Source organism: Enhydra lutris, unplaced genomic scaffold, assembly GCF_002288905.1.
Source record: "Enhydra lutris kenyoni isolate GAN:26980312 unplaced genomic scaffold, ASM228890v2 scaffoldscaffold8, whole genome shotgun sequence".
Lineage (NCBI taxonomy): Eukaryota > Metazoa > Chordata > Mammalia > Carnivora > Mustelidae > Enhydra > Enhydra lutris.
The window spans coordinates 11,477,244-11,615,520 of NW_019154092.1; the positions used below are offsets into that span (position 1 = coordinate 11,477,244).

The 138,277-nt window shown below is 41.2% G+C and overlaps 1 protein-coding gene across 5 annotated transcripts; it reads left to right on the forward strand.

The window, feature by feature from the left end:
• The first annotated feature begins 23,143 nt into the window (after positions 1-23,143).
• Positions 23,144-113,556, forward strand: LOC111142551 (band 4.1-like protein 3). 5 transcript variants are annotated; one of them, XM_022495817.1, is made up of 22 exons: positions 23,144-23,332; positions 27,789-27,986; positions 61,895-61,999; positions 63,170-63,212; positions 69,995-70,070; positions 72,377-72,595; positions 73,372-73,459; positions 78,990-79,142; positions 83,125-83,222; positions 84,254-84,429; positions 87,501-87,667; positions 91,213-91,776; positions 96,727-96,780; positions 99,405-99,440; positions 100,157-100,348; positions 107,618-107,740; positions 108,396-108,779; positions 109,591-109,722; positions 110,196-110,294; positions 110,736-110,816; positions 111,094-111,210; positions 112,437-113,556. In XM_022495817.1, exons 1-21 carry the CDS (start codon positions 23,144-23,146, stop codon positions 111,202-111,204), a joined length of 3,288 nt encoding a protein of 1,095 aa, XP_022351525.1. In that variant the 3' UTR covers positions 111,205-111,210; positions 112,437-113,556. The 5 variants fall into 5 exon arrangements, with proteins under 5 accessions (XP_022351525.1, XP_022351526.1, XP_022351527.1 ...); XM_022495818.1 differs by lacking the exons at positions 91,213-91,776; positions 99,405-99,440; positions 107,618-107,740 and having other exon boundaries at positions 87,447-87,667; XM_022495820.1 differs by lacking the exons at positions 91,213-91,776; positions 99,405-99,440; positions 107,618-107,740 and having other exon boundaries at positions 23,150-23,332.
• Positions 113,557-138,277: the final 24,721 nt, after the last annotated feature.

Consider the following 138,277-nt stretch of genomic DNA (forward strand, 5'->3'; position numbering starts at 1 on the left):
ATTGTTGTCTTTTTCCTCATCACCAGAGAAGAATAGAGTTTGGAAAGTAGAGGTTTTTTTTTTTTTTTGTTTTGTTTTTTTGTCATTTGTTTTATGCCTTTTGAAAGATAAATAAAGAATACAAAATATTTATAGGATCAGATAAGGATTAGGCTGTAGTAATTATGATTTTATACTCGTGGTTCCTTGATCCCCAGAAAACTTATTTTCACCATCTTCCTGGCTAACCAAGGGCATCATTGTTCCATGTAACCTTTGTCTGAACTCTTTTTCCTCATCTCCCTCTTGAGAGAGCCCTGGAATGAGATAATTATCTCACAAGCTCTGATTTTCAACAGAGTTCCCGTAAGCATGTTACTGGAAATGGCAAGTCCACTGTGGAGGCTGATGTGAGTTTTCTGACAATGGGGCAAGGAGTGAGTGCAATCTGCCCCTTGATTTGGTTTATTAAATGTGATTCTATTCATACTGACAGTCCTTAAGGCCAATAAAGCTCTAAAGGAGGAGATAATATTTGATAAGCTTTAGGAACTTTGCCCAAATCCTCACTGGATTTTTATCCTGATGTTTATTTTTTTCCACTAACATTAGAATAAATTCTAGCCAGGAGATAGTAAGGAGAGGGATTGCTCCACTGGTTTAAGAATAATCATGGTCCCTTTCTTGATGCCTCCTATGTGTGATGTACTCCATTAAATGCCACTGTATGTGCATTATTTTACTTAATTTTCAACTATCATAAGAGGCATTTGAACTGCATTTTACAATCGATAAAAATTTATTTTCCAAGAGTTTAGGTAACTTCAATTCACAGAAGCTGGTAAGTGACAGCTAAAGTTCAGCACTTTGTAGGGGATGTGTGACTGATACAACTGACAGAAGTGACTGATAGCTCTTATTAGTGTCTCTCATAATATCTTTACAAATAATGTCCTTTTGGCTTCGATTGTAGTCTCATGTCAAATTATTAATGCTCAGTGTAAGCTGGGGAGGTTAACTTAGGCCTCTTGGCTCTTCCGCTGATGTTTTCCCTGTTCCTTGGATGCTCTCTTATTTGACAAGCTTGGACAAGCCATAGCAGAACCTCCTCATAAGGGAGACACCAGCAGGCACATCGGGGTCAGGAGAGGGGCTGAAGTGCTTTTCTGGGTAATGGACAGTTTTGCCTGTTTGATTCGATGCTAATGGAGTGTTCCTCTTAGATGGATATGGAGTAGATATGTTCTGCGTGAGACTGGGGAGAAGGTAGTAGTGTCTAAGTACTTGGAATTCTGGCCCCACTCCTGGGGTGTGCTTGTGGTCTGGCTGCATTCAGTCCCAGTCCAAACTGCCCAAACAGGCAGGTTCCATGCATTTGAGGGCCGTCCTTAGCAGTGAACTTGAGGAGGGTGGTTCACTGTAGTTCTTAGGGCCCACGATCTGGAGACCCTTACGTTCTCAGCTCAGTTCTGGAGAGACCCTAAGCAAATCTATCCCAGTTGAGGAAATATCTGCGACCGACTGTGTCCGGAGGCTCAGGCATTAATGCCGTGATTGCCAAGGTGTCAGCACTAGATATTAACAGTGACTGCTTTTTCTGGTCAAGGACCTGGATGTGCCTTTTTTGCACAGCAGACCAAGCCCTCTAGATGTTTATTGTGTCTCCTGTTTTGTTAAAGAATAGGCCACATTGGGTGATTTCTCAAGAGCGTTCCAAGAAATTAGTAAGGGAAACAATAATAAACAGTGATAATGATAGTGGTAGTTTATTGGGGATCTGCTACATGCTGGATGTTTTCTCTGTGTCCTCTCCAGCCCTCCCAAGTAGCCTTCTGAGGTAAATGTTGGCTCATTTAAAGATGAAAAACCTGACACTGGCAAGCTCACACTGTTCAGTTAATAGGTCGTAGAGCTAGAATTTTAGCTCACACCTGTCTGACATCAATGCCCAAGCTCATTTCACTAGGTCACTCTGTCTTTCTGTGAGAAGTGATTCTAAGAATTTTAATAAACATGTTGATTGTAGTGCCATTTTGTCTAGAATGATTGTAACAGACAGCACAATTTCAAGTAGTATTTCAAGAATTTAGCAGATGGATGTCCTAATTCAGCAAGCACCATCTAACAAGTGCCTGTTAAGTGCCTGACACTCACTGTTCAAGGGCCTAGAAATCCAAAGCTGAGTCCATACATTCAACAAATATTCATTGAGCACCTGCTGGATGCCAGGCACTCTTCTAGACAATGGGGTTACTGGGGCTTGGAGCCTCCAGTGGAAGAAAGCAGATAAAGAGCTACATAAATCAGTGAAATATTTCATATAGTAGTTTAGTGATAAATGTTATGGAGAAGAAAAGAGCAGGAAAGGAGGAGAGGTCATGGAGGGGATTAATAGGGAAGGCCTCACTGAGGTGGTAAATTCAAACAAAGACTTGAATGAGGTGGGGGAATGAGCCAAGGGAGAACATTCCAGGTGGAATAGCAGGCCCTGGAGGGGTGTGTCCTGCTCTTTCAGTGGAATGATGGAGAGGTCAGCTAGGCTGGCCAGAGCAGGTAAACAGGAGAGAATTAGAAGACTGGGGCGGGAGGGGGGGTGGGCACCTGTGGATCATTTTTTAGGTGGGACGTTATGACTGCAGTTTACTCTTCCTAAAATGGGGAGTCATTGGAGGAGTTTGAGTGGAGAAGTGACATGATTTGCTTTATAGTCCCAAAGCATCACCCTGGCTCTTGGCAAGTGCAGAGGTAGGGAGACCAGTTAGAAGGATAATGCAGTAACTAACAAGCAAAGATGGTGGGCTGGATGGAGGGCCAGTGGTGTAGGTGAAGGTGTGTGGAAGAGGGTGGGGCTATGGGAGGTAGAGCCACAGGATTTACTGAAAGGACTAAATGTGAACATCTTTAGGGGTGCCTGGGTGGCTCAGTCAGTTGGGCATCTGCCTTCAGCTCAGGTCATGATCCTAGGGCACTGGGATGGAGTCCCGCATTGGGCTCCTTGTTCCTGCTTCTCCCTCTGCCGTTCTCCCTGCTTGTACTCTCTCCCTGGCAAATAAATAAAATCTTAAAAAAAATATGGACATCTTTGTTAGATTTTTTTGCAACTGTATTTTCTTTGGCCTGAGACTTCTCAAAAGATAGATTGGCCAGTGGGGTAAGAGTCAGGGACAACGTGGTTCAGGGGAGAAAACTCAGGAGTTTGCTCTTAGACACCTTCGGTTTGAGATTGACTTCTGGTACAGAATGAGAGTAAAAACCATTCCTTGCCTTTCAGACTCGTGTGTCTGGTAGCAGAGACTCTCAGAAGCAAATGTTGCTACCAGTATAGGGAGATACACAGAATGGTGGGAATGTGCATGAGCACAGTGGTCGTCCTGCTGAGACTGTTTTTGGGGACAGGGAGACAGCATCCAAGCTGGGGAGTGAGGTCAGAGCCAAAGCGCAAGGTTCAGTGGTGCTTGGGGAAAGTGGGAGGATTGGAAGCTTCTAGGGGCTGTGCATTCAAGGGCTTGGGGCTCTTGAAAAACAACAAGCCATTCAGTAGGTCATGATTGCCGAAGCTCATGTTGGGAGAATGAAAGTGAGGTTTGAGGGTCAGGAAGGCTCGGGATGTGGCTGCCCTTAGTGTGGCATCAGGGAGAAGAAAGGGATGGGGAGCTATTGAAAATACTTGATAGCACAGAAAGAAATAGCCTCTCAAGTCCAAACTTGTAACGACCCAGCCAGGGACAAAGACCAGTAGAAAATATTAGCAAGTAGGTTATAATCTGTGGCCTTATTCTGTTACTATTTTATATGCTTTTCATAAGCAATGTTTCTCAAGCTATAAAAATGCTATGTTCTGAGTTCTTAGCTGGAATAGCAGATCACAGACTGAATTTGGTGAAAGGTATCTCATCTCCTAGAACTCGGTGTTGGCTCTGCTCCTATCGTCCTCAGCTGCCAGGGGGGCCAGGATGAAAAGAATATAGACACGATGTTATCAGAAAAGGATATGACCCTTTGCTTAACATCCAGGGTTGGATAAATAAGAGGTTTGGCCATGAAGGCTTTAAAAAAAAAAAAAAAAAAAAAAGATTTTGGTGTATCTATTACCTCTTCTGTTGGGTGACAAGACCCTGACTTCACTGGCAAGTGCCCAGCAGTTTTTGTGGAATTATGTTGAAAATGTTGGGTGAGGGCTAGTTGGGTGTCCAGATGGGATTTGCTACTAAGGCAAAAACCGAAGGTGGCCCGTGAATCATAATTAGCAGGGTTTTATTTTCGCTCCTTTCTTCCTCTCTTCCACTATTCTTTCTCTCCATCCCCAACTGTCCTCCCCTCGATGGAAACCCGTTTCATTTTAAAAGTGGTATTTCTTGGAAAGAAGAGCATATAGGATTTTTTTTTTTTCAACTTTGAGGAAATACAATGTTCAAACCTCACTTCAGTAATAATCATCCCTGATAGAGGTGAATAATACTCTTTCAACCAATTATTCCTGAATATTCTGTTGGGAAGAAGATTGAGCAGGACTAAGGCAGAAGTATATAAGTATTTTCAAATATAGCTGGTAATGAGTATTACAGATTATTAAAGTGAAGACCTTTTAAAATAGTCTGCCTACATCTTTTGCATAAACGAGCAAAAACCCAAAATAGTGTGTGTGTGTGTGTGTCTGTGTCTGTGTATAGAAATGCAAAAAGCAGCAGAACTGCTGACTTGATTTGGTGGCAGTAACCAAAAGAAGTACACATTGATACAAGCCTTGACCAGAGTCCGTGATTTGTTGTTATCTACTTGTCATTTTTGTTTCCAGACACAGTCGATCCACAGCTTTGGGACTTTTAATTTCCTTACAGAGCAATGGTTAGCAAACTTTAGTGGAAGACTCCCCTGGGTGCTCATTAAAAGTGCAGAAATGCTGTTCCTTAGTGTTCTTAATCCAGCCCACATTTTAGAGAATCTCAGAGTAGCTTTTAACAATTACCTGTGCCTGTGACCTGCCACCAGGGATTCTGGTTGAATCGGTGGGGGTGGAGGCCAGGCATCTGGGTGCCAGAGGTTCTCCACACCTGCAGCTAGGTCTGGGGAATATGCAATTTTACTGGAGCCCCAGGTGATTCTGATCCAAGTGGCCTGAGTGTCCTTCTCGGCAACCTTAAAGCTTCACTGGTTTGTTCCATCCACTGAGTGGTGGCACCAAGTCATAGTAGTGGAGCATATCCAGGTGCATTTCAGAAGTGTAATTGTAGAAGTAATCCTTTTTCCTGTAAAAAAAATTAAGTCAAAACATGGAGAAGTCACTCAGCTGCAAGGGTATTTTAAAGAAGTGATAAATAGGTCTTTACGAAGAGAGATTTTGTTGATTTGTTTTCTTCTGCTTCTAAGGTCTTTGAGACCCTTTCCAGGAAGGGAGTTCCCCTGGTCGGCATGTCCGGACCAACGTCATCCTCTCTTCTTATGGGTCCCAAGTTTGTGTTTGCAACTTGTTCTCATCTTCTCCACCTGACTCTGCTCAGATCCGCATTGGGGGAGCAGATGCCCCTCTCCCAGCCTGTTTGAGGACCCCTCTGGGCAGAGAAGTCTGAAAGCAAGGAATTCCTGTGACTTCTTTACAGAGAAAGCGTTCACCTAGACAGAGTTACCTTGCTTCCATTTTAAATGGACAGGTTAAAGGATTTAAAATGAGTTTCATTGTGAGAGGTTTGTAATTAAAAAAAAAAAAATTGTCAACATAGGAAGTGAAGCAGGTGTTGCTGTAGTGAAGGCTTAAAAGACAGAAAGAAAACCTTAGACCATAAAGAACCTGTAAAATTTTTCTTTTTTTTTTTTTTTTTTTTTAAAGATTTTATTTATTTATTTGACAGAGAGATCACAAGTAGGGAGAGAGGCAGGCAGAGAGAGAGGAGGAAGCAGGCTCCCTGCCGAGCAGAGAGCCCGATGCGGGGCTCGATCCCAGGACTCTAAGATCATGACCTAAGCCGAAGGCAGCGGCTTAACCCACTGAGCCACTCAGGCGCCCCAGAACCTGTAAAATTTTTCTTAAGATGAACTGCATTTCAGCCTTTGAGTTTTTCTTCAAATTTATTTTTGTCTGTAGGGTTTTAAGTTAATCTCCATTGAACTGGAAATATGTGCATTTAAAAATTGAAAGAGCTGTTTATTGGCTTAGTTGCCCATTAGAGAAAAAGAATATAAATAGAACATCACACCTGTAGCAGTTCAGTCATTTTTAGTACATTGTGTGGGAAATTCAATCCCCACAATCAGAATATCCCAAGGCAGCGCCAACCGTCCCTGCATTTTTATCTGCTGAGTCACCTCAGAGGCAGGAGGCAAGAGGCAAGATGGTAGCTGAGCTGGGCTGGAAAGCTTTCATTACACAGAATTTGAGTAGAAAATGGGGAACATTTCAGGCTTCAGGCAGCCAGTGAACAGCCCCAGAATGAGGAATCCTCTGATTGGCACCTTCAGAGAATGAGCTGAGGCACTGTTCCTCATGCAGCTCATTTGTGTGCCAGTGAGATCTTTTAAGAACATTCTTTGTAGTCTTCCTCTATTACCAGCCTAGAGATAAAAGCCCATGGATTATGGTAAAAACAGAATAATTAAATGCTTGGCCCCGCATTTGTATTGAAGGATGAAAAAATTAAGTCTGTCAAAACCCCAAAGTATGGGAGGTTCCAGGCTGCTAGAGGAGCTCCATTTCCATCTCTGTGGGACTTAGGATAAGAGTCTCTGAATGCTCAGTTAATTAACTGCAGGATGGCAGAGATGCCATGCTATCTATCGAACTATGGAAAAAAATTCTGTTAATTTGGTTTTGGAGTATAGCAGTGTCCTGGAAAATGTCAAGATTACAAAGGGAAACTAATGAAATCTGGCATTTTCTATGTGGAGAAGCTGAGAGCTACTAACTTACAGTCATTTCTTTTCAGTGCAGTAGACACAGTACCACAAAACAGCCAAGGGCTTTAGGGGTCAGACTGGATTGGGTTTGATTTTTCCCAGACCTCATTTGTAGATTTGTGACTTGGTGCATTTGTGTTCAATGAAGCTGATGTTTTCAACCATTCATTCATTTATACATTTAATGACTGCTGGGATGCCTACCAAGGTTACTTTGTATGATTTTATAAGTACTAAATGGGAACAATAATAGAAAGAGCCTAGAATTTCCCCATATATTTGATTTCTTTTTCTTAGCAATAGAAATGCCTTTTTTTCCCCACCCTGTATTTCTTTATTGATTTGATCATATGTGATTCCTGTTGTGTGAGTCTTCAGGGCTCATCTGAAGGTGTGTGTTTGTAAAGATACAAATATTTACAGACCGCCTACCTTTCTGGGTTTTTGAAAAGTCTGTTTCCCTCTTTGTTTTTTTTTTTTTTTTCTCATACTCACCACATGTCTTTCTGTGACGAGTTTTGGGTGCCTGCATGAAGCTTGCTGTAGGGAGCAAACCCCAGGGAGGAAAGCCTTGAGTTCCTTCATGCAGTTCCAGAAACTGGACAGGCCAGATCCGTGTTCTGCCATTCCTCTGAACTTACAAAGCTCCTCGATAGAAGGGAGATGCATGGTTCTGTCTTATATTTCTGAAACTCAGAAATGCAAACTGTTTGTTCGTTCACTCTTTGTTTGCCGTCTATATGCAACAGTTTTTGGACAGATAGGGAATTAGAGGACAGGTTATTTGTTCTTGGGTCATTTTGAGATGGCTATTCTTCTTGCTCTGGCTATCCTCACCCCTCTGGCATGGACACCTGTAAAGAGAAACCTAAAGTGTGGATTCCTGGCCGTACCCCCAGATATCAGGGGCTTTCTTGCCCCTCATAAGGTGCCAAGGTTGGAAGTTTTTGCCATAACCTTTCCCTTATTATTATTATTATTATTATTATTACTATTTTTTAAATGAGTGGCTCTGTGGGAGAGAGACTCGTTTCAGAAGGAGTCTGAGAGCTGTTTGCTGGTAGATGACTGCATGGAATCTGACTGTTTTAATTTATTCACGTCTATATGGTTCACACTTCATTTCTCACAGATGCAGAGTCAGATGTTGGGTAATAGAAAAATATGCTCCTGCATTAAGTTGCCAAAGATCTCTTTTTGCTAGTACGTTCTTTCCAGAGATAGAATTGGCCAACAGTGCAGAAGAAATACACTATCTCCTTTACTCTCTTTTGATTTTAGCTGTGAAATTCTTGAAAATTTTAAACAGTGGCATTGGACGTTTATACACTTGAAACGTATGTTACTGGCTTCTTGTCAATTTGAGGCCTTCCACCAGCAACACTTGCAAAGTTGAAACGGATTAAAACTTAGGCTTGTCCATTTGAGGCTTAAATTTAGCCACCATCAGTGGAAGGTTATAAATAGTTAGGAATCTAGAGAAGCAGAGTCGGTACCAGTCACATTTTCTCTAGAAGTGACAATGATCATTTACTTTTGGTTTTCCAGGAATAAAATGGCAACCTGGGACAGAATCCTGAAGGCTCATACTAGATTAGAAACCTCTTATTAAGGAAGAAACTAGTACGCTCATTATACGCGTGCGCGTGTGTGTATTTAAATATAAGTAGTAGGAAATACATCTTTAAAACAAAATACAATTTTATGGTTTATTAGTGTTTGACTTATGTTAAGTAGAAGTAAAATAGCATATTAGCAGTACGGAATTATAGATGAACATAAAGAACAATAACTATGAAAAGTCCAGTTCTGGAATAAAAAGTTAAGAGCAGATTGTATTGGCGTACCCAATAAACTCATGTGGAAGAAAGAACTTTTGCTCTTAGAGGCAGAAACTCAGATTTAATGCTTGGCTCTGTGTTTATTATTATATGACTTTGTGTGAGGTAGGCACTAACCTCCCTGGGCCCGCCTGTCCTGTGGTCAGAGGTGAGTTTGTGTAGGAAAACCTAAGGAAGGAGCTTAGTACCAGGCACCTGTGGGTGACCTGTGACCAACTTTCCTTACTTTCTCAAGCACTATACCCTGTCAGTTTAAAAAAATAAGTGAAAGCGCAAAATGTTTACGAGAGCTTATTTCAACTGTCAAACTCATGAAGATCCTACATATTTTAGAAAATAAACTCTGCTTTTAGGAAGCCATAAAGGCAGTCTTTTATAAAATTTGTGGAGTGTTCAGTTGAGAAGAGAAAATGCTGTGTTTGAATTACAATATACATGTTAAGGACATACTGATAGTTTCTTCCTAAGAGTAATTTATGTTTTTAAAGATTTTTATTTTTATTTATTTGAGAGAGAGAGAGCACAGAAGGAGAGGGAGGAGCGTACTCTGTGCGGAGCAGGGAGCCTGACGTGGGGCTTGATCCCAGGACCCTGAGATCCTGACCTGAGCTGAAGATGATGCTTAACTGACTGGCTCACCCAGGTGCCCCCAAAAGAGTGATTTATTTTAACAAAGTGGAGAGAATAGTTCCTACGGTTAGCTTATTCCCTCCCACTGTCTAGGTTTCAGTTTGCCATAAAGGCTGAACACTATGCTCTTTGGTATTTCATTGGTGGTCTGAAATTTCAGTTTGGATTTAATTTTTTGCTTGAAACCACAAGAATACTATGGTGATGCCTTTGGCTAAGGGAAATAAAGTCATAATCCATTCTGAACTCTCATTCAGGGTTAGGATATAATAATGAACTACTGTAAACACTGCTATCAGGAAACTGAATTCAAGTATCCCTGTTAACTCCTGAAAATAAATAGGTATTTTACAATTTCCTATCCCAGGGACAGCTCTTAGAGTAAATTTGGTGGATATCCAATAATAAATCAAAATGCTTGTCAGGGGGCGCCTGGGTGACTCAGTCAGTAAAGCGTCTACCTTCAGCTCAGATCATGATCCCTGGATCCTCTCGCTCTCTCAAGTAAATAAATAAAATCTTAAAAAAAAAGTGCTTGTCAAAGTGACAAACATAAATATACATGAAACACTGCCCTGTGTTTTGTAAGGCAGCTGTACAACCCAGACCAAGATAGAATTCATGGATGGACAATTTAGAAATTTAAGTAAACTCCTTTGATAGCATCAGCAGGATTCTTGTGTAAAGCCTATCAAAACTCTACTGGCTTGTCTTCAGGTGCCTGACATTGACAACGTCCCAGTGGTAATCATGTTCAAGTTTCATGGAGACTAAAATTCTCTGCCAGCTTGTGTGGAAAAATAGCATATAGGTACAGAGGCCATTCAGCCATCAGCTAGGCTCTCCGATCAAGTCTAGAAACACATTCTGTACCCATAAAGACCAAAGCTTTTGCTGTTCATCTGTTTGCTTTTTTTCCTTTTTCTTCTTCTTCTTCTTCTTCTTCTTTTTTTTTTTTTTTTGAAACTGGAGCTGTCACTTAGACCACTAGAATACGTTCAGTTGTAAGTAAAACCAGGCATTGCTTCTCACCTGGATGAGATGTTTTTAAAACTGATTGCTGATACGGGGCGCCTGGGTGGCTCAGTGGGTTAAAGCCTCTGCCTTTGGCTCGGGTCATGATCCCGGGGTTCTGCGATCGAGCCCCACATCAGGCTCTCTGGGCAGCGGGGAGCCTGCTTCCTCCTCTCTCTCTCTGCCTGCCTCTCTGCCTACTTGTGATCTGTCTGTCAAATAAATAAATAAAAATCTTTAAAAATAAATAAATGAATGAATGAATGAATAAATAAATAAAAGAGCAGAACAAATTCTCAGACCTGTAAGGTACTCTTCCCCAGCCTCTGGAGTTCAGGAAACCCCATTTGGGAACTCAGCTGCTTTTGTCAGAGTAATCACAATCCAGACATCCTAGAACAGAGCCTGAATTGGTTCTCTTGCCACCCTCTCTTATGGATTTAATTTGCAAGTGGTTTGTCCTCTCGGGAACTTGCCTCTCCTATTAGTGCTGTCCCTGAGCTCTGTTCTTCGCTAACGTAAGCCCCCTCCCCATATATATAGCAGTCAGCTGCTTCTTTGGTTTATTGAAAAGTATTTAGAGGGCTTGTGGGAACGACCAAATATTCTTGGTATTTCAGAGATACATGGGATTTTATGCCCCGGTGTTTGGCACCCATTGGATTAGGAAATATGATGACATGTTGACAAGATGGACATCCTCATAATCTCATCTCTGTCTATATTCTAAACGGTACTTGTTAATTTCTCTGCTTCACACGTAGCTCTAAACATTTTTGAGCTTGAAAAGCTGAAAGCTTACCAAAAATAAACCAAGTTGTTCAAAAGTATTACATAAACGAAGAGTGTTTCCTTCATCTTTTTTGGATGATCTGAGTATTGCTTCACTGAGAGGAAAGCGTAATTGAGTCAGTTAATGAAGCCTTCAGCTGAGGGTGCGGTGGTGGGGAGGCAGGCTTTCTCGCTAGTGCCATGATTGTCTGCCCTAGTTGAGTTATGCCCTGGGGGCCCGTGGGTGAGATCAGTATCTGTCCTCTTCTTTTTTTTTTTTTTTTAAGATTTTATTTATTTATTTGACAGAGAGAGAGATCACAAGTAGAGCAGCAGGCAGAGAGAAAGAGGGAAGCAGGCTCCCTGCCAAGCAGAGAACCAGATGCGGGGCTTGATTCGAGAACCCTGAGATCATGACCCAAGCCGAAGGCAGAGGCTTAACCCACTGAGCCACCCAGGTGCCCCCTGTCATCTTTTATCTTAAAGGACAGAATTTTTGTAGCTTTCATGTTGTTAATACAACAGTACCTCTGGCCCTCAGGAATCCTAGAATTTCAGAATTTTAGAACAGAAGAGAAGACATATTCCATTGAGGTCACAGAACATATGGCCCCCCTTGAGGCCAGTTTGTGTCCTCCTGGCCCAGCAGGGTGCCTCTCCTGCACTTTGTTTTATCCCTGATTTCCCTTTATCCTCCTGAAGTAGCCTGTGATTTTTTTACTTGCCCCCAACGCTTAAAACTAGTCATTTCACTTGGGACAGAAGGTTTGCGATGATTTTTCTATCAGACGAGGCTTATTTCCCGCGGAAGCCCTCTGTACCCCTGCTGGCTTGTTGACAGCCCCCTTCTCTGGACTGGCTTCTCACAGCCTGGGCGCCGTGGTTGGTTGCTTCCCGGGGTCACCTGTCAGTGTGTACACTCCTTGAAGCAGGGGACTGTGGTTTTTTTTTTTTTCTTTTTTGATCTTGTTTTTTAAATTCCCAACTCTGAATTGCAGATGTACTGTCGTGACATTTTTGTCTCCATAAAGATGGATCTTGGTAATCCTGGAAGTTTTGCAGTCATCATGGTAAAAGCAATTTTTGAATGATCGTGTCATCTTCGTAGAAATTCCAGCTTTCTGCTTCTATAATCATAAAGCCAGCCAATGGGAGTTGGCACGTTGGCTTATAACAGTTGAAGTTAGTATGGCCAAAAAGCTTATTTGAGAAAAAGAAAACAAAACAAAACTCTCCAGCATCCCTGCTGCTAGTCAGAAACACTCAGCATCTCAACTCTGTTGTCAAGTTTTTGAAGATATTTGGTAAGGGCTGGTCCTGAATCCCATTGTTTCGTGCTTTGAGGAGTAATCGTCTACTGCTGCCCCCATCGAGGCCTCCTTGCTTTATCAAATTGGCCTAATTTTGAGCTGAAACAATGAAAAAGTCCAGCTGACCCCTTCTGATGTTCATGGTCCTTGTGGCCGCCAGTGGTGGTCTGGGCAACGCCACGAAGTCTCTTTGGCCTGATCAGACAGCCTCGCAGGACCTGACTTCTGCCTGGCTTGTCTCGTCGCCCCTCATCACTCCCCACACACCCCTTAATGTTCCAGCCGCAGCAGACCGCATGCTCTCACACAAGTAAGTGCTGCTGATTTTTCACACTGCCCTTGTTTGGTTAGTAACCTCTGGATAGAACTCTCTGCTGTCTTCCTCCTTTGTGCACAACTCCAGACATGCAGTTGATTGTATTTGACTGGCATTGGGAGTCTACATTGTAAACTGAATTGGGAGTAAGGAGAGGGGCGCTCTTCCAATCCCTAGCATGAGCAGCCACACAGATGGAAACCCTCCTACTGAAGTGGGGAAGACCGCAGTAGAGCAGAGAGTGTCGGGGCATCAAGGGTTTGGAGGGAAATGCATTCAGTTCAGGTGCCTCTGAGATAGCCAGGTAAGCGAGGGGGGAAGTCGAATTGTATATATGGATTTGTAGCTCAGAGAGGTTCCAAACTGAGGAAGTTCTATTTTGTAGTTGTCATATTTGAAATGAAGTGGAGGAGCTCTCCAAGAAAGAGGGCTTGGAGAGTGTGATATGGACCCCAAGAAAGCCAGCAAATTTAGAAAGAGGAAACGGGAAACAGGCCATGAAGAGGCCAAGGGAGGTGAGAAGAGGTAGCCAGAACAGATAGAAGGAAAATCAGGAGTGTCCAAAGCAGAGAAGTCAAGGATGAGAAGGGAGGTCACCTGGGATTTACTGGCTTGTAGGGAAGTTACTGGTAACCTTACTTAGTAAGGTGTACTAGAATAATGGGGGACACTCTGAAGAGTGAGTGGGAGGGAGAGTGGTTGATGACCAGGTGGAACGACAATTCCTTCCAAAAGCATGGCTCTAAAGAATAATGAAGAGATAGGACTCATTCTCTCCCTGCTGGAGGAGGAGGGATGGTGGGTGCAGAAGAGTAGAGTGTAAGTGAGCCCGAGAGCAGGCTGACTTGCTTTCCTGTATTGTTGCTTTGACTGTGGTTTTTGTTTTTTAAGATGGATGGTACGAGGGCTTTTTTTTTTTTCTTTCTTCTTCTTCTTCTACTACTCATAGGCAGAATCCAGTAGAAGTGCCAGGGGATAGTACCATCTTATAGTTGGCTCACAATTGATGGTGGATACTATTCTGTAGTCACAAATACTGACATTTATATACTAGCCTCTTTTCTCCTATGAATTTATATTTGAAATAGAAGAGGAAAAAGACTAAAGACTAAAAGATTTAAGATTAAAATGGATGAACTTTTTTTAAAAAGCAAGTTCATCCATTTTAGTCTTAAATCCCTGAAGGCAGGTAAATAGTATAAAGAGGGGTTTTTTGTTTGGTTGTTTTTTTGTTTTTTGTTTTTGTTTTTGCAAAGTGCTTGATTATTCAGTAGGAATCCTGATCTATGCATAAATGACAGATATGTACATTGAGCATTTTCCTGCACGAAGTCCTTGCTAGGTTGGTGTCTTTTTTTTTTTTTTTTAAGATTTTATTTATTTATTTGACAGATCACAAGTAGGCAGAGAGGCAGGCGGAGAGAGGAGGAAGCAGGCTCCCTACTGAGCAGAAAGCCTGATGTGGGGTTCTATCCCAGGACCCTGGGATCGTGACCTGAGCTGAAGGCAGAGGCTTTAACCCCCTGAGCCACCCAGGCGCCCTGTAGGTTGGTGTCTTTTAATATGACTGAATTTTAGTATCAGCAAGAGAGGGAGGTAAATTTGAATAGAAAAGCTAATTAAGCAGTCATGTAGTTGGGAGATGGAGATTTTACAATGCTACTTCTAAAAGTGGAAAAGATGAGGATAAATTGACTTTCTTCTGTGGAATAGAAAATTGGGGCTGAAAAGGAACAAAGAAAGGCATGACCAGTTTTTATAGGTGAAACAAACTGGGGATTGGGACTGTGACTTCATTTGTACCTGCGTGGATCCCCTTGGAAGCTCATCACTATTTCTTAATTTCTTAGTCATTTACTAAATCTCTCCCTGAGAGAGGCTTAATGAATACAGTGCCAGTTTTCTTGAAAAATGGAGGATTCCTCTTGCCCTCTTACTGGAATACTCAAAGAAAGTCTTGACCTCAACTTTTAGGCTTCAGAGTTTCTAGAAGTCTAAGCCTTTGTTTTTTAGTTGAGGTAGAACCCAGCTGATAATGTAAACTTAGTTTCAAGAAAGGGCAGAGTTTAAGCCAAAACATTATGTGTCGTCTCTGTTTAGAATTGCAAGCGATGTTGTTCGCTTCTGGTAACTGAAATCATTGACAGCTCCGTTTAATCCAAAGTGAATATATCAGAAGAAGAGGGAACGTTGGACAGTAGTAGAGTTTAGCGAGCTAGAAAGGGAGGTGTGTGACTTTAAGTGGCAAAGGTCACTAAGGAAAGCGAGGAATGAGCATAAGAAAAGCAAAACAAACAAAAACAAAGCAGTACAAATATCCTACAAATCTGCTTTAAGAAAATGTTTTGGCATTTGGGTAGAAGACTAGAAGTGTCCACTCTAAAATTATGAAAATAACGAGTTAAAGTTAAAAGTGCTATATTTAGATGCTTACGCTTTTAATTGTTTGCCATTTAAAAATCAGTTCCTCACTAGCCTGTATCGGCACATGGGTAGGGAAGAAGACCTAAACGTTTTGGAAACTGGATTTACCGATGTAGTCTGTCGATGCTCTTTACCTCTAGGTACAGTATGAACTTACGCCCTTTCAGATGTGTGGAGTCATATATGGATTCTCGTGAGACTCCAGAACGAAAAAGCCTTACATTTTTAAAAATTTATTGCTCTACCATCTCTCAGCTACCATGAAAGCTTTATTTTATTACAATTAGTCAAGAAACAGCAATGATTTTCATTCATTATATTATGCATGTAGTGCTGGGGAAAATAACATGCTTCAGAAATATTTGACAAGTGCATTGGTGTTTATTCAAGGTTTGAGGTTCTGTGACTTACGTGATCTATGATAGGTAAGGTATCATTTGGCATGTTTGTAGGTAGAAAATAATAATAGGTTATTTTATTTGTATAGTTGATAGGTGGTTGCTGGGTTCTGTTTTGCATTTTTATTTGGCTTTTGTAGAGTCGGCAATCTGCCTTAGGGACAAGTCATGAAATCAAAGAGAAAAGCAGGTCGCAGAATGGTTTCATGACCAGCATAATAACACTGAAACTCGAAATTGGGATGTTTTTGTACTGATCTTTCTCTTTTAGTTCATGTTTATTTATTTATTAAGGTCATGTGTTTAGAAAGATTCCTATTTTAACATGCATTGGACAGCGTTTTAAAGTTTGGAGTGCTAGGAAACGTCCACCCTGGTGAAGTCTGTACTAAAACCAAGTTTGTGTAAAAACTTCTAATGTTTATAAAGAAAAGGAGACTGAAAGAAGGTAATGAAAGAGGTGAGAGACTTCTGTAAGAAGACAAACTGTAAGAAGATCTTGAGTTTGGGGTCTTCCACTCCCTTCCCCACACCCACCACACTCAGTCATCACTAATTTCCAGGCTGAACCCCTTGTTTCATGGAAGAGGAAGCAGGAGACCAAAGAAATTAAGTCTGTCATCCACCCTAACACATGACAACTCATTTGCTGCTAATTATTTTCACGTATTAGAGCTATAAAGATTGTACATAGATTTTAAAGTAAAATGAACTAAAATGTTCATATTTTGAGATGTGATTCTGGTTTTGCTTCAGTAACCATTTTGACATCTAATTATTAAGTTAGAGCTATTTGTCGAAACAGATGATAGGGAATCTCAAATATGATACTCATAGAAAATATGAGATATTGAAGGTAGCCAACATTTTAAAAATATGATTTCTATGCAAGAACTGCCCTTTGGAGAAGAAAATTAAACATTTTTTAAAGGTTTTATTTATTCATTAGAGAGAGAGAGAGAGACAGAGGGAAAAGCAGGCTCCCCATGGAACAGGGAGCCCAACCTGGGATTCCCAGGACCCTGGGATCATGACCTGAGCTGAAGGTGGACGCCCAACTGACTGAGCTACCCAGGGGCCCCTAAGCATCTTTTTAAAATGGACGTGTTTTTTTTTTTTAGTAGTCATTTGCATTTTTTTTATTTTATGATCTCGTGACTCTTTGGTTACTCTTACAGAGATTCTCTAAACCACTTAAATATTTTCTTTTTGAGTTTTTGGAAAACCCTTTGACCTGCTGGTAAAAGCATTAGCATGTGATCAGACCGAGATAGCATCTATTACCTATAGGGAGATTTCAGCTCTGAAAGTTGTAACTGAGTTCTGTTTTCCATTAAATATAGAAAAACCTACTTTTTCTCACTTGAGAGCTTTTACAATGGTTAAAGTCTATAAGGAACAGTTATTACACATTCACGTATATAGGTGGATATGATGATAATGGGGTTGTTTTATTAGTTGTTCAAATAATTATTCAAATACCTACAATGGTCCAGGTACTGTGTTGCTACTGGTACCACATGTAGAGTAGCTATGCAAAAAGGGAATGCCTCTCTCAAGCTGACACTTGAGGAATGGGGAGTTGGCCACTTGAAGAGCAGAGGAAAGAATGTTCTCACAGAGAATACCATGTCTAAAAAACCTAGAGGCAGAAAACCTTGCTGGGCTTTGCCAACTAAATGGAGATCATGTGGCCAGATCATTGTGGGAGAGACGGGTAGGCAGTGCCACTGGGCATGGATCTGGCGTTGAGGCCTAGGCTTGTGCTGGAAGGCCATGGCAATTAAGAGTTTGGATTTTTCTTCAAGCACATTGGGAAGCTATTAACATGAGTACTATGACTAGATTAATGTTTTATGAAGATCAGAATAGAAATGGGCAGGAATAGACAGGAAAGAGGAGGGTTATTAGGGAGTTCAGGAAAGAAATGATAGCTTGCATGTTGGCAGGGGACCAAGTCAAGATATAGTTTGGAAATCTATATTTTTATATAGGTATTTGTATATATATATGTGCAAAATTATATATTTTGCAAAACCTTATGTCCTATATTAGAGAAAGTAAGGAAAAGAAGATATCAGGGCTGATTTCTGGAATTCTGACTTAAAGGAATATCATTGCCATTTAGTGGATTTAGTGAGGAAGGAAAGGGAGGAGAGGAACGGACTTGGGAGAGAAAAATCTAGAGGTACTTGTGAGCTATCAGTGAGGAATGTCAAGTGGGCAGTTGGGTTTTAAACCTCAGAACAGAGGTTCAGACCAGAGGTATGAGTCTATAAGCAGTTGGCTTCTGGAGGTATTTAAAGCCCTGGGAAAGCATAGCATTAGCTGGGAGAAAATATCAAGTGAGAAGAGGAGAGAGCCTGAACTGAGTTTTCCAGGAGATTCCCACTTGTAGAGGTTGGATAAGAAGTAGTCTATAAGAGAGAATGAGAAGGTATAGCCTGAGAGATAGGAGAAAAGCTGGGGCGGTGTGGTGTGTTATGAACCCCAAGGGAGGGAAACCTGCTGACAAGGAAATTCTCATCACCTGGGCCGGGGCTGCTAATAGGTGAAATGAGATGAGGACAGAAAAGCGAGTGTGGTCCGTGGCGCTGTTCACCTCAGTGGGGGTCAGACTGGAGTCTTTGCAGGGAGAGGGGAAGGGAGGAAGTAGAAGACAGTGAGGTCAACAAAAAAAAATTTTTTTTAATTATTTTTATTAACATATAATGTATTATTTGCCCCCATGGGTGCAGATCTGTGAATCGTCAGGCTTACATACTTCACAGCACTCACCACAGCACATACCCTCTCCAATGTCCATCACCCAGCCACCCTATCCCTCCCCCTCCCAGCAACCCTCAGTTTTGTTTTGTGAGATTAACATCTCTTATGGTTTGTCTCCCTCCCGATCCCATCTTGTTTCATTTTTGCCTTCCCCACCCCCCAAACTCCTCATATCCTCAGATTCCTCATATCAGGGAGATCATATGATAATTGTATTTCTCTGATTGACTTATTTCACTTAGCATAATACCTTCTAGTTCCATCCACATTGTTGCAAATGGCAAGATTTTATTTCTTTTGATGGCTGCATAGTATTCCATTGTACATATATACCTCATCTTCTTTATCCATTCATCTGTTGATGGACATCTAGGTTCTTTCCATAGTTTGGCTATTGTGGACATTGCTGCTATAAACATTTGGGTGCACGTGTCCCTTTCTCCAGCTCCTTTAGGTGTAGGGTTAGGTTGTGTACTTAAGACCTTTCTTGTTTCTTGAGAAAGTCTTTTATTGCTATATACTTGTGTTCCACAGATTTTGAACTGTTGTGTTTTCATTTTCATTTGTTTCCATGAAATTTTTCAATTCTTCTTTAATTTCCTGGTTGACCCATTCATTCTTTAGTAGGATGCTCTTTAGCCTCCATGTATTTGAGTTCTTTCCCACTTTCCTCTTGTGGTTGAGTTCTAGCTTCAGAGCACTCTGGTCTGAAAATACGCAGGGAATGATCCCAATTTTTTGGTACCAGTTGAGACCTGATTTGTGACCCAGGATGTCATCTATTCTGGAGAATGTTCCACGTGCCCTAAAGAAGAATGTGTATTCTGTTGCTTTGCAGTGGAATGTTCTGAATATATCTGTGATGCCCATCTGGTCCAGTGTGTCATTTAAGGTCTTTTATTCCCTTGCTGATCTTTTGCTTGGATGATCTGTCCATTTATAGTGAGGGTGATGTTAAAGTCCCCTACTATTATTGTATTATTGTCGATATGTTTCTTTGATTTTGTTATTAATTGGTTTATATAGTTGGCTGCTCCCACGTTAAGGGCATAGACACTTAAAATTATTAGATCTTCTTGTTGGGCAGACCCTTTGAGTATGATCTAGTGTCCTTCCTCATCTCTTATTATTGTCTTTGGCTTAAAATCTAATTTATCTCATGCAAGGATGGTCACCCCAGCTTTCTTTTGATGTCCATTAGCATGGTAAATTGTTTTCCACCCCCTCACTTTAAATCTGGGGTTGTCTTTGGGTCTAAAATATGATGGGTTTTGGTTTTTTTATCCATTCTGATACCCTGTGTCTTTTGATTGGGGCATTTAGCCCATTTACATTCAGGGTAACTATTGAGAGCTATTAATTTAGTGCCATTGTATTGCCTGTAAGGGGACTGTTACTGTGTATTGTCTCTGTTCCTTTGCAGTCTACTACTTTTAGGCTCTCTCTCAGGACCCCTTTCAATATTTCCTATAGGGCTGGTTTGGTGTTTGCAAATTCTTTTAATTTTTGTTTGTCCTGGAAGCTTTTTATCTCTCTTTTTTATTTTTTTAATCTCTCCTATTTTCAATGATAGCCTAGCTGGATATAGTATTCTTGGCTGCATATTTTTCTCATTTAGTACTCTGACTATATCATGCAGGTTCTTTCTGGCATGCATGGTCTGCCAATCTAATATTTCTACCATTGTATGTTACAGACTTCTTGTCCTGAGCTGCTTTCAGGATTTTCTCTTTGTCACTAAGAATTGTAAGTTTTACTATTAGATGATGGGGTGTGGACCTATTTTTATTGATTTTGAGGGGGGTTCTCTGTGCCTCCTGGATTTTGATGCTTGTTCCCTTTACCATATTAGGGAAATTCTCTACTATAATTTGCTCCAGTATACTCCAATATTATTATTCTTCTGGAATCCCAATTATTCTAATATTGTTTCATCTTATGGTATCTCTTCTTTCTCGAATTCTCCCCTCATGGTCCAGTAGTATTTTGTCTTTCTTTTGCTCAGCTTCTTTATTCTCCGTCATTTGGTCTTCTATATTTCAACAAAATTTTTTGAGAAGCTGTAAATGGAAAGCAGAGAAATATGGTCTAGCTGATGGAGAATGTGAGATGGAGGGAAGGCTATTTGTTTTTATGAGATGGGAACCCTTAGAGCATGACTATATTTTGGTAGAATTTTATTCTTTTTTTTTTTTTTTTAAAGATTTTATTTATTTATTTGACAGAAATCACAAGTAAGCAGAGAGGCAGGCAGAGAGAGAGGAGGAAGCAGGCTCCCTGCTGAGCAGAAAGCCCGATGTGGGGCTCGAACCCAGGACCTGGGATCATGACCTGAGCCGAAGGCAGCGGCTTAACCCACTGAGCCACCCAGGCGCCCCGGTAGAATTTTATTCTGAAGAATATGTATTAGATTGGCCCTGAGCAAGCACAGTGAGGTTCAAGGAAGACAAATGAATTTCTGGAACAATTCAGAGCAGTTGAGCTGTCCTCCGTGAGTTCATCTAGGGGCCCAGGTTGGAAGGGGTGGCCTTGGCATCCTTCTGAATTTGGGGCCTCCATGACTGAGTCTGTGGTGACCAGGTCGATCATTTTTTTCCTAGCCAATGAGAAAAGGAAATCTTGGGCATGTGCCCTTGGCTTTATGAAGATGACCTAAACACTGCAGACATATTCTCTCTTTTCTCATTGATCCAGACCTCATCACCTGACCTCAACTTGCTGTGGTCTCAAGCTGGGTGAAGGAATACCAGCTAAAGCAATGTTTAATTACAATAAGGAAGATGGAGAAAATGTATTGTGAGAAGAGTCCATTTCTTCCACTCCTTGGGGTGAGGAGGGGGGTTGGATTAAAATATATTTACTTCTGTTTTGGAGCACCTGGGTGGCTCAGTTGCTTAAGTGACTGCCTTTGGCTCAGGTCATGATTTCAAGGTCCTGGGACCAAGTCCTGCATCAGGCTCCCTGTTCAGTGGGGAGCCTGCTTCTCCCTCTTCTACTCTCCCTCCTTATGCTGTCTCTGTTAAAATAAAATCTTTAAAAAAAAAAAAAAAAACTTAAAAACATATTTATTTCTGTTTCTAAACCATGGGCAGTGCTTCACTTATATTTGGCACTTAATTGAGAGTTCAGCAAATTGAATTGACTATTAAAATTGACCCTCTCCCTTCTAAAAGGTTGAATTTGATTGTAGGCTCTGGATTACACCATAACACCACCTTTCCTTCTCTCTGTTTTTTCTGTGGACTTAACCCTTTCTAGTAAAAGCATACAAAAGGGAATATAATATTTACTTTGAAGATTTGCTTAAAAATCTAAAACATAAAAGGAAAAAAGAAAATATGTTCGTTTTATTTGGATCACTATCTTGTTCAGTGTTTGGTCTTGATATTTACATATGCTTTGGGCAACTGAGCACATGCCAAGTTGATATGTCTTTTAGTCAACAGAAAGGATGGCTGGTGATTGTAAATAGGATTATAGGTTGGAAACATGGATGTAGCATTTAGCTTATGACATAGATTGGTATTTGTATGTTCCCTCTTCTTGAAGTTATTAAACATTCTCCAGCGCGTGTTGCAAAAACAGAACTAAAGGGTGATTTTGCTATGGAGTAGTATTTTGCATAATTCCTTATTATACTAACGGGTGTATCATTTGCTTAGAGTGTTACACTAGCCCTTTGTTCTTGATATTTTTACCATAAAATTAGGAAGGGAAATCATATGACAGTCTGGGATATTTGTTTTTGAAATAGTTACCATCTACCTAAGCTAAGAAATTATTTAAAATGACATGGTAGCCACCAGCACAGCTCCTGTCTTCCTGTTTTTGGCAAAAAAAAAACTGCTATAAGCATAGTGGCATGCCCATTAAGAGGGGGAGGAAGGAGCCCCCAGGAAGTACGTTCTTTGGTTATGGTCCGGTTCCATTCCCTCATTTGACATATGTGGAAACTAAGGCACAAAATACTGAAGTGTCTTGACTAGCAAACTATTACAAGATGGTGGTTCTATTTTAGAAGGTGTTTTCAGGTGTAAGAAAAGATTATTATATATTAAGCTATGTCATGTGAATCCCTCATGAGCTGAGACAAACTCCTCTTTGAACTGTCAGGGGAAACAGGAAGAAATCAGGAAGAAGCTGCAACTTTTCACTGGTGAAGGAAGGAGAGGTGAGGCTCCCAGCCTCCCTGCAGCCACGCCCAGGGCTTGTCCAGTGTGGGACCCATTCCACGTCACCAGCGAAGCCTCTGTTGTCTTTGTCACTGTTCACTCAAGAGAAAGCAGAGGAAGGGTGCTTGCTCATGGAAGGATGGCTGGTTTCAGGTTCCGGAGGCAGAGCAGGGGCTCTGGGTAGAGATAGGAAGGGAGAGGGAAAGAGAAAGAATATCCATTTCTGTTATTAGATTATCCTTCCCAGATATCGATCCAGCTGATGCAGAAGATTCATTTTCTGAAATTAAATGTGTCTAAGATATGTAGTTATTAGGCCATTACTTTAAAGTCATTTTCTGGCCATCTGTGGCAAAAATCTAACAGGAGTAAAACCTGGGATCATTAAAAATAAGTGTTGACTTCTAGTTAAATGTTGATTTTTTTAACCATCTTTGCGGTAAATGGACATTGTCTATTAGGGTTGTGCAATAGGAAGGATCCTGTTGGATTGCGTGCATGTTTCCCTTTTTTGACTGTGGTCCTATGCAGTCTTTCCCTGTAGCATCCTAGTTTTGGTGCCTAGTTTTTGTGAAGGTAATTACACCAAGTGATGGGACCTTGCTATTTTCTGTTTGCAGAACAATCAACCATGACGACCGAATCTGGCTCAGACTCGGAATCCAAGCCGGAGCAGGAGGCCGAGCCCCAGGAGGCGGCGGGGGCTCAGGGGCACGCGGGGGCGCCGCAGGGGCCGGGGCCCGAACCCAGCAGCGAGGAGCAGCACCAGGCCCTAGAGCAATTCCAGGCCGCGGCACACAGCACCCCGGTGAGAAAGGAGGTGAGCCCCGGGACCCAGGCTGCCAACCCGGTCCCTCGCACCTGCTGGCATCACCCAGCAAACCACTTCAGGAATGTTTATTGACCTTTGCTAGGGTCTGGGCTGACTTTGGTCTCCTAGCACTAGGGGGAACTATGAGGGGTCATCTGTTTTCCCCTTCTGGTCCCAGGCAGATGGAAATTTATGCTGTTTTAAGACTTTCAGTGAATGACATTCCACAACCTTGCTTGGTAACGCCTTCATTTGATTAAAGCACTTAAACCCACACTGAAATCTGGGTGGCAGGTTGTTGGTTTTATCTGGGTTTACAGGAAGGTTAGACACCACGCCAATGGCTTTAATTAGCCGCCTAATTTTTATTCAGGCTGGGGTTTGAGCTCTTTTGATTCTTCCCAGGGGTCACTCTGATCCTGATGTTGCCAGCTACTTTGAGTGAATGTTCAGGTGGGTCTCCTTTCCCTCCCTCATATGCCTGTGTGTTCAACTCTATGATTGAGTCATCGTTAAGTTGTCACAGGTAATGTGACTACTTCTTTTAGAAGCTTTCATACCAAATAGTGTGGCTTATACTTGGGCTTTGAATGAATCCATATTTAAACTATTTTGGCTTGAAACTGCAAACCTGAAATCAACATGTGTCAGGGTACCCACTCATGCTATGGTAAGCAAATCTGGGAGTCCCTGCAAATGACTGACCTTTTTCTAAGTTGGAAGTATATGTGTCAAGCTAGAAATTATAGAAGACGTTGAGAGAAGAGACACGAAATCAGCATGTTAGTGAAATTCTTTGGAAGGCACAACACAGTATTATAACATTAAACTATGCTTACAACCTGATTATTTCTTTCCCCCCTGGTATTTATGTTCTGCTTTTAAGCAGTATTAAAAATAACATTTATTTTCATGTTCTGTAGATAGATGCTGTGCTGATCTAAAATGTTTCATGATGGGGAGCTGGAGGTTATCCTTCCAACTTACTAAACAAAATCTAAGGAGCCGTTGTTGTCATCATGGTTTTCCTTTACCGTTTCTTTTCTTTCTTTCTTTCTTTCTTTCTTTTTTTTTTTTTTTTTTTTTTGGAGATGAGAGGATGGTGGTGTTTTGATTGTTTTTAAACCTTCAGAAACTTAAAATTACTAGGCTGGGTATTTTTTCCTCCCCGCTCTTTCCTCTTAACTCTGAAATGAAATAATGTGAGAGTGGGAGATAATTGTTCAGAAGAAAGAATTTCTGGGCCAAGATGTGATACATGTATTTTATTTTCTGGAAGTCAGATATCTGAAACAAAATGAGAGAAATGATACTAAAGCACTTTGAGGGGAAGGTAACTGGCTGAGGAGTCAGGAGGACCAGTGATTCCTGCCTCTTCTCTGGGTATTTTAGTTATCTCAGAGATCTCAGAGAACGCGATCAGCCTCTGAGCCTCCGATTCCTCGTTCACAAGATGAAATGATCAGAAAAGACCGTTTTCTCAGGTTTTTCTGCTCTCGGCTTCTTTGATTCATACTAGGATCCCAGTTATGCTGGAGGTGAAGTATATTTTGGTAGTCCGTGATGATGAAAACATGGTCTTGGCCAGATTTGAATTCCAGGCTATCAGTTTTATGGGGGAATTGTGGAGACTGTGCCCTTGCCCTTTTCTCTCCCATGTGTAAATGAGGGTGAGGAGACCTGGATGACCTGGAGACAGAGCTGTCATGAGGATTCCGTGAAACAGAGGAGTTGCCAAAAGCGTTGATATTGATATTTTTAAATTGTAATGAATTATATGTGACCATAGTGGATGTTTCATTTGAGGTCCTTGGTCTCCTCAAGTTGTTGAAAATAGGTGCATGAGAGGCTCAGTGATGGGCTTGTGCTTTAAGCGTTTTTGGAAACAACACCTCCCTTTGAATGTTGGTGGTTTCAGGGGTGTCTGGAGTTGACCTAAAATTAGCCCAGAAAGCTTTGTCTTATACAGATTTTATTAGAGGAAAAATGAAATTTCATCTTCCCCCAATACAGAGAAAAAGTTGATTCCAGGTAGTGAGGTTTAAATAAAAACATAGCTTCTGTTGACTTTGCCTGGGATGAGATGAAAATGTGAATTAAAAGTGCAGAAATCTTGGGATGCCTGGGTGGCACAGTTGATAAAACATCTGACTCTTGGTTTCAGCTCAGGTCATGCTCTTAGGGTCCTGAGATCAAGCCCCCCCCCCCCCCCCCCCCAGTCTTGGAGCTTAAGATTCTCTTTCTCCTTCTCCTTCTGCCCTTCCCAACTCATGCTCACTCTTTCTCTCTCTCTCTCTCTCTCTAATATAAATAAACCTTAAAAAAAAGTGCTAAAGTCTTATGTAAGTTAGAAGCACTTAGCAAATATATGGTATAAAATTCCAAGGTTTTGTGGTACCTGGGTAGCTCAGGTAAGCAGCCGACTGTAGATTTCGGCTCAGGTCATGATGTCAGGGTCGTGAGATTTGAGTTCTGTGTCTAGTTCTGCCCTCGGCAGGGAATCGGTTGAGATTCTCTTTCTCCTTCTGCCCCTCCCCCCAAGCTTGTTTTTGCTTGCTCTCTCTCTAAGTAAAATAAAGAAATCTTAAGGAAAAAAAAATTCCAAGGTTACCAAACTTCTTCAACTAGCTTAAGGCCAAAATTGTTTGACTTTTTTGCAGCACTATTTTAATACTTGGATATGAAAGACTAATAGTCACCACCACCCCACCCCACCCCCCAAAAAAAGTTGGACCAAGTTGGTAGAGCAGGTTTTCTTTTATTTACTTGTTTTAGCTACCTCTAGCCTTCTCAACCTTCTGGCCTTTGAAGTTGTTTTTTCAATTCCTTTTCATGGTCTCTTCACTCAGCAAATTGGTCTTTTTATTCTGAAGAACTCACAACTTTGCTCTGAATTCTGTGTAACGTAGTGGAGGAAGGGATTGTATTTATAATCTAGAGGGAAAACCAGATAGAAAATGCCTTTATAAGCACAGAAATCCAAAATAAATATATACCAGAAGATAATTTTGTGATTAGAACATCATAAAATTGTAGCCACTAGGGTGCCTGGGTGGCTCAGTGGGTTAAGCCGCTGCCTTTGGCTCAGGTCATGATCTCAGGGTCCTGGGATCGAGTCCCGCATCGGGCTCTCTGCTCAGCAGGGAGCCTGCTTCCCTCTCTCTCTCTCTCTGCCTGCCTCTCTGTCTACTTGTGATCTCTCTCTGTCAAATAAACAAATAAAAAAAAAAATCTTAAAAAAAAAAATATTGTAGCCACTAATAAGAAAAAAAAAGTTGAAGTGATAAACCGAAGTAAACGTTTATTGTCAAGATCTTGTGCTTTTAGCTACTAGGAGGATAGTATGTTTATGAGAGAAGAAAATTCAAGCTCACTCAAGGGGCGTAAACTGAATTTCACAACATGTCTTTCTTTGGTCTGTCAGTGTTCATTTGCAGACTAGTGGAAATCATAGTCTGGCCCATGAGTTGAATTTGCACATTAATACCAATGGTGGTTATTTAATAGAAGAGAGTATTGTATGGTGACAGATGCTGGCTACACTTGTGGTGAGCACAACATAATGCATAGGGTGTTTAATCACTATTTTGTACAAGGGACACTAATTGTAATGTTGTGTCAGCTGTACTTAATGTAATACGTGTATGTAAACAGACATAGATTAAAGAAGGGAGGTGTAAAGACGATAGTTGCTCAGAGAGATTTCCAAGCGTATTTATTGATTCAAGGGAGAATTTATTCCTTAGGACATCGTCTGCCGTTCTGAGTCTAGCCTGGACTACATTGTTGTGCTTTGAAAGCAGATTAAAGCTTTTGGACAGATTTGATCTGCTCTTACACTGGCTCATTACAATGACGGGGGAAACAGACAAAGGAGGATTACTTTGTGATGAATTTCAGTGCTGCTGGCTTCATTGAATTGATTTAGAGCTGAATCAAATATTTTAATAGTTGTAAAATTACTGAGAAGATTAATACTTGTAGCTCTCCAGGCCTTAAAGTTTATCAGATATCTTCTATGTATATGGAGTGATGTGGGTCATAGAATATAGAAGGATCCAGTGAATGAAGGAAATAGAGTGCAGTGGATAAAATCTAAGTGATTTAAAGACTGTACTGGCTAATAGTGCCTTTTTAAAAAGTCAAGAGTCCATTTGTATCCCCCTTTGCTTAGTGAAGTGTTAATGGCATTTGCTAACTCCGTGATTCTAAATTAAACCCTCAAGTCAAACTGAAATGAAGCCCCACTGGTAGATTTAAATGGCAAAAGTTATTTAGGTGAAAGCATTAGCATGATAAATATCCGTGTATACGTAAATGTCTATTCACAGTCACCTGATCTAGACATCTCTCCTGCTCTGGGAATTAGGAAAGTCTATGTCTACAGGGTTCTGCTCTTGCCCAAGCAATGCAGTGTTTATTTCCTGTCTTGCAGTGAACTCTGTTCATTGTTTGCTCTTCACAGGTCACTGACAAGGAACGGGAGTTCGCTGCTGGGGCTGCGAAACAGCTCGAATATCAGCAACTGGAAGACGATAAACTTTCTCAGAAGTCATCTAGCAGTAAGCTATCTCGATCTCCATTAAAGATTGTCAAAAAGCCTAAAAGCATGCAGTGCAAAGTGATACTTCTGGATGGGTCAGAATACACCTGTGATGTTGAGGTGAGTGCATATTTAAATTTTCTTTCTTTTTTTTTTTTTTTTTGGGTCCAAATATTGAGAACTGGAGAATGTTGGTATGAGACATAGAAGATGCATTCTTGTTTTCAGAACCCTGGAAAGTTATTCAGTCCCAGTTTTTCAATACAAAATTCTTCCCAGAGTGTCTAATAGGAAATCAAATTACCGAAAGAACTTACAACGTCTACGAAATGGTACAATCAAAAGAAAAATCTTAATTAAAAAAAAAAAATTTCCAACACTTTCCATGGTAGGAAAAAAAATGGGGGCCTTCAAAAATCAGGTTTTTCTTTAATATCTTACGTGCTATCATTTAAATGAATTTACTTTTTCTACTTGAGTAGTTTTACTTCTAATATTCAGATAATTTCATTTTTCTATTTTAAGTTATTTAATAATATCTTTTGTACTTGCATCATTACAACTTTTAATTGGTAGGAACTTGTAAATTTCTGTACATAGCATTGGTAGATTGGTAGGATCATTTGAACCGTGAATGTCCTCCTCTTAGAGTCATTTTTTAAATGTACATCGCGTACAGCCTGAGTGTAAAAAGGTCTACTATCCTTTGTTCTTTTGCAAAGAACGCAAAAATCCCTCTCCGAGAAGGAGCAGTTGAATGAGTTTTATCAGAGATGGTTAGCACAGCCAGGTTAACAGAGGAGAGCGACACAAACCCATCCGTAGCAGTAGAGATGGGTGGCTTTTCCCTGTGTCATGGAGAACACATAAAGGACATGAACTGAAACCACAGGAGCAGGTCTGGGTGTGAGCGAGCCACAGCACCTTCTCCCCGTGGCTGGAAGGGGACAGCTTGCTCTTTCGGCAAGGTGATTTAGTTTCAGGTTGAACGTTTCCTTTTTCTTTTTATCATGTTCAGTTAGCCACTGTCCGGTATATTTTTATCCCAAGAGCTTATGCCTCCCGCCTCAGCTGCCTGCCTGCCCTTGGCCATGCGGAGACGTCACACAGCCCTTCCCCCCAGCTCCTCCCATCACATGTCTACACAGGGCACCTCTTCTGCTCTGTGTGCTCAAGGTTCTCCCAGGCGCCACAGGCAGTGTACATGTGTCATCGTGCCTTTCTAGCCCTCCGAAGACCCCGCCAGCCCCAAGCCCACCCGATTTCCCATGCTTCTCTCTCCTTTCTGCTTTCTCTGTCTACATTCCCTCCTCATTCCTGTTCTGTTTCGCGTAATGCCCTCCTGCACCCAGTCCTTTTCTTGGATCATAAGATTCAAATCCATTTCATGTTGATTATGTCATTTATGGTAGGATGGGATTGGTTTACTAATTTGCAGGAACACAGAGGAAAAAAATTTTTGAAAAGAAATTCTTAGATCAAAAGTTACTGTATCGTATATTAATTGATAGAGTTGTTGTCTCCCTGTCACCTGACAAATACTGATGGGCTGTGGCATGGAGGGCAAAGCACATTCCGAAGGTCCTGTCTAAAGCGTGCCATGCACAGATCCATCTTTGACTTTTTTTTTTTTTTTTTTGGCTTTGACTTCTGTGGATTTCTGACCTCAAGGTGTCCAGTTACTGATTGAGAGCTTTATTCTTGAAATTGGGAGATCCAGTAATGTACTTCCACCTGGGTTTTACTCTGAAGCTTAAAGGACTTTTGTAGCCACGAGAGAGATTGTACTTTGCCAGGATGGATCCGCTTTCTGGAAAAATTGATCTAAGTGAAACTTTTTTCTTAATTCTGAGACGAGTCTTTCTGTCGATTGTATTATTAATGGAATAAACAGGTTGACCTGGCCATTGTCTAATCATGGCTACCAGAGCTTTCTAAAGGAGAATCTAAAAGTTCATAGTGTTTTGTGTGGGGGAATAGATGCCTCAGGGCTGAGTGATGTACATGAAGTATTGATCATGTGGCTAAACTTAATTTACAGCCCAAGCTTCAAATGTATTAGGGATATAATCTGTGTTGTTGAGTTCAGAATTTTTATGTTGTAATTAATTTTGGATTCAATTCAATGTTACTTTTAATGTCACTGTGAACATCTTGAGTGACATGGCAAGGTTGGTCAGTTATTTTACAATTTTTTTTATAAAGTTGAGTTCGTTTTTTTTTTTAAGATTTTATTTATTTGAAAGAGAGAGAAAGTGAGCACAAGTGTGTGTGTGGAGTGGGAGGGCAGAGGGAGAGGGAGAAGCAGGCTTCCTGCTGAGCAGGGAGCCCAATGCAGGGCTTGATCCCTGGACCCTAGGATCATGACCTGAGCCGAAGGGGGACGCTTAACTGACTGATCCACCAGGTGGCCCTGAAGTTGATAGATTCTTAAGAATTAACAGGGGCGCTTGGGTGGCTTAGTGGGTTAAGCCTCTGCCTTTGGCTCAGGTCATGATCTCAGGGTCCTGGGATCGAGTCCCACATTGGGCTCTCTGATCAGTGGGGAGCCTACTTCCCCCCTCTCTGTCTCTGTCTGTCTCTCTGCCTACTTGTGGTCTCTCTGTCAAATAAATAAATGAAATCTTAAAAAAAAAAAAAAAAAAGAAGAAGAAGAAGAATTAAGAGTAATTCTCTTTTCTCTGGGACACAAAATCCTTGGCCAGCAGAATATTTTCAGTTTTACAACAGACATTGGTAGTAGAGGAAAACATGGTCACTACTGACTGACATACTTGTGGAGAAAACAGAGAAATTTGGGCACGTAAAGTGAAATGGATTTCTTTGTAGCTGACTGGTTGAAAAATGGATTGTGAATCAGCAATGTTCTCGAGGCAGCAACAAGATATAGCTGAAAACACATATTCAAAGTGACTGTTGATTTTAGATGGGAACTGGGGAACATAAAACCTTGGCTGGCAGGGTGCTTGGAGTATAGTAGGTAAATGGTGTTGAAAACATTGCCCTAGGGAAGGTGTCCTTCAGTTTTGCTCTCTAGTACACGGAGTTTTCATCAACGTCTCGGATGAAGGCACACGCCTAACAAATAGCTGAACGATATTTTTAAGTGACTACCGGCCCACGTACCAGAATCCAGGTTTCTCATGAAGTGGACAGTGTGTGACATGGAAGCAAAGTAGCGAGATAAAGTTTAGTGGGAGTGGAGGCCCAACTTCACTCTGTAAGGATCACATGCAAAATAGAAACATGTTGGGGGAAAGGGTGGTCAGACTTAATAACAGTTTGGGTGAAACTAATCTTTGGGTTTCGGTGGATTACAAACTCAGCGTTAACCAGCGGTGTGGTGTAACTGTCAGAAACTTCCGTGCGGTCACCGTGGCTGGTGTGGAAGTGCAGTGTGTGGTTTCCCCAAATGTGGCCAGCGCCCGGCACCCACCCCAGCCGGCATCCCTGGCCTGAGAGATCCCATCCGCTGTATCTTGCTCTTTAATTCATACAGGATAGCACTCTTCAGAGCCCCCAGACACAAGTGTGAAAATAGATTTATCTACTTGTAACCCATGTGATTTCAAGGAATGTTAGCTTTCTGAAGCTCAGTTTCCTCAGAAAAAAATGGGAGTGAAAATACTTGCCTCAAAAAGCAATTTTTGAGAAGATTAAAGCAGATGCTTAATTTGACTACGTTCTGCAACATAGCATATTCTTAGTAAGTGGTAGCTTTTTAATAATGGAAATAACAGTGAACTCTGACTTGAGCTTTTTTAGCAGAGAGTTGTAGGATGGTGAGGGATCTGGAAACCTCTTATGAAGAATGATTAGAGGTAGAATGTGCTGAATAAAGAAAACATTTTCACATGTCCTCTTCCAGATTTGGAGGGGACAGGATGGCTAATTCTAGTTATTTGGAAAAGTTGGCATGGAGTGTCTGTCATAACATACATAGTTTGCTTAAGGTATAGGAAGTAAAACTAAGGTAGAAGTTATGGGAGATCCAAGTTTTAAGTAAACAGAAAGCAAATGTTTTGTATTATTGATGTCAGCCTTGTGAAAAGTGTTCTGCAGGAGGATTCCAGCAGAAACTGTAGGTGCATTTATGGAAGCCATCAGTCCCTCGGATGAGGTCTCAGACTAGACAACTTCCAATGCCCCTTCCTAGTCTAAGATTCATGGAGAGGAAAGACTCAAACATCTGAACTGAAAAAGCAGAAGTGCCGCCCTGATTCCTGTGCCTAACATGTACAGTGGTAGGTGAATGAAGAACGGAACGCAGGAGCCAGTAACATGCAACTTTTTTGCATTTAATCAGACATCCAAAAAAAATGTAATCTCTATACCTAAGTGTTTCCCCCCATGGTCTATTTAATGCCTTCACGGCTTCACCATCAAAATCAACAAGGCTCACCTCTGCCATGCCTTCATCATGAGAATATATAGTCACAGGTAAAGGACCCCCTATGAAGAGAAAGAGAGAGACACACACACACACACACCCCTACCTTGGACTAGCGCAGTCCACTTATCTTTTCTTCTGAAACCACAAGGTAGCATTTCCCCTAGCCCCACAGTGCTGCAGTGGGACAGAGCCAGTCCCACTTCCAAAACCTGGAAAAGTGAGTTACAGGATTGGTTGGTTGCTCTCTGAGCACAATGACTGAATGCTTAAGTCTTCAATTCCTGCCTCCTCATGTTTAGATAGAAGCCTTTTCCAATCCGGCTGCATTTTTCATACTTCCCTCCAGCAGTAGGCTTGGATCATTGTGACATTCAGTGTTTTCCATGTAACTATTCCCTCAATTTTTTCCAACTCTTAAATCTTGATCATCTAAAGTATAAGAAAATTTCATTATGAGTAAAACAGAAGAAAAGATCTTCTTACAATAGAAGACCATCTTTTAAGCGTCTTGATCATAGATGTTTGGCCACCCTATTTTCTTGTATGCCCAGCAGAATTACTGACACTGCCATTCCGTTATTTCCCTTGGACCATTAGAGAACACCAGCAACTCCCTGTAGCCAGTTTCCTATCACAGTTGCTGTTTATGTCTCAGACATGAATTATAAAAGAAAAAATAAAGAAAAATATCCCAGTCCCATGCATTGAAGGAAATCACGCTCACCCCTTCTTAGTCGTGTTGCTTCTCTGTTCCGCAGACTCATTTCAGTCTGACTGATGAGCACACAATGAATTTCCTAATGACCATCCAATTACAAATGTTTTCTCTTGTTTGGGCACCATTCTTATCTAGCCTGATTTGGTTTTAGGAAAAGGCAGACATGATCTGAAATTTGAGTCCATATTTCATAATACAACTTTGTTCCTGCTTGTGTAAAATGTGTAATCTGTCTTATGGCATAGTTTGGTTTGTTTTTCCCAACAGCCTGTTTGGGGGCAAGAGTCTAGTGCGTCACTAGAAAAACTATGGCTTTTGAGGAACTTGCTGTGTTTCTCCATGCATTTGAAAGTCCACCTCCCTCCATTTAGCCCCTAAATATTGCTGATCCAATGGTGAGAGGGACTTAGTGTTTATGGGCCCAGTTAAATTCACACAGAACTGATACCTCCAGGCAACATGCCAGTGAATCGGCCTCACTGGAGAGAGGTTTCTATCCAGATTGAGGCAAATCAAATGGAGCTACTTTGTTGCAACACTGAAGCCATAAAAGCCGGCCCCCAGGTTTGGCCGTGTCCAGGCGTCCCCTGGTTGAATGAGCTCCATGACTATCATTCGGGGCACTCCAGGATGGTTCAGAATCCCAAGCAAGCACAGACACGGGGCAGTTAGCTCCAACAAGCATGTCTTGATACCATAGATATGCTTCTAAGGAACCAGAGAGGGTAAGAAAATTTATGGCACCATGTCCTAAATGTGCTTTTTTTTTTTTTTTAACCTTCTAACTATTCGTCAGGAAGGGACTGTTTAAAACATTTCCAAATGCTCTGTCTTGTCCATGATTCCATTAACTGTCCAATTCATTTTTCTATTTCATATTTCTACTTACAGGGATTTGGCTGGAAAAACAAATGCGGTGTCTGAATTTTCTAATTTGTGTAGGTTATGTGATTAAAATACCTGATAGTTGCTTTGGAAGTCCTTGACTGGATAGCAAATAGAATTGCCATAATCGAACAAAGTTGATTAGAGCACCTGTTCCTTTTCATGGATTGTAAGAAATAATAATGAATTGGAAAAAGGTAGAAAAATAAGGATTTTTTCCAAACCAGCGCAAGTATCGTTTACTCAACACTGCATTAAACCACAGAGTTTTTGAGTCTGTGTAATTGTGTAAATTCTGCTTTAACCTCTCTGCTCAACTGAATGCCTTACCACCTCGTACCATCTGTCGTGTGCTGTCACTGAAGGCCTTCAGTCCAGCAGCAGCAGCTCTCCTATTTGAAGGCTGATGCCCCTGGGGACTCCTGATGATGGAAGGACTTTAATTAACTTGGTTTCCTTGTGTGATGACTCGAATGCAGTTATAGGAGCACAAGGACTGTCAACACACACACCTTCTCATTTACCTGGCAGAACCAGTATTAAATGGTTCCATGGTGTTCAGATTTGTCCTCATTAAGGCTTGGGTAAGAAAAACGAACACTTTTTACTAAAATTGGTAAAACTTTTCTCCTGGTTTTCATTTTTTAAATAATAAATTCTCGGGGGCGCCTGGATGGCTGTCGTTAAACATCTGCCTTCGGCTCAGGTCATGATCCCAGGGTCCTGGGATTGAGCCCGCATCGGGCTCCCTGCTCTGCAGCGAGCCTGCTTCTCCCCCTCCCATTCCCCCTGTTTGTGTTCATTCTCTCGCTGTTTCTCTATCAAAAATAATTAAAATCTTTAAAAAAATAAAAAATAAATAAAATTAATAAATTCTCATAGGCTTCCTGAGTGTAGACATGATCTGTCAAACACTCTAAACCATAGCAAGGTGAAAATGAGGAGTATGAATGGGAAGAAATCTAAGCGGTCAAACCCTCCAGTAAGTCACTGGTCTGGGTGGGGGTTCAGAAGCTGAGTGAGTTTGGGAACCTAAGCGTCTGTGTGCATTGAAGGATGGATGCTGTGTCAAAGATAAAAATCACTGAGGAATTCTTTTGGCTTTTACTGCCCATTGTCATGTGGCATTAAGGCCTGAGGGGAGATGGTTTTGCACGTCCATAGTCTAACGTTGTGTGGCTGAAGCGTTAGCTTTGCTTTTTGACATTGCTGCTCCTCTCTTCACGTTCCCAGTGTTTTCCGACCCCCTCGTGTTGCTGATGTGATGCAATGGGCTTGGCTGCTCTGCATGCGGCAGGTGGGAGTCACCCGCAAAATGAGCCATTCACCTGCCTTGGCGAGCAGTCTTGTGTGTCTTGTAGCCACTTACCACACAGTAGTTGATTTCGACAAAGATGGCCCGTCCCTGTTTGTATAATGAAGGAAACAGTCTTTCAGGTTGGAAAATAATCCAGGTTTCTACTTCTCAACAGCCCGTGATTAGAATTTCAGATTATAGTTCATGTTTTTGTATCTAGTTTGCTTGCTTTGAATGTCACCTCCTTCAGAGGCTTCCCGCAGCTTTATCTCTGAGAGTTGTCACATGTGCTCTGGACAGAATCTTTTAAATTCCTTTACTCTGTTTGTGGCCTTATGGCCACAGACCCTTATGAGATGGTGGGTCAACCACTTACACCTTTCTGTGCGCTCAGGAGAAGGTTTGGTCTCTCAGCTTCTTCTCCAGAAATAATTCCCCTTAGCATACTAGGTTTAGGCTTAATTTGATGTGTAGGGCAAGACCATGTAAAAGAAAGAATATTTGTTACTCCAAGTGCCATTCATGGCTGTTACAGACCGACAGCCATCCCACCTAGCATCCATTCTGCTTCTGCATGCTGAGTGTGGCTCATGCCCCCTGTAGCTCTGTCCTGGCCCTGAAGGCCAAGAAAGTGCTTCCCTATGTTAGACCAAGACATTGCTCATTTCTCTCAGGAAAAGTCTCCCAACATGGCGGACTGTCAGTCCCTCGTGTGGTGACCAAAACCTCGCATTCACACAGGTTGAACTGGCCTAGCTGTTCCAGGGGTCTTCCTAGCTGTGGACCTATATTACAATCTCAACACATTGCTTAGACACCTCATTAAAATCCTTGTATTTTCCAGAATACATGGATCAGTATGTACAGAGTAGGCACTGAAGTATTTTTTTAAACAGGAAAGTGAGTCATTTGAGTTTTAATTATCATTTGCCTTAATGCAAATGCTTTTTTCTGTTTGTTTGTAACCATTTCAATCTGTAGAACTAACACCATACTATGTACAGAACCCCCCAGGGAGCGCTATTAATTTTGCAGAGGTTTCCATATGAAGTATTTCTTGAGGGCCTATTATGTTCCAGGCACTGGAAACGAAATGATTCAGACTTGAAGCTTAACAGGGGATTGTCTTACTCATAGTGTCACACAGTCTTAAATGTGAAAGGGACCTTGGAAATAACTTTGTCTTCTACCTCATTTCACTGATGAGGAAATAGGCCCAGAGCAGTTCTTGGTGTGCCCAAGGACCCACAGCCTGGAACAGGTAGAGAAGGCCAAGAACCCAGATCTCCTGCCCTCTGCTCCAGAGGTCTCTTTACTGGGCCTTCAAAAACATTCCAAGTCTATAGCTGCAGAAGGAACAAACCAAAACATAGCATTTATCCCCAGCTTGGGCTTTTGAAATAGTGGGATGAAATAGTGGGACGGAAAAAGATCTACTTTTCAAATTATTTAATGATACATCAGATTCTTAAATATCTCTCTGCAATTCTGTAAGCTTCTGACCTCAAAATCGATTTTTCTTAATTTTGTAGGTAATGTATGTGGTTTTGGTGTAAGTAAGGAAACAAGACCACCAAAGTGTCTCCTCTGTTCACTTTCTTGTCTCCTTTCTTTCTGTCTCTCCTTCCCTCCCCTCTGGTGGACGCTGGAAGGCTTTGAAACCTCCTCGAAGCACATCTGTAATAGACACTCTTAATAAGTGTCTCCTTTTAATAAACTGGCAGCTTGGCTTTAGGCCTGGAGTGGATTAATTAATTAGGCCTCCCTGGGAACAAAAGGGCTCTGAGGTTATGAGCAGATCCTGTCCAAGAGAGACTGGTCAAGTCTATGGAAAGAATGTCATTCTTTCAAAACTTCTTAAACCTAATTTCTGGAAATGATTGCCAAGACTTTGCTTCTGGTTATACTATCATGAGATAAGATACTGTGTGAAGAGTAGGACTTAGAAACAACATTGTTTCATTTTGAAGAAAGAGGAAAAGAGTTGGAGATATAGTACAGAGCTCCTCAAATTGGTATATGGAACAAAGTTCAGCCTTGGCTCAGCTCTTTGCCTTAATACAGAATAATTTTGGGCAAGTTCTACAGTTACCACAGCCCAGCTCAAAGTGAAAAGGCCAGTTGAAACTGAAGACCCTAGCCGTCCCTTCTGGAAAGAAGCAGTTTTCATTCTACTGGGATTTTTGTTTCACTTTTCCTGATCAATTGCCAGTTCATTTTATAATTACAGCATTTCCCCCATGAAAGACAGGTTATAATTTTCAAGATTATAGCTCATCTCCCCTTAGTTAGCATTTAAATTGATGCCTTTCTTTTCATGGAAATAGTCTTGGCCCTAAAGGAAGTTTAGGAGGGAGACTACTGGTATCAGCCACAAGATTAGAAAATCTTTTCACAGATGGGTAATAACCTGGGACCATTTCCACGTGGTGTGGTAGTCTTTTGAATTTGATACCACTTTCTTGGATTACCTTCACTTTCAGAGGCAGGTGTCTTTTGACTTGTCTCCTAGGTCAGAGGCCTAAGAACAGCACCTGTGTTCTCTTTTTGAATCCAGAGTTGAAGTCTAGTAGAATCCTAGGTACTGAGCAGGAGGAGAACATGAACTTGAGTTCAGTGCCCCAGAATGTGAGTGTATGCACATGCGTGTGTGCCCATCCACATTTCCAACAAAATACAGAAGTAGGTTCAGGAAAGACCAGTGTACAGTATGAGAATGAAGGTCCTATAGTAGGCACAGGGTAAAATATTTACAATGAGCTAGTTTTCATATGACTCCTGGTGTCTACACACTGGCTGATCCAGTCGGAAAATGAAGCACATGGTCAGGCTCTACTTGGTTTCAGGGTTTGGCTGGTACGTGTGTGTTACACCCCAGTGCCATGCGAAGGGAAGTCAGTATGGTGCCATGTTACTTTGGAGAATATTTTCAACTCAAAAGGGAAGGGAAAATCTCACAGTAGTATTTCAGCTCAGTCATATTTGCTGTTTGGATATGGCAATTAAATAATTCAGTAGGAGATGGGAAAAATAATGAGATAGAGAAGGGAGAAAGCTCTGCTGAGATGTTTCATAGTGATATTGAATACATGCCTTATTTTTTTTGTTGTTGTTAGTGACATACTCTGTGGCCAATCTTTATTGCAGCCACAATTAATAAAATACAGCAGCCAATCTGGGCACTTATTTCAAGGCTGATAGTGCATTTAGCTTTGAATGTAAGCCCCCTTTGGGGCTACCAAAACGCAAAAAAACAAATTGTCATTCTTGCCAAGGTTTTATAATTTTCCTCATATTTACTCATTCTCTCAAGTTTTCCATATCAGGCAGACATGCTCACGGTGTCTAGGACAAGTTGCGCCAAGAAATAGAGAGCCATTTAAAAATTCTTATGTGAATGGAAAAATTAGGTTCAGCTTTGACATATTTCAGCTTGCTTAAATAGCCGGGGACTTCTGCTGAGGAACCTGCCCTGTCTGTATTTATGCTGTGCTTCTCAAAACATGAGGGTTCATTAAAGATAGAATGGTAGAAATGTTCAACTATAATTTTTCTTTGAATCCATTCTTTGAGTAGTGAAGCCAACAGATCAGTGAAAAGGATCACTTTCCTGCAGCCTTTTTTTTTTTTTTTTAAAGATTTTATGTATTTATTTGAGAGAGAGAGAGCATGAGAGGGGGAAGGTGGTCAGAGGGAGAAGCAGACCCCCTGCTGAGCAGGGAACCTGATGTGGGATTTGATCCTGGAACTGAAGGCAGTGGCTCCACCAACTGAGCCACCCTGGCTCCCCATGCAGGCTTTTAGAAGTATGTTGGTGAAATGCATAATGTGTAGATGGCCTATGTATTGAACATATGAATATCTAGGGAACTATCAGATCACTTACTATGTATCAAATCAATTACTATGGAAGTAATCACATCAGACTGCAGAATTGTGGTACCATAGAATAAATTTTCACAATTGACTCTCCAAAAAATGGAATGTGGAGCCTAATGGTATCAAACTTGGGGAAGCACCATATCATAGCAGCTAGCAGTAGACTGTGCCATCTTGGCTTTGCCATTTGTTTGTAAGTCACTCATCCCCTGAAGTCCTCCATTTTCTGCAAACTAGAACTCTCAGGGTGGTCGAGAGTGGTAACGAATGTATGTTGACTGCTTGTAGGTTCCAGGGACCCTGTTGGGACTATAGTAGCCAGCAGTTTTAGAAGCTTCCCTAACTTTATGGAACTTCCACTCACCCCCCAGTCATAAAGTATATCCTTCTAGGCCTTGTTTATAAGAATATTAAATAAAAACCACTACTCTGTAGAGTAGTGGTTACTTTAATATAAAAATGGGATCCTAGCCTCCATACTGTTTAGAGATATGCTTTTGTCCTTCAGGTGAATGGATAAACACACTGTGTTGTAATCCAGACAATGGAATATTATTCAGTGCTATGGAAACAAGCTATCATGCCAGGAAAAGACATGGAGGAACCTTAAATGCATTTTTGTTAAATGAAAGGAGCCAGTCAAAAGATGATGAGATTCTGGAAAAGGCAGAATTATAAGAAAGTAAAAGATTAGTGTTTGCCTGAGGATGGGGTGGGGTGCTGGGCACATAGAGGGATGAACAGGCAGAGCACAGAGGACAGAGTATTTCTCATGATACGTCACCATACATTTGTCCAGACCCACAGGAGGTACAACACCAAGAGTGAACCCCAGTGTATGGTGTAGACGGGGTGATGATGATGAATCAGTGCAGGCTCATCAATTGAAAGAAACAAGCCATTCATGTGGGGAATCTTACTAGTGGGGGAGGCTATACCTGTGTAGGGTAGGGAGTATGTTGGAAATCATTGTACCTACCTTTCAATTTTGTTGTGAATCTAAAACCACTCTAAAAAAAAGTCAGTCTTAAAGAACAACAAGAACAACTAAACCAGTGTCCTAGAAGCTTGTGAGGCTTGAGAAATGACCTGGAAAACAGGAAATTTGCTTTTTCTCTCACTGCCTGGCTTGAACCCGCTGAGAACAGACAGAAGACACAGCTAAGGTGCTATTACTGTGGTGTCAGAAATCAGTAGGTGTTTAACAAGCCTGAATATGTTCTGAAAATAATTATACACACTCCATTTCGGGCTTTCCATGCTAGTCTCTTATCCTGAACTGACTCACGTTTTAGGGCGAGCAGGTAGGGTAGTGTTCCTTGGCTTTGGTAATGACCTCCCTCAAATCAGGCAGGAAAGTCTATTACGGAAGGGGCCTGACAACATCACCCTCTTCTTCATCTCTAGTCCCTGTGCAAGTTGGCACAGAGCATTCTTTCTAGTTCAAAGAAGCGTCGTCTCACTGTATTTTCTGATTTCTTACCTAGTGACACTGAGTGATGTATTTCAAGAGGCTTTTTCACTGTTCAGTTTTATTTTAAGTGTTTTTAAAAATTCAGGTCATCACGGCGCTGTGTGGCTCAGTCGGTTAAGTGTCTACCTTTGGCTCAGGTCATGATGCCAAGGTCCTGGGATCGAGCCCCACGTCAGGCTCCCTGCGCAGCGGAGAGTCTGTTTCTCCCTCTGCCTGCCATTCTACTTGTGCTCTTTATCTCACTGTCAAATAAATAAAGTCTTTGGGGAAAAAAAAATCAGGTACTCCTTTCTTTGCCCTTCTGGAGCAAGTATAAGATAATGAGAGGGTTTTTTGTTCGTTTGTTTGCTTCTTATCGTATTAGGAATTCTGTGCTATGCTGGGTCTTAATTAAATAGTTAAGGACGCCATAGAAGAAGCCAGGAAGAAGGAAAGAGATGGGAGCTTACCCAGCTCACTTCCTTTTCATGTTGGGACAGATCCTTTACTACATGGAGAACTTCTCTCTTGCTTGAAGAAATTGGGAGTGGCTGTTTGAGGTATTCTCCTGGGCTCTTCTTTCTCTTTCAGGATCTAGGTTTTGAAACAGGGCTAATGATAAAAAGCAAACCTACAAACCTTTAGCTGGTTTTAAATGCGTCCTTAGAAGTTAAATCATTCTTAGTGCTGGTTCATATTAAAAATGGTAAGCATGTGTATCACGATTTGGCAGGTAGATACTAATTATTAGAGAACATTGGTGGACCATCCCTTCAGTGGTATTGTAAGGCAGCTGAAAGACCAACGGCATTCATGGGTTTTATCTTATTTATTTTTGAATTTCCAGAGTAATTCTAACTATGCTCAGGATAGTTACATAAGTCTGGTGAGAGCCGGAGCAGGTAAGGAAATGTGAAGAATGAACATTGACTATAGTTGGAACATCAAGGGCACAGGAAACAGATGAGGCTGGAAAGGAAGGTCAAAGACCCATGAGGTCGGATGGGTTTGATGTGCTACCCGGGTTGGGTATTGTTTAGATATTTTGATTTTTCTCTTGCTGAGTCACAAATTACTATAAACTTAACAACTTACAACAACACATATTTATCACCCTGCATTTTTTGGCTGGTTCTCCACTCTAGGTCTCATAAAGCAGAAATCACATTATTCACTGATGGCATCTACATCTGGAGGCTGAGTGAGGGTATAGCCACCTTCATGCTCCTTCAAGCTCTCGGCAAAATTCTTTTTCTCCTGGTTGTAGGCCTGGGGTCCCCACTGTCTCAGTGGCTGTCAGCTGGGGACCACTCTTGGCTGCAGAGTCTGCTTTCGGGTCCTTGCAACGAGGCCTCCTTGTCTCAGCAACAGAGAACCTCCCTCGCTTTGAATCCCAGATCTTCAAATCTGTCTGCGTCCCCCTTATATTACCAGCCTGAGAAAATTCTGCCTTTAGGGTCTCACACAGTTTGGTCAGGCCCACCCAGATCATGTCCCTATCTTAAGGTCAACTGTGTTACATAACATAACCTAATCATGGGAATGAGATCTACTCTATTCATGGTCCCAGGGATGGTGTAATGTGTATACACCCGAGAGACAGGGAATCTTGGAGCCATCTTAGAATTCTGCCTCTCACAAGAGGTGACAGGGTTTCAGGGTGATGGGGCTTTAAATAGGGGAGCTATTTGGCCATTTGTGTTTTTAAAAGCTACTTCTATGAAATAGTAATTGAAGTGGAAGAGACTTGAAACATGGGCACTGGTTAGCTTTTGCAGCAAACCAGGCAAGAGATGCTAAGGACCCAAGCTAAGGCAGTGGCAGTGGGATACAGGGGAGGGGATGGATTTTAAAAAACTATCCTGAAAATGAGCAGAGTTGGTTCATTGGTGTAGGTTGGGGATATGCATAGCGGTAAGAGACAATAACTCATATAATGACTTCCAAATTTCTGGATTGAGTGACTATATAGGCAGATGTGGAATCCTGGAAGAAAAGTGTATAGGGAAAGATAATGAATTTAATTCAGAACTATTGTATTTAAAGTGCTTGGAATAAAAGTAGCAGTCTGCTATTGCAATTGGACATATCATTCAGCATTTGGAAGAGAAGGCAGACTGGTAGGCTTTGTGAGAGCCATTGCCTTTTATACTAATTTCAGATATGGGAGTGAATGAGATTGTGTGGATAGTCAGTGAAAGAGTAAGAAGAGCATCAATAGCAGAGTCCTGGGGAATACTGGGGAACATTTAAAGTTGGGAATGGGGAGAGCAGTCTGTTTAGGAAAGCATTTCTTTTTTTTTTTTTTTTTAAAGATTTATTTATTGATTTAACAGACAGAGATCACAAGTAGGCAGAGAGGCAGTCAGAGAGAGAGAGGAGATGGGGAAGCAGGATCCCTGCTGAGCAGAGAGCCCGATGTGGGGCTCGATCCCAGGACCCGGAGATCATGATCTGAGTCGAAGGCAGAGGCCTTAACCCACTGAGCCACCCACACACCCCATAGGAAAGCATTTCTGATCTTATTTTCTAAATGCCACTAAGTCATCGGTTGCCGTATTGAATATAGAAAACAGGAAGCTGGAGACTATCTAAGGTACCACCCCTTAAGAGAAAATTCAGATTGTCATTCGTTGTGATTGATTCTTATGCCTCCCTGCAGTTTGTTGTCAGTTTCTCTTTTAGTTCTTTAATTTGGCTTTTGGCTGCCTTTTATACTGTAGACCTTCCATTAACACAAAGTGCTAAGAACCCTAACTCTGCATTTCTTCTAAGTAATGACTGAGCCCTGACTTCTGTGAACAACTTAATAGCTATTAGGAGACATTTTCCCCTGGTGTACTGAATAGTTGTGGTTTTGGAGGGACCATAATTATACTATAAACTGTGAAGCAGTGGTGTCATTCAGAAAGCTCTCTTAAAATTTGTGTCTCGGGACGCTTGGGTGGCTCAATTGGTTAAGCCGCTGCCTTCGGCTCAGGTCATGATCCCAGCGTCCTGGGATCGAGTCCCGCATCGGGCTCCTTGTTCTGTGGGGAGCCTGCTTCTCCCTCTGCCTCTGCCTGCCACTCTGTCTGCCTGTGTTCCTTCTCTCTCCCTCTCTCTCTCTGACAAATAAATAAATAAAAAATCTTAAAAAAAAAAAAAATTTGTGTCTCAAATTAGAAAAAAAATCAAACCCTTACGCATAGCCTCCAGGAGTTTTCTAGTTTGGGACTATGGGGATGCCCTGTTCCTCATTCAGCTACTATCCCCCGACCCCAATCCCCCCTCCCTCCTGGTCCAGGGAAGAAGGGCATCTAGTGCTGAACTTGGGGTTCACTTCCCTCTCTTTACAGCAGAGAAGCAAAGGATGCTTTTCCTCTCCAACCTCTGAGTTGTGTTGACCAGCCAGGACACTTGAAGCTTTTTATTTGTTTTTCTAGAAGAGGTCATGGATTCCAAGTTGTGGGAGCTTTTTGTTGGAACACAGAACATTTCCATCAAAAGAGTTAGCTTCCTATAGCTTGTTGGTATGATTTCCCTTATGCAATGACTATTATAAGTATTTTATTTCTAGATAAATGAAATGTAGGTCTTTCTCTTGCTTCTCCTGCCAAGGCTGCTCTGTTTTGTTAGTGTTGCCTGGTGACTGTTTCCTGAAATCTTGGTCCAGGATATCTCTACAAATGGCACACTAAAATGGCCAGATTAGATATTAATTCATGAAATGCTTTGATCAGCAGAGATTTCTTCTTTTCAACAAATAAGACATCCTTGCTGTGTGGGAATGTATTTTTTTTTTCTCCTTGTAACAGACAGCTGTGTTTTAACTGGTATGTACATTTAGAGTCATTTTCTAATAAGAGTGAAAGAAAATCTTCTCTCTCAGTCCTATTGCCACTTAAGAATGCTCCTCATTTTCCCTGCTGCTCCTTCTAGAAATGAGTGATGGTGTACAGATGTGCAGCCAACACAAGGAATTGCTTTTTATTATGGTGTTTGGAAAACTGGAAAGAATAAAGGGACTTGTTATTTCTTATGGAATGCCATGGTGACAGCAAATAAAGTCACCAAAGAGCCACCACATTCTTCGGGGAAATGCCATTGGATTGAGCGTGTCAAGCTTATGAATGGTTTTAAATGATCACCCCAAGCAGAATGCTTCAGTTAATGTGTCTGCTGATTCCTTTGCGGGGGGGGGACCCTATCCAGACTGTCATGATCTGCAAACCTTTTTTAATAGTACAATGGTGTAGAATTCATTATAAGGAGGAAAAAAACCCACCAAAATTGGAAATGTAATTTTTCTTTCCCAAAAAATACATTTTACTTGGGGCTTCTATTATTTATCCCCTGCCATGTTCTAACAAGGCTTAAGGTGTTTTGTGTAAGTGCACAGAATGTAACAAGAAGAAAATAAATTCACAGAAAGCAGCACCAAGAGAAAATGGAAGAAGCCAGGAAGGAGGTTAGTCCAGAAACATGTGTTCTGAGCTCTCTAACAGGCCCTGGGGAGGAAACCTGGACGCTCAGTGTCTGTATGATAGAAACACCCCAGTTTCAAAAGTTTCCAAAGAAGCATGTTTTTTTTCCGAGTCCAGTTTTTCGAGAGAAACACTCTCCGGCAGCTCTCTGTGGGCTTTTTCCAGGAGTAGATGATAAAGTCGTAATGATTGTTACTTCTCTTGATCTCACTTTCAGTAAGCACTAAGTAATGATTGGTCGGTTTGAGATTATGCTTCTCACTAATTATTCTTAGATTCGGTGCCTTTTACGTTGTCAGTTTATTGCAGAACTGTATTTTTAGTAGCAGGCCTTGGGATGAGAGTGACCTCGCTCAGGAGAGGTGAGAGCTTCATAAACACGTTCGCAAAGAGGGTATCACCCTCCTGCAAGGATGTGGGCCGTGGAAGTACCTGAGGTTAAGGAAATATTTGAGGTTAATATTGGATGTAGGCCATCATAGAGTCAAAAAGATGCTCCAGGCCCCCAACACTACTTTATAGAGCATGACTTCAATGATTTCAGCTCAGAAAAACCTTTAGAGTGTCAGGAATTTCTTACTCACTCTTCAGGACAACCTCAAAGCCGACTGTGTGCCCAGCTATGTAAATACTCATCATCCCCTTTATTGGAGTATTAGCTTTGATCCTATTAAATATTGCGTTTGCCACAAAAATACAGACTTCACTTCTAGAACAGTTTTTAGATGGCAAGACCAACTACACACTGAAGAGTGAACTCTCTCCAGTTAGCAGCTTACGTTTTGTTTATCTGTCTCCTCTCCTATTGTTAGATGAGGGAGAAGAAACTAACCCTCCTACATTTCCAAGAAGTTAAAATAAAATTTTAAAAAGAGAATCCAGAACACAACCCTGTACAGTGCCTGGATTGCTGTCCACATTCTTTGCGAGATCATGCCTCCTATGCACATGCTGGGAAGACACAGGTTTGTTGAGAGCTGAAAGGCTGATCTAATGCAGTGGAGTCAAGGAGGTCCCCAGAAACCACGATACAGCCTTAATGTTAGTTTCTGTTTCAGAGCAAGGGGTAAATATCCAATGAAAGGAATGGAGTGGAACCATAGCTCCTTGAGGAAAACTTGAGAAATGTATTAGCAAGTTAACCTGCAACGTTTGTAGGGGATTCTAAAAATTAATAGGTTTGCCATTTGTGGGGATAAAGCACTGCCTTCATGCAAAAATAGGAGGGAAAAAAATCTAAGACTCTAGATCTGGCCAGAGTAGATGATACCCACATGGTCGAAAAATATAAATAAATTGGTCATGAAAAAATTTCAAAAATGAGAGCAGTTTTTGAAGAATTTTGAAACAAGAAATCAACCCCAGATGCTTTTATTTCACTTGATTTTCTTTGCTATTGAAAAACATTAATTCTGCTTCGTGCTGGGTGCCGTAATATGTGCGGGGAGTCCAGTCATGAGGTAAAGCTGCTTCCCTGAGAGGCTAACTTTGACACGACTCAAATCAAAGAGAAACCAGTGGACAGCTGTCACCCTGACTCAGGCAGAGCAAGAGCTGTGTGAGCATGTCTGCTGGCATTTGAGCGAGTCCTGGAGGTCAGGGATGGAGTCCTGGAGAAGGGTTGCTTGAGAAGAAAACTAAAAGACTGGTGCGTAGAACATTCCAAGGCACAACGATGGCTTGTGCAGACCTCATTGAGCAAGAGGAAGCCTGAGAGGAGGAGATACTGAGGGAAGGCTGTATGAAGGAGTTGGGGGGGCGGGGTATGCTTTGTGGTGGGAAAGCTGAAGAGGCAGACAGGGCATTCCAAGCTGTGGTGGGGTCCTACCAACTTCACACTTGGGCTGGCTGTGTCCCAGACCATCTCTCCCTCCTGAATCTGAGAGTCAAACGCTGGTCTTCCCCACATAAACTCATCCTCCCTGAGATTTTTAACATAAAAACAGAAGTTAAAATAAATGTGATAACATCTCCGGGGTGAGCTCTTTGGAATTTGACATCACATCCTACAATGCATCATGGGTCACACGCATTTTGCTGCCCATCTATCCTTGTTAAGCCCGGGGAGCGAAGGTGGGCTGGTTTAGAGTACCAACAGTAAAAGAAGGGGGAATAGCATCGAGTGAGCCCCTGGGAACATCTTGAAGTCTCTCGGGCCCAGACCTCCCAGTTCAACCCCTAGTGCAGGTAAGTGCCAGAAAAGATAGCTGCTTTCTCGTGAGTTCAAGAAAAAGCAGAACAAGCAGAACAAGCTTGTATTTTACTCGTTGCTTGACTACGTTTTTCATTTTCCCATGAAAAGAAAAGAGAAGTTATAGGTGCTTGTTAGAGCAAAAGCCTGTACATACCTACTCTAAAAGCAATTTTTCTTGATTCGATTTGCTGGATCATTTCAGTTTTTATGTGATTCTTATTTACTACCATTTGCTAATACCCTTTCTTTTTTAAACCCCAAAACTTAAGCAGTGACTAGCATTCTTTGGAGGTTAAACGAGCACTTAGAACTGCTGCAGTGCGAGCTACCTCCTGCCCTTCTAGCTTTTCCTGATTCTGCAGACGTGAGACAGGCCCTGTCTGGTCTGGTTCTAGAATTAGGACCAGGTGTCCCTTCTTAGCTGGGCTGAGCAGGCTTCTCCCCAACCCCATGCACAGGAGTGCCCACTGACATGCAAAGAGGATTAGTGCTGGCTTTTCCGGATTGTGAGCTCAGGCAGTTATTAAATCAGGATGCCCCCACAGAGTGTCAGAAAACAGTACCGACCTTTGACCCGTAGAGCCAGCTGTACCCCGGAGTGCTGCATACGAGATATTACATGTGTCAGAAATAGTTGAAGGAAATGTATATAAAATCAAGATACTTAAAAAAAATAATAAATAAAATAAAATCAAGATACTTAATGATTGAAAAAATCCCCCCCTACCCTACCGCCACCTACTGGCTTTTAAGTACTAATCCAAATTACATGCTCACATGAAGACAAGATTGCTCTAAGTACCACTTGCAGCGAAATCATCTGTTTTTTTCCAGCGGTATGTTTGTAGTTCATTATAAGTCTTTCACACATTCTAAGAGCATTTTAATTTATAAACTAATATTTAACTGGTAAAATGATGTGATTATATTTTAAAAGTATGTGAGTAGCTTATATAACAAGGCTGATACCCTTCCTCCTCCTGCTTCCAGCCTTGCCCTCTGAACAGGCTAAAACAGTTGACAGAAAGGACAGAGGTTCTCTACCTATTTGTTGAAAGCAATGACAGTATTATTCTTATGTTGTTTTGATCATTGATACCTTCTGACTTTGAAAAGTTAGTGACCGTGCAGCACATGTATACTCATTACATTGATATTATTAAAACTCGTGTTTTCATTGTCAACATTTACATTTCCTAGGGCTTTTTATTTGACCACATGAATTATAAATCATGATACGGGTTTTTGTTTGATTCCCCCACCCACACCCACACCCCCCCACCCCCACCCACCCCCCCACCGCCCCGCCAAAAAAAAATTGACTTGGGAAAAAGATTAAGGACTTCCTCTCGCAGGAAGGAATTCTCAGAGTTCCACACCATTCAGAATTAGAACCTATGGTAATTTTACATGATTCAGATTTGTTTCTCTTTCAGACATTCCTCTTTCTTAGGCCTCCTTTGCTGCATTCATTTTGCACACTTTGGCTTAGTGACCTGAATCCTTACCCAATTAACAGCAGGAAATGTTGTCTGATAGTTCACCGCCAACATCTCATGTGGGTGATGTGAAACTCTTTGTAAAAAAAACCGAGCCTGATGTCTTTGCTGGCCAAGGAGACGCATGCTTCTCTGGAAAGCTATTATCTACCACAGTGCATGTCTCTGAGCACAAAAGTCTGATTTCAAATAGAGGCTGAAATTGCTTTCACAAATGAAGGCAGAAACAGATTGTGGCTGAGTTGAAAAAGGCCTCTTTTTAAAAAAGTGGAGAGGCTTCTCGTTCAGGAAGGGACTCCTGTCACCAGTGTATCTGTGTACTGAATCTCAGTCAAAACATAGGACAGCTCTGTTGCATTGGAAAAATTCATTCTGGTCTTGCCAGGACTCTATGCCATATGTAGGATTATATATAACTAACTTGTGTTTCGGCCTAGCATCTACCAAAATATGCCAGTATACCCAGTATATATTAAACATTTTGTGTGCATGCGTGTGTATGTAAATGATGATTGAATGTATACCCAGTTTATGAATAATGATACTATTTTTCAACAATTCCTCAGTTTTACCTAGATGGTCAGATTTGTTTTTCACAAGAGAAGTGGGATGATTTCACTGCAGAAAGAATACGCTTCCAACAGCATGTCAATCTCTACACCAGATCTCAGCATGAGAAACCCCAACTGTACTGGGCTCCCTATCCAAAGGGCCTGGTCATGGTCACCAGCATTTACTGGCTGTTGCTTTCCATGAGCTGGGTGATACGCTTTCCTGTGTTCTAGCTGAAGTATCAGTATTCTTATTTTGTGATGAAAGCAGTGAAGCTCAGAATAATAACTAACTTGTCTAACCTTCGAGAGCCAACCTCTGTAGAGCCAGGGGTCCAGTCTCAGGGCTGACTTGTGTTCCTCACTCAGAACAGAACGGTGAGAAAAGAAACTTGAATAGGTTAGGGATGCCCATGTTAAAGATGTTTCAATACTGCCCGATGAATTCTAATCTCTGGACAACTGAGACAAGGAAAGAAATCACTATTTTGTTTAAAAACTTCCAAGACCAGGAAAGAGTTTCAAAATTCCTCTTTTTTTTTTTTTTTTAAATATTTTACTTATTCATTTGACAGAGAGATCACAAGTAGGCAGAGAGGCAGGCAGAGAGAGAGGAGGAAACAGGCTCCCTGCTGAGCAGAGAGCCCAATGTGGGGCTCGATCCCAGGACCCTGGGATCATGACCTGAGCCGAAGGCAGAGGCTTTAACCCACTGAGCCACCCAGGTGCCCCTCAATATTCCTCTTTTAACAGGACATGGCAGGTCATCGTTGCTAACTTAACTGAGCGTGAATGTGGCAGAAAAATGACTGATGATGGGGTAGTTGTGATACAGTCATTGAGAAACGTTGGTTTGAATGAGATAACCCTCATGGCTTGCTGAGAAAACCTAACTGCTCGTGGATTTAAAGAAAGGTTGGAAACGTACGCAGCATCTGGACCAAAGAAATTTTGTGTCTGCCTCTCGTGTCTGCTCTCTGAGGACACTGCCTGGATCACATGTGGGATCAGTACAAAGGCTGGAAGATCCCATTAAATCCTGCCCCTGTAGGAATAGATTCAGGCAGTGGCAGTGTGGATAATACGGAACTAATTACCAAACGGGGCACTGAATGTACATGTAAGCCAGAAGCCTAAAAAGGAAGTAGACACAAGAGGCAGCTGCTGCCATAGCTTTCTACTTAGACCTTCCCCGCCACAGATCTCTGGAAAGGGTTTATGGACTGTTGTCACTGACCACACACGAATCTTTTATTCCTACATTGACTACAGCCAGTTGGTATTTTCCAGGTGTGGATTTAAAAAAAAAAAAAAAAAAATCCATTCTCTACTTAAACTTCAGGGCAGACAGCGTTGGAGTGTTTTTCTATCAAGAATCCAAAAGAGAAAAAGGAAAACCCAGGGAAAGCTGACTTACATAGCATCCAGGTGTCTGATTTGGGCTCACGATCTGGCCTAGTTGGCTGAGCATTTCAGACAGTCCTGAACGCCGGCTAAGTTGTGATGCGATCAGAAATAAAGAGAATTCTGATTGACCTTTGGAAGGAAGGGAAATAGAAAAGCATTCAGTGCAGAAAAATGCAATTAGGGAAGGAAGCATGAAAAAAAAATGATGGCATTTTGCTTCAAGATTTAATCCAAGATAATGTGAGGGAAGATTATTCAGACTCAGGCCATTAGTGCTTATCAGGCACATATGTTGAATACCTACTGTATCGGGGAACAGTGTATCAGGAGCACTGAAAAAGATGGACAGTTTGCTGTCTTCGGGGAGCGGAAATACAAGTTCACAACATATAACAATACATGGAAGTATTTAATTTCCAAAAGAAAATCCGTGGTCCATTTGAGGAAGATGTATGACAGAAAGAATAAAGTACTTTTAGCACTGACACACCTTCAAACTTCAAAATAGCCAAAATGAGGTACAAAAGTTTCAGTTTTCCTAAAAGTTCTCAGTAGCAGACATTTTCCTTTGTATTAACACAAGTGGTTTTAAGCCTAAGCCAATATAACAAGAGGGTCACCCCCCGCCCCCGTTTTTCAGTGTGGTAGTTTAAAGAAATGCATATATAAATTCTGAGGAGACTTAAAAGTGCACTCACACACACTCTGGTGCCAGTTTTGGTCCCCGTCTCCTTCCTGAGAAAGACTGATGATGAGCTCCTGTTCTCAGGCAAAACTGCTTGATCTGCCTCATTTTCTTCATGATTGTGCAGCTTCGGAGAGATAATAACTGTAACCATCTTCCCGAGCAAGGAGATCATATTTGACTTCACAAATTTCTCTAATTTCAGCGTTTAGCCTTTGCTGAAGGAAAGCATCCCTCGGGCTGATTCACAGGTTTGGGAGACAGAAGCCCAAACCAAGTCCTCTTGTTAAGTCTCGTGCAGATCCTTAGTCTGTGCTGCGGTCTCCAGCACAGGTTAAGAACTGGCTTCTGGAGATGGGAGCATCACCGCCATGCTCATTTCAGGGAACACCTGCAGAAGTAGCTCATTCCACGTCACCTGAAGTCATGTGTGAGGAGCTGCTCGCTTGGCCTGCCCCGAGCTCAGGGCTGTGTGTTTGCTCCTCCCAGTCACCAATCTGACCTGCTGGGGAAGCCAGTAGTGCCTCTGTCTATTGCAAAAGGGGAAACCAAGACCTTTATCGACCTGTCTAGGCTTATTCTTTAGTAATGCAGCAGTTCTTAAGTAAAAGTCTATATTTAGCTCTACAAAGGAAGAAAATGCCATCCCTTAAAAAAATGAAAAACTCAAACATTTCTAGTTTGCATATTTTATGCATTTTAAAAGGCATAAATGCCTTTTAAAATGCAAGTTTTCTTAATGGTTTTGTGGTCGATCATTTCTCATTTGCATCATTTTACTTCAGCATTTGGCTGGTTTGTCATTTCTTTTTTTCTTCTTTTTCTTTTTTTTTGTTTTTTTGTTTCTTGGGAACTTACATTTCTTAAGAAAATGTGTTGGATTAGATTTTAATCATGTGTGTATCTCTGTACATTTTATTATAATGCAGCTATGAGTGTTGGTACAAGAGGCCTAGAAGAAACTGCTTGGGGGCTAAGCTCAATCGGAAGAAGTTACACATTTTCTCAAAAAAAGAAAAATTGCTGTAGAGTCCTCACATTAAGAGTTTCAAGTCATAAGAATAATTTAACTTAAAATGAACATTTCAGCGATGATTGTGTGAATCACCTGGGCACCTTGAAAACATGTAAATGCCTTGGACCCAGCTTCAGAAATTCTGGTTTGAGGAGATGAGTTTCTGGGCATTGGTGTTTTTTAAATACTCCCAGGGTCCATGTTGAAAACTATGAGTTTAAAATATTGCCTCTATGACATTGGTTATAATATGCTAGTCAGAAAAATTTTTCATGGAGTTTTATCAAGTTACTTTTTTTTTTTTTAAGATTTATTTATTTACTTGAGAGCATGAGAGAGAGTGCATGAGAGGGGAGAGGGTCGGAGGGAGAAGCAGACTCCCTGATGAGCAGGGAGCCTGATGTGGGATTCCATCCTGGGACTCCAGGATCATGACCTGAGCCGAAGGTAGTCGCGTAACCAACTGAACCACCCAGGTGCCCCTCAAGTTATCTTTTTAATTTCTTAATGGTATTTGACCAAAATGAAACTCCACAGAAGGAACATACAGGAAGCATGATGCCTCTAGGGACTGTCTTTATAGTCAGTAGGGATGTAAGGTACACGTACAGAGAGACAGCAGGGTATGGAAAGTGCCCTCTTTGTGCTATATAATGCCATAATGCCCAAAGGAGAGAGAAAGAGAAATCACATGAGGTTGGGAGGACAGGAAATGCTTTAAAGAAGTGGCCCTTGAGAAGCCTTATGAAGATGAGTGACATGTAACCAGCAGGAGGCAAAGTAGAACAGATGGGGACATTTAGAGCATCAGAATGGGGAGTGGCTGCACTGGATTGAAACCTATCAAACCTGTTTAAATCCATGAGTTCATAGTGATCAACTAAAACAAAATTTCTAGTTGGTGGCTTTGGAAGGATGATACAGGAAGGAAGATCTCATTATCTTAAAATTGGACAAAGGAGAAAAAGAATGATCATTGATCTTGACTTTCATCATCAAATTGCATTTAGGCAATAAGTAATACCGACAAAAAGAAGTGTCTCCTCATAGACAAACTCCAAGTAGCAAATGCAGGAGGCATGATTAGGATTCAAATATGCTCCTCTCACAACCTCACACTAATGGATCTAGGGCAGTGATCATCGGTGACTGCCAATATCATGGAAAAAAAGGCAAGAGTCGTTTGATGCCTCCTAATGAAATTACACAGCATCACCCAGTAGAAAACAGTCAAACCAGAATTGGATCAAGCTTCTAGATGTGACTGCCAGGGTTCAGGAAATACAGGAGATGGAGGAACACATTAAATTATACCATGGAGATGCAGACAGAAAGGTCTAGACTGAGAGACCTCTGCAGGCAATTGACCTGGTCTCTTAAATTAATTTCAAGGATAAAACAAAGATAAATGGAGAACTTGCAGACGGAGGCTGGAGAGTACATCAGCCTTGGACTTCCAAACTGAAAAAGAAACAAAAATCTTTGAAACAATTGGGGAAATTAAAATACAGACAGTCTCTAACTTACGGTGATATTTAACTTACAATTTTTTGACTTCATGATGGTACGAAAATGACACAGTCAGGAGAATCCATACTTAACGTTTCTGAGTTTGGGTCTTCTCGTAGGCTAGTGACTTGCCCATGATGCTGGGCACAGGCAGCAGCGATAGCTCCCAGGCAGCCGGGCCAGCATGAGGGTAAACAGCTGATACACTTAGAGCCATTCTGTGTCCATGCAGCCATTCTGGTTGTCACTTTAAGCATGCTGTTCGCGGAACTATCTGAGATAATGCAATACTGAATTATAGAATAGCTTAGCGTTAGTTGATTTTGCCCAACTCTAGGCTCATGTGAGTGTTCTGAGCACATGTAAGGTAGGTGAAGCTGAGCTATGATGTTTCATAGGTTAGATGTGTTAAGTGCTTTTTTTTTTTATTTTTTAGATTTTATTTATTTATTTGACAGAGACACAGCAAGAGAGGGAACACAGCAAGGGGAGTGGGAGAGGGAGAAGCAGGCTTCCCGCCAAGCAGGGAGCCCAATGTCGGGCTTGATCCCAGGATGCCGGGATCATGACCCACAGCCAAAGATAGATGGCTAACGACTGAGCCACCCAGGCACCCCTTAAGTGCATTTTTAACTTGGGATATATATATATTTTTTTAAACTTAAGATATTTCTTTTTCTTTTTTTAATTGAAGATACTTCCAAGTTATACTCAAGTTTATAGGGTGCAACCCCACTGTAAACCGAGGAAGATCTGTACTGATTAGATATTTGATGATAAAGACCGCCAATTTTGCTTAGATGTGATAAAAGTATTGAGATTACATTTTTTAAAAGATTAGAGAGAAAGAAAGAGTGTGGGGAGGAGCAAAGGGGGAAGGAGAGGGACAAGCAGACTCCTTGCTGAGCTTGGAGCCCAATGCCAGGCTCGATCTCAGGACCCTGAGATCATGACCTGAGCCAACCCCCAGAGGCAGGCAGGTAACTCAAAACTGAGCTGCCCAGACACCCCAAGATTACATTTTTTTAAAAAAGTAGGGTTACATTCTAAGAAAGTGATAAAATTATTTGCTGAAATGCTTCAGAATAACCAGGGGAAGGATGAATTGGGTGGAACTCTAAATGACCCAAAGTTGTGATCCTCACAAGGCATTTGTTGAAACTGGGTGACACATTTGCAGAGCTTCATTATATCGTCCTCTCCACTTTGGTATATGTTTGAAACCCCCCATACTAAAGTGCTAGAAATTAATTTTTTAAAGTTACTCTTATAACGGACAAACAAAATGAGCAAATATTATTACAGACTTGCCAAGTGATGCTGGTTGATGAGCAGTACTTTGAAAACCAATGTTTTACAGACTGTACTGTTGACGATACTGAATAACTTTGACCTTTGACTTGGTGGGAAGTTTCCCTGATGCTATAGAAGAGCTTAATTTGTTTGCTGTATTTGAGTGGTGATGGTGGGTGGATGGATCCTCTTGAATTTAGTGCCCAAAGCAAGCAGAGCTTCTGAACCTCAGCTGTTTCATGATCTTGTTGCTCATAGTTTGGATTCCCTAGTTGTGTGATATTGAGCCTGAGCAACCACGTCGATCCATCACCCAGCTTCTGCTTGTTACCAGATCATGGTGGATTCGCTTGCAGGGGTTCCTGGTGTGTAGGTACATAGGATGAGAGGCATGTCACCTTTTCCTGGAATTATTTTACTTTGACCATTGGTATGTGTTGCAACTAAAGTTTTTGATTTCTCTCGAATATTTACATTCAATAAAAATTTTAAGTTTTCATTTATTCCTAGTAAAATCATTTGGAGCTTAACTCTGTTAACTTTTTAAAGTTTTAACAAATCATTAACAATTTTTTAAAAAATATTTAATTTATTTATTTGACAAAGATCACAAGTAGGCAGGGAGGCAGGCAGAGAGGGAGGAGGAAGCAGGCTCCCCGCGGAGCAGAGAGCCCAATGTGGAGCTCAATCCCAGGACCCTGGGATCATGACCTGAGCCAACGGCAGAGGCTTTAACCCACTGAGCCACCCAGGCGTCCCTAAATTATTAACAATTTAAAATAAGATAATTATACAGTAAACATTATGCATTAAAAATACATTAAGTATTTTTACATTAAGTAATCCTCTTTTTTTGAGCAGTTTTAGGTTTACAGAAAAATCTAGCAGAAAGTAGAGACTTTTCATATAACCCCCTCAAACTCCCTTCTCCTGCCCCCTTCTATATTTTCAACATTTTATATCCGTCTGCTGCATTTATTATAATTACTGAAATGATGTTGAGATGTTATTATTCATTAGAGCCCATAATGTAATTAAGGTTCACTCTATGTACATTCCATGGGTTTGGACAAATGTGCGGTGACATGTATCCGCCATATAGTACCATTCAGGATAGTTTTGTTGCCCTGACAATCTTCTGTGCCTCACCTACTTGCCTCCCTCTCTTCCCTAATCCCTGGCAACCGCTAATCTTTTTACCGTCTCCTTTGTTTTGCCTTTTCCAAAATGTCGTATAGCTGGAATCATACCTACAGCCTTTTCAGAGTGTCTTCTTTCACTTAGTAGTAGGTCTTTGAGGTTCCTCCATGTCTCCTCATGGCCTGATAGTTTGTTTCTTTTTAGTGCTGAATAATATTGCATTGTCTGGATTGTAACACAGTTTGTTTATCCATTCACCTACGGAGGGACATCTTGGTTGCTTCCAAGTTTTGGCAGTGTTGAATAAAGCTGCTAAAAGTATCTACGTGTAGGTTTTTGTTTATACATAAATTTTCACCTCCTTTGTGTAAGTACCAAGGAGTTTGATGGCTGGATCATATGTTAAGAATATGTTTAGTTTTGGGGCTCCTGGGTGGCTCAGGGGGTTAAAGCCTCTGCCTTCAGCTCAAGTCATGATCTCAGGGTCCTGGGATCGAGCCCCGCATCAGGCTCTCTGCTCAGCGGGGATCCTGCTTCCCCCTCTCTCTCTCTGCCTGCCTCTCTGCCTACTTGTGATTTCTGTCAAATAAATAAATAAAATCTTAAAAAAATAATAAAATAAAATAAAGTCTTTGCTCTACTTTAAAGAAAAAAAAAAAAAAGAAAAAGAATATGTTTAGTTTTCTAAGTAACTGCTAGACTGTCTGGGCACCTGAGTGGTTCAGCTGGTTAAGCAACTGCCTTCAGCTCAGGTCATGATCCCAGAATCCTGATATCAAGTCCTACATCGGGCTCCCTGCTCAGCGGGGAGTCTGCTTCTCCCTCTGACCCTTTCCTCTCTCGTGCTCTCTCTCATTCACTCTCTCTCTCTCTCTCTCTCAAAAAAAAAAAAAAAGAAAGAAAACAACAAAAAACAAAACAAAAAAGCAAAAACTGTTAGACTGTCTTCCAAAGTGGCTCTGCCATTTTGGATTTCTACCAGCAAGGAATAAGACTTCCTATTGTTCCACATCCTTCCCAGCTATTCGTTTTGTTTGTGTTTTTAATTTTAGCCTTTCTAATAGGTACATAGTGGTGTCTTGTTCTTTTAATTTGCAATTCTCTAATGGTATTGGATGAACATCTCTCCATATGCTTTTTTGACACCTGTATGTCTTCTGTGAAGTAACTGTTTAGATCTTTTGCACAGTTTGTAATTTGGTTCTTTTCTTACTGTTGAATTTAAGAGTTCTTTGTGTGTTTTGGGTACCATTCCTTTATCAGATATGTCTTTGCAAATATTTTGTCCCATTCTGTGGCTTGTCCTTTCATTCTCTTCAAGTTTTTCTCTTTTGACACATTCTAACATTCAACACTTTATGAGTCAAAATGGCAAATTTTTAAATTAAAATAGTTAAGAAGGAAAGTTGCTCATATTGCTTGGGGATTTACCATTCTTTAGATATTTAAAGTCTTTGACTGCTGGGCTGTAATATCTCCATTTACTTTATCAGAAACAGAAACCCAATTTTTTAGTGGAGAAAAGAGGACAGAAAGAATGCAGTCTACCATTATTAGTTTATTACTCTAGGAAATCAAAAATTGACTTTTCTGGATGTTCAGGGATTGATAGTGAATGGTATACATGAACTATGAATGTCCTTGAGTCAGAGACATGACTTAATTCACATGAAACAGCAAATAAGACTAAAAACTATTATCTTCTCTAGTTAGGTAAATTATCTGTTAATTTAGAAAAACCTTTGTCAACATTGTTTACTCAATTCTTGACTCACTATGGCTATATATAAACAAGCCAATGACAGTAAAGTACTTAGATCTGATTACTTAAGGAATATCATGTCTTCAGCAACCAAATATTTAATGTAAATTCATTAAATTCAGTCTAATTGTTGAGCTTTAGTCAAATATGTTAGATGTTGTTACCTAAACATACACGGATGTCAATAAGTAGAAACACTAGCCTTGAAAAGTTGAACAGTGTGCAGAATAATAATAATCTGAGTTAGAAGAATCAAGGATTTAGGAGAGTTAGGAGTGATGCTACCTAGGGCTGGAAAATCAGTCCAGCTCCAACCAGTGGCATTCTTTCTCATCTGTTATGTGAAAGGATGCCGAAGCCACAGCCAGGCTCCATGAAAGAGAGCTTTATAATCATTTGTAATTTTGCCATGACACAGGGGACCCAATCTTATAGCCTGAAGCCCATGACAGCCTTGCTCCATAGAATCTTACATCCTCACTCCAGGGTGAGAAAATGAAGACCCAAGTAATTTAAAAGGCTTTTCCAGTGTCACCACCTAGCTGGTGGCTGTGATATTTAGCAGGTAGGAATTTTACTTTTTACGTATAACCATCTATGGTAGAGCCTTAACTACTGATCTTGGTTCTTAGGGGGGAAAAAACAAATAAACTCCAGTGTGAAGAATGGAATGCTATGTAATTGACTTAAGAACGATGGTGTTCAAAATATGTATAAAATATTCAGTAAGAAAAATAATCTGGTCTATCCAAGGGAGAGCTATGGATCATTAGTAGAAATCAAATTGCGAGAAGCCAGAAAAGTAAGATCTAGTTAGTATAGCGGTCTGTGCTTGAGCTAATCCATGCCACCTGTTAGACAAAGGCAGGAACACAGCAACCAGAAGACAGCTAATTAAAACAATGCCCAAGGCATCCTGCAGCATATTCAGAAATAATTCTACAATCAAGGGGCTGCAGGTCAGAGAATAGAGGAGGCTCTGTAGAGAAGAGTTTATTTGTTTGTATTTGTATTTGTTTTGTTTTACTTTTACTCATTGAGAAAGTACTTGGGCCAGACGCTGGTGTCTGTTTTGGTATGTATGGGGGGTATCGTACGTGTCTGTAAATATTGTGGTCTAGCTAAAGCAGTTAGGTAGTAAGCAGGTAATTAATATCTAAAGAAAGAGCAGGATCTGTTACTACTGAACGACTTATTGGCACCATGAGGAGTTGTATATTTGCTCCAAGAGCATAAGTGCATACAGGGTAAGTTCTACATTACAGATCCTGCTACTTGTTGGTCACTTGGGCTACAATAGCTAATGTTTATGGAATACTTGATATGTGCCACCACTGGGTCCAAGTTTACTTTGTTTTATGTTAATGTCATCCATTCCAAAGAAGGAAGTAGTACCATACCCATTTTACGGAGGGAAAAACAGAGGTTCACACAGCTGCAAAGAACATAATGAAAATTCAAACCCAGGTTAATCTGCTAAAACCACCCCTGGCAATTACATAATACTGCTGCTCTCATAGAACTTCTCTGAACCTTTGTGTTCTGATCTGTCAACTGAAGATAATACCAGTAGAAGCCATTGGAAGAGCCAATTTTTTTTATGAAAACTTTATAATCTGTTAAACATTATTCAGATGTGATAAGCTGTTATTTATAAATAAAAGATTTAAACCAGTGAGCAGCATTTCATTGTCCTACCACTTATTCATATCCATTGAACAATGTTATTATGTAGTTTTGCTAATATGTAATTTATTTTCATGCATTATTAAACTTTTTACAAACACATCATTGATTATTTAGCTAACCACAATTTAGTCTTTCCTTTTCTATCATAGATTTATCTTTTTTCCTGAATAGTCATGCTTCAGGGGGCTGAGCAATTAACTTCCAATATAATTACATTTGCATAGTAATACATAGCACTTAAAGGTTTCTGAATACTTACTATTTTGGCATGCACATTGTCTATCAGTTTTTACATCTCTCATTGTTATTACATTAAATCTTAAAGGCAAATATCCTTAATGCATTAGGTGTGAAGTGTTGGTAAGATACAAACAAAACATGGTTTAGTTAAACTGTTGCCATTTCATCCATCTCAGTCTCCAAGGCGAGGTTGAAAGACCTTTGAAGGATTCCATGAAACAAGGCGAGGTTGAAAGACCTTTGAAGGATTCCATGAAAACGTGATACTGGGTATCACAGTAAATTAAGCTGATAGTTTTTTTTTTTTTATAAACATGTATTATTAGCCCCAGGGGTACAGGTCTGTGAATCGCCAGGTTTACACACTTCACAGCACTCACCATAGCACATACCCTCCCCAATGTCCATAACCCCACCACCCCCAACCCACCCCACCCCCCCACCCCGGCAACCCTCAGTTTGTTTTGTGAGATTAAGAGTCTATTATGGTTTGTCTCCCTCCCGAGCCCATCGTGTTTCATTTATTCTTTTCCTACCCCCAAACCACCCATGTTGCATCTCCACTTCCTCATATCAGGGAGATTATATGATAGTTGTCTTTCTCTGATTGACTTATTTCACTAAGCATAATACCCTCTAGTTCCATCCACATTGTTGCAAATGGCAAGATTTCATTTCTTTTGATGGCTGCATAGTATTCCATTGTGTATATATACCACATCTTCTTTATCCATTCATCTGTTGATGGATATCTAGGTTCTTTCCGTAGTTTGGCTATTGTGGACATTGCTGCTATAAACATTTGGGGGCATGTGCCCCTTCAGATGACTACGTTTGTATCTTTAGGGTAAATACCCAGTAGTGCTGGGTCGTAGGGTAGCTCCATTTTCAACTTTCTGAGGAACCTCCATGCTGTTTTCTAGAGTGGTTGCACCAGCTTGCATTCCCACCAACAGTGTAGGAGGGTTCCCCTTTCTCTGCATCCTCGCCTAAGCTGGTAGATTTTTATTCCTGAGAAGATTACCTTTCTCCTTTCTGCAAGTGACAGCGTCATGCTAAAAAATGTAGCATAAATATCTATATCTCATATTTATAAATAATAACTAAAATCTTTAAACTTAACATTTTATGTCTAATAGGAAGGATTTCTCAAAAAGAAATTAAGAGAAAGTAGAACCCTAATGCAAAACTGAAATTTGTGACACACACACACACACAAACCCACAATAATAAACTAATGAAGGTAATGGAATTTCTAAGTAAGGGTTGGACTAGAAAGTCTTCAGGGGAAGTCTACCTAAGATAAGGAATAGGCTTGATTCTTCCCAGGCTCCAAATCTGGTCATGTCAGGACTGAGTTAGGACATTCTGAAACATGGCTTTCATGTTGGTCCTTTATATTCTTTGACTCTCAAGATTTTTATATTTCACAAGATGTTTCAGACTTCCAAGCCCCACATCATTTCCCCAGCTACTTCTGTTTAGAAATCATCCTCTTGGGCCCCCTGGGTGGCTCAGTTGTTACACATCTGCTTTCTACTCAGGTTATGATCCCAGGGTCCTGCAATCCAATCCCACAACAGGCTCCTTGCTCGGTGGGGAGCCTGCTTCTTCCCTCTCCTTCTTCTGCTACTCCTGCTTGTGTTCTCTCTCTCTCTTTCTCTCAAATAAATAAATAAAATCTTTAAAAATAAAAAATTTAGAAGATCATCCATGGGTTACTGTCCTTAGTGGCACAGGTGAGTTTTGGTTTTGTCTGTTGGTTGTAGGGACACGGTTTTGTGGGTGTCGACCCACTTTATTGAACCTTTTCACTAGTTAAAGATGACATAGTGATCACATGTGGGCATCACATAGGTTGTAGCAAGCCGTATGTTAAATTTTACCCATTTTTATCCGTGGCAGTTGAGAGAACTTTATGTGTGTTGATTTGTTCTGCTTTGTTTTCCACAGAAACGCTCCAGAGGCCAGGTGCTGTTTGATAAAGTATGTGAACATCTGAATTTGCTAGAAAAAGACTATTTTGGGCTTACGTATCGAGATGCTGAAAACCAAAAGGTGAGTGATTAAAAGCAATACAAAGCGTATGTCTCGAATTGCTCGTTACTGTAAGAAAGGGAAGGAAAACTAAATCGGTATATCATTTTCTCTGCTTCCACTCCTCTATTTACTCCTTTGAGTCCCTAAATGCTGCTAATCGCCTTATTTCTTTATGAAAGATATTATTGACGACTACCTTTAATCTTGAATATTCTGGAAAGAGAAATTCCGTTTTTCACACCTGAGTTATTTATGGTTCTAGGAAAGCATTTTATATGGTACTTCTTTTGGGTGATGTATTTCAGTGAATTTGAGCCCATGAAAATCAAATACGTTGATTCTTACATAGAAAACAAGTTCCCTGACTGCTGTCCTGTTCCTAATTCATCTTAGTATGCTTCCATATTCTTACAAAATTGGAATATGACATGGGTCGTTTGCTGACTGGAGCCTTGTCTAATGTATTCAGCAGGTATTTAATGTTTAATTTAATACTTCTATAGACTCTTACACCTGAGTAATGCAGTCTGCTCGGGGCTTTGCCTCACTAATTCCCACTACTACCTGAAAAATAAAGAAGAGGAAACTGTTCCTTTGTGTTCGTGTGAGGAACTAAGTCAAAGAAATTTTGCTCATAGATGTTATTTGTTTTGATGTTGTGCAATGAATCATACTTAATGCCTACCCAATTCACTGAACAATGTCTAACTTCGTTATTGAACATCTGAGTTTTCTGATGAGGAAAATAATAAATCTCAAGCAGGTGTGTGTTTGTTAGGCAAGTGCCTGAGAATCTATAACCATGGAAGTCACTTTGTGGGCCTGAATGGCCAGGACATCAGTGGACATTATGTATCTTTAATTTATTCTAGTAACTTCTTTGAACATTGAATCCACTATTTTTTTTTTCCTCCTCTGTTGCTGTACTAGCTCGAATCTTTGAAGGTAGTGTTGTAAAAGAAAGGAAATTTGTCTCGCATGAATTGTGCCTGCACAACACACATTTTCTCATTAGGTTCGTGCCTGGACCCTCACAGGATCTGCTGAAGAGCACCAGCTGTGGGGGAAGGACCCAGCTTGGAGGGCCTGCCAGTAACCATGCACTTTGAAATATGCTTAGTGCGTGATCATCATCAAGTTGTTTTTATTCTTCTCCGGTTCAAATTCAAACTGTCATTTCCTTTTCAGAATTGGCTGGACCCTGCTAAGGAAATAAAAAAACAGATTCGAAGTAAGTCCTTTTGGATTATTTTACATGGTGATGTGAAGATTTTCAGAGAGGAGGGTTGTCTGAATTGGTGGCCCATACCCACACAGCTAGTGTGAATACAGTATTTTTTAAAAGACAGATTAAGATCTCAGATTTTATCTCTGACAGATTGGTCTAGCTTAAATACCCATTTTTAATCATCACAGCTTGGGAATTAAATGACTATGACATTTGACCTATTCCCCTGCATGTTCCCGGAATGTGCAATACGATTTAATCAAGTGATGCTCCAGTTGGCAATTAACCATTTAAAAGCTCCCAACGTAATTATTAATGTTAAATTAAGCCTAACTGCCACAAAAGTAGAAAAGTTAAGCTAAAGGTGGTAGTTAGTGAATGGTTTAGAAATGGAATAACAAGTCAGATAGCAATTTACTATCTGGTAACAACCTCTTTCCTTGGTCCCTAAAGGCAAGTTAAGAAATCCCATGTTTCCAGCAATTGCAAGGGCAACCCGCAAAACTGAAACACAGGTAGCTAGTAAGTACAAGACAAGTTGCTGAATCTTACTAACTATTCAGTGCACATTAAAACAAGATACCGTTTTTCACTTATTCAGGTTAACGGAGATTTAAAAGTTTATTAATGCACTGCACTAGCAACTATGGACACAGCTGATAGAAGGATAAATTGGTACAACCCTTTGAGAGAGTTTCAGATTTAAATATTTGTTAATTTAATATTTTATGTGTTATTTAATATGTTTAGTATATATTATAATTCAATATTAAATAAATTTAATATAATAAATATTCAGTCTTTATTAAAATTTAAAATGTGCTTATTCTTTGACCCTTAATTTTATTTATACAGATTCATCCAGCATATGTATAAGAGGGGAGGATGTACATATGTGTACATGCATGAAAATTTGTTATAATATTGTTTGCAATAGCAGAAAACTAGAAGCAACTTAAATATCCGCTTATAAAGAATGAATTAAATCAGTCATGGAATAACCATAACTTGAAATACTAAGCAACTATCAATATAATGAGGTAGAATGTGTTTTAGTTCTCATTAGTGAGACAAGTGACATCTGTTTAAAAGAAGTTATGCATATATATATATACATACATATATATGCATATATATATATGTAATAAATTTTGGAAGAGCACAAAAGCTGTCAGTAGTATCTCCAGAAGTGGTACCACAGTATAAGGGGTTAAGAAAGAGGAATTTTTTTTTTTATTTTAACCCTTTTCTGTAACTCTTTTACTAAAGACATGGATAATCTTTATAACTGTAAATAACTAGTTAATTTTTAAAGCGATTTTTTTGTCAATAAACTTGATAAATTTTTCGAACAACTAAATCTAGTTGAAGAATAAATTTAAGAGCAATACATTAATGAGAATGTCATGCCCGTGGAAGTTTTCAGCAATTTCCTATTAAAAAAGAGCAAGTATTTCCATTGCCTTTGAATGTGTTGAAATATCAAAACACATCAAGTACTAATAACAAGTGGTAGTGAGCATTTTGAAATGGCTTAATAGAAGATAGTATCTCCAAAAAAAAAAAAAAAGCTCTCCTTCTAGATATTACAGAAACTGATGGTTATGTATACAACTAAAACATCTTTACCACATTTTTGAGAGAAATTTGATAATCAAGTTAGATAGAAACAAATTGGAATTGAAACCAGGGACAGCTCCAGATGTGAAAACACTCCTTCTTTTTGTTCCAAGAGCCCTAATAAAAAATGTAAGATGATGAATATGTTCTAAGAATCCTTCTATGGATTTACTCAAAGCAGATGTGGTGAATATATATCCTATCGTGTTGTGTGCATAAAGTTCTCTGTAGTCATTTAATTAATGAAATGCTGTTCCTTACTTGGGTGATTGATAATTGCAATTCCTTTGAAAATATAAATATCTGGGATAAATCACAATATTGGCAGAAGAAAAGCTATATAAATGTTAGTTTTCTTATCTGTTGTTAATGGAATTCTTTTTTTTCCCTTCACTTCCCATTTATCCTATCTCCCACCTTCTGTGGGCCCGATCTCACCACCCTGAAATCATGACCTGAGCTGAAACCACGGGTAGGACGCTTAATCCACTGAGCCATCCAGGTGTCCCTCCTACCTTCTTTTCTAAGAGAAGAAAGAGGACAATCAGAACATGAGATTTAAAGGATATTTTCATCAGGTAGATTAGGGTAACGATAACATAAAGAGAACTAAGTGACAGTCCTGAAGATAAAGGAGGAAGCAAGGACAATTGCAATTTTTTAATTGAATTTGGTATTTTTATCTGTATTCCTTATTGTTTCCCATGCACCTAAATGCCCTCTTTCTGTAAAATTTACGTTCTACCAAGGCAGAGAACTATTATCCTATCTAACAGAATTATTGTACCATCACCTCCTTTTCCTAAATATAAATGATGACAGCGAAACACAGATCAAAACCACAGTGAGATATCACCTCACCCCGTCAGAAAGGCTAAAATCAAAAAGACAATAGGAGGGACTGGGTGGCTCAGTCTGTTAAGTGTCCAACTCTCGATTTTTGGCTCAGGTCACAATCTCAGGGTCATGAGATTGAGTCCTGAGTCGGGCTTCACCCCTAGGCGTGGAGCCCGCTTTAATTCTCTCTCTCCCTCTCCTCCTGTCCCTTCCCCACCCACTACCAACAAACAAGTGTTGGTGAGGATGTGGAGAAAAGGAACCCTTGTGCACTGTTGGTGGGAATGTAACTTGGTGCACCCACTATGGAAAACAGTATGAAGATTCCTCAAAAAATTAAAAACGGAAATAGCATACAATCTAGTAATTCCACCACTGGGTATTTACCCAAAGAAAATCAAAATAGTAATTTAAAAAGACGTATACACCCCTGTGTTTATTGCAGCATTATTTACAATAACCAAGATAATGGAAGCAGTCAAAGTATCAATAGATGAATGGATGAAGAAGCTATGGCGGAATACTACTCAGCCATAAAAAAGAATGAGATTTGCCATTTGCAACAACATGGACTGACCTAGAGTGTACTGTGCTGAGTGAAATAAAGCAGAGAGAGAAAGAGAAATATTCCAAGATTTCACTTATGTGTGGAATCTGAGAAACAAAAAAAGCAGAAACAGATCCACAAATACAGAGAACAAACTTATAGCTACTGGGGATTGGTGGGGGAGGGATGGGCAAAGATGGGTGAAAAGGGAGTGGAAGATACAAGACTTCCAGTTATGGAATGAGTAAGTCACAGAGATGAAAGATAGAGCTTGAGGAATATAGTCAGTGGTATTGTAATAGTGTTTTATGGTGGCACATGGCAGCTACGCTTGTGAGTACAGCATAATGTCTGGAGTTGTCAAATCTCTATGTAGTACATTGGAAACTAGTATAACATTGAGTGTCAACTATACTTCCATTGATATGTGTGTGTATATTTAGACACACTTGTATAAATGATTAAAGGATGTTTCCATTCTTTTCCTGCTGTTGGTGCATAGAATGTCTCTAGAATGAGATCTTCAAGAGAATGGCGATCAACCTGATAAAGCTTTTAAGTTGCAAACTGATGAGAAATAGAAAATTCTGAAACTGAAAAGTTTGCTCTTATGAGAAAAAATTATAATTCTAGTCATTTTTTATGCAGACTCAGATGTTTAAGTTTCTAAATATACTGTATTTTAATATAAATATATTTATGATATAATTTCATAATATGGAGTATATGATCTATCTACTGTATATAGTAATTTATAGTAATTTTATGCTGCGAATGCAACATATTTAAAGTTTCCAAGATTTGGCAGCCATACAATACTAAAATTAGAATTTTTTATAAGAATGGACTCTCTCCAGTTTCATAGTTTCCCATCATAAATTTGTGACTCGAAATCCTATATCGACATACAGGAATATCATTTTAATGCATTCAGGTGGTTTCATTTCCTGTGTCTATCTAGGGCCACCCTCTGAGCAGATTTGGGCTTGCAAGCCCATTCATTACATAACCATGCCTTCCCACTCAATTTGTTTCTGTCAGATTCTTTATGGGGATCTACATTTGAACTTTAATCTGCCTCTCGTTAATTCAAATCTTACGCCTTATTTAACTAGATATTTTTCCTTTTGATTAGGATGTAGACTGTAGTTTTTGAAACTTCCCACTCTTTAAAAATAATACCCCACAAAACCTTGCAGTTGTTTGGCTTATAACCTCATGAAAATGGATTTCTTGGGATTAGTGATTTTCATAGTATGGTTCCCAAGCCCACCTGTACTCAGACCACAAGGGGGTTGATTAAAACCACAATTCTAGGCCATATTTCCCAATCTCTGGAATAAAAGTCTCTGGGTGGAGCCTAGAAATCGACATTTTTAGCAAGTACCTCAGATTCTTAAACCAACTATAGTTTGAAATTCCTTTTCCTGCCCTGAGGATTTTGCTTTCAACTATCTTTCTTATACCCCCCCTTTTTTTTTAAGAATTTTATTTATTTAGGGCACCTGGGTGGCTCAGTCGTTAAGCAGCTACTTCAGCTCAGGTCATGATCCCAGAGTCCTGGGATCAAGCCCCAAGTCGGGCTCCCTGCTCAGTGGGAAGCCTGCTTCTCCCCCTCCTACTCCCTTGCCTGTGTTCCCTTTCTCTCTCTATCAAATAAATAAAATATTTTTTTAAAATTAATTATTTTAGAGAGAGAGAATGTGTGCACGTGCAAATGAGTGGAGCAGCAGATGGGGGAGGGAGAGAGAATCTGAAGCTGATCGAAACCTAAGCACAGATCTGGATGTGCGGCTCGATCCCACCACCGGGAGATCATTACCTGAGCCAAAACCAAGAATCCGACACTTAACCAGCTGAGCCACCCGGGCACCCCTCTTTCTTATACTTTTATTATGTCAAAGTTTATCTTGAATTTATTATGAGATTGTTTAATTACATTGATCAACCACTCACTGGGTTCAGGGCATACTTTGAAATAGATAAAAATGACAAAAGAGCAATAAGTCCATTTCCCATAACTAATACATTAATTTTCATTCCAGTTGCTTGGGGGGAGAGCCTGCTCTCAACTTATGAACCTCACCATCGGCAAGCAGTAAAGGGATCCATATTAGCAGAAAGTGCCTAGGAATCAATAGGAAAATAAAACGAGATCAGACCCTTTTTTGATTAACAAAAGGACATGGAAAAATCATCACTAGAAATATATGGGATTGAGGGATAACTTACAATTCTTAGAGCCTATGTTTCAGGAATATTTTCTGAGTGATTGAAAAATGATAGCAAGCAACCAGTGATACGTGGCTTTATGCCAGTTCTTTATAAGCTACCTCAGACAGTGATCCTGCCGTGTGGAATTTTAAGTGGATTATGAATAGTCGTGTTGAGAATAAACTAGACTAATAAATGTAACTATGCTGCTTATGACAGAAACACAGGTAATCTGTGCAGCTAAGTATTTGCCTCATACTCAAGAGAATAGCCCAAAGAAAGAAGCTGGTACTTAGAATTCTACCCCTTTCTTCTGAATGTTTGCAAACCACTCATGGAGCAAATGGAGTTTCCAGAAGTCATTTAATGGGGATGAGGGAGTGTTGAGCATCTTAGGGGGATAGTTGAGGCTTAAGAGCTGGAGTGTGAAATCACAGAGAGAAAGGAAGTAGCTACAGCTCATGGTATAGATGAAAGGCCTCCCGTATGGAAACCAAGGAGACTGGGAGGAGTTTCTCAGTAGCACCTTCCAAATACAAGCAGCTCAACGCTGTAGCCCTTTCCTGGCCATTGTGTGGGGAGAACAAACGTCCCTCGAAGGAACACCCAGACTTGAATGAGTTACCACGTTAAAAGCCCAGAAAAAAAGAACGAACTGAGTACGATGAGTTCAAGTAGGGATGAGGTGGAGAGAGAGTAAATGTAGAAAAGAAGAAAATGTTTCTCCATATTTATAGTGATAAACCATACACCAGTAGAGACTGTATTAATAAAATGGAGAGCTTCAGAAGGCTTCATGATGCTTCAGGTGTAAGGGTGGGGAGCACGGGACCCGGTGACTGTCTGCTACCACCTGGTTGATTGTTTTCCTTGTGGGAGAGGAGGCTGTAAGGAGAGGCCATGGGATCAAGAACAGTAACGCGTCAAGAGCACCTATCCAAGTCCTGGGCTCATAAGGAGGTGGGGGAATTTGGGGAAACACTGTTCATGCCTTCAGGCATCTCTCGAATCAACAATTTCGCCAAGGAAGAAAATTTTCAGCATCCTGGAGAGCAGTTCACTTAAATATTCACAACAAACCTTCCCAGAAAACAAAAATATCTTGAAACTTTCCTTGACATGTATTATAATGGGATTTGACCTGTAATAACAAAGCAGAAAGGACAAAGCAAACGGGATTATGTCTGTACCGTTGGTATGTGAGCTATCTAGAATTTCAGAGCAGTAGAGCCAGTCAGTTCCGGACTCGTCTGTCGGCATTATCCCTGTCATTCACGTATTTTCCCCCTCTTCGAAGGGCTTACCTTTGTCCCTGAGAAAGGGAGGAAATGTAATCAATTTCCAGGCTAGTTAGAAGCACCAATAATGGATTTGGGGCAAATATTAAGGACTAGATGAAGTCAAACATATCTGGATTTCGTTGAACTTGAGACTTTCCCGTTTTCCATGGAGGAGCCGATGTTGCTTGGGAGTTAGTACTTGGAGTTAAGGCGGTTCTCACTATCAGAATAATAAGTAGAAAGGGATTTTCTGAGTTTTGATCCTAATTTTTCTCTCATCTCTGCAGGTGGTGCTTGGCACTTTTCATTTAATGTGAAATTTTACCCACCAGACCCCGCCCAGCTATCCGAAGATATCACCAGGTATTTGAAAGTTGGCTCTGAAAAAGGCAGGCTTTTCTTTATTCTCTGGGGAAGAGCATGCTTACATCTGGGAACCTTTCAGTCATCCACGCCAGAAATGGCAAACCAAAGGCAACGGAGCGAGAGCAAACATCTGATGAGAAGATTTGCCAAATCGTATCTGTTCACAGTTGAATCTTTGGTGCTAAGCTGATACTTCCGTCTGTCTGACCTTGGCGGGAAGGCTTGCAGAATTGAGATACTGTCATCCACCCACCACCGTCAAATTGGATGGGATTCAGCCTTACGTGATACGGCAGTTCCTAGTGCTCCTGCTCTAAAACTCAGAGTAAAAATGTGTCTTTGGATGCTTCTGCTGTTTATATAACCAGTCTGATACACGACAGCTATTTTAAAAAATCAGGCACCAAATGCACACAGAAGAGAGTTTACTTTCTCTGCCCTGTGTGTACAGGAAAAAATGATTCATTCATTTGGGGGAAGGAAGACTGAAGAAAGGAAACTAACGTAAAAATATCCTGGTGCAGTGACTTGAGCTTTGGGTGTGTGAGGAGATCCCTTTAGGAGGCTATCCTGGGTTTGCCATGTGCTCTAGGCTCCTTCACATCCCACTTTGGAACTGCTGACTCTCTCGCCCTGCTTGGTAGTAAGTTTACAGCCAATCAGAGTGACATTATGCAGTGTGTACCGAATTTTCTGTGTAAGCCTCACATGCTTCTTGGAGGGCTTTTCAGAAAAGGGGAATTATTCCAAACAGCTCCAATCACTGGCTAGGAGTAAAAATAGTTCCAGCAGACGCATTAGGCAAAGAGTAAAAGAAATAGTTACAAAGGATTTCTTTTATATTTTTATTAAATCTAGGAAAATAGATGACTTCTTATTTAAAGATACTTTTAATAATATTGAAGAACCACTTAATTGTGGCTAATTTATTGGTTATAGAGCCACATATACCTGATATGCGATGCCTGGTTCCTTTCTATTTGTGCAATGTTTGCAGAGCCTGTGGAATGTGTAGAAATTTCTGTATCTGTATTACATGGAGTTTTTTAATATCAGCTTAAAATCACATTTGAAGGGGGCCTTAAGACTTTAATCATTGTCTTCATCTTCAGCAGATTAACAATTTATTTCTTATATGAACAGTGCAAGGATATATTATTGTAATACCTATATCCTGGAGCATGAAGGGTTTTTGTTTTTTTTTTTTTAAGATTTTACTTACTTATTTGACAGAGAGCGAGAGATCACAAGTAGGCAAGGAGGCAGGCTCCCTGCTGAGCAGAAAGCCCAATGTGGGGATTGATCCCAGGACCCAGAGACCATGACCTGAGCCGAGGGCAGAGGCTTAACCCACTGGGCCACCCAGGTGCCCCTATAAAGGGTATTATTAAGAGTTACCAACATTAGCACTTACCTTGGAGTCTCCTACAGTTAGTAGTCTATCTGTAAATCTTGAAAAGCAAGAAGCAGAGGAAATAAGTCAGCTATCAGTGGCGATATCTGTATATCTTGGCCACATTAAATGGAAAATAACTCTTACTCCTTGAGTATAAAGCTGTTTACTTGTAGGGATGAGGTGCTCAGATTTTGAAGGAGTAGTTCTTCAGAGTTAGTCTTCATATCAGTTGGATTCTAGGAAGTTCCCTAAATAAAAAAATGAGGACTGGAAACGGGAGCAATTGTTTGTTATTACGAAGAGACCATGGCATCAGGAAGGCAGGAGTAGGTGCAGTTGATGGTGGTGTAGTTGGTGAGTTAGCTGAAATCGGCCTTGCTCACATGGCGGGATGCTTAACCGATGCAGCAGAATGACACTTAAGGCTGGTAGAGACTTAGTAATTGCATTTAGCTGCACCATTATTATATGATAATTCCCCCAACCAGAGATTTCAGGGAGTGTGTTGGGGGGAATCACTGATTTGGATTTTAAATGTTAGTTATTTTAAAAGATGTTAAAGAAATATGTCTTGAGGTTTCTTCTACTCAGTGCCATTAATAAATAAATTTATTTTTAATAAATAAAATTTTTAATTTTATCTTTATTAATAATTAATAGTAATAATACTTCACTAATAAATAAAAATTATTAGGAGCATTGACTTGCCTCAAGATGCCCTTTAATATTGTATTTTAGAGCCAAGTATTTTCCCCTTACATCTAAAGCAAAGTAGAGATGCTAGAAAATTTGTACTAGTGCGATCATTCCCCAGGAAGGAATTGCTTACAGCGCGATTTGTACCAAGTGGCCTGCTTTTCTCCTGTCCTCATGCTGGATTTTTGCTTTGTCTTTTGGCTCCTGGAAGGTACTACCTCTGCCTACAACTGCGAGACGACATCGTGTCCGGAAGGCTGCCCTGCTCCTTTGTCACCCTGGCCCTGCTGGGCTCCTATACCGTCCAGTCCGAACTTGGAGACTATGACCCAGATGAATGTGGGAATGATTACATTAGTGAGTTCCGCTTTGCGCCAAACCACACGAAGGAACTGGAAGATAAAGTGATCGAGCTGCACAAGAGCCACAGGTTAGTGGCAGAAAGCCTGAGAACATTGGTTTGGCTTGTGCCTTAATGGGCAAGCATCCTTTGTATTACCTGCTCTTACCAGGCTGTGTTTCAGGGGCATGAAGGGTGGGACCGTAGCAGACTGAGGTTCTGTATTTTATTTGGTTCTGGGGTAGTTACACTCTTCCTTCTGGTATTCTGGTTGTTGTTCTTGTTTAGAGAGAGAGAAAGAATGGGGAGAGGGGAGTGAGGGGAGGGTAGATGGAGAGTGAAAGAGAATCTTAAGCAGGCTCTATATTCAGTGCAGGGCCCGACATGGGGCTCGACCTCATGACCCTGAGATCATGACCTCAGCCAAAATCCAGAGTCAGACACTTAACTGACTGAGTCACCCAGTGACTTTAAAAGCCATTTTCCTTGGGGCACCTGGGTGGTTCAGTTAGCTAAGCGGCTGCCTTCAGCTCAGGTCATGATCCCAGAGTCCTGGGATCCAACCCCCGTCAGGCTCCTCCTCAGTGGAAAGCCTGCTTCTCCCTCTCCCTCTGCTGCTCCGCTGCTTGTGCACTTGCTCTCTCTCTCTCTCTCTCCCCACCTCTCTGTCAAATAAATAAATAAAATATTTTTTAAAAAAATGAAAGCCATTGTTCCTGTTATTCTCCGCCACCCCCTTCAGAGCATGAATCTGCTGCTGCCTCTATGGGGTTTGCTTATGAGATAGCAAGGCTAAGTGGGAAATATTGCAGTCCTGCCAGGTAAAAGAAAAGCAGCATTGTGACTTTTTTTTTTCCCCTTATCAGAGGAATGACGCCAGCAGAAGCAGAGATGCATTTCTTGGAAAATGCCAAAAAACTGTCCATGTATGGGGTTGATTTACATCATGCCAAGGTATGCATTTTTTAAACCCCAAACGTCCTATTTAATTTTCTTTAATGCAGTGTTGTTATTACTATAAGCTGGTGATTTTTTACTTCCATCATTAAAAACTTTCGGGATCCAAATCTGTGTTTGCTTTAAGGCCCACTCAATGATAAGGCAAATTCAGCTCTCTGAGATTTTACTGAAGAGTTTGCTCTGCATGTCTCAAACTCCCATAGCTCATGGCCTCAGCTGCTGAAAGCCTTAGTTAGGCAAAGCCTCAGTTTGCCCCTTGGTTCAGTTAGAAATTTATCTTCACATAACAAGCTCCTAACGCAGCCCCCTTTCCTGTCACGGTTTTATTTCCCACTTTGTGCCAACACGTGCCCTTTGCTTCTGCCAGATCCTGTCTCTGCGTCTTCCCTGAATATGCCCGTCCTTGCCTGAGCTGTCCTCCTCCTTTCTGTCTACCTGACCCAACCGTGGCCAGTTGTCCAAGACCCACCTGTCACATCTCTTATGTGCCAAGTACTGTTGGATGCCTCTGTTCTGGATGCTTCCCTGGGCGCTCTGCAAATTCTCGTCAACTTTAAATAGCTCTCTCTAGAACTTAGGTTCTCTGACACAAAATCAGAGCTTTGAAATAAGGTTGTTATTTTAGTTCAACTAAAATTAGGCCCCAAAGCTAAGGATTGCTTCGTTGATTGGTGATGGGCGAAATGTCAAAGCTATATCTTGGCCACAGAGTCTTTTGAAGTTGGAACTGGACTGTAGGAGGGTTGAGGTTGTGAGGCTGCATAAAACATTTGACTCCAGGTCGCACTTTCCCAGAATCTCCGTATTTTTTCCAGAGCGAGAGAGTGAGTATATGGACTGTTCATCTGGTATTTGAGTAGCTGTGAATAAAAGTACTGTAGAAGCACAGACAAGCCTTCTGGAAACTTCTATCCAAAGCATACGAAATTTGTTAGGATCTTAGGGATGGATTCTGGTCTTTCAGTAACATCAAAAAAAAAAAGATCCATGCTTGAAATTCAAGGGTAGTTCCTTCTGATTTGGGCTATCAAGAGACTGTCACTCCTGTATAGGAACATGTCCTTACTACTGATGGACCGAGCAGTCACCCCTGTCGCGGTTTGGGACCCGAAAGAACATGCAGGTAATAGGCTTCAAGGCATGCGAGTATCTGACACAGTCAAGGTTGGGGCCAAGAAATGAGAATTTCAGCTGGCTCTGTTGAAGCAAACATCTTGAGGACCCATGGGAGGGAAATCTGTGGTCTGTAGGTTCCACTGACGCTGCCCGTGGGGCCACTCCCTGGTTGGCTCTTAGAGAGCAGACGGATCCACCCTGTGTTTGAACAAGAAAATGGCAGCCATCAAACACATATGAGTTTGATGGGTTCTGTCTGTGGATCATTTCATACATCATACAGGGTGCGCGCGTTCAAGACCTAAAGGCCTGAACACGAGCAAAATCTCGGCGACTTGGCTGGGACATCCTGGGGATGTGCCGGGACATTGACTGCCAAGCTTTTTGACATTGTGTGTAATTACAACAGCAGGTGTAGCCCTGTTTACTTGCCAGTTCATTATTCTATTTTTTTTTTTCACTTGGATAAGAAAGTGTTTTATATTGTATGCTGTATAAGGTAGGAAAAGGATTTAAAAAAGAAAATGAGGACACAACGAAGATTGTTTTTCTCTTCGAGTTTTTCCTTAGGGTGGCTAGCAGATAAGGGAACAAGAGGGAAATGAAGGTCGCCTGAAAATTTGAGTGAATTGAAAGCTATTTTTGAAGTTAGGTTACACATGATGATTCACTTACTGCCCGGGAAAAATAAATAAAAGATTAGGGCTTATGTTTGGGAAGGGCAACTGAGGATTTATCAGTGTTCTTATCAGTACAAATAAAATCACTTAACATTGCGGTAGCTGCTAAATGAAAATAGATCACTGCTTTTTCATTCACTAATATGATTCGAAATCATGCCAATTAAAAAAGGGATTAAGGAAGCACAAACACAGCCTATTTTAGGATTTCATCTGAATATTAAGTATAACGAATGTTCAGTTGTGGACTCCCATTTTCTCCGGCAGCCACAGTCCATCATTTAAAGAAGGAAATTTACTGAATTAAATTAGAGCGGATTTCCGGTTGTAAGTGAGAGGACTCTCTTCTGTGGATGGTATGAAAGGCCCTGAGCTTTAGGGCCCATTTAGAAATTCTGAATTGTGATCTTGGATTCTGTGGCTCTGTATAAAGAATGAACAACATATTATGAGATGAAGGTCCCTTGTTTTGGAAAATCTGTCCTACATGCTTCATTTTTTTTTCTTAGGAAGACTGTCTCTGCTCGTTTGTCACTTACTGTCAGCCTGAGTAGGCTCAGTCAGAGTCATTTACCTCATATGAGATTCTGAGATGTAGATAGGTAGGTCTAAATCCCTGCTGGATATCCCACAGACCGAGTGATAAGTGAATGACAGTGAAGTTGGAACAGTGGTTTTAAATTAAGGGACTAGTCCACTCATTTATTTTAATTATGATAGACTGAGGCTATCCAGATCTTCCTTCCATGTTCCCCACTAAAGGGAGTATTAAATGTGTCAACATATTGATAGGGAAACACACATGTCCCCAAGAAAGACCGCCGTGACAGCTTTCAATACAAGAGATGTATCAGGGGGCGCCTGGGTGGCTCAGTGGGTTAAAGCCTCTGCCTTCGGCTCAGGTCATGATCCCAGGGTCCTGGGTTCAAGCCACGCATCGGGCTGCCTGCTCGGCGGGAGGCCTGCTTCTCCTTCTCCCATTCCCTCTGCTTGCATTCTCTCTCTCACTGTTTCTCTCTGTCAAATAAATAAAATCTTTAAAAAAAAAAAAAGAAAAAACAATATAGGTTGGAAATTTAGATCTACACAAAGAAATGACACGCATCGAAATAGAAGGAATGAAGGCAAAGTAAAAAAAAAAAAAAAAAAAAAAAACGTATCAAGCCAACATCAGGACTGTGGGCTATGGCAGAAGACTGGATATCCGAAGTATTTTTTTTGTTGTTGCTGGTGGATTAATGAAGTGGAAACGTTCAACCAGTTTAAAACCCCACATATTCCTGAGGTTTTCTGTCTTCATTTGCCCTCTTCTAACATGGAATGGCTGCTCTCAAGCAGTGTCCAGTCCTGAGCATGAGGAAGTGGGTGTTCACTGCCACCCCACTTGCTTGGGGTGTGCAGCTGACGAAAACAATATGAGGACAACAATATGGGGGACACGCAGACGTGTGTGGTGGCGGCGAGCCTGAGACGAGCGGTCAGCGGGGGTTTCCTTCTCTCCCCCGTGAAGGATGCTGTCTTCTCATTATCTGGAGACCCTAATGGACGATTTTTTTTTTAAAGATTTTATTTATTTATTTGAGAGAGAATGAGTGAGAGAGAGCATGAGAGAGGAGAAGGTCAGAGGGAGAAGCAGACTCCCCAAGGAGCTGGGAGCCCCTAATGGACGATTTTAAAATAGGTACTAGTGCAAGAGGCTCTAACTCTGTATTTATCAGGTAAAACAGAAAGCGAGTCAAGGAGCTCTTACTCCCAACAGTCCTCCCTCCATGCCTGCATTTTTGCTCATGGTATGGGAGGGTCACTGAGCAGCCCCGGGGACAGATTACACAGTTCCGAAGGCTCAATAGTGCCAGTTACACGTCGGCCTCAGGCTCTAGCTCTTCCATTTGCTCTTTCAGATTAAAGCCCTTGATAAATGGTGGGCAGTTTCTGGTCTTTGAATTCTCCTCAAATTTAATTATGCTGTAATATCCTGCCATCAAGTATTTCCACTTCTGTAGAGTAATTTCGTATCTAATGGAGTGATCCATTTCCCCAGTGAAATATTTCACTTTAATCCAGTTAGATCGTATTTCCCAGATCCCAGACTTGCATTTCCCAGAGATGGACCGAAATATTTATTTTTGATTCTGGAAATATTCGTTTTATGCCTTGCACTGACGAGATTTAGGAAGTAAATTCCCACAATATGGATGAGTCAGAATCTCCTGTTTGGATGCTTCCATTTCCCCGTCCCCTCATCGCCGCTACAGAGGGACTCAGTGCCAGGGACAGTTGTGACGATTAATGTGACAAAAGACCTCAGCTTTGCCTCTTAGGTGCCCCCTGCTTCCGACATCCAGTAAGACCAGGACGTGGAGATTGAGTCTCACACACAGTCCTGCCTTCTGTCCTTTATCCTTCCCATGCAGGGTCTCTGCACATGTTCCTTTTACCCCGATTTCACCCAAATACAGCATTTAGGAGGCATTGGCTATCCATGCAATGTCTCCTGAGCTTTATATGACCTCTCCAATGACCTCCGAGACTTCTCATCCCACATCCCTAGTAAATAACCTAAAGATGAAACGTGCAAGTAGCAGACAATCCTGTTATAAATATAGTGTGCTCCCGCTTAAAAAAACTGGAGAAATACAGAGAATGTGTCTCTATTTATGTATGTGACTCAGTTCCCATTATGACTGGGCAATGTGTGTGTTAGAGACATGTTGGGGAAGTATGTTCCTACTTGAAAAGCCTATTTTATATTTGAAGTTCTGACCTTAGTGGTGTATTAAAAAAAAAAAAAATCAAGGCTCTTTTTTAATGGAACAAACTCCAAAATACTCATTAGAAAGGACAGGGCCTCTCCATTAGTACACGTAGGAGTCGAAAGCCTTGCATCTGGAACCAGGCTGCCCATAAATTCAGCTGGGGTGGGCACTTAACCTCAGCACGCTTAAAAGTTTTCCTCATCTGAGTGAAAGAAGTCAAGCAGAGAAAGTCAGTTATCATGGTTTCACTTGTGGAGCATAAGGAAGAACACAGAGGACATGGGGAGATGGAGAGGAGAAGTGAGTTGGGGGAAATCGGAGTGGGAGATGAACCATGAGAGACTGTGGACTCTGAGAAACAAACTGAGGGTTTTGGAGGGGAAGGGGAGTGGGGGATTGTGGGAGCCTGGTGGTGGGTATTATGGAGGGCACATACTGCATGGAGCACTGGGTGTGCTGCATAAACAATGAATCTTGGAACACTGAAAAAAATTTTTTTAAAAATTTCCTCATCTGTAAAGTAGGAAGAGTCCTAGGAACTATCTCAGAGTCTCCTAGTGAAGAGTAAAGGAGTTAACGTTACACACATGTACACTGGTGAGAGCCATGCCTCGCACTCGGTCGTGAGACCTGTCTCTCTCGTTTGTACCGTCATCAGCATGTCATGCGGACGGTGTCCTCTCTGTACAGTACTTATGTCATGAGCCATTGGTGAGCCAGTTCTACACTCACACGTCTCCACAGTGATCAAGATCTTCATTAACAGCCGATTATCGATTATTTAGGGGGAACATACCAAAAAAAAAAAAAAAACAATAAAACGACAGGGGTATTTTTCTTATTGAAATTAGAGTCGTCGGCAGTCAATTACAGGTTCCTTCACAGAATGCTACGGGTGCGTTAAATGCCACCCTCATCCCACGTGGAAACCCGTGGAATACTGACCCAATGTTTCTTGATGCCGTTTTCCAGGATTCTGAAGGAGTTGAAATTATGTTAGGAGTTTGTGCGAGTGGTCTGTTGATATATCGTGACCGCCTGAGGATCAACAGATTTGCCTGGCCTAAGGTTCTAAAAATTTCGTACAAACGGAACAACTTTTACATTAAGATCCGGCCAGGAGAGGTAAGTCCCCGCCCCGCAGTTGGCGTGTACATTGGAAAGAAAGGTACCCAGTGGCAAACAGAAATGTAAATTGCCAGCTCCCAGGTTCTGAGCATCATGGGACATGGTGAGTTATGTGTCCATGCCTACGAGAATTTTTTGTAGGTTTGTTTGATATATAGCAATAAGTAAAATATTCTCTTCTTCTTAATGGTCTGGTTCTAATTTTGTCCCACTGCATAGATGGAAAAGTTTCTATTGTTGCAGATTTTAGCATAACCTCAAGATACATGGATAATGTTCCATATATCTCAGACGAAGGTATAAAAGAAACTCTGAGGTACTAAACCTTTTGTGAATAAAGAACAGATTTCTTCCCATCTGTCCCTGTTTTATGCGCTCATGCCCTTTTCGTACTCCAAATCAGCTGGCACACTAGCACGAATAGCATTGAGACAATGTGATCAAAGTACAAGAAAGATTAGAGGAGGAGACACCAAGGGTAAATGATGCAAATGTCTCATAGCCTAGTACATTTCTGCCTTTTTCTTTTATTCAGAAAGACGGATGGAAAAAAAGTAAAAGTTGATGACTAAGCACATTCATAGTGGTTTACACATAATAGGTGGTAAATATTTCCTATTATCTGTGTAAAAGATGATAAATAAATATACCCAGTTTCTGATGAGCATAGGTATTCTAATGGAGACCATCAGAGCTCAAAGGTTACAGCTCGTCTGTGTCTCTGAACATTTTCTGGTACAATACAGAATTATTCTCTGTCTTCAAAATCAGCCTCTCTGTTGGTGGAAAATGTAATTAAAAATCAGGTTATATGGGATGTAATGAACAGCATGGTGACTATAGTTATAATACTGTATTGTATCTGAAAGTTCCTAAGAGAGTAGATCTTAAAAATTCTTACCACAAGAAAAAAAAATCTGTGTGTGGTGATGGATGTTAGACTTATTGTGATCATTTTGCTATGTATATAAACATCAAATCATTATGTTACACACTTGAAACTAATAGGTTATATGCCAGTTATACCACAATTTAAAATTTTTTTAAAAAATCACACTATAGAGCAAAGAATCATGTTTATGATTCCCTGTAAATAAAAAGTCAACCTTGTCTGTGAAGACTGAAATAATCTGTAAACTTTTCATGGACATACATGAAATAATTTTTTATATTCACTAAAATTGCATATAAAACTTAAAACCAATATATATTCAATTCATCAAATATTTACAAGTGACCGTCTGTTTATTGTCAGGCACCATGGTGGGCATTAGAAATAGAAAGATAAATATGACCTTGTTCCTGTACTTAAAGAACTTTCTGTTAAGCAAAAAACAGCCTCATGTACTTAGAATTATGTCGTCATGATACATTTTGCACATATAATACTGTGCAGACCTGGGGCGAGCGAGCTGTGGTGAGGGCCCAGATGAGAAAGCTGGAGAAACACATCAGGAAACAATAGTGAGCCATGGAAGGTTTTAGAGAGGGTATGATAGCTAGATGAATAATTTGGAGTGAAACTTAGCAGCTTTGTGATGAGATGTGCCAAGACCTCAACCCAGGCAGAGGCCATGAGAATAGAACAGAAGGAGCCAATGTGAGAGAAGTTTCAGAAACTGAGCCTGTAGGTCTTGGACACAAGGTGGAGGAAGCGGCTGAAGAGTGGAGGGAATCCCGGATAATGGGAGGTTGGTTGGCAAGAATGAAGTTGATGGACATATTATTAGACAAAGGGAGAAAACTGGGAGAATTTCAGAAAAAAATAAATTCTGTTGAGATATATTTTCACGGGGTGATTCTTGCATAGTTAAGAGATAGAGGTCTGGAGGAGTCATTAGCTGCATCCATTCTACTCAGGGCCTTGGGCATGAAATATATTACCCAAAGAACAAGGCAAGTTAAAGGAAAAGAGAGGCTCTAAAACAGAAACTCCGGGTAATGTCCATTTTTGAGGGAGGGGTAGGCAGAAGAACACAGGCCGATGAACCAAAGCAGCCAGAGAAAGAAGAGAAGAGGAAAGAGCCATCATGAACGACAAGGAGACGAGATTCTGAGTACGTGGTAAACCAGCCTGGCCAAATGTTACAGAGAAGGCATGTGGGCTGAGAACTAAGAAAAGTGCATCAGACTCGACAGATCCCCATTGTGACACTGAAGGGTTCTAGTGGGTTGTAGGAGCACCTTATGTGGTACATTAGGTTGCAATGAAGTGGGGAGGGAAGTAGCGAAAGCTGCTCCTTCCTGACGTTTGTCAAGGAGCGAGATAGGGTTGTGGTTCAGGCAGAAGCAGGCTCAAAGAAAGTTGGGCTTTCCCCCCTCTTTTTTGGCAGATATATATATATATATATATATATATATATATATGTAGGTAGATATATAGATAGATATATAGATATATGGGCTTGAGAAGAATGAGAAAAAAATTTCGGTGGCACGAAGGCTTTGAAGAGGTCGAGACATGGGTACAAAGCACAGAGAGATAGATGAACATTCAGAACTTGCAGGAGCCTCTGTCATCTTTGGTCTAAGGAGGATAGCAGCAAGAAAATATTCCCAGCTTTTTGCAGCAGAGACCAAATTAATTGTTCTTTTTTTTTTTTTTTTTTTCTTAAAATTTTATTTATTTGACAGAAAGAGATACAGCCAGAGAGAGAACACAAGCAGGGGTAGTGAGAGAGGAAGAAGCAGACTCCCCACTGAGCAGAGAGCCCAACACAGGGCTCGATCCCAGGACCCCAGGATCATGACCCGAGCTGGAGGCAGACGCGTAACAACTGAGCCACACAGGCACCCCAAGCTGATTGTTCTTTAAAACCCCTGGCTTTAGCATAGCGTGTGGTTCATATTAGATGCAGGATGAATAAACGGAGGACGGGTTAGTCTCAATCCATAATACCCTGGCTTGTCGACTGGCTGGGGGCTCTTGGCCAATAGTGACTGTTAACCACTACCACTACATACGAACATCCAGAGTGAACACAAAATTGGGAACGGCAGTTGTAGTTGGAATAGCTTGTGATGTATTTCCCATTCTCCCCCCTCAACCCCACCCGCCCCTAGTCCCACTCAAATAAGAAGTAGAAGGCAAGCATAGTTAGCTCTCACATGCCATGCATAGGTCCCCCCCCCCCCCCGGTTCTTTGCTACATGAGTTACTTTTTTTCTATTGACTGTATCAGTAGTCTGGTTGTTTTATGTTCTTTTGGAAAGCTTTTACTGTTTAAAATGGTTGCCCTCTGGTGGCTTGATGCATACTGTCTTCAGAAAATAAAAAATCCCAAACATTTGCAATAATGATATTAAAATATATTACTCAGGAAGTCAGATAATTCACTTTGAGAAAGCAGATGGCTGATAGATAGTCATCTGAATGGTACATGCTGACAGATATGAAACTGTGTTCTCCCAGTCTGTGATCGTACATATACTATCAAAAGATGTTAGTGTTTAGCATGGTAATCCAGAGGGGAATGCAGAAATAGAATCCACAATATCTGATACCAGGTCATCAAACACCTAGGAGGTATACCTATTCTCTGACCAGATCCTGAGAGAAAAAGTCAGCCTGAGAATGCTACAAACATTTTGCTCATTCCCGTACATTCCAGTTGAAGGCATGATGTCACAGAGACATCATGAAAATAAGGCTTAAAAACGAGATCAGGACAAATTGGTCTCTGGAAGGAATCCAGATATCCTCTTTCTTTTTTCATTTAGTTTTCATAAAATCCATACTTGTCCATAAAACATTTACTACACACAGTATGTGGTTGTCTATGTCTGCAGCATTTTAAAGAGAATAGATACAAGGTGGGTTTTTTTTTTTAAATGAGTGAAGTTGTAGAGGGAGAATTCTGCATAAAGCCCTTGATTTTGTGAATAAATTTGGGGGGGGGCATGATTTTGCAAATTATTTGCTTTTATGTTATTTATAATTGCAAACTTGACTTTACTCTTGATGTCTTTTTAAATTTAGTTTGAACAATTTGAAAGCACCATTGGGTTTAAGCTGCCAAACCATCGAGCTGCCAAGCGTTTGTGGAAAGTGTGTGTTGAACACCATACATTTTTCAGGTGGGTAAAGATGACTTTTTTTTTCTTCCTAAAGAAGAATTAGTATGTCAACCAGAGAAAGTCAATTATCATATGGTTTCACTTACTTATGGAGCATAAGGAATAACACAGAGGACATTAGGAAAAGGAAAGGAAAAGTGAATTGGGGGAAATTGGAGGGAGAGATGAAGCATGAGAGACTATGGACTCCGAGAAAGAAACTGAGGGTTTTGGAAGGGAGGCCGGTGGGGGGATGGGTGAGCCTGGTGGTGGGTATTAAGGGGAGTACATATTGCATGGAGCACTGGGTGTGGTGCATAAACAATGAATCTCAGAACACTGAAAAAAAAAATTAAGATGTTAATGGATTGACCAACTTTAATGGAAAAAAAGAATCAGAATGATTGAAATCGCTTATATTGTAAAAATCTGTTAGGAAGGAGAATGTGGAAGCATGTCCTTTCTTTTCCTTCCAGTTCATGGTTACCAGATTTTTTGATAAGAAATCCTAAAAACTTCGGACTGAAGGATCTTCCTTAATTTGTCTTATGTTTATATGCCTTAGGTCCACTTTCTTTATTACCTTTAGTGTCTTTTTCATTTTTATAAGATGTCCACTTCAAGGATTTAGCCCATTCCTTACTATTTCAGTCATTTCTCAAAACCCTGGACTCCTTAACTTGCTTACTCAAACTATCAGATTTGCGTCTATAAAATAGCAAGTTATCGCTCTTCTGCTTCATTAAAGTCAGCTTGTTAATTGCTCTTCAGGTTTGTAGAACCATAGGCTCCCCAGTTGTGTGAGATGAACTCCAGTCCATGTAGTCCCCCACTGTACATACAACCCCCATTGTATGTATAGCCTCTTTGCAACTCCCTGCTTGATACATAACTGTGGGAACTGATTTTTTCCCCTATAAAATCACATTCTTCAAACATGTGATGTGTTAAACCTTTAGCACACAAAGCACTTTACCGTTGACTAAAAAAGTGAAGGTAGCTTTATGCTTGACTGATGGGTCTCTCTGGTATTTTTTCTTTAATATCTCTAGACTGTTGTTACCAGAAGCACCTCCAAAGAAGTTCCTGACCTTGGGCTCCAAGTTTCGTTATAGCGGCAGGACACAAGCCCAAACAAGGAGAGCCAGTGCGTTGATAGACCGCCCTGCCCCTTACTTCGAACGCTCGTCCAGCAAACGCTATACTATGTCTCGCAGTTTGGATGGAGGTAGGCGTTACTTACGAGCCCTTTGTAATAAGAATCCCAAATGGCTACCCAGAAATAGTGTGAAACCATCACAAGATTTCAGTGAACACAGATCTTCTTGAACAGTATGAAATGAAAAGCACTCACCGGTCCACGGCTGAGTGGCACGTTTTAACCCCCACCCTCACAAAAAAAGTGCCTTGGTGAGTCTAATGTCTGTTATTGATAGACTTCTATAAAATTCCATAAATAATGGTACTAAGGGAATGAAGAGCATAGCTTCCGTAAGCTGGCACCCTGAATTTGGAGAAAGATGCTCCCATCCTAAATATAGTCACATACTCTGTAAGTAATTTGGTTCACTTGCTGGCAGTTCTGAAATGATTATCGGGTTTATTTTAGTCCGTTTGTTTCATAAGGACGACTGTGTCTTTCTACAAAATTTTTATGGATAAAATGTGACTGTTACCAGTCAGTGCATGATAGCTGATAGAAAGAATGACATTCAGATAATAATAGATCCAAGGGCTCCAAGTTGAATCCTCCTGGTTAATATTAATTACTACCACGGATGGACTGGGAGATCCTTGCTGTGTAAATGTTCTCCACTATTAAGTCAAATGTGTAAGTTCAGCAAGGGGAGAATCACTGAAATAACAGTTCTAAGGAATTACATAATTGTGAATCCCATGGATTTTCGTCGTATGTGACCATTTCGTGTTGCTGTCTGTAGTTAACGCACAATGGCAGCTACAACACATGGCAGCTGTACTACTGCTGCTACTACTACTACTACTACTACTACTACTACTACTACTTCGAAAATGAGCCATGGCCAAGTCTCTGTTTTCTCATTCCAAGCACCTAGAGATTAGTTGTTTTATAGAAGACCTATTCCATGAATTTAAAAGGAATTAGACATTTCTAGCATGTGTGTACAATTTGAATAATAAAAAACATAAAATTAAAATAACAAAAACAAAGGAAAAATAATGAAAAGTTACAAATATGTGGGATCACCTTCGTCCTTACCTTTTTTGCCACCACGCCTCGTAGTCCCAGTTCTCTCTTCCTTTCACTGTACGCCACTGTGGCTCCTGGGGTGACGTGCTCCCTGAATCTCCTGTTTGAGAAGTTTGTATTTTTCTAATGAAATATTTCGAAACAGTCTGTAGAAGAAGTCAAAATTGTATCATTAGAGCTTGAATCATGTATGTTACTAGTGAACGTGAACACACGCTTCCCTGGTAGGTAAATCCGGACTGAAATCTACCTGTGTAGCAGTTAGAGAATGGTTTAGACTCCCCAGGTCTCGGTTTTAGTCATCACCTATAAAATGGGAGCAGAGCCATTCACAAACGGTGGATGAGACAGGTGTGACAGCATTCTTGATAGGTGTCATAATAATTATATTCATAATTATTCTTCTAGGCTTTTGTGCGCTGGCCTAGGAATTTGATTACCATTCTGTATCTTCCAGTAGTTACTTCTTTTTGAAATGTCTAACTTGGAGCCAAACTTTTGGAATAAAATTATTAGGACCATTTCAGGTTGAAGATGCTGAAATACTTACTGTAACATTGAAGCTTTTCTTAGTGCTTCGTTCCATTTATTCTTTCTGCTTTGGAGAATCGCTATAAACTGTGTGTTCTATATGGCAGTGTTGGGGGAAATTTTCGTAAAATCACACTTTTTTTTCCCTGGGACATCATCTACTTTGTTGAGTGATGTGTATCCAAGGGAACACATTTGTCGTGAAAGTCATTTTCCTCATGACCTTTTGTGTGATAATGATTGTTGACAAGACAGAAGACAATTGTGAAATAAATGTACTAATCCCATGCTGTCTCTTCCTCCCTGCCCAAAAGTGATGTTAGTATGTGTTGTCTCTCACTCTTTGGGGTCCTGCCAGTTCTAGTATGTTCTCTGTGCTGCTGAGCTAGGCGCTGTGGCTGCATGTTGGAACACAGTTGCTTTTTGCAAAGTTGCATCTGACACAGAACAGCCTTACTGGCCCCTTGGGGACTTGCTTCTCCTGGCAGTTTTTCATCAATATAAGGAAATACAAAATATCTTAGTGAAGCTATCTTCGTGAAACAGTTTAGCTAATATAAAAGGATTTTGAAATATTTTCTTACATTTACATTTTAAACTTCCTGAACTGTGAAGCTGATTCTCTTTTGCCCGCGATTAGCCACTGTAATTTGAAAAGCATCGTTTGTAAGTTTAAATCAGTTGTATATATCTAAAACCAAAAATAATGCTTACCCAGCTTTAAAAATGTAACCAAATTAAGCATCTTTCACTAAGACATTTTAGCTGGGATGGAAGGCTGTCTTATATCTTTTATGTTTGCATGCTTTACATTTGCATGAATTTCATTAGCACCATTTGTCTTATCGTCCCAAAATATCAGAGATGAGTAAGTCTGTGCATATCATGGTAGTCGTTGAAAGTGCAGTAGAAATTAAAACATTTCTGCACTTCAGCTGAAAGGAGTTGCCATCCAAACTGTACAGTCTTTCCAAAGAAAGATTGTAGGAGTGATGGACTCCTTAACCATTATTAATAACAGTAATTGAAAAACCCAATTCAGTGCACCTTGGTGAATGGCACTTCCCAAAGACATGTTCAAAGTCAAGTGGATGGGAGCGATTGTCCACTGCAAATTCCACTGTTAGTTGTGGGACTGGCCACTAGTGCTTGGTGCCGGCATCCAGCCAGTTACTCTGTGGGTGACAGGCTGGCAGAAGCCCAGCCTCCCACCCCTACACCACATCCGCCCTCACACTCCGCCTCACCAGGGAGCACCAGAGTTATTCCGGCGGCTTCCAGCGAGCAGCCTTTAAGTCATTTGTCAAGAAGCTTCCGAGAGACAAGTCTCTGCCTGAGCTTAGATGCAGGTACCTGCACCGCTGACTTGCCTTTTCCGACAGACGTGGGTAGGGGTCCTTTTTTCCATAACGGGACAACCGGTGTTCTTCTGCCTCCTGCCTTAACTATTTCAGACGTTTTTCTTCCATTGTATTTGCTTTTAGCGTCAGTGAATGAAAACCATGAAATATACATGAAGGATTCTGTGTCTGCTGCAGAGGTTGGTACTGGCCAGTACGCCACAACAAAGGGCATCTCTCAGACCAACTTGATCACCACTGTGACTCCCGAGAAAAAGACCGAGGAGGAACGGGACGAGGAAGAGGACAGACGGAAAAAGGCGGAAGAAGTCACGCCGGTCGCAGCAGTACGGCACGAGGGAAAGGTACATCTCCCAGGCTCCCTCCTAGCGCTTGCTTAGAAGAACTAATAATTCCGAGGATATAAACCAGGAAAGTGTTAAGACTTAGGGTAATTCGCTTAGACCTTGAACAACTAATAATTCTGAGGATATAAACCAGAAATGTGTTAAAACTTAAGGTAATTCAGGGTGCCTGGGTGGCTCAGTCGGTTAAGCCACTAACTTGATCTCAGCTCAGGTGTTGATCTCAGGATCATGAGTTCGGGCCCCACATTGGGCTCCACTCTGGGCGCAGAGCCTTCTTTAAAAAAACAAAACAAAATAAAAAATAACTTAGGGTAGTTCATATTTCAGCATTAGTTACATTCATATTATCAATTTTTAAATTCTGATTTCCTCTTGTCGCCATTTTTCTTCTGAAAAATTCTTAACTTGAAAATTTTTATTTTAACTGATGTGCTATGTAAGACTTTCAACAGCTGTCCTGTCTGTATATCTTAAAAATGCATTTAGTGCCATATGACACTTTTCTGTTTGGGCTCACGTTTCAGAACTATCACTAAAACTGTTTTCTTTGTTTCTGGCCCCATTCTCCTCCCCAAGTACTGTATATTTTTCTAGATATACAGTAATCACGTTACCATTCTTCTGACTGTAAGACTGAGTGACCATAGCCTGTGTATTTATACACTATTTCCTCTCTTAGTCTAGGATTATAATCTAATTATCAAGGTAGCAAGCAGACATGTTTTGAAGAGAGATATTAAAGCAGAACATCACAAGGGAAGATGGAAAGTGAGTTTGGCAACAATTTCTCCAAGGTGTTTTCTTCCTCAAATTTATAAGCTTCATTTCATCCCAGTATTTATTTATTTATTTTTACAGTATGTTTATTTTTATAATCTGGCACTATAAAGCAACTTGTCAGAAAAGGCATAGACAGCTTACTTCTGGTACAGGGTTTTATAAGTAGCACAGCAGCTCCCTAAAAGTTTAAAAAATATATATATATTGGGAGGTTAATGTGTGATGATAATGGAAAAAACAGAGTGGCTCCTGGAATGTACAGAGTAAAAAGAAATACCAGAATAAAAATGCTATAAAACTCCTGGTTATGCTAAAACTTGCCTAGATTTGACTCAGTGTGTTCTTTTCCTATATCAATATTATTTCTTAAATATAGATTTATGTGACAAAGACTTACCTGGGGCTCAAAATAAAAATGCTCCTTTTTGATAAGAGCTATGCAGTGAAGGGTAGCTCCACAACACAGTGTAGTTACGTCCGAATATTCCACATAAAACGCTATCCACCATGTTGTGAGATCATTTATTTGCCAAACACAAGAACAGGGTAGGACATGCCAGCAAGGATATTTGAATCATTTTTGCTGGGAAAACATGACTTTGTTCTGAATTTTGTTTTTACACTATTTTCCAGTTAAGTCAAGGCAGCTTTTAAATAGGAAATAAGGAAAAGTGGTGTCTGCCTGCAAAGCAGACAATTTCCACACTTCCCCTGAAATCACCCATGCCAACCGACAATTCTCATGGATGCGTAACTGTGATTAAAGTGGCACGTTAAAGGAGATGACTTTTAGTTGGCTCAAAAAATAGACCTAGGAAGTCTCTTTATTTAATTTGAAAAGCCCCCCACTTATATAAGATAAGCACTAAACCACCATCACTTTTGCCACTTACGGCATGGGAAAATAAAAAGACAAAAAACCCTGACTCTCATTGTCTGAATCTCTGAGAAGCCAGCTCTTTGACCCAGATGCCTACAGAAGGGCTGTGGTCCAGCCCTGGCCCAGGTAGGGTCGATGGCTGGCTTCGTTTTACACGGTACACAGCTATCTTTTAAAAACCACTTGAATAAGCAGCATGGAAAATTAAGCCTTCATTTTATTCTTCTCCATCTTCAAAAAGTAACAAAGAGGGTACTCATTTTTTAACCAAAATGAAAGTGTATCACTGAAAATAGGTCTGAAAAGGCTGGTCCCCTAGATTCTTCTGAGAGGAGGCCTGTTTCCCAGGTTAATGATCACCCCAGGTGACTGTGCAGCCGGCCACCACCAGGGGAACAATAGCGTGCACGCAGGAGTCAGCTTGTAACTTTTATATTCTTCTCCGTTGAATGAGATGTGTGCAGGGTCACATTTAAAACACAATGCTTAATGTTAAATGCGAGGATTGAGAAGAGACATACTTGCCTAAGACCTAAAAAGAGACACTCCCAAATTCTAACATACCCACAATACTGTTTCCTCTGTGCATGTTCTAACCCTCTGTCTTTATATTTACCAAGTCAGGATTGAGAGCTACAAAGCAGGGTGGGGGTAATTTCCACGCTAGCAAGTCTCTAGGCAAACCACACGTGTACGTGCTCACGCACACACACACTCACATCACCCATGCAGCGGGTCCCAGAGAGCAGCGGAAGTCTATCTTCAGACTCTGTGTGACCTTGAATTGAACTCCTGGGGCTGCAGCGGCTTCCAAGCTGTGCCAGGTCCTGTTTGGAGCTTGCTGGCTTCCCTTCTTCCCCTCGTGCTCAGCAGCCCCCCACCACCTACAAAGGAAACTGGCTGTGGTCAGAGAGGCTGCCAGGGCCAGAGAGGATGGAAAGAACCTCTCTTTCCCTCCAGAAGCCTGAGCTCATCAGGAGCACTTTTGTGGCAATGGCTGTCTTCATCATTCTGTGATGGCTTCAAACCAGGAGAGTTAAATATGGTGATTACTTGCTCAGAAAAACCAGAAGACTGGGAAATTGTACCTATTATTTATGGACCACAAATAATACAAACTAAATGCTTACAAGCCATATCACAAGAAAGCACATTCTTTTTGCTAGTTAGCTTGTTGAAACCCTTATTTGAGTTTCAGTTACATTTACATCATGGAGAAAGGAGCCAAAGTAGACATTTTCAAAGGAACCTCAATTCTTCGGGGAGCTGAGTTCCTAAAATGCTAGTTGTGGACTTCCCTGAGTGGCACAGCTTATCAGATGGGAGTGGGGCCAGAAACTTCTTGATTCGGAAACCCACCTGTTTTGGATATAATTGACTAAGCAAGGAAAGGTAACGCTAAACTTTTTTTTAATAATCAAAATTTGGATCAATTTTTATTTATTTTTTAATCCAACCAAACTCGAGTAACAGATCTGTTAGCTGGAGATCAGGAGATGTTATTGAAAGTCTTGATTTCAAGTTCTCAGAGGGTTCTATTTGCTCTCAAAACCCTACAGCTTTCTGGAGTTGTTGGTCTAAACAAACTTGTTAGATGCTGTGAAACATGTAGATTTTGAGATTGCCCACCGCGATCTTCTGTTCTGACTTTATAAAAAAAGCCCACCCTGTATTTGACAGTCTAATGGGAAAATGGTAGCCGTTCGTGGCAGCCTTGGCATGCAGCTTGAATACTTTAAGTACGAACAACCCTAGAGCTAAAATTCTTGTTTTACAATTTTATATTGATACCCATAAGAAAATTAACTAATTGCAGTTTTCTTTTTGTCCTTTTGCACCTCTGTTTGCTGCTTTCTGTCTCTCTCTGTCTCTTTCACATCAGTCACCTGGGCTTGGCACTGACTCATGTCCCCTGTCCCCCCCATCAGCCCATCGTTCCCCCGCATCCCCCCCAGAGCTCCGTAGGAGGTGTAAGGAGAATGACCGCCAAGCCCCGGACTTGGAGGCTGCCAGAGGCACTGTGCGTGTGCTCGGAGAGCCCGCCATGGACTCTGACCCCAAAGGGAAGCCATCCTTAGGGGACCAAGATGTGGCTTTTAGCTACAAACAGCAAACTGGCAAAGGGACCACCCTGTTTTCCTTCTCCTTGCAGCTCCCGGAGTCATTCCCATCTCTTCTCGATGACGATGGGTACCTCTCTTTCCCCAACCTGTCAGAAACCAACCTCCTCCCCCAGAGCCTGCAGCATTACCTCCCGATCCGCTCGCCCTCCCTTGTGCCCTGTTTCCTCTTCATCTTTTTCTTTCTGCTCTCCGCCTCCTTCTCAGTGCCATATGCCCTCACTCTCTCCTTCCCTCTGGCTATGTGCCTCTGCTACCTGGAGCCCAAGGCGGCCTCCTTGAGTGCCTCACTAGACAATGACCCGAGTGACAGTTCAGAGGAAGAGGTGTGTACCTCGGCATAGAACACACTTCCCTGTCGTGGTCGGGGCTTTGGTCCGAAACAATGTTAGGCGCCTACTGCCATAGTGGTCCTACTTTCAGAGCCTCATTTATTGTCTGTGCGACATGTGAGAGGTTTCTGTGTGTTGGGGAGTCGTTCCCCCCACCCCGGCCCCCGGGTTAGGCACAACACCATGTGGACAGAGCAGGCTGCATCCAGCCCGCTGAATTCTACGCATGATGAAGGACTTGGAAGTCTGTTTTAAAGAACCCGTTAGCTGCGTTAAAAATCAGGATTAGGTTAAAGGTCTGGTCAGTCACTAGTTCCTAAAGGAAAGGGATGTAGAAGACCAAGAAAAAAGTTTGACCCAGACTGATGGAGTGTTCCCAAAATGTATCCTGGCATCATGGTACGTCCGTAGCGCTGATACCAGTGGATAAACGACCTCACGGCAAGGTGGGAATGACCAGCCAAAGGAGGTGGGTCTCCATCATGTGGGTAGCTTCCCCCAACTCTCGATGTCTCTCTTCCCTGGAGATCGTGAAACTTCCCCACACTGTCTCTGTTACTCGTGGAGGTGAGCCAGATCCCAAGGGTGTGTTGGGTCAGAAAAAATGCTTGAGTAGATGAACAGGCCCATGTGACCGCAGTCATTGGAAGGGCCACAGAGAGGACCAGAAATAACAGCAGTCTTCAAACACAGTCGGGAAAAGGCTCCCGGAAGATGTCTGCTTGCTGTAAAAATGGGCTGGAAGTTCATCAGTCCTGACAGGGCTAATGCGTATGTTGGATGGCAGTGATCCTTTCAACTCTAGCACGAGCCAAAAAATCCACACACTCACAGACAGTCTGGAAAGGTCAGGAGAGCTGGCTAGGTCCCTGCGGCTCTCAGCCAGGCATGTGCTCAGTGGGGAGAGGATGGGGCCGTCAGCCTCCTTCTGAGAAGACATGCCACCTGTCCATCTCCCATCCCTCATCTGAGCCAGTGGGTGAGTTGACATGGTCGTTGGTAGCTTTTCCTCTTAACTGCTCTCCTTTCACACCAGTCCCCTGATGTGTGAACAGCCCAGCAGTTCCCTTCAGACAGAGCGCAGGGGAAAAGAACAGAAGCAGCCAACAGAGGGCCTGGCTGTCGCCTACCCTCCTGCCCACAACCTCCCCAGGCCCTTCCAGCTCTTCTGTTCTCACAAAACAAGGCTTTTTGTGGCAGGAGACAAGCCCAGTACTTCCAGCATTGAAAAAAAAAAAAGTGACAAAGTCAAAGCAACACTAAAAAAAAAAAAAAAAAAAAAAAGGAAAAGTCTATTCATTTTTCAACTCAGCCAGGAATCATAATTTAAGCTGCACCTGTGGGTGTATAGAATTGTGAGGGTGTGTAAGTATCTATATTTAGTGAGATTATGACCATTTCTTAGCAGCAGAAGGAAGAAAACTGGGAATGGTCTCGCAGATACTTCAAGTAAAAGTTTGCCCTTTTCAATTTGATACTGCATTAAAGCCCTTTTCAAGGTTCTTGGGTCCTATGACTTCGCTCCAAAGTCTGTGTGATTTTATATATTTACTATAAAACTATTTTCATACATGAAAAATATTTTAAGAGCATGAATCCTAGGCTTTAATATCGCCATTTCTCACAAGAGCAAGGTGATCAAATAACGTGGGACTAGAACGTACAACCTGAAGAACACAAGATTATCTAGAAAGACCGTAGTATTAGCTGGTTTCCAACCTGGACATCTAGTTTTCCTTTAACAGTGGAGTTAGTCATCTAGCCAACATAAAGCAAAAAGATTGCCATTTGCTGCTTTTCTGAATTCTAAATAACTGAACTTTTCTGTAGCGAACCACACAGATCTTGTGCCTAATCCAGGGTATACATCTTGTTGTAATCAGTGCATGAAAATTAATGTTAAATTGGGGCATGTCTGCATTACATCAGCAAAACAAATCACAGCAGTTACCCAATGCAAGCCAGTGACCACGTGACTGGAGCTTCCCAGCCGCTAACTCTCCCTGTTACTGCAAAGCTCTGAGACCCTGAGCCAGCTCTGGCCGCCGCGGTCTTATGCCTCCTCTGCATCCCTGGTCACCCATGACAGCTCTCCTAACACGAGACCTTGCGTGTGGCCATCTGTTTAGTGTCGTCTCTTAACCTCAAGTGTTAAAAGCTATGCTCTCTAGTTCAGGCTGAGCTGGAGGACTCCTATGTAGGTCATTCCATTTAAAAAAAAAAAAAAAATTTGTTGACATGGCCTTTTTTATTCTCTAGGCTTCAAGCACTTTGGCAGCTAAATGGGGTGACTTCATGTAACATACGGTTTAGCTCTGTCACGTTCATTTTGTAAGAATCACTAAATCACTGATGAATGTAATTCTTTTCAAATATTTTATCATCACTACTTATATTTCTCATGTATTGGAGTGACTTAATTAGTTCCAACCTTTCTCAAGAGGGAAACCCAGTGTGGAAAGGCAGAATCATTTCAAACTTAGAAAGCTGCTGACCAATAACATTTTTTTTCTTTTGTTCTTTCAAGAATGGTCACATGACAAGGGGCACAGAATATTAAATCATCTGTCAAGAAACATAAGCTGAATTTAGCTTACCATACCACAGAATCACCATTAGTCTTTATGTGTCAATTTGTGAGGAATATTTTCATAAAACAAAAAATTCAAATTTGGAGGCAAAAATTAATAATCAACTGATTTTTGACATTTTAAATTGTGTAGACACAGAATCATATGACAGTTCGCGACCCGTTATACATTTCGTAGCTTTGTTTAGTCGTAGTATATTATATAAATAATATATAAAAAGCTACTTTTGCTATAAAAGCTACTTTTTTCAGCCTTTCTTCATTAACTATTTATTGATCATGCACTATATTTGTTGAATAACTGACTACATGCTCAGGAAGAATTTAAGGGAGTTGAGATACGGTCTAGGCTATTTTTTCATATAGCTAGAAAAAAATGGTAGTAATAATTACAATTATATAATTATAGAATATTACAATATAATAATATCAACATACGACAGTTATTATAGGCACTTTTGGGCCTGCATGTGTCAGGCCTTGTAGAAAGCACTTAATATCCATTACCTGATACAGTTAGGGCTGTTATTTTTTTTCTCCATTTTGCTGGAAGGAAATGGGGATTAAAACATGAAACATGTCCAGTGTGTCACAGATTTCAATAGCAAGGATTTGAGCTCATGTCAGCCTGACATCAGAGTTCTCACTCTTAACCAGGGCTGTAATCTAAAGCCAAGATGCTCCAGTAGATTTTCAAGCCACAAGGGAGATCATTATATAAGAGGAGAAATACTTTCAAGCAGCTTGGAAGGGTTGCACAAAACCAGTTAGCACACCAAGTGCCAGTCATTCCTATTTATTCTTGAAAGCCTAAGGCTTCTTTGGGTCATTATACACTTGAACAATAACCTGTCTCTCTCCCGCTATGTCACATTGGCCATTCCCTAGGCTGTCAGTCGGGGAAGCCATGCTAACACCATAGCAATGATCACCCTCATAAGAAAATTACTCCCCGCCCCCCACCAGGTGCTGTGAAGGTGGTCATCAGGTCATGAAAGTGTGTCCGCACACATTCTTTACCAAACTCCTGAAAATTATGTTCTGCTTAGGCGTGATAGCTGACCCCCTCAGGTGCACATGCCAAACATGAATTTCAATGTATTTTCTTTTAGGAACATATAAAACAAATTTGGGATAGCGCCAAGAAATCCGCCCAACCAGAGTTAAGTTGATATGACCATCCCTGTCCCAGGCGTCCTTCTTGAAATTCCTTGTTGTTAGGATTGAAAGATTATCTGAAGAGGCAGGTTCACAAGCTTACAGCTCCCAGTTTTTATTTTTGTTTTGAAAATATTCACCGCGTATCTTTGCTCAAGGGAATTTTATTAGTGATTAGTTGACATTTATGGAGGGAAAGTCAGTTTATAATATATTACGGCATTTAAATGTCCCATCGGTGATGGCTGTGGTTCTGTTGTACTCCAAAGAAAATAAGTTTCTGTTTTAAACCACAAATCTCTATGAAACAGCTTAAAAACCCAGTCCTGAAATGACTATTATAATTCCCCCTTAAAAACTTAGGCTCTGTCAAATGCTGTGCTTTGTTTTATTTGTTTACAAGTAGATGTCTCTCTCTCTCTCTCCCTCTCTCCATTTTTTTATTAGTATTATAATTTGCTTCATTTGGATGGTTGTTTTGGAAAGAGATGTTTAAATACCTACTTTGATATACTTCTTTATATTGGAGGGTGGGGCAAAATAAACACAACAGTTAGTCTGTAAAAAATCTAGTTAACACTGCTACTTGGAAACTGAATTATACTTTTCACATATAAAACATATGCCTGTGAGTCACTGGCATGTGCTTTTTATAAGTAATAGGTAATGCAGACAGCCTGATGGTCATAAATGGGTGTAAATTATCAACATGTTATAAATGAGGGGCTGAAAGTCCAGTGACTGTTATAGTAGCTTTTAATTTAAATTGACATTTTAATTTACCTTTCAAATGTGACATATTAGTAGAATCGCAAACATATATAAACATTGATTTTATTTGCATTACACGTTTTTAAGAGATCTTTCTCGGGGTTTTAGTTAAAAGCGGAGGAAAGAATGACAATTTGGTTTTCCTGAGACATGAAACCAGACGAGTCAGCTTGGCTAACAGTTCCTGTGGTTCCCGCGGGCTGTGAGCCGCTTGTCTTCCTCCGAGGGGCTCTGCTGATGAAACCCAGCTCCGGTCTTTCTTTTGCTCTTGCTTGAAACCTGCATTCTTGTGGGAAGGTAGTTTGATACACATCACAGAGAAAGAGAGTGAACTGTTTGACCTGTGCCATGCCCTATTTGACCAAATGGGTTTGTTTTCTCTTCCTGCCTTCCTCCTGGACCCTGGTCACTTCTGTGATCAATAGACCGACAGTGAGCGCACGGACACCGCGGCCGATGGGGAGACCACCGCCACTGAGGTTGGTACCATCACTGTGGGCGGCTGGTGGCTGCCCAGCGCAAGTGCCTCATGAACGGGGCTCTGCATTTAGGGCCTTTGCATACTAGGTTTTATGGAGTGGAGAGAAATTCTAACTTTGAAAGGAGGAAGGAAATGGATTCTGTTGCCTGGGTCTGTGGTTCTCAAGCTCTGGGCTACATCAGAATCCTCCAGCTGGGTCCCCTCATGTTTCTTGTGCAAAAGAAGGAGGTCTGGGGTGGGATTTTGGAATTTGCATTTCCAGCAATTTCTCAGGGCTGTTGACTCGGCCCATTTTCGGATCACATTTTGAGAACCTTTGGCTAAACCAATAATACCTTAAAAAAAAAAAAAAAAAAAAAACTTATTCCCCTTTCCCAAGTGAGAGGCTGTCTCTATGTGAAAGCCGTGATGAGTGAGGAGGAGGGTTACAATTAATTTAATTAGCTTATTTACTAGATACAGATATATTTTTAAATCCAAAATGGCCAAATAATAATTATTAAAATAGTAATAATACTTCTCTTATTTTTGTAGACCAGGTGATATAACCTAGGTCACTCAAAAGAAATGGATTCTCTAAGGAAGAAGAAATTAGCAAATTACTATTAGTACTTTATTCAAAAAAAAAAAAAGTGATCACATTGAACAGTGACAGGAAACAGACTGTGCTATCCTTTATCCTTTATGAATTCCTTAGGATAAATAAACGTGTGCGTGCTTATGTTGTTTTTCAAATCTTCTCCACCCATAACTAAAATTTCTGTAAAAACAGTATAGTAATGGAAGCCAAGATGTACCTTTCCTGAAGTTCTCACAGAATTTATCTTCTACTTTGTGGAGTTTTTTTTACATCATCCGGTTAGAACAGTCTTTTCTAGTAGGAACTTCAGGAAAAACTAAAAATGTAAATAGTATCTGTATAATACTTAATTGAAAATATCCTCAGAAAAACTTCTTAAAATGGAGTTTTCATCCTTGGGAAGTGCCAGAGTTCAGCTCAAAGCTTTGGAAATCATAATTTTTTTAAGTTAAAAATCACAGCACTGGCATTGAAAAATAATAGTAATAATAATAATAACAATATTGTAGGGGCTGTTATTGTACTGGCTTGGCTCAGTCAGTAGAGCATGCCAGTCTGACATTTGATCTTGGGGTCATGAGTTCAAACCCTGCATTGGGCATAGAGCCTACTTGAAAAGAAATTTAAAAAAAATAATATTGTAAAACAATAACTATCCAGATTCTTTTAAGCAGTCACAAATAAATGTATTACAAATTAATAATTTTCCATGTCAAATTATAACAAAATTATATCTTGATTTGCTAAGAATGATTTGTTACATGTAGCTATATGTTAATTCAGTAAACTTCATCAGAATCTGAATGTGTGCCATAAATGAAAAATATTTCAGTAAGACTCCAAATTTCTGTAGCAGTTCTAAATGTTGTTCCATAACATTTGAAGTGTGCAAACATACACATACAACATAGGTAACTATATGGAGCTTAAAAATAAAACACAGAGCTGTGTGCGCACCACACACTTGAGAATTAGTGTGTTGCCAGCCCTGTGTTAGGGTTACCTGTGTCCTCCTGCACTTTTTAAACTCTCGGGGGCCAGGACAACAGTAATGCGGGTGAGGCTGCTGGGTGGGCAGTCTTTCCCCATTGGCAGATAAGGGGGCCGAGAGCAAGATAGACTGATTTGTTGTAGGCCACCTGTGCAGGTGTATCCTCAAGGCTTCTCACCTGTAATTACCCTGAGGGCCTCCCTATGGACCTCAGTCAGAGTACCACCTGCGAGACACCCAGCTTTACCACTGCCTACATATGTGGGTTGGCCTAGTTACCTCGGTCCTGGTACCCGGACACCAGTCCAAGGACTAAACAGATCCTTGCAATTAGAAAAATCAAGATAATGAAGTGGCTTTTAGATAAATCTGTTGTATTTTTCAAGACTCAACAATGATCCTGTCTACATCTTTAAAGCAATGTTGGTAATGTTGAAGGTAGTTGATTCCTTTTTTTTTTTTCTTTAACTTTCTTATATCAGCTTCCTTCCTTCCCAGATTTATTTATTTTTAAGTATATGGGTTCAAGAAATTCACAGTTCCAAGAAATTCTTAAATGTGAGACCCTCAGTGTTAAATTCTTTGAGCCTTGGTTCTCTGGCCTACAATTTAGCTATAATAATAATAGCTATAACTTCCTAGGATTATAAAGAATCATACATCCCAAGGGAGCTGTCATTATTGGGTCATCCTAACCATGCTTGTGAATTTTAGTTTTAGGGTGGCTCGAAACATTTGTAGTGTGCATTAAGGACAGCCCCCAAACCCTAGCTGTCAACTCCCACTTACGTGTGTATGCTTATCACACTCAGAAGTCTCCGGGTGACACTGTCAAAGACCCACCAAGCAAGGAATCTTTTACTACTGTCATCTTAATAAGCATCATAATTTGTGTGTGAGAATGTTGTGGCTTGCATATAGGAAAGAACTAGCATCCATATACAAGAGCAAACTCGTACCCCCTCTAGCAAGTTTCTATAGACCATAGTTCTTCAATCGTAGTCAATTACATGGTAAGACATTATTTCCCACTCTTTCTTGATGCTGGCAGTCGGACCAGGAGGAAGACGCAGAGCTCAAGGCACAGGTAGAAAATTAAAAATAAAACCAAAGCAAAAATCAGTGTGTGATAAGTCACTGTGCGTCTCCGGTGTTCCAGCCTTCCAGCATGCTCCGTAGGCGGTTACCCGTGTTGTCGGTGCACTCTGGAGGATGGCATTTGTTCCCATGACTACTGTGTCCCTTACCTTTCCCTTTCTTCTCCACTTTTTTCAGAATAGTCTGATTAAGCGAATAAAGGGTGAAAATGTGTATGTCAAACATAGTAATCTTATGTTAGAGGTTGGTATTGGTATATACCAGTGCATGTTTGTGTGTGTGGACATTTCTTCAGTGGCATACCTGTGGGCTCATACAATGATGCATGACCTGTGTGCTCTCACCTGGGAATAAGTGGGGATACCTTCTCAGCCTACTCTGATTCCTTCCTTTCTCCTAGCTTTAGATCCCTTTTCCTGTGTGTGTTTATTTTCTTTTTTTTTTTTCTGGTTACGTGTGAATTACACTCTTTTCTAGTTTGCCTTTAAAAAAACTTTTGATTTTTATGCTTGCGTGAACTAGATTTTTTTTTTCTTCTCTTAGAAATGTCACATTTTCACCAAAGTGCTTGTGGTAGTGTCATGAGCCCTGATCAGAATTCTTTTATTTTGACTACTAATGAGATTGACATTACTTTAAAAAAAAAAAAAACTCAGGAAGACGTGTAAAACGTTGACTGTTGGATTCTTTATGTTCTGAATGTAGGAGCTAGATAAAACTCAAGATGACCTGATGAAACATCAAACCAATATTAGTGAGCTGAAAAGAACCTTTTTAGAAACCTCCACAGACACTGCCATCACGAATGAATGGGAAAAGAGGCTTTCTACCTCCCCCGTGCGACTAGCCGCCAGGCAGGAGGATGCGCCCATGATCGAACCGCTGGTCCCTGAAGAGGTCGGTATTCGGGCTTCGGGGTGTCACTGTCTTCCCGTCACTAGAGGTGCTTCTCTGCAGGGCCCACCCCTAGGGGGCGGAGTCAGCGTAGACAGTCCTACCACTTGTCTGCATATAAACAGAACTGACATACTCAGGGCTCCAGAGAAAAGCTGTGGAGTAGAATGATGTGGCGGCTGAGGAGTGAGGAGTCACATCTCAGGGTGCTTGGAGTGAACAAGGAGGCGCAGGGAAGCTCTAGTGCATGCGAATGGGTTTTTTCTAATGGCGCACCTAGATTTCACAGCTGGGAGAAATTGAGATACTGTCTTAATGAACTGACACTTTTTCTCAAAAATGCTTTCTCTGCTACATTAAGAAATGCCCTGAAAACTCATGAGTGTTTCACATCAGTTGCAAGATCAGGCGTAGGGAGATGGTCTAATGTTTGACTCAACACCGATCTGAAGTTGACAGAATTTCGAGACCTGTTTTACTCTGGGACTGCTACACCAGGCTTTTACTGGTATAATCCGTGTGTGATTTGATTATAACTGATTTTTAAAAAATATACATAACATTATTTTAACGGGTTTATAATCCGTTTTTATTTGATTTTTTTTTTTTAATATAGAAAGTAGAGGGGCCAGAATGTCTTTCTTAAATACGAGTGTCCGTGTTGGAAAATTCTGTTTAAAGAATTTAGACTGTGAATTACAGTTACAGACTGTGAGGATTCAGCAGATCCTGTCTGGGGGCTCCTACTGAGGGTCCCACAAGGGTCAGTGGTGCTCGTCTATCCGCTATTAGACATCATCTTGCTTTTTCTTTCAAAAGAAGTAGTTTTTTAATAACTGCATCTTTCTGGCATCATTCTGATTAACATTTTTTCTTATCAAGACTCCTTTATCACAGCGTATTTTCCAGAAAGCTGAGCTAGAACAGAAGACAATCAAAACTTGGGCCTTTATGGGAGAAAAATCCTTTAAGCTGTAGTCTACATGCAATGTTTCAGTCCTTGCAGGGAAAAGAATATAATGACACTCATTTTGATCATTTTCTAAACTTCCCTTGAAAGCTACTTATCAAAAGTGACCACAGTCACTATGTTCATGATAATTCTAATCCCAGCTAAAATGTGACAAGGTATATATCCATTTGAATTACTTTGAAAGGGGCCCTTTTATGCAGAATAGATGAAAAATAGTGTTACCGAAGTATTCTTGTGGCATTACACACCGTTTCATTCAGATTACCTTAGTAATATATAGTGAGCTAGGAGTAGTGATTATATTCTAAGAAGATCATGTGCGTTTACTATTAAAATGGGAATTTTATTTATCCAACCTGCAAATACTGATAAGTATCTATACTTATATACTTAATAGCAGATAAGTAGCAAGGATGCCCCAAAGCATCGCTCACTTGACTTTGGAACATAGACAAACCCATATACAGGGCCCACCAAACAGGAAGGATAGATGTCTGGTCTGTGAAGGCCTCTGGGTATGTTTCTGTCCACAGATATTTCCCGTGACAGTCTTTGATGATGCCCCTAGGCTGAGTCTATGTTAGAGATATATGCCCTCATGTCCACTTGAATACTGAAAGTTTCCAAATTCCGGCCAAAATGCAATACCCATTAGCACTTTCACAGTGCCAATATCAGCCTTTTTGTTGACGCAGGTGGCAGTCTTACAGCACGGAAGCTTAGCACGGCTGAGCCTCCCAATTCACAGATTATGTAGCTGCACATTCACCTACTTGCTGAAATTCACCATAACCCTAAAATCAGCCTTAAGGACTCTTCCCAGTCATCTGCAGACGGACACAGAGTGGTGAAAACTTGGTGTCTCAACCATGCACGTTCCCAGCTCTGGTTGCCCAAGACAGGGCTTGCCTACCTGTTTCAGTTCTCATACTGTGGACAAATGGGCTTTTGAGGCCTATTTGGTGCCACGTTTTTGTGTCTCCATGGGTGATTTTGCTGTTTCAGATGACACCCAGACCTACGGGCCAGAAGTGCGAGCTAGTGTTCCTAAAAGCACAAGAAGGCTGTCATGTGCCTTTAGGGAAAATACATGTGTTAGAGAAATCTCATGCAGGAATAAGTTAGAGTGCTGTGGCCATGACTTAATGGATCAATAATATGCATTAAATAAGGAGTCTTTAAACAAAAACATACAAAACGAGGTTATATATTGAACCATTGATGACAATATCATGACCAGAGGCTCACAAGAGCCCTCACCATGTGTTTCCCATAAAATCATTGTTCAGTCTCCTCTAACTCACTGTTCATGGGGATTTTATGGAACATAAGGACCACGAATGACTAGAGTCAGCTCTGCTTGTGCATTTGTCTGCTTTCTAATCCAGCTCTGCTCTTGCGAGTCAGGTTTTGCATGGGCCTCAAATTGGGAAACAATCAAACAAACCAAAACCATTCACCACGGTCTTCTGGTTATGGAGATGGAGACTTATCTTTCATTCTCTGAATCTGACTTCTGTGACTTTCCATCCGGGCCTTGGGGTGCAACTCCAGGTGCATATGCAAATGACCCATGGGAAGTTTTAAAAATATTGAGGCCTGGGATCTGTTAAATCAGAGACAGATTTCCTTTGTCTGAGCTGCACTCCCACATAGTACCATTACTTAAAAGCTCTCCAGGTAATTCTAACTCACCTCCCGGTTGAGAATGCCTGGTGCAGAGAGAAGCAAGGGGCAAGGCTCTGCACAAATCCCTAATCCTCTGGGAGTGAGTCTTACCTCTGTACAATCTGCATGCCGGTATAAGGGCCTTGCTTCCCAGTTATGATACTCTGATGAGTGTTGAACTAAAATGTGTGGAGCATATAGCTAACTCTCTTCCAACCCGTGATAAAAGTAAACATTTCAGTTATCAGCCTTTCTTTATCAGTATCTCCTCACTTGAGCTGAACAAACTGAATTGAGGTTGACCATCTATGGGATTTTAAGATCTATCCCTTATGTTACCCTTTTCTCTCAGCGGGCATACACAGTTCGGATGCAGACAGTGTTGATACTTTCATTATAGACGAACAATTTTGAAATTAGTTGATGTCAGATAACAGGATGTGCTAAAAACCACTGTTTTCCTGCTATTATTATTATTATTATTATTATTATTATTATTATTATTTTAGGCTTTCATCTTAGGGATAATATTTAGCTCAGTGATTATAATTAGAGGCCTGGCAGTGGTATTCTGAAAAGTACCTATAATCTTGACCTTTCCTTCCTGTTTCTTATTTCTCTCTGAGAAAGAGGCTACAATTGAAAGTAAAACAAACAAAACAATACAAAAATCCATATTTAATGATTTCACGTGGTGCATTTTGTCCTTTTCCAGTACCTTTCTCCAAAAGGTATTTCCCCCTCAGAAATATCTTACTTTCTTTTCATCAAAAAAGGGGCATAGGAGAACAATGCTATCAAAATTTGCCAGTAGGTTCTTCAGAAAAATATTCCAGATGTCCCCTTACAAATGTCTATAAGTAGACTATTAAAAGGAATACAAAAGTTTGTACACACATAGGAATAGTAAATAACTCTCATTAAATTGTATTGTTTACAATAAGATTTATTTTAAAAGCTCTGTCCTCCTGGAAACTTTGGGCTTTCTGTTAGGATTTTTTAGATTACTCATCCTAAATACCCTTTCATTCAGTACTCCATGGAGTCTGACGCTATGCACAGAGATCGACTCAGCAGCTATTATATTGCCACTTGAATCATTCCTACTTACTACTAAAGGAGGTAATAAAAAGTAGATAAAAGGGAGAAGCTAGTTGCTAACACAGCGTATTTACTTTTCAACATTTCTTAATGTTCCGTGTGAAAGCATGACTTTGAGTACTTAATTTTTCACGAAGATAGTTTGAAGTTGACTTTTTAAAGTTACTCGCCATCTTACAAAAGTTCAAATGAAGCTATAAATTCTGAGGATACTTTGTGGAATAAGAAAGGAATAGATGGAGGTCTGACTGGGTTTACTCAAGCTAGTAGCTGAGGGCAGTGGTCCATGAGCATCTCCTTGCCCGGGATGAAGCCTGCACTTCGGTGGGGAACACAGCCAAGTGTTTGTCAGATGTAGGAGTGAGGGGTTTTTATTTCACTTAATTTTTTTTTTTTTAATCTTCACATTTTCTTCTACTCCTCACGTCTACGGCTTTGCACATGACTGGCCTGGACACTGTGTGAATGCCAAGGAGTTTTCTATTTGCTCTTGCATGTTTTGTGTTTACGGAAGTGGGAAACATGTCGAGTCAAACACTGGAGCTTCAGAAACTAACCTGTTACTTTGGGGAGGTGATCATGAAACGTTGAAATGGTTTCAGACCACTTTTCAAATTCATAAGCAATAATTCACTTCTTCAGAAAGAGATGAATGACTATTAATACGTATGACACAGTAAAAGAACTCTCTTCCTAACTTGCCTTTTTTTGGAAACTGTCTACTTCCTCTTCTCCAACCCAACCCCCTCTATCCAAACAGACCAAAGAAGAAAGAGACATTTCTGAAAAAGTTAAATTTTTGCAGCAAGGAAGCTCTCCATTCCTTGAGTCTCAGGTAAAAGACAAACATAAAGGAATTGCCCAGAAGAGAATTGCTCTTCAGATTTTACTATCATTGAAATGTCTGTAGTTTTTACTTTCCTTTTTACATTTACCTCGCTTAAAATGAAGGTAGGTATGTCAACGTTTGCTTGGATTCTGGGGAGGGGAAAAGGGAATTTTCTTACTTTAGTTATCAATTAGCCATCATTCCTTGATGGGTCTTGCTCTACTGTGATATCTGTGTTTGCTCATGGAAGCATTATGATGATGCTTTCTAATATTATAATTGGACTTTTTACTCTTTGTTTTACCTATAGAGTGATACTAATTTAGATGACCTTGACTGATGTTGAAAGTTCTGAACTCTTACTGGTTTTCCCACTAGCCGAGTCTGATACAGAAAATGCAGGAAGGAGACTCTGCGGGTTCTGTGGTTACCTCTCGCCAAATCATTTTCCAGAAAACTGTCCCATCGACCCTAGAGGTTATTTTTCAATTCATTTCCTTTAATCCAGCACCAGCATGTAGATCGATCTGTAATTATTGTTCGTAAGGCACACGCATTTCAAGATTCCCATTTTTAGGCTAAGATAAATAGGCAGGTAGAAAACGCTGTAGCTTAAAACGTAAATCAAGGTGCTCACCTGCCCCTGGTCTGATTTCTCATCCCCTCATGATCTGTTAGAGTAGTCTGCAGCCTGTTCTCATCCTAGTAGCCTTCTCAAATACAGGTTTCTTAACTTTCACTTCTTCTGCTGTATCGGAACTAAGTACCGAGGAAAGTGGCAAGGAAACTACTCAGATGATGAACTTCGCTTGTAAATACGATTGGAACACGGTACAGACCACCATGAGCTGTTGATAAGAGGCTCCAACAATGCCCCAGCGGTGGGAGTACTTCCTGGCTGTGCCTTGAGTAGGGCACGCTCAGTGTTTATTGGATAGTAGGTGCTGTAGTGAGTTCGATCCCCCAAATGAGGAAATAGAATTTACAAACAAAATGGTTTTCACAGAAATTCATGGGATTCTGGCAAGTTCTTTGTGAAAACAGCAGCTATGAAGTGCAGTGTTCTACATGTCCTGGAAAATGGTCTTTTTGTGCCCATACAAGCTAAATGACTTGTATAGCAGCTTCAGTAACATCATTTAATCTTGAAATGTAGAATGATCAGATGCTTAGCATAAGGTCAGATAGAATCTTGCGAACATTTACCATCAAGGTATGCTCCCGTTTAAAGAAATCTGCAATTACAACTCTACGTGCAGACTGTATTCCAAGTTGAAGGTTAGGGTTTGTAAATTTCAGATAAGAAGAGCTTTGCGACCATAGTCATTAGACATTAACACCAGCCCCGTGCGGTCACATCGCAATGTAGCTTTTGCCCTGGTTTTCTTAAAAGATTCTTATTTTAGAAATGAGACCATCAGAATTTCTAATTTAGCTTTTATATTTCAAATATAGGGCACAGAGGATTGGGTTATTGTAGACAAAGTACCCACTGAGGTAGTTGACGGTGATTCGAGAAAGATTGTGACTTACAAGGTGGTGACCGTGAGCAGTAGAAGTGGTGACATCCCCGCTGATCTGTTAAGATCCGGTGCCCTTGAAATGCAGAGCTTCGATGACTTGGCCCAGGAAATGCAGTTGAGAGGAGAAAGCAAACAGAAAATATACACTCTGGGCAAATCCTATGACACAGTATCTGGGAAGATCGTTACCATGACTGGAAAAGGCAAGGAAGGGGAGAAGGGAGTGCAGCCCTGCAGTCTGGAAGCCTTTCAGAAAACAGACACAGGATTGTCAGAGTCCGTGAAGGTCATTCCAGTCATGGCCGATTATGAAGTCCTGGATGCCGTCCCTGATGAGAAATCCAAAAGGGGACCTGAGGTCCACACCCCCAAACGGAAATTGTCTGAATCCCTGGCTCCCATCCAGGAAGCCGAGTCCCGGCGGCCAAGCCCTGAGGAAGAAGAGCTGCAGAAAGCCCCGATGCTGGGCCGGGACACGGGACCCCACGTGGGGCTGGACAGCACGCGCCTCAGCAGGACGGAGCTGCTGCCTGAGGGCGAGGTCTTGAAAGTGGGTCTCTTTGGTCCCAGGCGGAAGAGCCTGTCTGAGTGGAGATACTCCCAAGAGCCGGCCGTCACCGTGGCCACTGCTCATTACGTTACCGAGTCAGCCACGTCCCGAGTTGTGGTAACCAGTGCCTTTCGTTTGGGCCACCGTTTCAGATTCCAGCATGACGTTTTTTTGAGGCAGTGCCCTTCCACCCTCAACTTTTCTGTTCCACTTGCTGTTTGGCTTTATGTTGAGAGCAGCCGACCCAAGCTTTTTAATTTTTTTCATGGTCAGATCAATACTGCGCAATCCAGTATGAGCATTAAAACACTTTCCGTTTTATTTCCAGCTCCCCGATCCCGAGATGTGGTAGTGCTGCTGGGGCTTGCAATGAAGGGAGAATGGTCTGCTTAAACCAGCACCGCCCATATCCTAATAACTCTCTCCGCTTTACCAAACGAGCACATGGTTACCTCAGTCTGCTATTTTATTTCCCATTCTTTTCTGTTTCCAAAATCTGTATGGTAGATGCCCTCCTCCCTCCTCCCACCTTCCTCCCCTACAGTTTTGTCTAACCGGCTGTGAATGTGAATGTGCCCGCCTATGTTCCTGTCTCTGTGCTTGACTGTCCCTTTCTTTGTTCACTCAGACTAAACAGTCTTCTGCTGAAAAGCTCATGGATGGCTCTGAAATCTTCAGTTTATTAGAGTCTGCAAGAAAACCAACAGAATTCATAGGAGGGGTTACTTCTACTTCTCAAAGCTGGGTTCAGGTGGCCAATTGCTTCCTCTTTGGTGTTCCTGACACTGCCTAGTTGCCTTTCTTTATGCCCTTTTGGTGTGCGCACAGAGGCGTGGGTGCGTGCGTGAGTGCTTGCGTGCATGTGTGTGTGTGTTTTGCATCCAAAATGGCTTTGCCTTAAACACCTCAGAGTTCTCTTTGGTGGTTTTCCTTTAGTGCCTGCTTGGCATAGCCGTCATGTGCCTTTAGTTGCATCCCTAGAACTTATATTCAAAAGGCAGTCATGTTGAAAAAGTTACATAGCATTTAATTTTTTTAAGCATTTTATGTCATCCGTTAGGTCTCAGAAAGCTGCCACAACTGATGGGAACATGCTACAATGCTTTCCTTTGGTTTTGTTTTCATTGCATTTTATCTGCATCCTCTTTCATTTGCGGCCATCCCGACACAGCAACACAGGCTTGATTGGAGGTGTGGGGGGGGTAGTGTCAGGGCAGGGGGCACGCATCTGAGATCCTGGTGGGAGCAATGAAAGCTAATTTATATTTTCTGTAAGCATTTTTGGTCATAAGCCCTTGACACTGGCTTTAAGCACCCTGGTGAGTGGCTGCTTTGGTTTTGATTTTTGTGGTTTGACCTTTGGTTTATGGAAGGTCACCCTGACACTGCAGTCCTTTTCCATGCAGAAAACGGAAACCAAGACGGGGTCCAGCAAGACCGAGATGGAAATAAGCCAGCACCCCGAGCCTCTGAGCACCGAGAAGGTTGTGCAGGAAACCGTGTTGGTGGAGGAAAGACATGTGATGAATGTGCATGCGAGGGGGGATGCTTCTTACGCAGCTGGAGATGACGTGGACGCTGCAGCCCAGGCAACGTCTGCCGACGCTTCTAGCTTAAAAAGGAAGGAGGGCTCTGCTCTGATGGAGGGGGCTAAGGAGGAGAAGGGGAAGGTGGCCGATAAAGCTGTCCTCGAGCAGGAAGAGACAGCCACTGCCTCCCATGAGCCAGAGGAGCAGCAGAGTGCAACAATCCACGTTTCTGAAACTTGGGAACAAAAACCACATTTTGAGGTAACTAGCAGTTGACGTTCCTTTTGGCACTGATGTAAACCGATCTGTGAGTCCCCGAAATTTGGTTAAGCGTAAAGGGGGAGCTAAGTTTAGCTTTCTGCCTTTTCCAAGTGCAGTCTGTTTCTCCTATTTCCCTCTTGCATGGCAATAGGGTCTCCATGCTGGTTTCCATCTTTGGGGTCCCATGCAAACATGTTTAATGATGATTAATTATGTGCAGTTCCAGGAAATGGTTCCTACCCTCGTTGTAATTATTGGCAGTAAACCCGGGGTCTGCATGGTCAGCCGTACTAGTAGAAGATTTGGTAAATTTATTTTTGATTGATGTACTTCACCAGAAGGACCAAAAACCATGCTTGCCCCCATACCAAATGCCAGAACTTTGTTCTTTATCTCTTTTACTGAGATTCCTGAAGTATATGGGGTGGGGGGTGTGGGGGGTTAATGTCTTCGTATTTGTTCCTTCTTTCTTTCATTAAATAAAAGGCAAGTTGATGATTTTTGATCTATTAGTTTAGGCGAGAGAGGAGGGGGATCATAAAAAGAGTTTCTTCAACATGTCCTCCAAAATGCTTTCCTTTACCTGGAACATCCCATGTTAAAAAAAAAAAAAAAAAGTCTATGGAATTTTGAAAGACTGACCTGGTGTCTGCCTCATGCCTCAACTTACCCTCCCCATGTTATACGTAAACATTTATTTCATACTAACCTGTGCTTATCCATACCCACTGTGGGGTAGGGGGGTGGTGCACCAAAATCCTACCTTCGTGCAAACTGTAATCGCAGCTCTACCTACTTCCCATTGGCCCAGTCATCAACCGTGAAGACAGAAACCATCAGCTTTGGCAGTGTTTCACCAGGAGGCACAAAGCTAGAACTTTCTACCAAGGAGGTGCCGGTCGTTCACACGGAAACAAAAACCATCACGTATGAGTCATCAGAGGTAAGAGGTCTACGAAGGCCAGAGCCCCGGCACTTTGTTTTTGCCCTTTAATGGCCGCTGCATTTGACTATAGCTCATGATACTTAGTTTGTGAGACTCAGAGGACCCAGCAGCCAAACAGTGTCTATCAAGTGTGATAATGGTAGTAATTACAACTTTGTTACGGGTCCAGAAGCTTCAGGTGACTTGAACAGGTCTCCATAGATCTCAGAATATGGAACAAGGCTCAGGAACCTATTCCCGAGCCAGAGATAAGGGAAGATACTAGCTCAGCAGACCCTACTCACATTTCTCAAGTCCTGGTTTTTTAACGATGGTTAATTCTGGCCACATGCGGGGTTGTCTGTCCCGAGAGCCACAGCTCCCGAAAGGCGGAGTAAACAACGTGGTGACGGTGGGAGATGACTGAATCATGGTGATGCCCCGACCTGATGTAAGTATTCGAGTGCGGTGTCTGTTCCTCGCCTTCGTAGGTTGATGCCAGCGCTGATTTGGAGCCGGGCGTGCTCATGAGCGCACAGACGATCACATCTGAAACCACCAGCACCACGACCACCACCCACATCACCAAAGTAAGTGGGGTGGGAGCAGACAAAAGGAAGACATTTACACGGAGCTGTTTCCCAGTTGGGCTGTACAGGCAGAGTTATGTGACTATCTGGAGGCCCAGATAGCTATGTTAGAGCTTTCACGCCCACTCCGTTTATGGGGCATTTGCCCCATGTGCTCATTTTTGTTTAGGAATATGCATTCTGATACCTTTTGCTTAACATGGAACTCCAGTCCTTGGCATATGGTAGGTGTTCCAGAAACACTGGCCGGCCACACCCAAAGGACTCCCCGAGAGCGACACTTCTGAAATTAATGATTTTAAATAATTGCCAAAGAATTGTTTCAACTCTTATTGAGTGCCGTTAGTTAAAACACTGTTAGCGTTTCCGGCCATTGTCCCCACTGAAGAAGGATTGTTCCTCCTGGTGGGTACATTTGTAACACTTGTCCGTCCCTTGCAGACTGTGAAAGGAGGCATTTCAGAGACGAGAATTGAGAAGCGGATAGTCATCACAGGAGATGCAGACATTGACCATGACCAGGTAAGTGTGCGTGAGGGTGGTAGATACCCGGGCAGAGAACCAGAGAGACACTGGTCAGCCCTACTCTTCCCAGTGGTGTTCTTCTAGTCCATCGTGCAGTGTAAACAGTTCTCTGAATTAACTTTTCAATATGCAACGTACGATTCCTTTTGCGATCATTGTACCTCATTTGTGAATGACGTATATAGATCTAGCTCGTAAGTCTCCACCTTGCTACTGATCATGCATGTTCCACCTCCTTTTTTGTCTTTGCCCTTCTGTGATTTCCTGGGGATAGGCGCTGGCTCAGGCAATTAAAGAGGCCAAAGAGCAGCACCCTGACATGTCAGTGACCAAAGTAGTGGTCCATAAAGAGACAGAGATCACACCGGAAGATGGAGAGGATTGACCTCAGGTAAGAGGCGACGTTGATTCTCTAGGCTTGGCCTTGGCTGGCATGTAGCATGGGGTTCTTCCCCCATCCTTCCCGTGCCTCCTCCTCCTTCTCTCTTCTCTCACTGGCATTGGGAGGCTGCTCACCGAGGGGCTGCAGAATTGGTTTGTGGGTGCTGGTTTGTTTCAGATTTGGGAGTTCCACACTGTGGACTTTTTTGCATATTCTGTCAGCTAGAGGATCAAGAAAGAAGCAGTCTTTGCTTGCATGGTCTCGCTGGGGTTTCCTTTTCATTCGTGCCCTGTGTTCTTCGTTACCCAAATTCGATTCAGGGATCAGATTTGATTTCACTTGCCATGTGGCTTAATTGGAACGAAGGCCAATTTGTTCCAAAAGGTATGATTTGTGTGTTCCAAATACCAGGAAAATAAAGCGTCCCCCTTTCTCCTTTTGACGGCAACAATATCCCATTTCACTCTAAGCTTTTTCTGTGACTGTGTTTGGTTATGCTTCTGTTTATGCTCTCTTTTTGCTTTGTTTCTGAATTTGAAACATGGACATTCACTTTCATTTTGGATGGCTTATATTTTCTGCATTCTTTGGAGTGTTTTTTTTTTTTCTTCTTAGTATAGCGTTATGTCTCAGGAGGAGGCAAAAATGCAGTCTTGTGCTCCTGCTTTTCTCTAGAAAGCGTGTGCATGCCTTTCCAATGGCTGTTTGGCTGGCATCGTGAGCAGAGAGCATCTTCTGTGTGCGCACAGACTTCTTAAGCACACTCACACTCACTTGCTGTGCAAGAACTCAATAGGACCAGAGCATCCCCAGAGGGCTCTGAGTGCTGAATGCAACCATTGAGCTACTTGCATACTTGGTTATGTGACAAAAGTCGCTTAAATGCTTTATGTGTATAAATGAAATAAGGAAGTTCTCTAACGTTGGTTTAGGAACTATAGATTGAATAGTAGTCTCTCTTAAAGAAAAAAAATACAAAAGTCACTCATTATATTCAAATTAATCATATAAGTTGAAAGACAGCAGCAAAAGGGTTCTCCAGCAAGCTTCAGCCGCTTGGGTGGTGTTATAGTTAACGTAAGAGAATGCGTATCACGGACTTCTGCTGGAATTTTACAGTGTGTTGGCAAAACGTGCATGTAATAACCTGCAAGAAAATTTTGTTGGTGGCCTTAATCTGAGGAAGACTCTCGGGTGTTTTCCAAGGAGTAACTGATCCAATCTCTTTCCTACAGGAATAACTTAGCCTGCACATGAATCCAGTCATGCAAACCATTAGGAAAACCAGAGCCTATATGGAGTTCCCTCTTCTAACCCAACTGACTTGTATCGCCCATGGAAAATTTCAATCCAGAAGAACTGACCTTGACCATTAATAAAGACACTGGCAGAGAGATCTTCCCATAATAAAGCAATCCGAATCAGCATCACAAAACTGATACTGCATGAAGCAATGATAAAATTACAAAAGAGTAGCATTTTTAATTTCCACCAAGTGTCTAAGTTTTCAGCTATACCTGCACGTTCATAACCAACAATATAAACCGTGATCTCATGTAACACATAAACAATTCATGCCTTTCATAGTTTATTATTAAAGTCTAAACAAAAATCGCAATTTCTTAGGTGACAGATCTTTTGTTTACAGACAAATGAAGATTACCCTAAAATGCTAGAAGCTGTCTAGGTCTAATGTGTCAGGTTTATTCCAGATTAGATGTGCCAATAACCGAGTTTATTCAGTAAACAACTTGAATCTTGTACTTGTCTCACATGGTTTTATTACTCTCACCCATACACAGCAACGACTCTCAATCCTCTGGAAATATTTAATGCTTACAATCCTGCTTTGTGTATCTAATTTAATTCGTTATAAGGTAGTACTGATTTTAGCATATTAATGTGATTTCTTCCTTGTTCGCTTTGGTCTGCGTCCAACCTGGAAAGCTTCCAAGAGTTCCCTAACAAGCCCTAAATATGTAAATTATCATTATTTGGGGGAAGAAAACCTGTTTCTCTTAGTTTACAATATTATGAAATTTCACTCCGGAAAGATCTGTTGGGCTTCTGTTGCATTGTTTTCTCTCTTTGTTTCTTCTTCCTTGTGTTTTTAAGTTGATTTTTCTTCTTTTACTTGAAAAAAAAAAGTGTTTTATTTCCAAATCTGGTCCATATTTACAATCTAGTTCAGAGCCAAGCCTTAAATTGTACAGAATTTCCACTGTAATTAAACTATTTAGTGTTTAGTTATAAATAGCTTTCAAAAAGATATATTCTCCATTACACTGTCAACTGCATCACACAGCCCATGGTGAATGTATGTTTCTGCATAGCGAAATAAAAATGGTAAACGCATTTAAAGCTGTGATTCTCTGTGTGTAGTAATTTCAGTATGGTCTGCGTTTAGCCAAGAGGGTAGCACTTGCATGACTTCTAAAGGCCTCATTGATCTGCCTTGTGTAGAACGTGTCTTTTTACAGGACAAAATGTGTCTGTGGTGACATAGCGTATGGATCCTTCAAGGTACAGGAGACAGGAAACAGAAGATGTACACATACATGTTTGGTTGCCTAGGAAGGCCTTAAAAAGTACAACTAGTTACCACAGAATCTCATTTTCAGGGTTAGGTTTTTTATAAAGAAAGAGGTTCTCCTCTAAACCCAGTGTTTCTGGGCACTTGTAATCTACCGGAGAGACCCCTTTCTCTCACACGTCAGCTCCACAGCGGAACAGATTAGCAGCGACATTCTACAAGGGCCCTTGTGGTGTGTTCCCACAGCTGAGCTATCTCAAACTCCTTCAGGCCAGGCGATCTAGCACCTAACTGCTGGCCTACACTAGCACACCTCACGTGCTGTTTCTTTGTCAACTAATTTTCTTAAAACTCTTTTCTAGAGAATTACTGAATACGACCCACATGTCTTCGTCTTAGTGGGGGAGCCAAATTCTTAACATTTACCTGCAAAGACGTTATCTGCTGCTCTTACTGTCAGTACTGTGTATTCATTTTAGGTACTGAAGTATCATTTTACATTTGAAGACAAAAAAATGTGTCGAGACCATACACAAAAATGAACTCAAAATGGGCTGAAGACCTAAACATGAGACCTGAAACTACACAAGTTCAAAAGAGAGCACCGGCCGGAATCTCTCTGACATCAGCTATAGCAACATTTTTCTAGATATGTCTCCTGAGGCAAGGGATACAAGGCAAAAATAAACTGTCAGGACTACATCAAAATAAAAAGCTTCTGCAGAGGGGCGCCTGGGTGACTCAGATAGTTAAGCCTCTGCCTTCTGCTCAGGTCATGATCTCAGGGTCCTGGGATCGAGCCCTGCATCAGGCTCTCTGCTCAGCGGGGATCCTGCTTCACCCTCTCTCTCTCTGCCTGCCTCTCTGCCTACTTGTGATTTCTCTCTCTCACTGTCAAATAAAATAAACAAAATCTTAAAAAAGAAAAGAAAAGAAAAGAAAAAATCTTCTGCAGAGCGAAGAAAACAATCAGCAAAACCAAAAAACAACCTACTAAATGGGAGAAGACATATCTGAAAAAGGACTATTATTTAATATACATAAAGAAGTTATACAAATCAACACCAAGAAAATTCCAAATAATCTGATTTAAAAATGGGCAGAAGACATGAACAGACATTTCTCCAAAGACCTACAGATGGCCAACAGACACATGGAAAGATGCTCAGCGTCACTTGTCATTGGGAAATGCAAATCAAAAGTATAACAAGATGTTACCTCACACCAGTCAGAATGGCTGAAACAACACAAGAAACAAGAGTTGTTGGCAAGAATTGGAGAAAAAGGAGCCCTCGTGCACTTGGTGGGAATGCAAACTGGTGCAGCCACTATGGAAAACAGTATGGCTGTTCCTTAAAAAAATTAAAAATAGAACTACCCTATGACTTAGTAATCACCCTACTGGATATTTACCCAAAGAATACTAAAACACTAATTTGAAAGTATATATGTGTATCCCTATGATTATTACAGGAATCTTTATAATAGCCAAATTATGGAAGCAGCCCAAGTATCTGTTGATAGATGAATGGATAACGATGTACTGTGTGTATAAAGTTACTAGAATGGAATATTACTCAGCCAGCAAAAATAATGAAATCATGCCATTTGCAACAACATGGATGGAGCTAGAGTGTAGAATGCTAAGTGAAATAAGAGAAAAAGACCACATGATTTCGCACGTTTGGAATTTAAGAAACAAAACAAACTAACAAAAAGACAACAAGCAGACTCAACTCTCGAAAACAAACAGGGTTGCTGGAGAGATGGGTGGGGGATGGGTGAAACAGGTGAAGAGGATTAAGAGTACACTTGCCATGAGGAACATTGAGTAACGTATGGAATTGTGGAATCATACAATTCGTACAATTCAGGTATCATACACCTGAAACTAATATAACACTGATAATTGGAATTTTTTTAATTTGAGAAATTAAAAAATTTTTTGAAAAAAATGAACTTTTTGATATATGAAAATGATCATTAGCCTCCCAAGGATGACTGTACCCAATCCTCTTAGTTTATATCCATCAAGTTGCCCCCACGTTTAATTTTTTAAATATTTAACTATAATTGACATATAACATGCTTCAGGTGTACCACATAGCGATTCAATATTTGTATGTATTGTGAAATGATCACCACATGAAGTCTCGTTAACATCCATCACCATACATAGTGATGAATTTTTTTTTCTTGTGGAGAACTTTTAAGATTTACTGTTTTAGCATCTTACAAATGTGTAGTACAGTGTTAATTGTAGTCAACATGCTGTGTTCACAGTTTTAAACCAAATGGAGTGTTTTCATGTTTTTCTGTCCCCAGCAGTAAGTGCTTATTCCTTTTTATAAACTTACATTATCAGAGAAGTTACACATGTTCAGCTTTCTTTCCTTCTATTATGCTCTTCATAATTTTTCCAGCCTGCACCCACTGTTATTGGGGGTTCCAAACCACTCCCCACATACTTGGGTATTTATGACAGCAGTCCCAAAATCTAGTACCAAAGTCAGTATCTGCTTTTATTGCTGCATAACAAATTACCACACAGTTAGCAGCTTAAAACCACATGCATTTCTATCTCCCTGTTTCTGTGGGTCAGGGGTCGGGGCCTGGTCCCACTGGCTTCTCTAAAAGCTACAGTCGAGGTGTCAGCCAGGACTGGGGTCTCATCTGCTAGCTCAGCTGGGGAAGGATCCAGTCCCAAACTCTCTATAGTTGTTTGCCATGTCATTTTCTTGTGGTTGTGGGAGCCTTGGAAGCTTGCTTTTCAAAACCAGCAGTGAAGGGGGAGACTCTAGAGTGTGTCTGCTAGCAAGACCATCTTCTGTAATGTAACATAATCAAATGAGTGGCTTCCCATTACTTCTGCCATATTTTGTCGATTAGAAGCAAGTCGTAGGGTTCTGCTGACACCACTAACAAATTTAAAATTTAGATTTGGAGATTATTAATCACTAATATTCCCTAACTCAGCAGTTTTAAATTTAGATTCCTCTAATGTATGAAATTGGCTTATGCTCGTTGCTGTGCTCTCAGATAATCTCAGAATATTTTTTACCCTTTACTACAAATACAGAAAAATGTAGCATTGCATTAGGTGTGAAAAAGACCCTGGAGATTACACGTTCAGAAACTGAAGGATTCCACTTGGCTATTTGCCCCCACAGAGAAGAAACACTTGCTTTTCAATTTGCTATAGGATTCAAGTTGTAAGAAAAAAAGAATCTATGCTTCTCTCAAACAAGCAGAAAAATGACTTGGAAACCTAAAGGCAATATGGTGCAGCCATTGGTAACCGGCATTTTCCTGCTGATTGCCCAGGGATCTGAAGAAACATTAGTTATTGTGTTGCCAAAGTTAGAACCATCCGTAGGATACTTTCTCTCGAGTCCTGGAGTGAATTGCTAGGTCCAGATAATATCCTTCCCTTAGGTAGAACGCTCCCTGCTTTCAGATGGAGCCCCGCTGTGTGCTGAGCCCTCAGCTCGTGGGACACCCCTGCTGCTTTAGCATTGAGATTGGTGGATCGACTTCTACTGATGGTGACATGTCCACTGCCCCAGTAAGAGAGCTGAGGGCAATGCTAACAAGGTGGAGATTTTAGCCAGTTTAGCCATTTTTTGGCCAGTTTAGCTACTCTCTCAAAAGATTCTTCCCATCCCTTTCTTTTATATTCCTTTCAAATTTCACAGAGTCAACACGTCCTTTCTGCTTGGGCACAATAAGTTAGATCACACACCTTGTAGGATAATTCAGCTCCCCCCCCCTTTTTTCTCTACAATTACTATAGTCAATTTCAATTCTGCGGACTTCTTTCTAGCATAGCTACTATGCAATTAATATCAACACTAGCAATTTTTCAAAAATTAACATAGATGCCGGAATATGGATCCAAAATTGCTTCTGAATTATACATGAGAGTTATACATACCTTTCATTAAATGCTTTTTTATCCTCCTCACTATAGTTAATTAACCAGTGGTCAGAAGTGTCTGTCTTGGATTGCTATAGAGGTGGTCTCATGTTTTAATGAGCATTTATTCATTAAGTAAAATTGGATTATCCCATTTTTAAAAACCGCATTTTGTGACAGTCCCATTGTATTCTCAAAAATGACACTTCATTTTGACAAATCGTTTATCAGAGTTGATTAACTCTGAAGAAGGGTAAGAAAAGGAGCTAACACTTCTTGATGAGTGTGATTGCTAACACATGCACATGCACACACGATTGCCTGTTGTGTTTCTTTGAGACAAATGTGATCTTCTCAGAGATCAGCCACGTTCTTGTATTACAAGCTTAAGGAAGAGCTTATCAGCCTAGATAGTATATGGATTTTGAGAGCACCCCATATACAACCGGGAGGAACCAGAATACTTTTTTGCCTAAATTTCCCTTGAATAATACTGAAGTCAAAATGCTCTCTGAAGATAAGCATCATTTTCATTCCAGGCTTGGTGAGGAGCCAAAGGAGAAGCCACTTCTGGTGGGAGGTGTAAGTTGGTAGATTGTCTGCTGTAGGATCAATAAACATGGTCCTAAATTTTTTACAAAGCTTTTGAACCAGCAAATCCACTTATGGGGATTTTTCCTAAATAAGACCAAGTTGTTACAGGAACTAATATACAGGATGTTTAGCTCAGTGTTGCTCATAAAAATGAAGACATTTGGACAGTAAATACTCAGCAGTGGGAAATTTGTAATAATAATGGAAAAGACATAAGATGGAATACTGTACAACCAGCCAAAATTATAAAATACAAACCTCATAGAGGAAATCATCCTAATATGTTAAGTGTAAAAGTGGATAAAACAGTTTATACATTATGGTGTTAAATAGGTAAAAATGTTTACACCCAGAAAACTCATGGACGTGTACCAAAATGGTAGCACTGCCTTTCAGTATCTGAAGGCAGAGCATATAGTGATTTTCTTTCTTCCTTGTGTTGTTCTATTTTTCCAGTTTCTTCAAGGGTCTGTGACCATTATTGTGTATTTAAAAAAAAAAGTTTCTGAAACAATACCAATAATTTTATTTAGAGCTGAGAATAATGGGGAGTGAGAGATAAGTAAATGAGAAGAAATTTGGAAAAGTGACTTTGCCCTGGAACTTCAAAGCCATTAGTACAATCACCAAATGTTACAAATGCCTTTTGTTAAATACGAACTTCTTTAAGTCACATTCTAATTAAAATGGTGACAGATGAGTTTCTGTTACAGATAATGAGGTTATTGATAGCCACACTTGATGCTGGATCTTTCCAAATGAATAAGCTTTGCCTTGGATGCACATTAGCAGTGTAGGCAGCATATTTGCTTTTTAAGGACAGTAGTTAGTAAACCATAAAAGTAATTTTTCAGTGGTTCCCTGGTATAATTGAAAGATAGTGCTTTCCTGGGTTTCCTTCACTTTGGCTTCCCTCTGCATAACGCTGGCTGTCCCTAGCTTCATCTTTAAGTAAGCATGGCCTAAAAAAAAAAACAAAAAAACAAAAAACAATCAATTATAAAAAAGACCCTGGGCTCAGCAATCCTGTGCCTTGTTCACTTACTAACTTTGTTCCTATAAACCATTAACTTAGACCCCTAGAGCCTCAGTTTACTCTTGTTTATAAAGGGAATTTATAGCTAACCATGAAGATTATAGGTGAAAACCTTTTAGTTCCACAAGAAAGTGTATGACCAAGGAGCAACGTATGAGAAAGTTCTTTATAAAATATAAAATGGAGTTTGATGGGATGACTTCATTTTTCCCCATCTTTTCTTCCCTCGATGCTGTGCATTGCTTATTCTGTACATGAGAAACCAAACTGGTTTATCTCAGAAATAGCTAATTGCCTCTGTGAGAAAAAAATGTCCCTCAGCCTGGGGAAAGAATTTGGAACCTGCAAAATCCTTTTCTCATTATAATTCAAGTGATGTGAATGACTTCAGCTCAGATCCTTAACCTATATCAGGGCCGATTTACACTTTGTTCAGAATGGCAAAAAACAAATGTGTACATTGATTACCCTCGTGCAGGTGGTTCGTGTTTTTCTGTGGGGAGGATTTAGCTAATATTGTCAGTGAAACAGTGACTATGAAGCAGCTGGCACAATGCCTAACGATATTAAGGGTATAAGTGTGCATTGACTCCCAAAACCTAAACATGCAGGTTCCCATGAATATTGCATTGTTGTCGGGTAAGACATGTATCTATATCGGTGTGCACATATTTATGATTAGCTGGGTTTTTTCTTTTTTTTTTTCCAACTTTTTTTTATATTTTTCCAATTTCTGTTCAGTGTTCCAGCATTCATTGTTTATGTACCACACCCAGTGTGGATTAGCTATATTAATTTTTTTATTTGCCGGGTGTTATATCTGCTGAAAGACTTTCTGTCTGAATTCAGAGTTAATAGGGGACAGCATTCCACAATTCCGACGAACATTTGTGTCCTTAACTAGGTTCAAGTCCTACCTTTCCTGGGATGCTTCTTGAGGACTAAGAAGGAATTCACAGGCAACAGAGACTCTCCATCATCCTGAGCCGTGGTTCTTAAGTCTAGCGGCATATTACACTCCCTCAGAGATTTTTTCTTTTTTTTTAATTGATACCGAAGTCTGGACTTCTTAAGATTCTGAGTTCATCTGTCTGGAGGTAGAGCCCCAGCATTACTGTTTGTTTGTTTTTTTAACACTTCACAAATAAATCTGACGTGTGGAGAAGCACTGGCCTCTTCAGGTGGCTTTCAAACCTAACCCTGCATTGGAATATATGGAGCATGCGTGGAAACCCGGGCCCCACTGCCGGTGTTTCTGATTCGGTAGGTCTGGGGCAAGCTCTGAGGAGTAGCATTTCTAACAAGTTCTTAGGTGCTGCTGGTGGCACTGGCCCAGAGACCCCACGTTGAGAACTACCGGCCTGGGGGAAAGAGCAATGATTTAGGATTGAGGAATGCTGGGTAGCGAGTCTCTTAACCTACTGTGATTCATCATCGATAAAAGGAAATTAACTTCTCTCCATGCAGAGTACTGTGGGGATTCATTAGGACCACATGGAAGGTCACCCATGGAATGTTTCTAGTGCTGGGGAAGCCCAGCGCAATACTGTTGTCTCCCACATTTTAGGAGGCTGGGAGGTAAAGTGAGTGATTCCCAGGAACACTGAGAGACCAAGGATGACAATAGGACAAAAGCAACAACGGGCAATGCCACTAGTCTAGATAGAAATAATGGCGCTGGGAAAAGGAGCTGTGTCCTAAAGGCACAGCAGAAATGGCCCTGTAAACACCAATAAGAATAACCCAAGTGCCAGAAAGTCGAAAGTTTCCAAGGATGCACCAGTAATACTGAAAAATACCACGGTGAGGTCCCCAAAAGTGCTTCAGCCTGTGTTTGTCACCATCACCCAAGACAGAGCCTACACGTGGGCTCTTCCTAAAGCCTTGAACTTAGCAGTGCTGGAGAAGAACCAGTCACAGCCATGCAAAGACGTTCATAAAGAGGTATGCAGGCAGACAAAAACCAACATGCGATAGAATGTGAGGGGAGATGTCCTAGTGGGGCCGGGAAATGAGGAACACAGAGGAGAAAATGTGTCTCCTTGAAGGGGTGCAGGAAGTGACCCTGGAATAGCTCCCTAAAGGATATGTAGTGTCCACTAGACAAAGGAAGCGGGTGGGGGGGCAAGGAGCAGGACTCTCAGAAAACAGAAACCCCTCCCCAAGGAGGGCACCTTCACAGGTCTGGTACATCAGAGCTCCAAACAAACCCCACTCACCAGTTCTTCTTGCTCTGGTAACTGCAGGAGCATCAACCTGACTACCTGACGATTTAACGCAGAGGAGCAGAAGGAGAAGGGAAAGGTCCCCAGAGAAACACACCAGCACCAATGAATGACGGAAGGTCACCCAAGGGCACCACCTGCAGCTTCTGATAGCAAATCCTGCTACCAGAGGAGCAGGGTCTGAAGTCGGAAGTCAGGGCGGTAGACAGGAGGGCAGGGTGAGGGAAAGGACTGGGAGGACTTGGAGCAGGTGTTGTAGGTGCTGGAGCAACTCCTCTCTGGCGATGGTAAAGGAAAATCCAGATAGAGAGCAGACATCAGCTTGGATGGTGACAGGCTGATGATACCCTGTAAGATGTTTGGAAATGGGTTGGATTTCTTTCTCTCTTTTCCTTCCTTCCTTCCTTCCTTCCTTCCTTCCGATTTTTTCTTTTTAAGATTTTATTTGAGGGAGAGAAAGAGAATGAATAGGGAGAGGGACAGAAAGAGGGAGAAGCAGGTTCCCTGAGCAGGGAGCCCACATGGGGCTCTATCCCAGGACCCCTGGGATCGTGACCTGAGCCAAAGGCAGATGCTTGACTGACTGAGCCACCCATGGGTTGGATTTCTTATCCTAGTACTCTAGTACTTCTAGACTTGTATCGCATTAGTGACATGTAAGAAAAGTTTAAAAGTGGAAGAGCAGATTCTTGAAATGCAGGGGTAATAATCTGAACTGTTGGAAAAGATAGAACCAAGAACTCAGTGGAATTTTTTTTTTTTTCATGAAACCTCTTAATTATGAGAAATAGTTGGGGAAAAATAGTCTGATTAGTTTATACCATATAGTTCATACATGATTTAACAATGTGTAAAGACTGACAATACCAGGTAATATACTTAATGCAGATGATACTATCAATAGTTTCTACCTTTTCAGGATTTTTCTCACCCATCAGAGTATTCCTATGTTTCTTCTCACTGTATGGTGGTGTGGGTACCGGAGGTGAAGGAAATGGACATGAACTGGCACTGACCTCAGGACAGAGTCTGAAGTTGCTTTGTAGAATAAATTCCTTGTAACAGACTGTTATGGAACTTTTTCATAAAAATGTAACATAAAACTCACTTGATGTGCAAACATTAGGTGCTTTGAATTTTTAAAAACTTGGATTTAAGGTGCAGAGGAGTTTCCGATGAAAGGAAACCGGGATGATGGACTGGGAGCGTGAAGCATGACAGTGCCTTCCGCCTTTAAGGTTTGGAAAGCACTGTGTTATCGGGCATCCACGCACATCTGGCCAGCTTTGGATATTTTCAGTATTGATTGGGAAGGGTTTTTTTGTTTTGGGGGGTTTTGGGGTTTTTTTTGGTGGGCGGCAAAGCAAGTTTTATTGAACAACAGAAAAATGATAGTACAAAGCTCCCAAGGAGGGAGGGGACCGGAGAAGGTTGCCACTGGAGTTTCTAAGTCTAGGGGTTTTTATGGATTTGTTGGTGGGCTGTTTTAATCTGATTAACCCTCCCATGCCTGTCACCCAGTCAGGTTTTTGTCATCTACCTATCACATGAGAAAGGGTGGACGGCTCCTTCCAGAGTGGTGTAAAATCCTTTTAAGGGTGGTTTCCTCTTGGGGAGCAGGATGGGGTTGTCCCTGCCTGCCTGCCTTCCAGCTGTCCTTCATCATTCCCCCCTCTGAAGACGTAATCCTAATTGCTGTTAGGGAAAAAGGGTGACGGCTGATCGTAAGCTACTTCCTGCTGGTCAGGAGCATTGGATGGGATGGCATTCAGGGTTCCTCTCATCCTGATCTACCAAGGGATCCCCTGTAGATATCTGGTTTGACATCCATGTGAAGTTCCATCTGAAACACCATTTGGGGTTCGATGACCTTGATTCTGGAAAGATATAAAGCCAGTTAGGCATGTAGGAGGAAAGACTCAAACCACAATGCCAGACTGAGTACAGCCAGGCATCTGGTGAGAGAGATAGAGGGTGTTTAATGAACTCCCCACATACTAAGCAGATGGCAAGTGAAAAGAATGCAATAAGGGTTATGATTTTGATAGGATATAGAGAAAGTATCATTTAAGAATCCTTATCTGGGTCTTCTCCCTTCAAGACTAGTTTGAAGTCTCTTCTGGGTTCACAGAGGGATTTTGGTTCCTTGCTGTTGGGACCAGGGTTTGACTGTGGAATGGTGGATCCAGTCTTCAAATTCAGGCATTGTGACAGCTGTTGGAGTGGCTAAAATCACTGAATGCAGGCCCTACCAGACAGGCTCTCACCAGGTGGAAATGGGACAGGTTGGTTATTCGGGGGCTGGGAGTTGGGAAGCTCCTTGCAAGAGGGATGAAATGATTTATCTACCCAAACCAGGAGGGACATGTTCCCATGCACTTTGAGCATGGGTGTATTCCATTTGCCAGTCTTCCCCTGGGTAACTTCCTATTCACTCTATGCCTCTGGGAATTTGAGGGTGGGAGAACGGGTTGTTCTCTTCCTGTCCCAGAGTTAAACTCTTGAGGTTTTTAAAAGCTTTTTCTGACTCTACCTCCCATATTGATAGATGGGTACCAGCTGTCTGGGTATCCTTGATCAACTAATAGAGGGGGTATGCTATTTTTCCATATCCTGGTATCCACAAGTGATAGTATCCAACAAAATTATGGGGTCCTTAAGGCATAGGTGAATGGGCACTGCTGTTAAGGCCTGACCCACTTCTCCCTGAGTTTCCCAGACCTGGGGATTAATATCCGCATCCATTATGGGGAGGCAATTGCTAGTAATATCTCTACCAAAGACAGGTGTGGGGCTCCAGGCATTAAGAAAGGTGAGAGAAAATTAGATCTCCCCAGGTGCATCCGAGAAGGCAAGAAAAAAATTTGTCTTCTGGGTTGCCCAGTGATGTCCTTAAGGGCAACACTAGGGTCGAAAAATTGGCCTGGGGCGGAGAGTAGCACAGAAAAGGTGTCTCCAGGATCCAGAAGGAAATCGATTGGTTTTCCTTCTATTTCCGAAATTACCCAAGGCTCTGGGTTCCCTATGGTGAGCTGCTTCAGAGCAGCCACAGTGTAGAGCCCAGGCCATATCAGTCCCCATCAGGGATGCTGGACACTGGAAGCCTCGCAGGCTGAGGTCCCCGAGGGCATCCACATTTCCAGTGCCCCCCTCCACAAGCGGACAAGGGTTACTGGGCCTTGGTTTTTGCCACTGGGGGGCATTTCCACTCCCAGTGTCCCAGGCAGCCACAGAGACCGGAGCCTTGGGAGGCCAAGTGAACAACCACATGCAAGGCCACAGACTTCCTCTTTAGTTTCTATTCCTTACCCTCCTTTTCATCCCGGTTGTAAAAGACCCACTTGCAGCTCATTAAAGCTCTTCTAGGGTTCCCTCGGGGCCAACAGCCAACCTGTGCAGTTTTTTCAGAGTATCTGGGGCCTATTGGGTCTTTAAGAATGATCTCAGCCTCAGGAGAATGGGGGAAAATAGCCTCTCTCAATCTTTCTAAGAAAACTGGGCATTTTCTTCCTGAACTTGGATTGACAGTTAGCATCAGGTTTACCAACAGACCCAAATATCCTTTACCAGAGGCTTTCAAAGCTATCTTAACAAATTACCCATGAAAACTTTGAGACAAGATTAACCACCATTTTTTTTTTTTTTACCAACAGACTCAAATATCCTTTAAAAGCACAAATCTATGTCCGGTAATCAATGCTTTAGCACTTTATGCTACTTGGGAAAGACCTATATGTCATCCTATTTATTATCCAAGAAAAACTTTCTTAACAATTATCCATGAAAACTTTGAGACAGACAAGGTTAACCACCGTCTTAACATGAGCTTATTTAACTTTCAGCAAATCTAGATAGAATCGTTCCCTGTTCTAAACCCCATCATCACAGACAGATGAGCAGACTCCCTGTTTTTTCCACCAAAGTGGAAATATGCAGTCCATGTCAGGCCAGAGAGGACAGGGAATTTCTCCAAAACAAAGGGAGTTTCAGCAGCTGCTTGGCAATATTTAAGTCTCCATCCCAAGGCAGACTAACTACAGTTGGCTCCAATCATAGCCACCCGGGAAACAAATGAGTCCCTATGTACTGCTCAATCCCTCTATGGTGCCCAAGCCCACACCGTGATAATGTGATGATGTGATGGTGATACCAGTTTGCAGGGGGATCATTAGGGTCCCAGTTAGGGTCTTGAGCTGGTACATCCTGGGCTTCAGTTAGAAACTGAAACCATCCATGGGCTTATCCAGCCCTTGATCCCCATATCTTTCAGCAGTGGCCAGAACCCCACGTTTTTCTGCATCAGAGAGAATCTGATTTAACAGAAGGATTATGTCCAAGTTTGGAAAATTTGAGCTCCCCCTTCGTCTCGGGTCTTGTAGCGGCACTTCGTCTTGGTCTCCCTTCTTACGGAGGGTAAAGCCCTCAAGCACTGACAGGCATTCCAGGATAGGACGGGTCAGGCAAGGAGACCCAGTCTTAACCAAGGAAGGATGGAGCTCGGGGTGGACATTCACCTGCAGACTGCATTTGCCTGTCAACTTTTGACGTGGATGTGGTCTTCCTTTGTTCCTCCCCCTTTCTCCAGGTGGCCATGGGTGAGAGCAGCCAGGAGGCTGGGGTCTATCCTACATTGTTGACGTAAATCTTTGTTTTCTTTTAAGGCCCAGAAACATTGTTCATGGGGTACTTCTCCCCATTTTTCCTCATGCTTACAAAATGAGTCCAATGGCAAAATAGTATTATAGTTGACACTTTCCTCAGGTGGCCATGTCTCACGCTCCAGGTTGCATTATAGCCATGCCTCAGAGCAAAAGAAAATGAGCCGCCTTTTCTTCAAAGTTTGTGGGTTCTAAAGGAGTACAGGTTTTGGTCAGGGAACTGCCCATCTATAAGAAGAGAGAGAAAGGCATCTCTTCAGTTACATAGGCCACCCCAAGGTGGTGCAGAAACAGGAAGGGCACAGCAAAGTGCTGCCAGAAGGCAGAGAAGGCGGGCTCTCTGTTCTAAATCTTGTCAGCTCAGACAGAGGAGCAAGACGCCATGTTTGTTTTATGTAGTCAGAAGCACAAACCTACATTTAACCACCATTTTCCCTCATATTTCCCTTTGGTGGTCATGTCTCCTCCTCCAACTTGTATTGTGGCCATGACTTAGGACAAAAGAAAATGAGTTGCCTTCATCCAGTTAAAACCAGGAAGGCATCTGAGTAAATGAAACTGAGTGATTTATGGGTCTAATACTCTTCCTATAGCCTATAATGCCAGGAAGAGATTCTAAAGGTCTTGATCAGGGAACTGTCCATCTACAAGAAGAGAGGAAAAGGCATCCCTTAACTGAATTTCTTTTTTTTTTAAAAGAGTTTATTTATTTATTTGACAGAGAGAGATCACAAGTAGACAGAAGCAGGCAGAGAGGGGGAAGCAGGCTCCCAGCTGAGCAGAGAGCCCAATATGGGGCTCAATCCCAGGACCCCGAGACCATGACCTGAGCCAAAGGCAGAGGTTTAACCCACTGAGCCACCCACTGGGCACCCACTGTGCCCTCCTTAACTTAATTTCTTAGAGTTGATCAGGGAGACTTGAGAAAAGAGGAAAAGTCATCCCTCACCTCAGTTACTCCTCGTCTTTTCCTTATATGTGGCCCTAGCTACCCATATGACTGACAACTAAAACCTGTGTCCTCTCCGTGAGGTGCTGGGAGAAGTGCTTAACCAGGTTTGGCCCTGCCTCCAGAGACTGACCCTGGTTTCCACAGATCAATGGATACACTAGACTTCTTTTAGTAGAGTTGTTCTGTCTGGCAAAGCCCCATGGAGGGACAAGATGGGGCACTCAGGGAGGGGAAGTCCACTTGGGATAAGCCCTGATAGAAACAAAAAGTTGGGAGATCCCTTAGATCTTAGTTCTTTTGCCCTTCTTAGCCACTTCTTCACATCAGTGGTGTAGCCAGTCTGAGGAGTTCCCTAGCATTGCCCAGGATAGGAGGAGTCAGAAACAGAGGACTGTGAGTGAGATCCCTTGGAGGCCACCCAAACCACTCCCAAGAGAATGTCCAAGACACCATCCTGGGCTTCCCCACTTATTCTCCCAGGGGAGGAATCAGCCAAGAAAAGAATAGTAGAGGAGTTTCTCTCTGGATGCCTGGATGGGCAGGTCAGGAACCAAGTCCCACCAAGAGCCTTTGGGTGTCCAAAGCATAGCCTTGGTCAGGTCCTTCAATGCTGCTCAATTTTCCCTAGGTCCCTCACATCCAGTGATCTGTCCCAAAAGGACTTCTCAAGTTCTTACCAAACTGACATTCCCAACTTCTGTTGAGGGGATCAGTCGGAAAGGAGCCCAGAAAACTTGTCACCCAAGGCTTAAGAATGGCAGCCGCGCTAATGGCCCTTACTTGGCTGACAACAGATGTCCATTGTGTCAACAAACAGAATGGGGAGAGATAGAGAGAGAGTCTTGCTGCCCACTATTCATGGCTAGTTGTCCTTAATGATGGTGGGGAGCCCAGATGAGCCCCCCAAAATGTTACAGGACTTTTTTTCTCCCTTGGTCCCTGTAGTTCTTGGTCATACCTGTTCGAAGAATGGAGAGGTAGACCAGACAGTGGTGGGCAGCAAAGCAGGGTTTATTGAGCGAAAGCAAAGTGATAGTATAAAGTTCCCGAGGAGGGATGGACCCGAGGGTGTTGCTCGGGGCTGTTCTGAGATTTTAAAATAGAAGACATTATCTTTAAGATTGAAGACATCCTCACACAGCCTGGCTTCCTTCTGTAGGAATCGTTTCTCATGTTTCTTCTAGTCATTTCTGAGAAAAGACAAGTTTCCCACACGTCAGTGTCAACAGATGGGAGTCGGTGGAAGAAGGGGGCACCTGGGGATCCAAGGGCCACCAGGAGCAGGAGGGAGCCACCCACACTGCCAGGAGTTACCTAGACCTGGACTCCCTGGCAGGAACCATGGAGGCTGTGATGAGGCCAGAGTTAGGTGACAGTGGCAAGTCAGAGCACGTGACAACTGCAGGTGGGAACAGCGGCAAAGCCTGGCCAACAGGTCAGAAGACAGAGGCTTGAGAGGGGAGTCGAGCTTGACTGGCTGCATCCAGGCACTTTCCAAGGACTCACTTCTCTGGGTATAGATGGCTTTTTAAAAACTGATATTAGTGTGTTGCTTTTCAGCACCCCCTTCCTCCGAAATGTGAGCTTGCAGGGAGCAGAAGATGAAGGGGTCACAGAAGTCTAGAGTGTGCTGGCCAGGTGATACCTATTCATTAAGGCTTGATGATAAATGGATGTTATTTAAGAACTAATGACTAATATCTAGCTGTCATTCTATTGCAGTGGTCCATGAAATGTCCCTGCTGTGCCCAGAATGACTCCTACAGAAGTTTGACAGACACTATATATTTAGAAGAATAAACACCTGACTGCAGTCCTTTTAGATATGAAAAAAGAAAAATGCTAACACCATTTATAAGAACACATATAGCTGACAGTGACTTGCAGTCCTCCCCCTACACATACACCCCCAACCCCCGATACTTTGCTCAGCTCAACCCTTGGCTTACAGCTCCAGCCATGTCCCAGTGCTCCACACCAATCTCTAGCATGGCTTTTCCAGGAGGTTCCCCAACCTTCTTGATTTCCCCGAACCCTATTTGTAAACCTCTTTCATTAAATTTCTTCAGTCACTTCCTTTCGAGTGTACTGTTTGTACCTGCAAGAACACTTGACCTGTTTAGCTAGCTACTTACAGCTTTGTGACATCAGGCAAGTTCTTTACCAGGCTTTCTAATCTGGAAAATGGGAGAATCTGTAAGTGGTAGTTTGAACCATGTCAAAATGATGATATTTGACCATCCCTGATTGACAGAAATGGCAATTTCATAGGGTCCATGAGAACTAGTGAAAAGTGAAGCGATTCCAATAGCACCTGATCTATTGTATGCAATTATTCTTTTCTGGTTATGACACTTGGACTTTTGAATTATGTGTTTGCCCAAGGACAGCATATCTGAGCTGCGTCCTTTTCCCCGATCCCAAGTAGACACTGCTTGTTTGTTGTAGGACTCCTTTGCCCTGAGCCCAGAGGCAACCTGAAACCCTTTGAAGGTAAGAGGCACTGCTTCCCAGCCCCATGGCCCTACTCTTCTGATCTATCCCCGACAAGGGATTTCCACTCCCAGCGGCCAGCTGGTCTGGCACTTGTGGGGCGGTGAGGACGGAGTGGGGGCAGCGGCTCTCCATTCCCATTACTGTGGCACTGTATGCTCCTGGCATCTCTCAACAGAATTTTTCACAAAAATGTTGTCCTGTAGGACAGTTAGGTCTTAATGTCACTGTTAACATTTGATTCCACAGCAATGACCTTAAAGGTTCCGTGGGCTTACCTAGTTGCTCAAGAACTTTTGTGTAATTTTGTTTTTCTGGAATATCTGTGTTCTGGATTTCAAATGTTTTACAAATAAAGATAACTCATAGGGCTTGGGTGGGCGGGAAGGGAGGTGGTGATAAGCTATCTGACTGGTTGACTGTGTCCTAAATAAGACTAAAGCAGAGCTTAGGTTGTCTCTGGGTGTGTTTGGGAGTAATTTTTCCCAGGTAAGAATACTCCAGATAAATTAAAACATACAGGTGTGCCTGTTTGCAACCACTATCTCCATTCTAACGGCCGCCTTGTCTTTGCGGCTCAATTATCCCAGCTCGGTGCTTAACTCTGAAAGCTGTCACTTCGAAATGACCTCAAAACTTCTCAAGGTCATTCTTGATGGCCTACACTTACAAACTTTCTGAAATCTTGCTCCTCAGTAGGAGGTCGCAGCCAAGTCCTAGGTCCCATCACCTTTGAACTGAATTTAGAATTCATGCAAATAAAATAGTAAGGAACTGAAGTATACATATGTTCTTTTTTTTAATTTTTTTATTTTTTTATTAACATATAATGTATTATTAGCCCCAGGGGTACAGATCTGTGAATCGCCAGGTTTACACACTTCATGGCACTCACCATAGCATATACCTTCCCCAATGTCCATAACCCCACCACCCTCTCTCTAGCCCCCTACCCCTGGCAACCCTCAGTTTGTTTTGTGAGATTAAGAGTCTCTTACGGTTTGTCTCCCTCCCGATCCCATCTTATTTCACTTTTTAAAAAATTATTTATTAGAGAGAGAGAGAGATGAGAGAGAGCACAAAAGGGGAGAAGCAGACTCCTTGCAGAGCTGGGAGTCTGATGTGGGTCTAGATCCCAGGACTCCAGGATCATGCATGACCTGAGCCAAAGGCAGTGGCTTAACCAACTGAGCAACCCAGGCACCCCTCATTTATTCTTTTCCTACCCCCGAAACCCCCCACATTGCCTCTCAACTTCCTCATATCAGGGAGATCATATGATAATTGTCTTTCTCTGATTGATTTCGCTAAGCATAATACCCTCTAGTTTCATCCACATCGTCACAAATGGCAAGATTTCATTTCTTTTGATGGCTGCATAGTATTCCATTGTGTGTGTGTGTGTGTGTGTGTGTGTGTATGCTTCTTCTTTATCCATTCATCTGTTGATGGACATCTAGGTTCTTTCCATAGTTTGGCTATTGTGGACATTGCTGCTATAAACATTCAGGTGCACGTGCCCCTTCGGATCACTACATTTGTATCTTCAGGGTCATTCTTAAAGAATTGAAACAAGACAATAAGGGTTAAAGATCTCCCTCCTCTTCTGAAAGTACAGAGGAGACAAAGGAGGAGACACTTTTTTATGCCTTATTTTTAAAAAATAAATGGTACTATTAAAGGCAAACTTTCCTTAGTATAGAGACCTAACAAAAGTAAGGAAACAGTGTCAGGTCATATATGTGAGGCAGACCGGAGTGTGTGTCCCAACCATCCCTCAGGGTCCCGTGGAATCTGGGCTTTCCCTGCCACGTCAGCAAAATATATTTGAAATTAACTCATAACAAGAGAAGCATTGGATTGATGTAGCATATTAATTCATTTAAAGTGTTAACACTTTTCTGCACTGTCGCTAAGAGATGTACTCCCCCTACCACACCTACACTTTTGGGTGGGGTGGAAGGAAGAGGGGAACAGCAAACATAATTCAGACTGAGGAACAGGCTTTCCAGCTGGTTCTGGGAATGAGATCAGAGCTGATAAGACAACTCACGCGATTACATTTTTTTTTCTTGTCTACTAAAATTAATTGTCCTCCTATCAATGTCTTCATTTTGCACACAACTAGATAATTGTATATTTATAACTTTGATTCCTTTTTATGCAGAGGTCTGTGTGCATTTCCAAACTGTATCCTAAATGCATACACTTAGCATACTATTATATTTTAAGGATATATAACTCTGCCTATGTAAAGTAATCCAAAGAATGGTGTAATTCCTTTTCCTAAGAGAAGTGAAAATACTAGTACTCGACTTTAATGTGTCTTCTCTCTGATCCAGGTTGAGCCCATGCAAATATCACGTGCATTCTAAATTTAAATGTCCCCAGATTTGTATTTCACTTTCCAGCGTATTTGTAGCAATGTTGCAAGACATCGCTTTATTTTGGGGATCATTTTCTCTGCTTTCAACTGTTTTGCCAGAAGGCTTGAATTTATTTTGGGGAATGCTCCCTAGTTTGATTTCAGAGGAGTTGTCCTCACGTAGCAAGCAGCCCAACAGCACAGGGCATTTTGGAACACCGAGCTAGCAGCCTCCTGACCAGATGTGAGCCTGCTGCCCAACTTCAGATCCAAGACCGGCGTTTCACAGAGCTCAGACTTTCAGGGTACCTCGCGGTGATTTTAAGGTGAATTTTTTCGTTAGCCTTGGTGGTTGGGCTATATTTAAATAGTTAGCTCTAAAATACTACTCAAGAAGTGTGGCTAAACTCTGATGACATCTTGAAGAGCATGAATGGAAAGAATCTATTTATCAGCAGACCTCATGGTTCTAATCTCCAGGGTTCAATTTAGGACTGCAGCCCTAGGCCTAGACTGTCAGCAGTCACCATGGCTGTGCTTATGGGAAGCCTCAAATCCACATCTTGGCAAGCTCACCCAAATTAAGATGGCCAAGATCCTGCTTAAAATACCTCTCTTCAAAAGAAAGGCTGAGCAAATTCCTTCTGGGGACTTGCCCCACTGCTACCATTCCCCAGGTGGGAACAACCACGGTTCCCTGTGAGCAACCTAGAATCCCAGCAGATGGTCAGTTTTTGAGAGGACACAAGCAACATTATGTTTTGTATTCTCAAAGGCTAATACAATGGCCAAAACCATTGAAATGAATGCAGAAGTTAGATGAGAGCTGATCCTGATTCCTAGACAGAAATAAAGACCCACCTGAGCTGAAGCAAGGGCACTGGGGCACTATGGGGAGAATTCGTGGCATTTGCCACAACGTGCTCTACTCCCATGAAATAAAGGCCAAACTCTTCATTGTGGCACTCGAGGCAATTTATACTGAGAATCCACCAACCTTTCCGGCATCAACACTGGAGAATTTCCAACTCACCCGTAGCCTAAGAATGTAGATACATTGGGTCCCCATCCCTCAAGCCTACAGTCACACTTTGGGATATTGGTTGATGATGAGCCTTCTAGATCAGTGCTTTCCGGTCCTATTTACTTAATAGCATACATAGTAGATCATAATTTTACATGGCAAATGGTAAAATGGAAGGATTTGGAGATGTATGTTGGGCTTTGAGAAAAAAAGTATTAGTTTTTCTTCATATAATTATGATAAAATGTAAAGATAGCATATTAAGATAATTTTGATTTTTAATATTTTAAAAATATTTTCAGTATTCATGATAAATTTTACATAGTCTTTCTATGAGTATGTATTTTTAGTATGTTTTTAATGCTTGAAATGTTTCCATATTATTCCTGAACAAGAAATTTTATGATGATTTATTCAAATTCTGATAGTCTCCATTGATGAGAAACTTTTTTTTAAACAACTTGGTAATAAAAATGTATAAGCTATTGATTTTATAATCATTCTAAATTTATAAGGCATTGATATTATATTTAAATACCACAACTCTCACATTAACAAATTTAATTTTTAAATTCTTGTGATAGCAGATATTAAATCCAATTGAGCTTTTTATTCGATTATGTCAAAATTTATTTACTTATTCATTCATATAGAAAATGTTATAGATCTTTTATTCTTTGTCAAATTCTCTGGATAGTAGTGATTCAGCAGTGAATAACAGTAAAATATTCCTGCTTTCATGGAATTTACATCCTGGTCAGGGGAGACAAACAATAAATAAAATAAAGTAAAAATGAGGGTTGCGTAGCAATGGTAGTGCTTGCCAATGGTTAGTGCTGGCCAATTTTGAATAGGGCCATCAGGGAAGACCTCACCAAGAAGATGATATTTGAACAAAGACCTGGAAAAGATGAAGGAATGAGTCAGGTGGCTTTGTAGGAGAAGGGCATTCAAGGCAGAAGTCAGAATCATATGCAAAGTGGAAACAAGAATGCATCCAACTTGTTTAAGAAACTAGACGTTGGCCACTGTAGATTGAGCAAAGTAAGTATGGCAGGCAATAGTGTAATATGAAATCAGAGAAATAACAAGAGATCCGATGATGGAGAGCTCTATTGGCCACTGTGAGGACTTTCTCTAAGTGAGATTGAGAAGCTAAGGCAGGTTTGATAAGTAGAGGAGAGATAAAACATATGTTTTAAAAGATGACTTTCTCTTCTGTGTTGAGGATAGACTATGTATTCAGGTTCTCCAGAGAAACAGAACCAAGAAGATATATAGAGAAAGATATAAGAGGAAATTTATTATGGGAATTGGCTCACACAATTATGGAGGCCTAGAAGTCCCACAATCTGCCATCCACAAGCTGGAGAACCAGGAGAGCCAGCAGTATCATTCTTTAAATCCCAAGGCCTAAGAACCAGGAGCTCTAATGTCCAAGGGCAGGAGAAGATGGATATTTATTCCATAATTTATGGTCTCTACAGACTGATTGCCACCTCACACCTCCATAACTTTATTCTTTCAGCTCCCTCTGCCTGGAGCTTCTGCCTGTTTTCTTTAGCAGGTTAACATTTACTCATTCTTCAGAGCTCAGTCCAGACATCATGGCCAACTGCCCATGGCTAACACTCCAAACAAAGTGCTCCTTGGCATTCCCCTGCTGTTAGAGGCACAACACTGTATTGAAGGCATTGCTTTGTGACTTTATTTCCCACCAGACTCTGAGTTTTTAGTGGTCAGAGCTGGTATCTCATCTGCTTCCACATTGCCATGAACTGCCATATTGAATAAATGTTTGTGAAACTCAGACTTCCCCTGTCTATAAAGGTTATTCAACAATTTCCAATAGTCCAAATGGATTTTTTCCTTGTCTGAATTCTACTCAGAACCAAGTGACTTTGTAAGTTGTCTGTATCCTGTAATTCTGTGTTCTTCATCTACTGTTCAACTTGATCTTGGTTTCGTGCAGATTAGGGTCAAGCATTCAATATGTGCTTGGGATGTCCAACAGTACATACCGCAGTGATCAACACAGATCGTACATGCAAAATACTCACAGACTGTTCCCATGAACTCCAGTTTTTTATTAAATGAAGGAGTTGACTGACTTCTTTGCTTTAGGGAGTGATTATGAACATTGTTTAGTAAACATTCAAGATGAGATTTGATTCTTTGAATGAAATGTGTTTAAATAGGTACAAATAAGTGAAGGAGATAAAGAGATACAAACTTCCAACTGCAAAATAAATATGTCAGGGGATGAGAAGGACAGTGTAGGAAATACAGTCAATAATATTATGATAACTCTGTACAGCAACAGGGGATAACTACACTTGTGGTCAGCATTTTGTAACATACCTCATTCTCAATCACTATACTGTACACCTGAAACAAATATAATATTGCATGCTAATTATACTTCAACTGAAAATAAAATTGTGTAAATACAAAATTTAATTATGAAAAACTTATTCCATATTATATTCCTGTCTTTCCAATGACTAAAAATACCAGAGAGTAAATCCCAAAAGAAATGACATCAGTATATTTGACCATTCTTCTCCAAAGGCTGTGTCTCTTTAAAGCTTCGATGTTAGACTGTCATAAAAGCCAATATTTAGATATTTACATGTTCCGTGTGAACATCATTCTGCTCGCTCACACGTAAATATAATTTGATGGTTATTACAGTCCCCCAAAGTTAACAAATTTATTAACATATAAAAACATCATTTATAATAACATTGATTAATAATATCCATATTTCATGTTTTATCTCTCTGTGGTTTCGGTACAAAAGATCAGTTTAATTAGTCATTCAAAGAAGAGAAATAGATGTAAATTTGGGATGTAACTATCTAATGACATCTTATTTAATAGTATTGGGAAAGCCTTAAAATATTATGTGGTAAATTTATCAAAGTAGAATAGTATTGCCTTTAAATAAACAATGATCACAAACTATTTCAGATCTGGAAATAACGCAAACCCTTAGCAGCCTGCAGAGTTTGGAAGAAAGCTCCCTTATGTAGTTATTTTTAGATGCTTTGATTATTGTGCCTGACTTTATATTTAACAACTGTCCTGTCAAATCACTGTGCATGTTGTTTCATGTCACATACTTACAAAGTGACAGGGACTTTACATTTTTAAAAATAAGCATCTACTATAAGTGGTAGGATAGAAGAGTTTATACAACAAGAAAACTTAGACTGGAAACACTTTTTGTAGCAGCTAAGGAGCAATTAGTGAATCTGCTCCCATAATTCTATTTTTTTGTGTGTGTAAAACTGTTCTTCTAAATAACTTCGCCTTTTAAACAAGATGTTCTTATGTTTTATTCATATTTAGGAGGAATAAAACATATTATCACATAATATGTGTCATTCTGGCAGTTTATTTTAAGATCATTTTAATGAGATATTTAAAAATTTTTAAATTTAATGTACTTTTAAGGAATGGATTGAAAACAATAAATACTCCCTATGTTCAGGTCTGAAATCTTTTCTAAAATTCTCTGAAAAAAATTCATGCCCTGCAGTGGCTGAAGATCTATAGAGTGAATAGATGGAATTCTATAATTCCATTTACTGTTCTAGACCTTAAGTATTTCCAGGGCTGTTGGAGCATCTGTGGAGCTGTCCATGGTGTTCTGTTGTATTAAGTTTGAGTAGGTCCTAAGCCAGTGGTTCTCAAATGTTTTGCTTTTATGTCTGCTTCATCCTCTTAAAAATAATTAAGAATCCAATAAGAGGTGTTTTGTGTCAGTTATATCTACCAATATTTATGTTATTGGAAATTTAAATGGAGAAATGTTTAAAAAGCATGTAATTCATTTAAAAATAATAAATATATGATATGTTAGCATAAATAGCATTTTTTAAATTAAAAATAGTTCTATTTTCCAAAACTGAAATGCTCATTAAGAAAGTGGCATTTGTTTTACATTTTTAAAACTTAATGTCTAGATTAATGGGAAAATAGGTGAATTTTTATATCTGCTTTTGCAGTCCATCTGTTGCGATATATTACTTTGGTTGAAGAACATGAAGAAAATCAAGACTCATACCGATATGTAGTTGGGAAGGGAAGAGTATTTTAGTGGTCTTTTCACAGGATATTCTTTTATTTCATTTATTTTTTTATAAACATATAATGTATTATTAGCCCCAGGGGTACAGGTCTGTGAATCTCCAGGTTTACACACTTCACAGCACTCACCATAGCACATACCCTCTCCAATGTCCATAACCCCACCTCCCTCTCCCTACCCCCCTCCCTCAAGCCCCCCTCAGTTTGTTTTGTGACATTAAGAGTCTCTTATGGTTTGTCTCCCTTCACAGGACATTCTTAATATGACACCAAAGCTCCACATGTGATATATGCGGAATCTGAAGCCATATCCTCATATTTATATTCTTTTACATCATAGTGCATTGGCTGTAGCTTGCCCTTATGACTTAATTTATGATTGTAGTATTATGCGTTGGTCATTTGGAAAATACTGGTTCACTGGGTTATGCAGGTCTTTTAAGTGTTGACATATTTCATTATATAACCAAAAATTCCCATTCATTAGTATAGCCACTAATACTATAATACTACAAATCTTCAAGAATTACAGAGCTGAAAATCTTATACTAGCAAAGATAAGTTCTCTATTGCTCTAATTTTAACTTGAAAGCTTGAATTTCCATCCCTGGCAAAAATAATTTCAGTTAAAGTAGTTTTCTTTGAAGTGACCAGCTCTTTTCATTTGTTTTTGAGAAAATGTCTGCCAGAACCCGTCTAAGTGTGATTTTTCTCTTGATCAGTCATATCCCAAAGTATAAACCAGTTAGTTTGCTTTGTAGTTCAAATGGTCACACAGGTGGCCTGTCCCATGTCCGTCCTCCCTTCCTTCCTTCCTTCCTTCCTTCCTTCCTTCCTTCCTTCCTTCCTTCCTTCCTTCCTTTATTAGCCCCAGGGGTACAGGTCTGTGAATCGCCAGGTTTACACACTTCACAGCACTCACCATAGCACATACCCTCCCCAATGTCCATAACCCCACCACCCCCAACCCACCCCACCCCCCCACCCCGGCAACCCTCAGTTTGTTTTGTGAGATTAAGAGTCTATTATGGTTTGTCTCCCTCCCGAGCCCATCGTGTTTCATTTATTCTTTTCCTACCCCCAAACCACCCATGTTGCATCTCCACTTCCTCATATCAGGGAGATTATATGATAGTTGTCTTTCTCTGATTGACTTATTTCACTAAGCATAATACCCTCTAGTTC

Coding starts and splice junctions, on each gene's coding strand:
- LOC111142551 (XM_022495817.1), top strand. CDS start 23,144: ATGACGACCGAATCTGGCTCAGACTCGGAATCCAAGCCGGAGCAGGAG. Junction 87,668..91,212: donor CAGTACGGCACGAGGGAAAG/GTACATCTCCCA, acceptor CTTTCACATCAG/TCACCTGGGCTTGGCACTGA. Junction 110,817..111,093: donor CAGACATTGACCATGACCAG/GTAAGTGTGCGT, acceptor TCCTGGGGATAG/GCGCTGGCTCAGGCAATTAA.